Below are 110,046 nucleotides of genomic sequence, written 5' to 3' on the forward strand. Positions count from 1 at the left end.
TCCTTTCATATTTTAAATACACCCGCCCACCCCCAAGTCACATTCCAATCACTGTTCTGATACCAATGAAAGTGCCACAACTCCCACCCCAACCCATGCCATGTGCATTTCAACCCTCTAGAGGGAAAGGACCTTCATATGCACTCGTGCGGGCATCGATTGATTCCACATTTCGACTGGGAGTGCAGCAAACAGGACACAGAGGACGCAGCGGATACAGAAGGACGCAGGACGCAGGACGCAAAAGTGTAAAAGGCAACAACCGAAACCGAGACCAAAACCGAAAAACCAAAAAGAGACGAACAGGAGAAGGGCACAAAAATTGCGTAGCAGCCGAAGCATTAAACCCCTAAAGACACCCTTAAGCACCCTCAAGTATTTACATTTGAAATTTCACACAAATAAACTCGTCGACTGTCGATTGCTCTTTACCCCTCTCCCTCTCTCTCTCCAATCCCCTTTAATACCCTTCACCATGTTACTGTGTATATCCTTGCCATACCACCCACTTTAATGGATCTGGCATCCCTTTTTCGGCCATCAAAATTAATAATAACAATAAATTGAAAATGGCAGAGCCCCCGTACAGACTGAAGTGAAGGGCGGACGGCGGGTGGGTCTGTGTCTATATAAACCAGAAGGTATTTTACCATTTTAAGAGGTACGGAATGAGTGTGGGTACTATAGACTATAGTACATGTGTACGTGTGTGTGTGTGTGTATATCCTCCCCCTGCTCCTGTATGTCTGTCAACATTTTGCAGTCACTGTGTGTGCGAGTGTGTGCCTGGTGGTTGACGGCTTTTTCGGTTTCCATTGCAATTGCATTTTCACTTTACAATAGAATACGAATACGAATACGAGGATGGAAGGGTGCCCGGTGCCCGATGCCCATGCCCATGCCCATGCCAATGCCTGTGCCCATTCCCGTGTGCCCTGGCCTGACACTTGGCCACCGGGCGTGTTGCCATTTATGCTTTTTCATATTGATTTTCCCCCCACCAGCAGCAGTAGCAGCACTCTCTGTCTCCTTTCGATTGGGTTTTGTGTCTTTGTCTTACGTGTTTGTGTATTGAATTTCAAATGAATCGATTAGCTAGGTTTTGCCTTCACTTAGCCCATTGATTTGCTCGTTGTTCTCTCGTTTTTCCATTACCATTTCCCCCATTTCCCCCATTTCCACATTCAACTAGCTGTTTTGCTTCCTTCCACTTTTCCTCACGATCTCTCTTTCTCTCTCTCTCTCACTCTGCTGCGCTGTTGTTTGCTTTGCCTTGCATTTAATTAACTTTTATGAGCATTTTCCCCCATACCACCATGTTGTAAGGGAATGAAAACGGAAGGTTACCTGCGACAGGCCACTGATACGAGACACTTACGAGTGTGGTCTGTCGATATGCACACTCAATCAGTGGATGAGTAAACCGCTGGGATTACTGATTTATGAATGTTTGAAAGCAAGTACAAAAATGAATCATTCCTAGGGATACGCTCTTAAGCTCGGCAATCGAGGAATAAATATACCCAAAGTATGCCTAAATGTTCAATGAAATATTTCTAAAATTTTCAATCTAAACACTCTCTTAATGCGCTGTAATATGCTCTCTCATACAATCCATAAACACCTCAATTATGGCAACAATTATTACCTCTTTAACAGTTCCCCAAAAAAAAGATCTCTCATACGCCAGCCACTAAACCACTCAAATATTCACCAAAAAGTTACCATATGCCACTACCTGAGAATTTTATTTAAATTCAAACCCAAAATCAACGCTTAAGAATCTCTTATCCTGCAAACCATTTCAATGTTCCTCTTCCCTTCAGTAATTTCGTATAATTTCCTTCTATTATGATTTTCAATTTTCACCAAAAGTGACTTTCAACACTTTTAATTTGCTCAGGCTGCTGCTGCTCAGGCAGTCACACAAATCGCATCGTTCAACAGATCGCCTGGAGGCACAGCCAGAGATTTCATGGGGTTTGTTGCGGATTTGGCTGGCAAATTTTATTAGCCTGTCCTTAGGGCAAACACACGGTGAAGGCAGGAGGAAGGCGCTGAACAGGAGGCAGAACCCAAGTCAGGGCTCAAGGATGTTGGCAGACAGGCGCACAGCATTTGCTGAAGGAACTTGAACCACCACCAGAATGAGAATCAGCATCATCCTCCATCCGTTCTCCATCCTCCAACCATCTCCATCCCTTTTCAAAAATGCCAGGAGCACCACCACAGAGCCTCACTGAGTGGTTTGACATTTGTGCTGACGCGCGAACGTATGCACACAAGGATGTGGACGATGATGTGAATGAGAAGCAGAAGGATGAGAGAGGATGAGGATGAGGATGAGGATGGAAGGATGTGGATGTTGAATGGAAGGATGTTGAATGTTGTAGTAGTAGGGATTGATGTGATGTGCCTTGTGCCTTGGGTTTACCCAGGGTTGAACTTGCGCCGATAATCTCGATAATGAAGTGACTTTGCCTCTGTATGGTCATGCATCCTGTTTTCGCTTCCTTGTTTACGAGAATATCCTCTGCTCACTGTCGTCTACGCTTTTGATATCCGGTTGCGATTCCGTCGTCTCTCTCCCTTAAGTGGTGGGTTTTTATTTTTTGTATTTTTGTATTTACTTTTCTCGTTCTCTCTCTTTTGGTTTCTCCCCTCTGTCGCTTATGTCGCCTTAGACTTTTGACCATTTTTTCACGGAAATTGAATTTAAATTGAAAGTTTTTAACCCCAACAGTGCGATAATCTAGATTTCAAGTCAATACCTGAGAAAATTTCCATGAGACTGTGACTGAAACGGAGTCGAAGACGCAGAGACCCTGACAAAAGGTTTGCTTCTTCCTCCCTAGTTCTACCTCTTCGGAATTCTATTAGCAAACAAATTTACCGAAAAGAACCCCGGAGAGGAGGTTGGGCCGGGCCGGGTTGTAGGGTTAGAACCATGACACACACACGGAACACGATATTTTGAGTGTAGATAAATGAGACAATTGTTCCCTCTAATTATCTGATAATGCAAGCGATTTCAATGATAATGAAGCGATCTTCGGAACACAGTGCCGAGTGGAACTTGAATGTGGGGTGAACAAAGCCAAGCCAAGAACAACAAATACCCCTTGCTCGGAGCAGTGGAGGGGTTGCTAGACCCTTCAGAGATTCGTATCTTTCGTGTTTGTTTAGACACACAGATTGGTTAGGGATTGAACTTTAAGAAAAAAAGAGAATAAGGAAGAGCGTATCAAGATCGCCAAAGAAATGGTTTGAATGGAAGTTAAAATGCTCTATGGGAAGAGTATTCTATAGATGAAGATTTGATGTTTACATGAGGAGTTATGGGAGAGAAACCACATCTTGGGATAAGGGATTAAAGCGTGAACCTTAAAGCTAAGATTTAAGCAAAGAATCTGTAGATCTGTGTACACATTTATGTATTTCCATGTTTTTCAAACCATTTCTATCCCATCTTCATCCCAAGCCCCCACATCCTTTGTCTCAAGTTCTCTGCTCTATCCTTTGATTGCCTACAATCTTGACTCATACTGTACCATACCCATGCCGTACGTCTGCCGTAATTTCTTCCCCATTTTACAGGGCACTTCCTTGAGCAACCCTCTGGGCCCAATCCATGCATATGTTCTATGTATTTTGGGCTTGGGTTCGGTTACGGCTACGGCTACGGCTACGGGTACGGGTTTCCCACCCGCTTGGGCCGGCGGCTGGTTATTGCTTTTCATATTTTTCCTGTATTTATTTCTTTCCAATTTATCGTTGTTGTTGTTGTTAGCTTTTGCGTTTTGCGTGTTTAACCCTTTGAGGTTACATTTTGGCGTGTGTACCAGAGAGAACCCCTTAACCCGTACCCCCGCCCATACCAGACCGTTCTGAAAAAAGGTTCGCATTTACGCACAGAAAAAAGCGGAGAGCAAAAGGATTTCTTCGAACAGACCGATGAAAAGTAAAAGCTCAAATAAAAATACATAAATTTCTAGGTATACATATACATATGTACATGTACTTTTGTGTGTGAGTGTGCACTGTGGATGGTTTTTTTCGTACATTTAATCAGAAACGATGACGCAAAAAGAGTTCAAAGAATACAAATACGACGAGTATTACCCCCGAGATGGAAGCTACCCCCAGCAGCAAATGGGCTGCTGGATGGAAGAGAAAGGGTAGTGTTCTACCCACACCTTAGAGAATAGGACATTTAACCCTTGTAACGTGTGTGTTCGTGTGTGTTTGGGGAAGTTATTATTGTGATTGTGATTATGATGATGATGATGATGATTGTTTCGTTTCGCATAACTCTGTCTGAGCTTTGAACTTGAAAGAGATTCCGATTCCCGCACTCTCTAGAGGAAAGATATCATATGCTAAGAAGTTTTACCTGAACAGAGGTGAGCGCTGGTTTAAGCCGGAAGTGCTTCAGGTAGTCATTGAGAGACGACGTCACCCTGTCTTCCGAGCGCAACAGGATGCACATTAGGAACCGCTAAGAGCCTACAAAACGACTGCAGGATCAGCCAGAGAGAGGGAGAGTAGAGTGGCAGTAGCAACCACCAAATGTGCCACCAACCAAAGGGAATTTTGGCCGTGAAGTAGAGGCTCTGCTGTAGCTGTAAGTAGCCCTGAAAGAAGGAATATTATCAGCAACAGAAACAGGAACAAGAACAAGAACCAGAACCAGGAACGGTAGTAGATAAGCAGACAAACAGACAACAAACATTCATTCCACACACAAAACAGACAATTATCAAGCTGCCACGCAGCAGTCATGACGATGATGACGACGACGACTACGACACTTATCCATGTGTAAAGCGATATTCCAAGGGGAACAAAACAGGAGGCACATAGAGCATCGATGTGATGGGATGGGAGTTGTGTATGTGGAGTGGTGCGAGTATCTCTCTCGTTCTCTCTTTGAATGGAGTGTGTGGAGTGGAGTGGAGTGGAGCGTGCTCTGGCTTTGTTGTAGGATATCCTTGACATTTGCAGTCGTCAAGCGGGTTTCCACCTCGGGATGGAATGGAATGGAATGGAGATGGATGGATGGATGGTTTGTGGATTCTTTTGCTCTACTACTACTACGGTTCACGCACTTTGGCTCTTTGGTGCTCTGGTGCGGTTTATTGGTTTGTAATAAGCTCTTTGAAGTGTTTAATTGAAGCTTTTGTTAAGCAATTAGAGGAGGCTAAAGTGAAGAGCCAAAGTGCCACAGTGCCACAGAGCCACAGAGGTGTTGCCCATAATGATGATAATGATAATGATGATGATGATGGTGGGGAAAATAGTAGTTGAAAGAGTGATACAAATATCTTCAAATATTTCAGGCTGGATGGGGGGTTGAGTGAACTGGAAAATTGTGTCTTGGGAAATTGGGTTTTTACCTACTTGTCAGCGTTTTGTCCTATTTTTGCCGCTCTGCCTGGCCTGGCCTGGCCTGCCTGCCTTTTTTCTCAGATACAAATGTATCTTCTGGTCGGTCATCTGTCTCTCTCTCTCTTTCTCTCTTTCAGTCTTGCATCTCTTTGGTTTTATTATTTATTGTAGCCGCATTTTTATTTTTGTGTATCTATGGAATGTAAGCAGACAGCGGCATTGCATTCGAGCATCTTCTACTCGGGCATCAGCATCTTCATCTTGTTTTTGCCCCGCACACACACACGCACACACACAGACAGAGACACCGATGCAGGCTGCATACATACACACAGTTACAGATGCAGAGAGCTCATAGAGCAAACAGTTGAAGAGTCAGTCAGAGATTCCGAGATTCAGATTCCGATTCCGAGCGTCGCATGCAAAAGGCAACAAAAACAAATGGGGAAAAAATGGAATTATCATTGACCGTTGATAATGATCATGATTGAATGGGGAACATAATCATCATCATGGACCAGAGGCCAGAGGCGAGGCATCTCTCGTCATCAATGTGCCTTCTGTTTGTATGTTTTGGAGGTGGATTCTCTCGGTTTAGTAGCTCTGATCGTTTGGGAACTGCTTTTAAATGGCGATGATTGCGTGATCGAATAGATCCTTCTTTTGACTGATCTGATGTGAAATGTGACTGATCTTTAGACAAAGTTGAATGATGTTTTGATCGTTTGATTATGGACCATTGATGGTTCATTAGCTGATAGTCAAAAGAGGGGCTGCTTTTACTGACAGAAAGGAGGAATGAGCGTGGAAGAATCGTTTATCTTAAAATACGATTCGAAATATGTTTTTGGTCCTTGCAACCACACTTGCTCTCTAGTGACTCTCTTTAATATGTACACGAGTTTCAAGATAGTTTTCCCCTGAACCCATGCAGGTTCCTAAGCTTATGACTGAAGTCTCTTGCTATTTTATCAACTGATTGATCTTTTATGAACTATTTATGATCTATTTTTATCTCCTATTCCATTCAAAAATCTATGTAAATCTCCATCACGCTCCCATCTCTACTTTATATTTCCATCATTTTGCTGCCACGCATTTTTCTCTGAGGAATTTTCCCCTCTATTTGTTGTTGCTGCCACTGATGCTGATGTTGATGGTGCCTCTTGTTGCTGTGTTGTGTTGTACTTGATTGTGGCATAATTTCTCTCTCGCCCAACCTCCCCTCTCGCCCCTCGCCCCTCGCTTACCCACTGCTTATTCCCCCCTCTCAATCCACAACCAAGTGCAGCGCATAAATTTTTTATTTGTTTGGTATTCATCTTATTTCGTTTAATGTATTTTTATTTTCAGCTTTGTTTTTTCCCTCTGTCTCTCTCTCGTATTTTTTCTTCTTTGGTTTCTTTTTTTTCATCGCTTGTTTGGTGTTTTTAAGGTAATTTTGTTGTGTGTGTGTTGTTGCTGCTGCTGTTGTGTGTTTTTTTTCTGTGTGTTTTTGGTATTGCGTATAAGTATTTTTTGTGTTAATTTTTCGTTGCTGCTGCTTGCTGTTGCTGTGGTTTACGGGTTTGTTCAGTTTTTCAGTCATTCAACTATATAAAGTATTGTCGTCGTTCCTTCTCTGCCTCTTGCTCATTCTGCGCTCTTGTTTTACTCTTTTTGAGCGGGTATCATTGTACTGATCAGCCGCTCGTGTGCACTGCCATTTTACGCTGTTACTAGGCAAAGAAAACTCTCCCAGAAAATGAAGACTTAATTCGAATTTAACGGCTTAAAAATTAGTAATATTTGATTTGCTCCAAAATTGTTTTTATTTCATCTCTCCTAAAATATAAAATAGAAAATAAATCTATTTCCATAATAAACATAATTAAATCTAGAAGAGTATCCATAGATTCGTTAACTCTCTTGCTGTTTATGGATTCCCTGCTTTGTTGGTGTTGTGGCATTCATTTATTATTCGTTTCGTTTCGATTTCGTTTATGTATGTACATACAACGCACTTTTTCGATGTTGTTGCTGTTTTGTTTGTTGTGGATCGTTGTTCCATGAGTTGTTGTTGTTGTTCTTGTTGAAGCGTGGGCATGTGGCATCCACTTTTGTTGCAATTGTTGTAGTTTGGGGGGCAACTGCATGAATAATTATTAAGTTATGCGAAGGGAGGAACGAGAGAATGGGCGAAGGTGAAGGGGAAGTGGGCTATAAAAGAGGGAAACGAGGAACGGAAGAGGGGAAGATGGGGCACAGGATGAGGGAAGGAGGAAGTGATTTCCTCTCTCTTTGCCTCTCTTGAATTTGTGTTTTATTTTTAGGATAATTTCCAATCATTTTTGTTGGTACTGAACATGTTTATAGTTTGATGGCTGGAGACCTCAGTCCTTGTGCCCTTTTGGGGAAGATATGGAAGAGAACTGAGAAGGGAATCAATTCCCCAGTGACATACAAACATCGCCCCTGACTTTAAAATCAATTTAATTCGATTAAAATGACAATCAATAGATCGCAAAACACTCCATTTTCACGGAAGGTATCTTCTCGCATATCAACTTGTTATGACACACTGAATATCAGCTTAAAATATCATCTTAAAATCTCAATTTTAAAGGCGAACAAATTCACTTTTCATGGACATGCAAGAAGAGATCCAGCAGATTAATGTTACTGTTTTTTCATGGGCTTTAATTAGGCTTATTAATAGAGAGAAGTCGTTGCGTACCCGCCCTGCCACTCTCGTGGTAATCCGCCATGGCCATATCAATTTACAGGAACACGAAACACGAAGGAAAACCCCTATAAACACCACAACAACATGAGCATGGAAAACCGAACAGAATTCCGCCCCAGAGAGCGAGAGAAGTTGTGGCAGAAGTGGCAGCATTTTCATTCATTCCGAAAGACAAGAACCGGGGAATCGAGTTGTTGCTGCTGAGGAAAAGAGAGTTGTGGTGAGGGGGAAATTCCAATGAATGCTTCCTCCACTTCTGGGATCTCTTGAGGTTCTCTCTGTCTGTCTCTGTCCCTGTCTTTCTCTTTGTTGGGATATTTATGTTTTCATCAAAAGAGCAGGCGAACAATCAAAATGCGTTGCACTCGACTTCAGTTGTGGCACACACACACTCTTCCGATGCCAATGCCGATGCAGATGCAGATACAGCTGCAGATACGCGCGCACACACAGCGGAACAGATACAGCTGCAGGTACTGGGCTAAAGATACAGATGCAGACACCCCCTCCTCGCAAAAACAAAAACGAGGAGAGAAAAAACAGAGAAAAAAGAAAACAAATTTCAATAAAATATTATTACGCTCGCGTTTATCGAACGCCGCCGCCGCCGCCGCAGCCGCAGCCGTCAGATATTCAACGAGCGAGTGAGTATCTTACAGATACACGGCCGCCGCACTCGTCGTCGGCATTCCAAGATGATGATGATGATGTCGATGATGATGATGATGATATTCGGCGACGCGTTTCCTTCGCTCAACTTCGGTCTCGGTTGTGCCTCGGTTTCGGTGTCGGTCGCCAAGCGTTATAAATAAACCATATCCATCAATTGCTTAACTCAAAACAGCGCTAAAAGATACAAAAGAGATACAGCAACAACATAGCCAGGCCGGGCCAGGCCAGATACAGATACTATAGCTACAGATACAGATACATTTGCCCCGAACCATACCGAGAGCCGCCTGAACGCTAACCCGAACCCGAACCCAACCGCACACCAAAAAAATACAACAACAAAAACGAACCCAAATAAAAAAAAAACAAAATACCAAAAAGAAACGAAGAAAGACCCAGAGAGTGCGAGAGAGGGAGAAAGAGAGAGGGAGTGGGGGGCCAGAGAGGCAGTGGAAAATAATACAAATAAAAACGCCAAGAAAATCGTCAGCGTCGACTGATAAAATGCATGAAAACAACAACTCTGGAGAGTGGATGGTGCAAAGGGTTGGAGCGGGGTCGGCAGCTGCAGGGGGAGGGAGGAGAAAAAAATCTCAAAGTATCTGCCGGCAAGCGCCCCCCTACAGCCCCGCCACAACCCCCTCCCACTGCTGCTGCTGTTGCTCCAAGTCCCTCGTTGATTTTTCTTCACTCCATGCTCTTTTTTTTGGTACCCTCGATAAGAGGAGGTTTGATGATTACCAGACAAAGCATGCAAAACTAGCAAGGAAACGACTTTATATATGAACAAATCTTCAAATTATCCAAGGGTATCCTTAGCTTCGATTCCCAATGCTCCTTCATTCCTTTCCTGCTTATGCTGCTCGCAAACAGTACAAGCAGCACAGAGCGCCACAGACAGAGTGAGCGAAAGAGAGCGACTGATTAAGGTGGTCTGGCAGGGGGCGGTGGAGTGGGGTAGGGCGGCGGTGAAGACGTTGTCGTTGCCTTTCTTTCACTTTGTGTGGCAGCCAGCCAAGCACTCAGCATAATTTTGCACGCTCTTTTTCTCCTACGTATTTCGCTGATTATTTTGCCAGGCGTGCAGTGATAGGTGAGGGAGGGGCCGAGGAGAGACGCTGCCTGCCCGTGCACGTGGAAAGGTGTCTCTGCCTTAAACTCAAACCAGCCGCAGCCGTAGCCGCGCCGCAGGCAGAGCCGAGCCGAGTCGAGTCGAGTCGAGCAACAACAAAAGCAAGACAAGCAAAGTTCATCGTTTACTGCTTCTGCTTTTGCCTTTGCCTTTGCTTTGTGAGTGTTTTTTTTTCTTGTATTTTTTCTGCTTTTGGCTTTTGCCTTTGCCTTTGCACGCATTTTACTAGAGTTCGGGCAGGGGAATATTCAACGGCAGGTAAGGCCAGCAGCTTTGGCCGGGGAATAGCTGCAAAACTGCCTCACCTTTTGGATTGATAAGCCTTGCACTCGGCCCCAGCAGCCAACTCCCCCAACAACAACAACAACATCGGCAAAACAACAGTTACAACAGCCAACAGCAGTCGCGCTCGCTCTCTCGTTCGCCTATCGCTATCCCGTTTACTCGTTCACTTCCAAATGCGCAACATATTTGCCGACTGACGGACACGACGACAGAACGACGAACAGACACTTGCTTGCTCTCCTTCCATTCCACCTTCCTCTCTGCCACCCACTCACCCTCTCATCCGTTGCCTATTGCTTGCTGCTGTGTGCTGTCGTCTGCTGCTTTGCTATTTCTCTTCTTTTTTTTTCCACTACTATTTTCACGCTGCTGCTGCGCTGCGCTGCCGCTGCTTTACTCTGGCTACATAATTGATTTTAGTGCTGCTGCACTGCACTCTCGAATGCGCTGCACTCGGCTGATGTCGCTGCCGCTGTCGCAGTCGCTGCTTCGGTCGCTGCCACTGCTGTTTGCTGCAGTTGTTGTTGCTGGCTGGCAGTTACTTTCAGTGTAATCTCAACATTTGCTGCCGCTGCTGCTGCAGCTGAGTGTTCTTATTTCAGGCAGGAACTTCCTAACTCCCTCCTGCCCCTTCCCACTACCACCCTCCGCACTTTCCACACAGCGTGTTGTTGCTTTTGTTCCTGATTTTGTTGGTGTTGTTGGTGTTTGGTGGCTCTCTGGTTTTGGTTTTGTGAAAACCAGATTTTTGTCGTTTTATGCATTAAATTGTTTTTACAGCCGCTTTTAGCTGACATACAGGGTGAGATAGGGTTAATTAAACTTGATGTAAACGATATTAAGGGAAAGACAATTAAGGAATTAATGTTCTTTTAGTACCCTGTATGGACTGAGATGGAATAGGGAATATCCATAAATTATACACTCTGTTTAGGCTCCTGACTTTGTGACCCTGTATAAAGATTTGCACCTCCTGTAGGTAAATGCCTCTGCTCCATAAGATATACTGCCTCCCATGACACCCTGTATGAAGGAAGGTGTTTCCGGCTTAGGAATAGGGGCCTATGCCATAAGCTAACGAATGTTAGGGGACAGAACACCCTATATGTATGTCCATACTACGACTTCCAGTCACAATAACAGGAGCAGCCACGGGGGAACAGGAACATTCAGGAATGAACACGCACATAAACAGCTACGGCACACACACACACTAGAACACACACAACACCACGCACAGGAGCGCAGGGCCAAGGGATAGGCTTCTGAGACCACTCAGAGTGGGTGGGATGGGTGAGGTGGGGAGCCAAACAACCAACGCATTTACACAGGCACAGATACGGATACAGATACTCCTCGTTGAGTGATGATGGAGCCGGAGGAGCAGCAGCAGCAGAGGAGAAAAGAGCAGAGGCAACCGACAAATAGACAGATAGACAGTGGCCAACCCATTGTACCTACCCCGCTCCGCCCCTACACCATACACCCTCACACACGTGCATAAACCGACAGACACCGGACCAGAGCAGCGGCAGAAACAGCGACAGCGTACGATGACGACTCGACTACAACAACGCAGTACACTTCCTTTTTACACACACACAGAGACGTGGCATACATACAGACTATGTATTTATGTATTCATATATGTATGTACCCATATATGTATGTACCCAAAACACACACAAATGCAAACGTAAATGCAAAGCCAAAGCCATAAGCATAACCCAATGAAGCTGCCGCTGCCGCCGCTATGCCATCATCGTCATCATCATCATCGCACATCGCACAACTGTCGTCTGTCGTTGTTTCTGTCGCACTCGAACCTGAAAAAAAAGACTTCCTCTGCCAGGACGAAGCGTTGCCTGCGCTCTCGCACACTGCTTCGCTGTCCCATTCTCTCGCACGCAAAATTATGACAAGGACTGCCAAAAATCGAGGCAAGGCAGAACATGTTTAAATAAAATAAAACATAATTTGATGGCAGAGCAACAAACACATTAACACTGCCCTCTGCCACTCGGCCACCACCCTCAGCCGCTCTGCCCTTCTGTCCCATATCAAACCCAAGCATTCAGCAGCGCAGTCGACTGCGCAGCTGGCGTCAACATCATCAATAAATCGCGACGCTGCTCGACCCCAACCAACGAACCCAAACCAAACCAAACGCAACGCAACCGAACTCAGCCACCACCACCACCACCCACCGAGCAAAAGCAACAAAAGCTTACAAGCCACGCATACAAACGAACTGCTCTCTCTCTCTCTCTCTCTCGGAGTATCTCTCTCTCACTCTTTTGCTCAGACAACGTGCTGTGCTCGTTTGTGTTTTGAAAATTTAATCTCGATATGGCAACAAATATGCTACAATTTCATTGAGATGAACACCCGATACCAAAAAGCCGACGAGAGTTTCTCACGCTGTGCGCTGCAGCTGCACACACGACGAACCGAGCCGCCTCGAACCAAAGAGAGAGGCAGGCTGTCGACAAAGAGAGAGAGAGAGCCGCCTGCAGAAGCGTAGTAAATACACTGCTACATTTTTCTGTGCTAATTGAGTGATAAATTGGGAGTGGATTTTGGCAGCAGGGCAGAGAAAGAGAGCAGCCAAGAGAGCGTGCGAGCGTGAAATGTATAAACATGTGTAGCGTGTGTGTGCGTGTGTGTTAAAGAGAGGGCAATTGATATGCTCAGATTAAATTGTTAAATGTTTTTTATTCGGCTAATTAAAGTATTTCCATTTTGCGGCCACTCAAACGTGAATGAGTGTGCAGAGAAGAGTCGATGCGTGTGTGTGTTTGTGGGAGTGATAGAAAGAGATAGAGATAGGCGAACATGGGTGTTTGAGTGTTTGAAGATAATAAATATATTTAGCGACTACATAATTGATCCATAAATAACTATTTATTACACATATTAATATATTCATACAACGATTTATGCAAAGCTCCCGAAAACATTTAAAAAACAATTAATTTTCACCCGAAATTTGCATGGCCCGCCCGTAAATCATTCGTAAATCAACCACAAATCACAACAATTAAGACAAATGTGCTGAAAAATCTACTTAACGCTCTTCAAACACACACTCACACACTCACACACACACGCACGCACGAGCGCTTTCAAAACAAACGCCGCTACACAAAGGTAGTAGAAATCTACTACCTACTACTACTACTACTACTTTTTGTGGCAGCAGAAATGGTAGCAGCGTGGCAGAGGCAAAGCAAAAGTCAAACAAATTGACATACGTATACGTAATTATTATTTTACTTAAGTGCTCGCGCGTCGTCGCCCCTTAACACACAGACCAAAATGAATACGAAATACAAATGTCCGACCTGAAATAAATCAAGCGACTGTGCAAGAGAGGGAGAGACGAGAGCAGCCGACTGTACATCGAACATGTTACAGACTCTTGCTGCTGCAGGAGGAGGAATTCCCACTCACACAAGTGGCTTAAACTGGCATTCATACGAGTACGAGGATTTCTGTAGGCAATGCAATGCAAATAAGCAACGCAAACTCTCGTGAGAGCACAGCACTATCTCGTTTCACCACTCCACTCACACTGAAAGCCGACAGAAAACGACAAGCGACACGAAGCCACCCGAGAGACCGAGAGAGACCGCAATACCTCGCTTCTGTCGCTGCACTGACGAAACAACGGAAATTTTTGTATTAACTTGGCTGTCGCCACGGTCAGAGCGCTGCGTTGTTCAAGTTCCTTTCTGGCTGCCGTCGAGTGTTGTCGTCGTCGTTCCGGCCGAAGCACGCGTCCGACCCAAAAGGCCATCATCACAGAAAACACACAAGTCCAAACAAACCCGAGAAATCTCTCTGTGTCTCGCGATCGAAAATATTCAAAAATTATTTGAACAAATACGGAGAAAATACAAAAAAATACAATTGTGTGTCTGAGTATTATTAAATCAACAAATATTTAGTGAAAACACTAAACAAAAAATACCTTTTTGTGACTTGAGCAAAAGTGAACAAAAAAACTAACTACACAAATTTAATCAAACCAACAACGAGCACATTTTTTGGATTAAGTGCTACAAATCAGTTCCTGTTGCAACCAACAACCACACAAACAAGAGCAGCAACAACAACAACCATTTGGATTACTACAAAAACAACAACAGTATTAACAAATCGACAAAATTTTAAACAACAAATTTTCAAAACCTACAAAAAATGATTTGCTAGGCAACCAAAAAAAATTATTACAAGAAAAACAAAACAAGAGCAAAGAAAACACAACAACTTGTGCAACAACAAACAAATTGTGAAAGCGTAACAAACAAAAAGCTACAGAAATTTACAACACAAAATCAAACAAACAAGAGCCGCTAAACAAAAAGTGAAAAGAAAAGAAAAGAGTGAACCTCGCACCGCACATCAAAAAAAAGAGAAGAAAAAGTGTTTGAACCACAGCCAAAAACGTACACGTACAAAGTGCAGTGTTTGAACCCAAAGCTTAAGACGTTCAAAGCGTCCACAAAAATTGAACCACAAAATGTTGCTGTAAAAACTGTCGAAGCAACCAAGCAAACAAACAAACAGCCAAGAAACATCACACACACGAGTGAAATAGACAAGAGACAAGTGACAAGTTTGTCGTCTGTCCCATGTATTTGTTGATGCCATGCAATTGATTCTTGACAAAATTCCCATGTATTCCAAACAAACAACGAAGCGCAATTCCAAAAAGTAAGTTTTAACCTACTCCCAAAAACAAAAGAGAGGGAAAGAAAGAAAGAGAGAGAGAGGAAAGACAATTGATAAGAGTGTAAGAGGGAGAGAGAGCGAGAGGGAAAGACTCTTGCGAAGAGAGGGAGCAAAACAGAGAGTGTGAAAAGTGCAAGCAAACAAACGCCGAACGAAGCAAAAAGTCGAAAGCGAAAAGAGAGAACCCATCCATCCATCCACTGAACTGATAACAGAAGCAACACGAGATAGCACCTGTCGTCTCCTGCAAGAATCGAACATCGAACAACCTAAGCAACCAAAGCAACCACAATCGAACCGAACGCACCATCCAGAACCCAGAAACAACCGAACGAACAGCCATCATAAAACCCAAAAGAAAAAGAAAACTTAGGTAAAATATCTAAAAATAAATGCCACTTAAACAAAACAGAAAAAAGAAACAGAAACAAATCAAAACAGAAATACAGAAATACAGAAATCCCAGCAACAATCCATTCATTCGCTGCCATAAATAATCTCCAGCTAATTCTAAAAATAAACATTCAACAATACAAATTTACCTTTAAGTACCAACAAACAGTTCTTTGATTTAACATTTTTTAATTGTTGAAATGCTTTGAATAAGAAATAATCAGAAAATATTAAACATAATTAAATGGAATGTGCTTTTGTTTTTAGATATTTTTACGTACAAGTTCTCACGTTTTTTTTATACTTTGTTTGTTGTTTGGAAGTTACTTTCTATGTGCATATATACTCCTCCGTACTATATTTTATAATGAATGCATTTATTATTCTTAATAATTGTGCTTCATTTAATTAATTGTAAGAATTGTGTGGCTAATAATGTTTTTTTTTGTGGGGCAAACAAATTCATGAGAGTAAAAAGGGGGAAAAATTCTCTCATAATGTGTCGTTTTTTAAGTGCTTAAGAACTCTTTCAATTATTCTTTATAGCTCTATACAAATTCCATTAATTTTCAGATTAAAAATAAGTAAAAATGACTAGAAAATCCAAACTCCCTTGTGGCTTAATTAATTCGGCGAAATTCTATCGATTATTTACCTGAAATTCACTTCAAAGTTTCCACAACATTTTTTTCTGACAGTCTTTAAAAGGTTGTTGTGCATCTTAAAGAGTCTTAACTTTGACCGACTTTTTGGCACTGAAATTCCCACATCAGCTGTTCATCTGGGCCCCGTTTCCCTCCCTGCCGACCCGTCTCTCTAGTCACACACGCCGCTCTCTCTCGCTGCCTTTCTGCCTCGCTCTCACGCACAGCTGACCCATAATTGACACACACATATACAGAAAGAGAGAGAGAGGCAGACAGAAACACAAACACACATAAACAGACAAACATCCATCGCCATCCCAAGAGCCACACAGAAAACCATTCAGCAAAGAGTCGTCTGGTGCGACTGCGACCCACTGCCACTGCCACTGCTGTTGCTTGCTTTATTGCTTTGCGTTTTGTGTGTGCTTGGAGTTTTCCATTGAACTATTTTCAGGGAAAAGCATAGAAGAAGGAAAGAAGTTGGAGCAGGCAAACAAGCGGTGGGAGAAAAGTATAAGCAGAATCGATACTTGAAGAAGGGAAAATGTTCTCAAAGATCCGCTTCGTTTGTCTGCCGCTGCCCCTGCTGTTCCTGCCTTTGCTCACGTACCCCCGAAAATTCTTGCTGCCTATTTGCTCTTGCTCCTTGCCACACAAACTGCGTGCCACTACATTCGTCTGCCTGCCGCCTCTTCAACAATGACACCAGGGAACAACACATTTAGGGAAAACTACGAAGACAACAACCACACAACACACTTCCCTCCTCCCTACCTCCGTTCTCGTCCGTCACTCAATTTCCAGAGTTCGACAATGTTTTCGCCCAATTTATTGTGTTTCTGTTTTCGTATTTCCTCTGCTCTTTCTTCGCCTACTTCTTCCAAGTCTTCTTCTCTCATTCTTCGCTGTCTTTTGTAAAAGAAAAGGTTCGAAGAACAGCGAAAAAATACCCAAAACCCTAAGACACAACCAACACAAAAAGAAAAAGGTCACTCCACACGAAACGAAGCATTACAACAACCTCAACGACCCCCGTTCCATGCTCTCTCTCTCTCTCTGTCGCTCCCCCGTCCAGCAGTGTCTCCCTGGTTTTTGCTGTTTTTCTCACATGCCACGCATATTTTTTCCCCCTGCCCCAACAAACCCCTCCGCGCACCCCTGCCGCTCTTCTACGCTCTGTTTGTAACAATGAGAAAAACTCTTTGCAGACATTTTTTCGGCTCGCTTGTAATTCATCATCGCAGCGCAGCGCAGCGCAGATGAGAAGAGACGGCAAGAAGAAAAAGTAGCAAAAGAAAAGGCAGTAGGAGAGGGAGAGGGCAAAGACAGAGGATGGAATGGGTGAGGAGTGGAGAGGGAAACGGCAGAGGCTGAAAGATGAAAGACTGAACCAAAAAAGGTTGGAAAATCGTACGGTTAACGGGTGTGTAAGAAAGAAAGAAAAATGCCGACCACAGGTAAACCTTAACCCATTTCGCAAAATGTGAGATTTAGTACATGCAGGCAAAAGATAGATTCAGAGGCAGAGGCAAAAGATACTTTACAGACAGGTAGCGGTAGCAATGGCTGGCCCCCTTATGACATGTAACCCCTGAATACACAGCTGGCATTTCAGGCAGTTCTCATGAAAACTCTCGAAGGAAACCTTCCCAGAAGGAAAACCATTCACCAAAAGATCTTACACTTCCGTTGAACGGGCAAATTTGTCTGGAATGCTCAAGAAATTCCATCAGAAAATGCATCAATTGTTCGGGAAACAATCCATTCAGCAACATATTTCATTATAAAATGCAAAAACTGTACACCAAAATGATCGATAAGGCATGGAATCAAATAGAAATTGATAAGAAGCAAACAGAAAGAATTCCAATTAATTGATTAACGTAATCTAATAAACATATACCAAAGACATTTAGAGAAAAATCCCTTCTGCAAGACAATCCAATTATTTCACAATAATTTAAGCTGTCAATGAACTCAAATTACAAAACTCAAAAAATCAATTTAAAATCGAATGATTTCACTTCCCAAATTAAAGTCTCGCCCGAAACATATTCCAAACAAATTTCATCGTTCAATGATCATCGAGTCATGGCACATCCAGCCAGCCAGCAGATCAATCTATCGGTTAATTAACGCCCTGAGGCTTATCTTAAACACCCTCTAAATGTCATCAACCACCACCAGCCCACCAGACGACCCACTCTATGCGATCCGATCCCGCAGATCCTTAGGATGGGAAACTATTGAGCGCGAGACAGCAACAACAATCATTCATCAATCAACCACCGAAGCAACCAAATCACAACCCATCAAGCAACCACCGAAAAGGACTTGAAAAATGTGATTGCTACCTCTCCTGCCTGCATGCCCCTTCTCCTACGTGTGTGCAGCAGGCAGCCACTTCCTGTTTCTGTGTGTGTGTGTGTGTGTGTGTGTGTGTGGTGTGCCTCATCTGTTTGCCATTTTCACACGGGAAATAAAAATGTGATACAAACGAAGCAAATGACTGAAAAACAAAACCTAAACGCGGAAAACCATTTGCAAATTGTCAACCCTCCAGAGAGAGAGAGCGAGAGTTAGGGAGGGAGGATGAGAGAGAGGATTGGAGGGAGAAGTATCAGGGAAAGAGAGTGTGAGCAAAAAAACAAAAAGAAGAGTAGAGGAGCTTTGCGTTGGAAGGAAGGAAGGATGGATGGAAGGAAGGAATGACTAAATGAATGAGTAAAATGAATATTAGTCGCTTAATAAACCCATCATCATGAAACCGGGGCTGGAAATATACTGCTGGAAGCAACCCCCGTAACGAAATACACACTCGAGGGCACAACAATAGTTACATGTGTAAACCAAAAGCAGCCTAAGGCGAAGCCATTGCAACCCCTAAATCAAACAACATTTTAACCCCTCATTCAAGCAAAACAAAGATTGAAGGTCACACGAAGAGTGAGAGAGAGAGCGAGAGGGAGAGGGAGAACGAGTGAAAGTTCTCTGTCGCTCTTTTCGTGCATATCTTATCAGGAAATTTGAATTTAATTGAACATTAATGGGTTAAGTAGGTGACTTTTTGACGCCTGCAAAGATCTTAGAAGAGAGAGAGATCTTTGAAAGTTTAACTTGCACTTGCCAGTTGTCACATGATAGATAAAAGACACCGAATCATACTGAAAACGAAATGTAGCCCCAAGGAAGTATCAAAACAAAAACCGAATCCCAAACGAAAACATTTAACGACCCAATTAAAAGCCCCTGAAACGACCCGACCGTACGTACCTCTCTGATATCAAAAACTAGACCGAAACGAAACGAAACGAAACGCACCGACCCCCACCACAACACACACATTCGCATAGATATACACGAGTGCTAGTACGAGTTCAATCTATAGTAAAAAATTGTACATATGCTCTATCCGTCGCCACAACAACCTCATAGATAGCACAAACCAGGGAACGAACCACAATCGATGGAAACACAAACCGAAAACCCAGAATCAGAGACCTGAAACCAAACCCCAGAAAAAATCAAAGGCAACCCACAACTGTTATCAGCAGCCTTTGGGGAATAGCAATGGGAATGATGGGTGTGGGAATGGCCAGAGTTTTGGGCTGACAAGCTAATTATAGCCACAGATCGTATGGCTATATCTATGGGGAAAACAATCGCAAATCGCTCCCTACGTTTCTCAGAGCTACTCTGGAATACCTTTCCGTCTCTCTCACGTTCTGACGTTGGTTCTTCTGCCTGGCCGACATAAATTTTGCGCTTCGGTATGCAGAAAATAGTTCAGTTATCGATAATTGCTTATCGCTGTTTACCGTTCATTGTGTGTAGAGTACAACACTAAACAAAATGGTGGCTGGCATTGGTGTTTTGGGTTGGGTTTTTTTGTGAATGGAAATCAAGTCAAGTGCAAAGAGGGGGGGCAGGCGAGGGAGGAAGAAGAGAGGTTATTGGGCGAACTGATTAGCAAAGGAAGGCAGCCATAAATTAAGTTTACCATCGAAAAGTTTAAGAATCAAGGTCTCTTGTGGTTATAATATCACACACTGCCTGAATGTTTCATGGAATTAATCCATTTATATACGAAGGATCTTCTGAAAGTGATCTCTTCGGCCACATTCTACATTCTTGTACAGGTGGCTTCACCTGCCCATCGAGCGCCTCTCTACGCACTTCTCAATAATATTACTTAGTTATCAGAGCAGAGGTCGCCTATCTACCACTTCCTGTCCCATTTTCTCTGCTATCTTCATATCTTTTATGGGAGACACGAGACCTTTTTCAGTTTTGATGATAGCATTTCTGGAACTATTTCTTTGGCAGGTCTCTCTTTCTTTAGCTGTTGCAGCAGTTGATGTTGCTTCAAACTGTTGACTGTTGTCTGCTGTTGTTTCTTGTCTGTTGCTGCTGTTGCTTTGTTGCTTTTAGCTGTACCTTCCAGTAGACATATTTTTATTGGACAAACTGGTTTTCAAGTACGACGTCTCTGTCTCAGTCGCTGTCGCTGTCGCTGTCGATGTTGACGTCGTCTCTGCCTCTCTGCTGGCGATTTATGCGTTGGGTTTTGGGGCTTTGCTTCGTCGATTCGTCGTTGAGTTTCTGTTGTTTTGTTGTTGTCTCTGTCTCTGTTGCTGCAATTTTGGTTTTGTTTTGTTTTAAATTGTGATTTATGTATATTTCTCCCCCGTCTTCCCTCACTCCCTCTCGGCCTGTCTTTATCGTTGTTTGTGCAAAAATACTTGAAAAAAAATTATTGCAGCTTCTTTTTACTTTTGTTCATACATTTATTTGCAGTGTGTGTATGTTTTATTTTGTTTTTTTTATTTGCAAAGCGTTGACAGTCGCAGCCTTCGATTTATTTTTAATGTTTTATGTCTGGTCGTCCGAATTGTTTATGAATTTCGTTGGGTTTTTTTTGTGTTGTTGCTTTGTTGCTTTGTTGCTTAATTGGCGATTAGATAAATGCCAAAAAGCGCAATGACGACGATGACAATGGGAATAGATCCGCACGCGTATGGTGGAGTACCCATACCATGCCTCATCCTCCCTCCCTTCCCCCGCCCTGCCCCTCTCCGCTGGCATAAATTTAGTTTCAAGCAAAAACTGGCACCACAGATAAGATAGCCCCCAAAGCAAACCGCAAAAACCTAAACCAAATCGAAGCCCAAACCAAAACCAAAACCAAAACGAAAACCAAACCAAACCACCAGCTAGAACGTCCGTCTGTCCACAAAAGCACACACAGCACACATAAGTGTTAGAGAGTGCTTTTTTGCACACCTTACACCACACACTCGCTCCCACTGATTGATAGGAAAACCGAAGAAAGGGCAGGCAGAAGGGGAAGTACAGGGAACTGCACATTTGGGGCCCTCCCGTCCGTCCATTAGTGTTCTGATTAGCGCGTGTGTTGTAACAGGGAGGCCACCCCCTTACCCATCCCTTCCATTACGTTGCTCCCTTCATAGTGTGGGGGGTTTTTGTTGTTGTTGTTGCTGTTGCTGTTAGTTTTGTTTATCGCCCAACGACGGAGACAACGACGCCTCGTGTAGACGACAGACACATAGACTCAACCAACACCCATGAACCCAACGAATGCCCATCATCAGACGGCGGAAATGCTTTCGGTTACAAAAATCAGGTATCTAGACATAAACAATGGACTGGCTGGCTATCGGAGTAGTTCAACGACAAAATGCAATTTGAGCAATTAAACAAAAGACAAACAACAGAAGAAAGACAAATAGAAGGAGAATTCGAAAACGAAAACGAAAACGAAAACAACGGAAAGATTTGTCGCTGTTCGCTTTGAAGTCTCTTCTTCCATAATCCACAAACGAGTGGCGCAAAGCTGTTCCTCTTCAAGTGCAGTGCATAACAAATTGTACATTTTACTATGCAAATAATCACCCTCAGCCACAAGCGCACACACAATCAATAGATTAATTGCGATACTTGGCTAAAAACTATGGCAAATGTTTTATGGCCGACACACAAACACATTGCGTATACGCAATATCTATGGGAAAAGGAAGAGGGGAGTGAGGAGGGCAATAAGTAATAAAATAAAAGCCAGTTACAGGTGCCGAAAGCACAAAATAAGAGACACCAGAGTGGAGGTACGGGAAGCACAACAATATTTCAAATATTACTCATGCCCAGCACTCCCTTTAAACACATTCTCCCTGCCCCCCTCCAGTGGTGAGGATGCACCACCGCAAGCGGTAAAACATTTACAAAAATCATTTTTGAAATCCGCAAAATGCAAAAGTTTGAGGCAAACATTTGCATGCAGAGGGAGAGCAGTCGAAGAGAATGGGAATCTGGCTGGCTGCTGCCGGATCGGATCGAATCGGTTTTTAAGGGGGGGAATATGCTTTTACACATATTTCAACAACAGCCCTGTGGTACATGCCCCAGCCCCATGCCCCCATCTCCTAGCCATTGAATGCGAAACGCTGACTGACCATCTGTATTATTTGCATTCGGATTTTTAATCAAAAATTGTGCCATTTTCTTTGGATTTTTTTGTGTGTGTCTCGGTTCGATTTTCATACATATTTTGTTGCATGCTCCGCATGTCTCCTCCACCCCCTCAGTTGCATGAATGTGGAATGAGGTTGCCAGAGGGTTGCTGCTGCTGCTCCTGTTTCTGGTGGTTACTGGCTGGCTTTATTTGCCGCTGCCAAGAGTCTATTATGTTGATTTATTTGCATTTTTATTTTTCATTTTTCATTGCGATTTATGAAAGTCGAGTAGCACGGGGCAAATAAATTATGAAAAGCGATATTTAAGAGCAAGAGCAAGAGCAAGAGCAAGAGTGAGTGTGCGTGTGCGTGTGGGAAAGCAAGAGAAAACTCTGTGGAAAAATACTCCACCCCAACAACGACAAAAAGTGAAACAAAAGCGGAAAATTTATCCGACTGAAAGTGTTGCATACCAGCGGGCGCCATCAAAATTCTACGACAGACAGACAGAAAAAAGTCCTGGAACAGCAGAAAACCCATCAATTCGGGGACTGACTATCCCTTACAAAGGTCCTCCCTGCCGCCCCTTCTACCCCTCCTAAACAACCGCCCCAGCACAGCTAACGTTTCGTGACAGTGGAAATATGGAAAAAAATGAATCCGCAGACAGACGACAACTGCCATAAGGAACACCAACAAAAAAAAAACTACAACAAAATTATTGTTTTTTTTTTTAGGTTTGGTATTTTGTATTTTTGGAAGTGCAATGTATTTGAGGGATAGCAGCACAGCGGGGGTGGGTTTTTAGCATCGGTTATTCGGGTGGTTCAGGGGATCACAGGGCATCAGGGCGTTCAAACACCCTTGAAAAACAACTGTCAAACGCATGTCATGGGTGGAGGGAGGGGAGAGGGAGGGAAAGGGAAAGGGAGAGTGCAGCGAAACAATGAAAATACCAGAGAGGGAGGGCAGGGAGAGAGTGTGAGGGAATGATGAGTGCTGGGACATATGGAAAGGGCAGCAAAACGAAAAAAGAAAAAAGAGAGAGCAAATCAAACATTTTTGATGTGTTATTGCTATTCGCGCTGTCCCCACTGGTTTTGTGGAATGGGCATGATATCCCCTCTCTACCTTTGAAGGAAAATATGATTTCACTCTTTGCCCGAAATTGATTTTTGTCTAAAAACAATGTTCGGTTCTGTCATTTGGTTCTCCACGCACGTGTCTCCACAATAATTCAGGGTCTCGTCTAGCGCTCCCTCCCTCTCTCTCTCTCTCTCTCTCTCTATGGAAATACACTTTTACATAATCTATATGATGTCCATACGTATATATTACTTGTCTGTCTGTCTATGAGTGTGTGTTTTGTTACATGACGCCAACTGTCGTTGGTCGTTGGGTCGTCCGTCGTCTATCGTTTGTAAAAATAAAAGCGCAAAAGCGGCGAGAGACCAGCGCCGCAACAAGAACAAACACGCAAACAATTATAGCAATAAAAAAGAGAGTACAAGGAACAGAAAAATCAGAAAAGAGAATAGATAGAATGTTTTTTAGCCGCAAAAATATAATAGACTTTGCCAGACGTTCAATCCCATAAAGGATTTTCGGCCCTTTCCTTTTGCTGTCTGTCGCATTGCTGAAAAATAAACCAGCGGCAAAAAAATCGTATAATTCATATCGAAATCTGGCCATAAATTGTGAAAATAAAGTCAATTAAAAATCGGTGGATTATGTTCCCCATCTTCTCTGTGTGCAGACACAAAATATGCAATCCCCCTCTTCTTCCCCTTTTGCTGTTAACAAAAACACCTTTGACTACGCCTCTGGGCTGTGGGCAACTGGGTGGCTGTGGGACATACGGAAATCATTTCGTGTGCCAAATGAGAAATAATTTTTATTACCACAGCAAATCAAAGTGCGCACAAATTTACAATTACACAAGCCACACTAGAAAGAGAGAGCAACAGACAGACAGAGAGAGGTAGCCAGAGATCGTGCACTGATTCCGATATAAAGGCAGAGTAGTATCTCTCCTCTCCCAAAGCACGTGTCGCATCGGAATGGAACGGCACCCACCTCTGAACTGCTTTACTTTTGCTCGCGCTCCCTCTCCGTCACTCTTCTCTCTGCTGTTTTGCTTTATTTTTATCTAATCAATGAAGAAATTTATATCTAATCAAAGTACAAAAGGCAGAAACAGAATGAGACTGAGAATTCGAACAAAGCAAAGCAAAGCAAAGGCAAGCGGCCGTCACATCAGAGATGTGTCTGTCCTCTGCCCCCCTCCCACACGCTATGGGAACCCTTGTCCAACTGTCGGTGCAAGTCACATAATGAGACGATGATGATTATGTGATCGGAAAATAACTGTTTGGTTCCCCTTCTCCACACAATCTCGGTATGTGGGTTGCGTTGCTCTCTTTTTATCTAAGCAATGCCGAAGGTCGCTTGTCACATTTGATAAAGGGAGTTGGAAATCTATGCCACATGCAGCCTTGAGGTATGCTAAAGGTTGGCTATCCCACAGTCACTTCACTCGCTGCCATATGCGGGCCACTGTCCGACGACCTAATGACCTGCTTTGCATTGCTTTATTTACCGCTCCACTCCAGTGGTTGCGTTTCTATGTACAGTGTAGTGGGGTCTCCTCTGCCGCACTCTCCTCGCTAGCAGTGGCAGGCAGCACTCTCAATGCTAATTTATCGTCACAGTCGCGCGGCAATCACAGGTTGAGGTTCTCCCCTATACCCCCTGCGCCGTCAACTAAACTTTTGCCATGCCGGGAATGTTGAACTAAAGGTAAGGCAGTTGCTATATCAGTGGGTGCCCAGTATTCGCGCTCACCCGAGACTGAAGTGCCTCTTCCTACCTGCCTTACCTTGTTTGTGCAGCATTCCCTGCCTTCAACCTCTAGATCTTTGTAGACTTTGCCGGGCTGTGGGGCTTTTTCGTCATGCGATTATCAGCCAATCGCTTAGCAATGTGCTATTTATTTGCATTTCGCTCTTGTGTTGCTGCTGTTGTTGTTATTTCTCTTGATCTTGTTCTTCTTGTTGTTGTTTTACGTTTTGTCAGTTTTTGTTCCAGCAACTTTATTTGCTTTTGTTTTGCCCGTTGTTGTTGTAGCTCTGAGCTCTGAGCTGCTTTTGTAGATGCGCAGTTATTGGGAGCGTGTTACTCTCTTTTTGTTTGTTGGTGTGCGGAGTGGAATCAGCCGTTGCTTTTCGCACCTACATACCCTACATACAGCTGTACATATGGCAATTGGAGTACACATGTACTCATGTCGGCATACGAAATCCAGTGAATGTTAGCTGTAGGGTATGCGCAGCTTCGACTTGCGTATGGCTTGAATTTGTGTGTCCACGTTGTGTCTTGTGTTTAGGCAATCTCTGTACCTCTCTTCTTAGTGATTGTTGGCTCCTCTGCCTAAAATGTATTTGTATAAATCGTATAAATCTGATCGCTTACTGCCAGTACAGGGTAGCTACAGCTTCGACTGTGTACAGTCGCTGCGTTTTTTGTGTTTCTCTATTGCCTCTCATTGTTTTTATTGTCGCCTGTCGCCTCATATGCTTTTCATATTACTTTTGCTGTTTAATGGATGGCTGGCAAATATGCTTAATTATTTTTACCTTAAAAGTCGCGCCATCAAAACGAATACGCGAATGCGCGACAACAATTTCAATGAATGTGAGGATAGGAATAGGGTTCGCGCTTGGCGTTGCAGTTGCCTCTGCCTGCAGTGGAGAGAGATGGTTCGATAGAGTAGGCCAGGGGCAGGGATTGCGGATGGGCTGATGGAAAAACAAATGTAAGCCCTGAGCCCATTTGACATTTGGGGCTTAAATGTCACAGCAAATCAAGACAGAGAGATGGAGATGGAGAGAATGGAGAGAATGGAGAAGCAGAGGAGGAGGAGTAGACGGCAAGTGAGCAAGTGCAATGCAAAAGTTTGAGCAAAGAGGAGATGGCGGAGAAACAAAATGGAAAATGCAATTGGAATTGCCACAGCAACAACAACAACAGCAACAGCAACAATCATGAATGACGTTGACAATGACGATGATGGAGATATGGCTATGGGTGATGGGGGGATGGGGCTGAGGAGGTATACTTTGGGAGTGAAATCACATGAGCATAAGCTCCATGGCCCCACATGGCTGACATCATCATCGATAGAGGTCGCAGCACATGAGTCAAGTTTTGAGCGATAAGAGCGGCTCCTCATAAGATGTGAGAAAAGAATTCCCTGGAATTCAGCAGATAGTTTTTTCCCCCAAAAATGTATTTGTGGCTTTTCTCCATTTGTCATAGTCTGTTTCTCTCCTGAAAACTCTCCATACGGTTATCAAAATTTCTGGTTTCGCCTTTTTTCGCGTTCTTTTTAATTTCTCATTCTGGCTAATGTTTGGGGAAAGGGCTGCCATGTGCTGTATGGCAGAGAGGCGGCTGCTGCGGCAGCAGTCACGCCCACAAAGTTATCAAAACCCAATAGGAGTCTTGTCAGAATGCCAACTAATTCGTGGTATTACCTTTGCTTGGATTATTGCAGGAAAAATGATGAAATGAACCAGCAGGCGGGCTCCTCAAGGGCACCAGCCACAGGGGGCCAAATCTCACCGCCTGGTGGCAGTAGCACAAACAACAACAGTCTCGATCAGCAGCAGCAACAACAGCAGCATCATTCGCAACACCAGCAACAACATCCGCAACACCAGCAGCAGCAATACTACAGCCAACAGCAGCAGCAGCAGCATCAATACCAGCAGCAACAACGCGAAAGTTTTCTGGCCTACCAGCAACAGCAGCAGCAACAGCAGCAGCAACAACAGCAGCATCAGCAGCATCAGCAACAGCATCACCAGCAAAGATCCGCAGGATTAGGTGTCGGAGGTGGTGTAGCTGGTGGCAATTTTATGCTCGGCAATGAGCTCATTGGAGGCGACAGCCTGCGCAGCCTGAACAACACTTTTGGACCCAATTCGGAGTTTACTTCGCTCACGAGCGGAGGCACCAGTGGCGGAAGCGGAAGCGGAGGCGGAGGCGGCTCCACTGCCTCTCTGGGTGGCTTGAGCACCTCGACCGGCCAGAGCGGACAACAGGGTTATCCAGCTGCCATGGTGGCAGCGAATCAGCAGCAGCAACACCAACAGCAACAACAGCAACAGCAACAGCAGCAGCAGCAGCAACAGCACATGTCCGGCATGGATGCCATGGGTGGTTACAGTCAGGTAAGGATCCCAGCGGCAGTCCAATATTTCCAAAACTTTTCTCTACGAGGTTTCTCTTCTTTTTTCCCCACCTTGCAGATGAGCGGCGGCATGCATCCGGGCGCCAATGGTGGCATGATGTCCAATGCCCAGTACATGAATGGAGGAGGAGCCAATGGGCAGGCGGGCGGCTACAATGGCAGCCAGGGAATGGGCATGGGCTATGGCAATGGTGGAGGCGGCATTGGACCACAGAGGCATCATCAAGTGAGTAACCAGAAAACGAGTCAGAGAGTGTCCAAATGGACAGATGTTTTCGAAACAGAAACAGAGTTTTCCACAACTTTTAAGCGATGATTGCATCAGAGTTTGAGCTCTTGAAATCAAATGAAGCATAAACCTTCGCTAGAAGTGGAATTAGCTCACATTTCCCCGCTGCTTTTCCAGCTATTTCCCCTCTCTAAACCCATTCTCTCCACCTTCTTTGCAGATGACGCCCATGAATCAAATGCAATCCATGTCAATGGTGGGCCAATGCCCTGGAAGTAATGGCGGTGGCTTAGGGATGAGTCCCATGCAGCAGCAGGCTGCCCAGCAGATGGGCGGCGGCATGAATCCCATGGCAAAGATGCAGGGCATGGCCAATGGCGGTTATCCGCAGCAGGCGCCGCCGCCACAGCAGCAGCGTCGCATGGCCCCGTATCCCCATCCGCAGATGCACATGGCCCAGAAGCGAGCGGGCGCCGGAGCAGGCGTTGGCGGTGTCGGCGGAGTGTATCCGAATCTTGTGCAGCAGCAGCAGCCGCCGCAGATGTACGGCGGCCAGCAGATGCATCCCGGAGCAGGGGGTGTGCCGCTGCCGATGCAGGCGGCAGGAGCAGGGAATGGCTACGGGCGCGGAGGGCCAATGGTTGCCGGCAGCGGTGGTTACGGCCGCATGTCCGCTGCCAATGGAATGGGCCCGAATGGGGGACCCGTCATGGGACCCATGGGTCCTGGTGGCATGGCCGGCGCTGGCATGGGACCCGGTCCCGGCTGCATGAGCCAGCAGCAACGTTTCATGCCACAGGCTGGCGGTGGTGTGCCCGGCGTTGGGTACGGAGGAGCTGGCGGCCCGGGTGGAGCATTCTATCCTGGAGCTGGTGGCGGCAATGGCGGAGGAATGCCACAAGGAGGCGGCGGCAGCATGTGCCCGGCGGGACCGGGTGTGGCCACAACAGGCAATCCCTACCAGAATCAAGGTTTCCAGCAAAACTATCAGCACAGTCCAGTTCCTGGCAATCCAACGCCACCGCTGACGCCCGCCTGCAGTGTCCCATATGTGAGCCCCAATCCGGACATAAAGCCACCAATGGATAACAGTAAGTTTAAACCAGAGATCAGCAGACATCGGTGGCTAATCCAACGCTTCTACTCTCCGCTTCTTAGGTGAAGAAATGAGACTGACATTCCCGGTACGCGATGGCATCATTTTGGCACCGTTCCGCCTGCTGCACAATCTGTCTGTGAGCAATCATGTGTTCCATCTAAAGCAGAATGTCTACAATACGCTGATGTGCCGGTAAGTCATTGAATTGATCCCATCTACAGAGTTGTTCGATGTTTATCTTGGATCTTTTCCCTCTTTTAGCACCGATTTGGAGCTGCAGTTAAAGTGCTTCCATCAGGATGATCGACAGATGAACACCAATTGGCCGCACACCGTCACCGTCTCCGCCAATGCCACGCCACTGAATATTGAGCGTTCCGAGAAGAATAGCACGGCATTGCGTCCGCTCTACTTGAAGGCTGTGTGCCAGCCAGGACGCAATACCCTACAGCTGACGGCCAGTTCCTGTTGTTGTGTAAGTGGAAAACATTAGAAATCCCTCACGAAACACTCTCTAAACTTCGTTATCCCCCCTCTCTATAGTCACATTTGTTTGTGCTGCAACTAGTCCATCGACCATCCGTGCGCCAAGTGCTGCAGACGTTGCACAAACGCAATCTGCTGCCGCTGGAGCATAGCGTGCAGAAGATCAAGCGAAATTTGTGCCTGCCACCCGATGGCCAAGCGGTGGGCAATGGCTCGGATGTGTCGCCATCGCAGCAGTGCACCAAGATCTCATTGAAGTGCCCCATAACCAAGTCTCGAATACGCCTGCCTGCCAGGGGGCACGAGTGCAAGCACGTGCAATGCTTCGATCTGGAGGCCTATCTGATGATCAACAGCGAGCGTGGCTCCTGGCGCTGTCCGGAGTGCAGCAAGTCGGCCATCACCGATACCCTGGAGATCGATCAGTATATCTGGGCCATTCTCAACACGCTGAGCAACTCGGATGTGGATGAGGTGATCATTGACTCGTCTGCCAACTGGAGGGCTCTGCAGCACAACGGCGGCATGCCCAACGCCCCGGCAGTTGGTGGATCCGCTGCCAGTGGAGGAGGAGCATCTACCCCCTCGAATGTTCCTACTAGCAATCCCATCAGCAGCAATGGTCCCAGTGTGATGCCAGCCATCAAGCAGGAACTGATGCCTGTCGTCAAGCAGGAACTCTGCGATGACATGGCCAAGGTGATGTCCCCGGGCTCCACACAGCTGCCCACGTGGGACAATTCACAGGCGATGAGTCCGTACAATATGCACGACATGAACTCCATTGCCAGTGGGAATATGATGGGCAATCAGCAGTGAGTAAACCCTAAAATTATCCTCTGTCAGGGCAGCCAATAATCATCAATAATCTCTCTCTCCAGTGGCAATCGCGGCAGCTATGACAACTTTAGTGGCAACCACAGCGATGGCAGTGGCGGTCTGTCCAATGGCGATGGCGGTGTCAACTCTTTGGATCAACTAAATGCCATGGAAAAGTCTCTGAGCGATCAGGTAAGCTAGGACACAAGCCAAAACCCACAGATGGTTGCTTATTTGCTGCTTTCTTTTCTTCGATTAGATGCCCCATACACCGCACACGCCTGGTGCGGCCAGCCATCCGATGACACCGGGTGGACCCCCAAGTGTTAGCTCCTCCCACAATGAGCCCATCAGTGGGGGCACACCCAATGCCAGCAGCAGCAACAATAACAACAGCAGCAGCACGGGCCACAACTCGCCACAGACACCGGGTACGCCCAGTCGCATGGGTGGCGGCATGGGTAGTGCAGAGAACCAGCAGCAGCAGCAGCAGGAGCAGCTCCTCAACAGCCTGATGAACAGCCAGACGCAGCTGAAGTTCACGGAGACGGATCTGAGTGCCGAACTGCAGAGTTTCGATGCGGCAACGGCAGGCATCAATGACACGGCGCATGATCTGAATGTAAGTTGAAGGATTAAGGAGAGCCTCAGGCGAACTCTGGCTAATAGTTTTATTTCTTCTTAATTGTAGCTACTGCAAGATGTGGATCCCATGGAAATTCTCTCGTACCTGGATCCCCAGCCAGACCTCAATACGCCTCCTTCCAGTGGCAGCAGCAACAATAATGCCAGCGATGACTTGCTGGCCACATTGTTCGACTAAAGGGAGCGCGAGAGGGAAAGGGAAAGGGAAAGGGAAAGGGAGAGAGAGAATGCAGGAGAATGATGAAGGAGTAATGGCAGAAATACCATAAATTGTATATAGTATTATTAATTTTAATGAAAAAACAAAAAAGAAAAACAATCTGCACTACAGAGCAAAAGTCGCGTACTTCAAACATTTTTTCGTTTCCTCACACTAAGAAAAAGCAAAAGCAAAAGCAAAAGCAAAAGCAACAGCAACAATTGAGAAACAACAACAACAACAAACAACAGCAAGCAGCGGCCAGCAGAAAGCAACAATTTGTGTATTTGCCCCCGTGTTTGAAAAACAATGAAATGTGATTTAAAAATTAATTAATTAAATTAATTGGCATTTAATTTAAAAAAGCAACCAACAACAAGAAAAAAACGTAAAAAATGTACCACAAAAAGCATAAAAAAACTAACAAAACAGTCATTATACCATATAAAAAAAGAAAACAAAAAGAGAATGAGAAAGAAGCACAGAAAACCCATTTAGTTGAGAGCATGAAAATTCCTTCAATGAAATTTACGAATTTAATGTGTAATTTTTTTCCGACAGAAGCAGCAGAAATATTATTATTTAGATATCGAAATCGAGATATGCCGTCAGATATGTCACACGCTACATACACTCTTTTATTCGTTTTGCATTACCCCGTAATAATTTTAAAAGAATTTTAATTTTGTTGTGGAATGTTTCTTGTTTCTGTTTTTATTTTTTTAATATATATTGTACAAAGTATTACCAGGAGAATGGAAAATCAGCAACAGTTTTACAGAAACGATTCGAAAGAAGAAGCATGAGCAAACAAAAGCAAAAAGCATTAAAAAATTAGAAATACATACAACAACAACAACAACAAAAAATCCCAACAATTTTATTACATTTATAAAATGAAAAACAAAACATAAAAACAAAAAACAAACATTTACATTTTAATTGTTGCATAATTTTAGTTTATTTTTAGAATGCCTAAATCTACAGAATATAAAAGATTAATTGATTTAAAAGATAAACGAAATTTAACACAAAAAGCAGAAAAAATTATTAAGAATTATATTAATCATAGCGAAAAACAGAAGATAAAACATAAAAGAAAAGTATGTATAAGGAACAGAGCAAACTAAAACAGAAAGCGCATAAATAGGTGAGAATAGGAGGTGGAGTGTAGTGGAGTGTAGAGGGAAACAACAACTATTAAAAGTGTAAATCAAATTTAATGCTAGCTCTAAAATATATTGTAAATAAATGGAATATGATGTATGTTATATATGCGACAAGTATACCCAATGCCCACACACATCCTCTCCCCTACACACACACACACACACACACAAAGCTAATTAAAACATATACATATATATACAAATATATGATAATGATAATAATAAATGAAAAAGCAAAAGTATTTCAAAAAATTAAAAAACGGTAAGGGACTTTTATAGTTTCTTTTTTGTCTTGTTTTGGGTTTTTATTTCGAGAACACAAATTCCAATATTAGTTTCGTATTATTTATGTTTTGTTTTTCAGTTGTTCTATTTGTGTTTCGTACGATGTGGTTACCAATGGACCAATTTTTATATATATACGAACAATATATGTATGATACCCACACACCGAACGCGAGCGATAAAAGATAGGTATATTAAAATTTAATATATTTAGAGGAGAAATACAATACGATATAATATTCAAAAATATAGCGAAATTTTCAAGCTTTTTCCTCCCCTCCGTTCCAGCGCTTACATTATACAAGAAAACAAATCGAAAATTACGAAAATTAAACGCTAAAATCGCCTCAATGTGGTAGTTAAATCAATCTCAAATCTCTTCTCTCAATGTTATATCAATGAAAAAAGAAATCATATTACAATTATTATATAGTATACACGTATGTATATCGTAAACAGAAAAAGAAAACAAAATTCGTAGTGGTTTCATTGTAAAACAATATTTCGTAAAAAGAACAATTAGCTTCAAGATCGATAACTGAAAGGAAGATTTGTTCCACACCAAAACACTACCTATGGTGAAGGGACTATTCCAACTCCCGCACTTCAGGCAGAATATGAATTGAATAAAGAAGAGTCGAAGTAAGAATTGTGGAGGGAGTACGTAGAGAGAGATGCGCAAATGTGATTTTATTCAAAATAAAATACACATATAAAAAGATTACAATTAATAATGAAAGGAATTTTTATTTTGTGGATCCCACACGATGATCCGATTTTTGATGATGCTTCAATGAGGGTGTGAAGTAGGGATTAAAGGAGAGCGGAGAGCGGACAGCGTTGTACATACGAGTATTTAACTAACGTAAATTGTAATGAACAAGGTATATATCTGAGTATACATATATACACGCATATATATATATATATGTTTAAATGTAGTCCATAAGTTGTAATTTTAAATGATGGAACAAAAGCAAATACACATAAATAATATAAAGAAATAAACAGAGTTCCTCAAGACTTTCAATTCTCTTCTTAATTCCAGCGACTCTTCTTCGCGCGTTTCGAGTCATCTTTGTTGTTGCCGCTGCTGCTGCTGGAGGATGATGAAGAGCCTGGGGCTGGCGGCGGTGCTGGTGCAGCAAACACCCCCGTCTGGGGCACTGTCTCCTCCCAAGTGCGATCGCTGGAGGCCCTAAACTGTGAGCTGTATTGATTTCGGAACGCCTCTCGCATCGCCGCATAGCGATCTGTGGCTGGGCCGCCACTCGAGGCGGGTCTTGGCTCCTTGGTAAAGGGATTATCGGTGCTGCTGCCTGGCCTCGAGCTGCCACGCGATGGTGGTGAACGATCTCCCGAGCTGCTTCTGTCTCTGGAGCCTCTCCGTTCTCTGCCGCCACTGCCACCGCCGCCATGTGGGGGCTCGCGATAGCCCAGGCCAGTGTATGTTTTTGTGACCTTTTTGCCCTTGCCCTGCTTGAAGCGTGAGCTGCGGAACCAGGAGCTCTTCAGGGCAAGCTCCATGAGATCCTCGGGCACCTCCTGATCGGCCCCCTCCAGATTGCGCACCAGATGGCCGGCAAACTCCTTGTCCTTGTCGGTGACCAGAGTGAAGGCATTGCCCTTCTCCCCGGCACGGCCCGTGCGACCAATCCGATGCGTGTGCGTGTCAATGTCCCTGGCAATGTCGTAGTTCACCACATTGCGGATGTGCGGTATGTCTAGGCCACGGGCAGCCACATCGGTGGCCACCAGAATGTCGCACTCTTTGCGCTTAAATTGTGTGATGACCTTGTTGCGGTCTGCCTGGTCCATGTCGCCGTGCAACAGCAGGCAGTTGTGCTCCTTGACGAGTAGATTGTTGGCCACAGTCTCGGCATCGGCCTTTTTGGTGACGAAGATCAGGACACTGCCCTCCGAGAGGAACTTGACCAGATGGCACAAGAGCCAATTCCACTTTTGCAGCGGATTGGGGAAGACGAACACAGACTGTGTGATGTCCTGATTGGCCTCATTCAGATCGCCCTGAACGATGCGCACCGGATCCGAGAGCACGTCTCGGGCCAGGCGCTCGATTCGCTTCTTGAAGGTGGCCGAAAAGAGCAGAGTCTGACGGTCGGGACGCACGTGGTTGCAAATGGAGCGCACCTGCGGCTCGAAGCCCATGTGGAACATGCGATCGGCCTCGTCCAGCACCAGGAAGGTCACTCGGCGCAAATTGGTGGCCTTCATCTTGACCATATCAATCATGCGGCCCGGCGTGGCCACCACAATCTCAGCGCCCTGCTCCAGCGCCTTGCTCTGCTCCCACTTGGAGCCGCCGCCGTAGCAGCAGACCACATTGATGTTGTACACTTTGCCGAACTTCTTGGCCTCGTTGTATATCTGCAGGGAGAGCTCGCGGGTGGGGGCGAGGATCAGCCCGATGGGCCCGTCGCCTGGCTTCAGCTCCCGCTGATCCATCAGGTGCATGAGCAGAGGCCAGATGAATGCCGCCGTCTTGCCAGAGCCCGTCTTGGCAATGCCGATGATGTCTCGGCCTGCCAGGGCTGTGGGCACCGCCTGCGCTTGAATGGGCGTGGGCTGTGTGTATTCCGCCTTTCGCACGGCCTTGATTAGCTGCTCGTCGAAGCCAAAGTGACCGAAAGAAGTCACAGGATTGGGCGGTGAGGGACCGGTGACCTTCACGCCAAGAGTGTGCCGCAGCTCGCGGACCCCCTCCTCGTCCAGGGTGGCAATTTCCTCATGCGGCGTGTAGAAGTTCTTCTCGAACGGCTCGTACTCGATCTCCGAGTGGTAAATGGTGGGCAAGGGATCAATGTCCTTCTTCTTGGGCGGTGCAATCGGATTGCCATCCTCGTCGTACTCGATCTCCTGGTCGGAGCCATCGTCGCGGAGCCCAGCATTGGGATTCTCCTCCATGTAGCGGTAGTAGCTCTCCTCGTCGTCCTCGTCATCGATGTCACCACGCACACCCTTCTCCAGCTGCGGGGCGCTGGTGGCTTTTGGCTGTTGTGTGGCCGCACGGACCTTCTCCTTCTCCACCTGCTGGTTGATGCCGGCCATGAACTGCTCCAGCGGATCCTCATCCGAGTCGGATTCCTCCTGCTTCTTGTCCGTTGCTGTCGCCCCAGGTGATCCTGGTGCTGGTATGTACGCCTGCTCCAGCTCCCTGTGATTCTGCTGCTGCTCGTCATCTTCGTCGAAGTAGTCGTCGTCCGTGTGCTGTTTGCGCTTGCCCACAAAGTTTGTGGAGTTGGTGTACTGACTGATGGAGTCCAGCGTGGTGTAGCCCTGCTTGGAAGTGCCACTGGCCGATGGCAGCGGTGGAATACCGCGACCGGCGGCACCAACCGCACCTCCTCCCCTTGGCACATATCCACGACTATTCAGCACCGGTGGCGGTGGCACGGCATTCATGTTGTTGCCCGAGCTGGCCGGCTTTCTGTACGGGAAGCCGCCACCCCCTATTCCTCGGTAGCCGCTCATTATGCTCCAGTCCGCAAAATCTTCTTCACAAATCAATAAATAAAGTTTACAATTTCTGCAAGCATTCCCTGGCTTGTTGGAAAATATCGCTATCGATGAGTACCTCACTATCGATATGTCAAGTATTTATTCCAGCAGGGTGTGCACACACTTGTGGCTGCACAATTTGTTGAATTTGTTGATAAATAAATAGAGTGCTGTAATGGCTGCGGAAATTAATAATGTGGCTCAGGACTATGCCAAGATCATACAGAGTGCCGATCTGGACAGAGAAATCAGTCCGCTGTGCACGAACATCGAGGATATGCTGGCTCGTCTCGACGAATTCGAGACACTTCTCTCTTCGGTAAGAAAGTGCTAATCATTTTGATATTTATACTAATAATTTGTGTTACAAAGGTGCGTGCCGAGTCGAATGGCATCATGGCCAACCATGTGTGCAGCATTCTCAGCTTCAGCGACAACTTCGATGAGCTGCGAACGCGCATCGACAATCTGGAGGCGTTTGTGGGCAGGGTAAGTGCGAATCTGAACGATGTGGAACGCTCTGTGGACGTGGCCGAGCAAGAGCTAAATGTGACGGACTACAGCCTGAAGGGACTGCTGTTCAAGCCCCTCAAAGCCAAGCTGACTGCAACAGATCCCGCGACCGCCCAGCCCCAGCCACGCACGAATCTGCTCGATGGGGAATTCCAGCCAGTTCGCATTTACAGCTCCGACGAGTACTTCGGTGCCCCTGCTGCACCAGAGGAGCCACAAGTGGCGTGAGCATCCAGTTAAATATTTAGTGTTTAATTAGCAGACGTCGTTTATGTAAGTGTGTAAATATTATTGTTTATTTTTCAATCTCGTTTTTTTCGTTTGTTCATTATGGATAACGTGACGGTTAAAATTAACGCTACGCTGCGCGGTTACATAAGCAGGACGGGAGGCAAGGCTGTGGCCTTGGCTTAGACCTAGGTCTCCTTGCTCTTCTCCTTGCTCTCGTCGGAGCTGGAACCTGCTGTGGCGGCTGCGGCGGCGGGCTTCTCCTTGTGGAACAACTCGGCCACGGACACGGGGTGGTGGATGGGCACAGTCAGCTCTGAGCTATCGGCCTTGTGAGTGTGGGCTGGAGCCGTGGTGGACTTGATCTCAGTGGGCACCGGAATGTCACGCTGATGGCGCTCCTTGGCTTGTGCACTGGCCAGCGATTCTATGGCTTTGTGCAGCTCTTCGACCTTTTTGGGATCGTGCTGAACTTTCTCGTCGATAGTCACGGCGGCTAGCTTGGAGGGAGCCTCGCGCCTCTGCTTGTGGTGAGCGTGGGAGTCTGGCTTCGCCGAATGCTCCTCTTCGTGGTGATCGGCATCGTGATGGTTGGCCCCTGACGCCTCTGGCTTCGTTGGAGAGTTTCGCTTCTGCTTGGGAGCTTTGACTGCGGGAGCATCTGCAGGCAATGCGTGAGGCAGAGCATCCTTGCCCTCCTCGTGGTGTCCCTCTTCGTGGTGAGCTTCGCGCTTTGCCTGCTTGTGTGCCTCGGCATGAGAATGATCATCCTTGCCTTCGTCCTTCTTGGCCTCCTCGTGGTGTCCCTCTTCGTGGTGTCCCTCCTCATGGTGAGCCTCGCGCTTGGACTTCTTGTGAGCTTCGGCTGCTGGAGCGGCTGCTGGCAATGCATGAGGCAGGGCTTTCTCCTTGTCCTCCTCGTGATGTCCCTCTTCGTGGTGAGCTTCGCGCTTTGCCTGCTTTTGGGCCTCGGCATGAGAATGATCATCCTTGCCTTCGTCCTTCTTGGCCTCCTCGTGGTGTCCCTCTTCATGGTGTCCCTCCTCATGGTGAGCCTCGCGCTTGGCCTGCTTGTGGGCTTCTGGAGCGATTGTTGGCAAAGTAAGAGGCCGGACCACCTTCTTGGGCTCCTCGTGGTGTCCCTCCTCGTGATGTCCTTCCTCGTGGTGAGCCTCGCGCTTGGACTTCTTGTGATCATGGTGCTGGGGCTCGTGAGTCTGGGATCCATGCAGGGGAGCGGGCTGGGCCTTAGCTGGCGATTGCTGCTGGCGATGTGGATTATGCTGCAGCAACTCGCGTGCCTTAACGCTGTCGGGCTTGGGGTGAGCCTTCTCATCCCGCTTCTGGCGATTCAGCAGGACAACCTTCTCTTCGGGTTTGGGATCGCTGATCACTTCAGGAGCGATGGGGCTAGGACGCCAAAGCGACTCGGTGGCTTCCTTGACATCAGCCGGAGTGGTGTCCGGAGTGGGTGCCGCATGGCAAGCGGCAAATAAGGCGAGGAATATGATCTGTAAAGTGAAACGGAATAGAATCATAGAGAAAGTTGTCTTTGCGGGCAGTCTGCTGATGTGGACTCACAATTGACTTCATGTTCGTCTTATGGGCGTTGCTGGGATGTGTTGACCGATGGGAAATTTCTCCCAAACTGCTGCTGTTTGCCCCGTGGGCAGCCTATTTTATGAGCGAATCCCATCCGAGGCGCCGAGCGTCTCATCCCCAGCGACTTGTGGGCTGTTAACCAGTTTGTAATTCGGTGCTAATTGCCGCTAGATACACGCCAAGTACGCTAAACCCGTTCCCATATGTAAATATGTATCATATATATTATTTTCCACTTTGATACTGATTTGTCTGGCTAATTATAAGCCGTGGAAATCACCGTCCAAGTCCAGCATCTCATCACATCAAAAAAGCTGAAAAAACCTAGACAACAAAATGGGCTCAAGGCTTATTCAGACTCGGAACCCAGACCCAGATTCAGAGATATACATAGATACGGATACCGTATCCGTCGATCCGTTAGTCATATCTGTTTAGCACTTGCAAACAGAGAAAAAGCAAAATGAGAGAGAAATACTTAAGCAGATGGGAGTTTGGGTAGCAGCTAATTTCAAGTGCACATAAATAAATATGCAAACATTAATAGGATTCGCGAAGCGACTATAATTGCTGCCCTTTTACGTAAGTTGAACAGATTTGTTGACATTTAAGTGTAAATCAATCAATTTACATTTAATTTCCTGGAAATGCTGTACGCAGCAGGGCCACACAGCTTTGAATGATTGATTGACTAATTAATTAATCGCTCTGAATCGTTGAATTTTAAATTCAAATCAAGAAAGCGCCCACCCAGTGTGCACCCACTCCTAAAAAGTATTGTGTTTTTAAGCTTTAACACACATTTTGTTCCTTGTCAAGAGCATGTGGACACATTCATTTTTATTTTTGGCCATCGTGGTTTATTTCCTGGTATATTTTGATATATTTCTGAGGGTCTTCAGTATTTCTGATGGCTGGCGGTATAATTTTTACATACCACACTTAATGTGTAAAATGTAAAAAAAACAAAAGTTAGAAAGAATCCAAGACAAAGAAAACTAGCAAATCTTGTGGAGAATTGATTGATAAATCGGATAAAACTATAGATTTAACGCGGAAACTCCTAACTAGGTTTTAATATCAAATAGAACATCAAAATCGAGCAAAATGATTTGAGATGTACGGTATATTTTCAGTAAATTTTAAAAATGCAAGGGTATATTTCGGTATATTTCCGAGGGTCTGTCGGTATCTTTCATCGATAATTCCGCGGTCACACTGTCACACACCTTAATTGAAGATTAATTATTTTTAAGCCCCATAAACAAATCAAAATGCCAACAGAAATAGAGAATATTAATCCCAATGTCTACGACAAGATTAAGGAGCGTGTGACGACGGCCAATGAGGAGGATGAAAACGTGGCAGATCCCTTCGACAAGCGTGAGATTTTCGGTGAGTGCAGGGCCGTGGCAAATCCTATAAAGATTGAGTTGTATATATAATGCTTCTGTTTGTGTAGATCTCATTCGCAACATTACTGACCCGGAGCACCCGCTCACCCTGGAGGAGCTGCATGTGGTGCAGGAGGGGCTCATCCGCATCAGCAACAAGCAGAATTCTGTTTTTATAAACTTCACACCCACCATCCCGCACTGTTCCATGGCCACGCTTATCGGTCTGTCCATACGAGTGAAGCTACTGCGCTCCCTGCCGCCCCGCTTCAAGGTTACCGTGGAGATTACGCCTGGGACCCATGCCTCGGAGCAGGCGGTCAACAAGCAGCTGGCGGACAAGGAGCGTGTGGCCGCTGCGCTGGAGAATAAGCATCTAGCCGAGGTTATCAATCAGTGCATCTCGGCCAGAGGTTAAATAAGCAACCCCGCGTAGCTGTTCCATGTGTTTTAAGGTAATACAAATTATATTTTAGCAGCAAAACTTTCTGGGGTCATGAACTATCGGCTAAATGGTAAACGTTAACAAAACACAGCGTTGCGGGGCGACTGGCGGATGACGCTGTACTCCATGGACCATCATCGGGTTATTCTTTGGGCGGTCCCTTTAAACGCATGTGCGGCTCGACGATGGGCAGGGGCTTTGCCTTGGTGGGATCGTGCTTGAATGTCTTCACCAGCGGCCCCTTGCCAGCCTTGGCGAAGCGGATTTCATCCAGACGCTGTCGCTCCTCGATCTCCTTAGTGATCTTCATGTTGTCCCAGGCTGAAAGAGATTAAAAGATTAGAATGGGTCTTTCTTTGTGTTGTATTTTCCAACTTACACTCTTTCATGCCTCCAACGAATCCCTTCTTCTTCGCAGGCAGAGCACTGGGCGCATGCGTCAGCATCTTCTCGATCTTGAAGTATTCCCGCACTGCCGGAATACGCAGCACGGCGACCTGTCCCAGTGAGATGAAGTTGCTGCATGCCCAGTACGTTAGAATGGCCGCCGGGAAGTTCATTGTGAAGGGGAAGATGACGAGCGGCAGGGCTCGCAGCACATACTTCATCGTGTTCATGTTAGCAGCGGACAGGCGGGCGCTATCTGTGCCAATCTCGATGGTCAGATAGAGCGTAGCACTGGTGATCAAAGGCAGTATATAGAGAGGATCGGCGAGGGTCAGATCCTGGAACCAAAAGAGCCCGCCATCCCTCATGGAGTCCACGGGCGTATTGGCCATCTGACGCAGACCCATGAAGAAGGATATGAAGAGCGGCGCCTGGGCCAGTGGCACAATCATGTTCTTCAGCGGATTGACGCCCTTATCCCGCATGAAGATCATCATCTCCTGGGCGTAGCGGGCCGACTCAATGGCGTTGCCCGACTGCCTGGCCTCCGTCATCTTGAGCTGCAGCAACTGCATCTGCGGCATGTTGTTGTTCATCTTCGCAGAGTTTCGCTGGGCGAGAATCACCAGCGGAAATATGATTGTGCGCACCACAAGCGTTCCGATGGCGATGGCACCCCACCAGGGCAGATCCCAGGTGCAGTGCAGGAACTCCATGCAGTTTTGTACGATACCCACGGGCGTCCAGCCTCCCAGCCCGATCGACGCAAACGTTGCCTCTCCAGCAGCATTCACCGTCTCCACTACACTCGTGGACATATCCTCGAGGGCTAATGCGGGCGGTGTCGGTGCCGCTGGAATATCGGGCAGATCGACCAGCTCCTTGGCGGACACTGATTCCGGCAGGCCCTCGGCGCCAGTGCTGGCAAAACGCAGAGCACTGGCGCCCATCAGCGCTGGAGGCACGAGCTTTTGTGGGGGAACCAGCATCGAGTGTCGCGACAGCTGGGCGCTCCAAATCCTACAGCTGGCCAAGTGCATGCCCCTCCTGTTTGCGGGTGAGTTGTGCTGTGGGAAGATATATTTCATGATTACCAGTGCGGGTGGTTCCATCATTTCAATTCATAACAAGTTACCGCGTTTGCAGGTTATGTCATAGAGAACTCCAATCTGTGCACCGGCTGGTGGCACGGCACTTACCTGTGTCGTGGTCAAGCGGGCTGCGGACATATTGAATGCTGCAGCCGCATTTGTTGCACGCCAAAGCTGCATCCTGTTAACCAGCATTTTAATTTAGGAAATTGCTAATTTCTGTTTTGCTTCGTTTTGCTGCGCAGGGCCTGCGGAAAAGAGATGGAGATTGTAAACACCAGGGCGAATGGCAAAAGCAAGAGCAGCCAGCTGTTGGCGATATATCGCGCCACCTAGTGGCCATGTTGCCGTTGCTTCTTTGGATTTCGCGCCACCTGCTGACCATGCTGCAGTTGCTTCTTAGGCGGTAAGTTTAAAATTTTGAATCTTACTTACGTCTCCGCTGTCAAAGCTTTTAATTTAAATTCGTTGAGCTGACTTAAAATATGAGTTTTGAGTGTGAATGAACAAAATGGTCTGATCTAGTTTTGAAAATTGAATCAATTAGCACAGCAATTTACGATTTGCTTTCGCTGGCCATATACAAATTTGCCCATTTTATGGCTGACAGACATCCCGGAAGGTGAACGGGTTCCTGCTGGCCATTCAGTCAGGAGAAGAGCCAGAGGGAAATGTCAAAAGTCAAGGCGACATATTAGGCATACACTGAAATGCTTCAGTTTCAGTCAAATTAATAAATTAATATTCATTCAATTCGATAACCTCACCAATGGCTAAGGTCTTACTCGATTGGCTTGAAAGTAGCTAATCTTAGGACGTCAGTGTATGGACAATTCGTGCTGGTTTACTTCCCACTGTGTCCATTTCTCATTATAAATACCGATCAACATTATATTGTGATTGGCTTGGGAAAATAAATTATAAATCTCGTCTCATTGGTACGCCCTCATCTGCATATTGCTGAAACCTGAGAGATTATAGGTGTTCAAAATGCGAATTGATCTCGAACCCAGAATAGGTGTGTGAATTATTAATAGCCGCCGAACTATTCACTCGCTTCGACGTGCACAACTAGTTTGTTTATTAAAGAAAAGGGGGAAACAACAAATGCAAAGTCAAACAGCCAAATATTATATCACTTAGAAACTAGTTTATTGACTGTGAGTTAAATGCGAGTATATTTAGTATTGCTTTTGCTGCATCAAATAGAATACAAAGAAGATAATCGCCACTAAGTAGCCACTAAAGTCAAATCCCAAACGCATGACACCGAAACAGGCATTACCTTTTGGGGATTGATTTTATGTGGAAATGCTTTTAATTCATCTCTATATTTTCCTATACTTTATTTAAATGTTTCCCGAATTTCCAAAGCGTTGAAGGTTGAATTTAAGTGCCAATGCAGCTGGGGAAAAGTGATGGGGAGATAGATGCCCGTCACTTGTCGGCGGTTTTTACGAGGTAGCCAACATAAAATGGAATTAATTAATGAAGCCCTAAGGTACATTCATCATACAGCTGAATTGTGAAGGCACAGAGAACTGTTGGATACACTTATAAAGAAAAAAGGGAATCTAAAAGGAATTAATAGGGATTTTTTGTTGCATCTAAAACGGATTCCTTAATGGCCATTAAATCAATGGATCAGTGGCATAATTATTATTGCTCATCGAGCAGGTCGATGATTTCACTTTCCGTACATGCCATAAAGTTCAATTTTATGACTTTCGTGTTCTCAAGAGCCAGACCAGACTTCCTCAAGGTTAAACTTAGACCCCCCATGTTGATTTATGTGGTTGGCACATCGCACCAACTATCAGCACAGTGGAATGAAAGTTGATGGCAAAGAGATCCATCCATGGCTTAGAAAAAGAGAAACCTTCTTAAGATCCCGCCTCATTTCCTGATTGGCAGATCCACTGTGCAGGCGCTAGAAGCGCTAGATCAGACATAAAATATAGCATTAAAGGTGCCGCAAGAGGCACGAGACATTTTGTGTTCATAGATAAGGCGGATAAGGCGGATAAGGCGTTGGCTGGCAAGCGCACAACGGGTAAATCCTGTTTGATATCTTATTTTGACAATTAATTAAGTATTAACTCAGTTTTATGGACCAATTTGTTAAACGCACACATTTCAGCGCCTCTCGCGCACACGTATCATGTGTGTGTGCATTGAGAGTAAAGCTTCGTGTGGCACTTGGCAACGTATCAATCGAGGGACGAGACGAAGAAGCATCGTAAAATGCGAACTGGAAAAGTAAAGCTTAGCCTTTTGGGCAGACCAGGCCAAAAGTGGAACCATAAATTATGCTAAATAGTATTGGGACTCTGCGTACCGTAAGCTAGCTACATGCTATTTCAAATGCATTTAATTAAGTGTGTCTTTTTGGGTGTGCCGGGTAGGTTTTCAGACTAGACCCGGACCAGACCTAGGCTAAGCGGCGACATTGACATTGCCGCATGTGGAGATACTTTTAACTTTTGCTCTTTGCAGAGCCCCAACCCACGCGCAGACGTCACACTCTACTCTCGCAGCATGGGATGGAAATTGGAAGACATTGGAAGACAAGCCGCCGATGCTCCAGTTTGGCCAAAAACATTTTGGCTCGGCTCGGCTTTGGCTGGCTTATTGTTATTTAGATGTGTGTTTCCTGCAGTCCGGCGTAAAAGTTGTTTGGGTGGATCGGGTTTCAGTCGACTGAGAATTTGGAAGCAGTCTTGTGTTTGGTATAAAAACATTTGCAATTGGCGACAGAGACATCATTCAGAGTTGTCTCACTGTCCCAGACAAACGAACTCCTCCTCACTTCTGCCAAGATGTTCCGCTACGTAAGTATACAGGATATTTAGGATAAGCCAGAGATCAGCTAACTGACTGCTCCTATTCCCTATTCCATCCGAAACAGATGCTCGTCGCCTCCGCCGTTCTGGCCTGCGCCTATGCCGCCGCTTCCTACAACACCGATGCCACCGCATATGTAGTGAAGAACAGCGCTGACATCCAGCCCGAGGGTCAGTACCAGTACCAGTACGAGACCAGCAACGGCATCGCCGCCCAGGAGTCTGGACTCGGAGGCCACCAGGCGTCGGGTGGATACTCGTACTACTCGCCGGAGGGACAGCTGGTCCAGATCTCCTATCTGGCCGATGAGAACGGTTTCCAGCCCCAGGGAGAGCTCCTGCCCACTCCTCCACCAATCCCAGCTGCCATCCTGAAGTCCCTCGAGTACATCCGCACCCACCCTCAGTACCAGGAGCCCCAGCAGCAGTACCAGCAGGTGCAGCAGCAGCAGTACCGCAGCCCAGCTCGCGTACAGAACAAGCGCATCTACGGTTAAGCAGCGACGACAGTCATTTGCTAATGTTTAAAAAAGCTTTATTACACTTTTTAAATGAATAAATGTTATTGAGGAGAAAATCAGACTCATATCCTTGCGGTTTTTGGGGTCCTTTATGGGGATTATTTTTCAAAAAACCTTTATCCATCATTATCCTTAATTACATTTTTTCAAAAGCAAAGTAACTAAAAGTATGCTACAGTATTTTGCACTTTTTCTTAATATAATTTCCGCAAAAATTGTGTTGCTTACTTTTAGTTACTTTGCTTTTGAAAAATTAACTGTCGTTTCATAGCATCCAGCTCTTGACACAGTGAATAAAATAAAAACCAGCTACTTCCTGCTGATTTCTGTTGGCCTGGTACTCGGTTTGAAAATTTACATTTTAGCGAAGCATTTTCAAGTTATTTTTTTTTCCACAGTGGCGCCCCAACTCTGAGCGGCAATTCTGGAACTATGCTATTATAGTTCCAGATTTGGCTGTCGTGGTATCGGGGCGCCACTGTGCAAACTACAACAAAAACTTTATTGTTGTACAATAACAAAAACAACTTTTTCTGTACAACAGAACAGAATTGTTTTGTTGTTTTACCCTTTATTTGAAGGCCGATCAGGACATGCCATACCACCTCGTGATCGGGACAATGTCCCGGACTGGATGCAATCACTTCGGATGCAAGGACATTAAGGATAATGCCATCTAAGGATATTTTTTAGATATAATCTATACAACGCCATAACTCGGCTGTTTCCTGTCGGATCAGGACATGCCCCATGTCCTCATAATCGGAACAATGTCCCGAATCCTTTGCAATCACTTCGGATGCAAGGACATTAAGGATAATGCCATCTAAGGATATTTTTAGATATAATCTAAACAACGCCATAACTCGGCTGTTTCCTGTCGGATCAGGACATGCCCAGCCTCCTCAGGAGCGGGGGGCCTTCCCGTATCCTTAGAATCCATCAAGGACCTCAAGGACGGCAGGATATAGCTGTTTAACGCATTTTTGTAAATGTGATCTTTTCAGCCTGAAGTCATGCCATACTTTTTGCAATCACGTGCCCCCAAAAGATACTTTAAAATTTCCCGAACGTATGCCACTCTTTTAATTGGATAGACAATTTGATCGTTACATATTATTATAATAGGGCACAATAAATGTATGTTCATAAATATGAATGTTTGTGTATCTAAAGGTAATGCTAATGTATGCTAATTCGACTCGGTCTCAATCGCAGATTGGAAATCGGCCACTTTGATAGAGAGCTTCTAGTCCAGATCGCAGTGCAAGTGGGGAAATCCGAGTGCTGCCATGCGCCATCTTCCAGCTAGAAGACAAGAATACAAGAGGAGAATAGGTAAGAAAAGAGCAGCTGGCAGAGTTAGTCTTAACCTTACCATATCAATGCATCGCTGTACAAAGGTATCTTTGAAGTCGATGGGATCTCACGCTTGTGGTGTTGGGGTGACTCTAATGTATATTAAACTTCAGTCTTTTTCCGTTGTTTAACTGGTGTTAAGTCGTGAAATGGTGGGACCTTCCTTTTTTTGGCTCGGTATATTTACGTTATATTTTGTAAATAAGATACCATATTTCGGAATATTTCTGAGGGGAAGATGGTATAGTTGATTAATAAATGAGCGGTACCACTGATTTCAACTTATTTACTTTAGCCTTTAGATATATGTATACAATCCAATCAAAGCGAGTCTTTATAATAAACTAGATTGTAGAGAATCGATTCATCATTCGAATTAAATTATATTTTCAGTTCTGAGAGTTCTAACTAGCTGGTAAAATTAATCGGAATTACAAAATCCTTGAAATGTATATTTACAGTTTTACAGTATATGTGCGGTATATCTTAGGGGATCAGCGGCAGGACTGTCAAATATTTAATAAATATCATATCAGTGATTTATTTGTGTTTTTTATTAACAAAATCATTTAAAATATGTTACTGCAAAAATATCGATATATTTGATATTTTTTTGCTTGTATGTATTTGCTGAAATTAAATAACGCGCGCTGCGGACATAAATAGTTCTCATGGAGAAAACAGAAACCTTACAAATGTTTATAGCATCTTTAATCCTAATTCCACTTTACTGTGTTTTTTAATTTGATCAATTCAACTTTTATTCGTTTATATATTCCTTTCCAGTTTCGAGAGCTAATCGAATAGGGACGTGTGAGACGCTTCGTATGCGTTCCAAACTTGTATACTCAGTCGGTATTTCTGTAATTTATTCTTTATATTTCGAATTTTACATTTTACATTTCGCTTGTGTTAAGTAATATTGTGGTTGGTTACCAATCTTTAAATATCTTAAAATATCACAAGAAAATATCAATATATTGATGTTGGGCAAAATAAATATCACGATATATTTTTATTTTGAAAAATATCGATGTTGATTTTTTGATATATTTTTGACAACCCTAATCAGCTGCCACACTAATTCCAACTTCCATACAAATCGCATCGCGGGCTCTTTTTGAGCTAAGTTAGTTAATTTAATAATAAAACAAACAGCAAATAGTTAACACCGTGTGGCGTGGGCAGTGTGTCACGCGATTAAGATGAACCCACGTAAAATTAACCGCCCGAACAGATGAAATCGAGAGTAGCGTCCTCGTCGGCGTTGCAAGTTGAATATGTTTGAACATGAAAACCAGTGCTAAAAATATAAAACAACAACAACTTGGCACGCCAAGAACTGCGTAAAAGAAGCCAATAAAATAATAGAGCATCTGTGCTCTGGTTTTGAGGATAAATCAAAACAGCCTGCTCGGGATTCGTTTTGCGAAAAATTCAATATTAACGCAGCTGCTTGTCGTGCGTGCCCTAGCGCCCGCCTTTTTGACGTCACAGCGGCGTCAGCGGCAGAAAAAACTCTTCAACGGTTGGTGCACCATGACGTTTCAGTGACGCGCATCTCATGCCTGAAAGTACCTTTATAGTAGAGTGTACATTAGCTCAATAGTCGCCATGGATAGCTCTATGTACTACGCAAAGGACAGTTTGGTGGCCGACACCACAGAGGCGGCAGCTTTCATGGAGGCCGTCGCCACGACGGCCAGGGCCAATGCCACGCCACTCGTCGACGATGGCGGCGTATCCATGAACAATTTCTATCCGGCATTGGTTCAGTGCTTTGGCATCATCATCTGCGGGTTAGTAGAGCAGTCTCATGAGAGTAAAATATACGCGTGGGCAGATGATAAGATTAAAATCAATATTCCAGCTGACATTGCTTTGTCTAGTTCAGGGTTCAGCTGGAGTTGTGGGTGTGGGTGGGTAGTTGACCTTTAGTTTAAACTCTCGCCAGCTGATATGGGGTCTCAAAGTGCCACGCAGTGGCACCGTGACGCTCTTCCCGCCTTATCTGAGCGTACGTGCCGCAAAGGAAAGTTCTCCATTCAGTGTAAATTCGGGCCCCCCCCCCCCATTAAATTTCTCTGATTTGCTGATTTGTGGACCCTCTGTCCGCGCATATCGAGTGCCCACTCGTATTTAACAATCGTCTGCCAAACTGCTGTCTCATGATCCAATTCGTTTCGTTTGTTATTCTAAATAAACTCCCAGACACACAAGCAAAAAATGGTCGAACAATCAGTTAAATGAGTTTATATTGTTCTTTGAATGTTTATACTATTTTTTGGGAATATGAGATCTGCACAGTTTTGAATATTCAACAATTATTTGGCCAGAAAACTGAAATACAGCTTATGACAATTCTGTGGAATTGGTTCGTTTGTTTGTCTAACTATTGGAGATGTTTATGCAACTGTCGTTTCTATGGAGAGATATTGAATTGGCCAGACGACAGAGATCTGAAAGATGGTATTCCTTCGTAACCTAGGCAGCTGCATACTGGTTTCTATACCTACCCAACGATAAGGGTTAAAATAAATGGCGGATGGCTCTTGCAAATTTACCCTTAGTCAGGGGTTTTCTGCCCCATTCCCTGCTTTTATAGCTTTGCAAGGCACTGTACTGCAACCGCGTGTTTATTGTCTTGATTTTCTTGTAATTTATGCGTTGAGTCACTGAGGTAGATCTCGGATATAAGACATTTGTAGATTTTTGCATTACTTCAAAAATACTACAAAAATCCCAAAAAAAAAATGAACACAAATCTGAACCAATTTCGCAACGTGCCCACCATTTGTGGTGGCAATTTTCCAGGGAAACTGCCATTAAGCTATTACCAAAGTGGACGCCACAAATGAAATTACGCTCACTTGCTGCAAATTACAGCCTATGCAAATCGCCCACGGGGGGGGGGGGGGGTCTGTCTTGCTGTTGTTATATCTTGATTTATGCATCTGAGCCGAAAACTAATTGGCTTTTAAACAATAATCGAAAGTAAAAACGCTTAGAGAGTGAGAGAAAAAACACGATAAATAACCAACACGAGATAGTCAACAAAACAATTACAAAAATGACCTTGCCAAACGGTGCAGCAGGCAACCGGCAGTAGCCACTGCCACCTGAGGCAATATCTATATAATATCGTATCTATTGTGTTGTACTTATTTCGATTATGCAAGTGGCTATTGCTTATTTGACTGCCAATTACTGTCGATATGCATGCTACACCCCCAGCGTAGACATTTATTCAAGTGCATTCCTACTGTTCAATCAAATAATTATAGAATAGATATCGCTTTTGCTTCTGCTTGCACACATCCAGGTAAGGGTTTCTGTTCCGTTCGGTTCGGTAATATGTTTTATTACTCAGCAGTTCTGTTCGGGGCAAACATTGCCATCTGCCCTGCCCAGTTTCAGAACCGAAAAAGGTTTCAACTGTGCTCCTCCCGACTGTACAGATGCCCTGTAGTTGCATAGCGATTACGGAACACAATCTGTACTGCTTCCAACAACTGTTTAAAGTGTCACAGATCTTTCCGCAAATTTTACCTACCCTACTGTGTGGCACTCCAAAAACAAGCGCATCAATTCCAGTTGACTTTTATTTTTTATCGCTCGTAATGCAATTGAATTTATTTCACGACCACTATCAGATTAATATTACACTTTACCCTTTTATGTAGTAGAAGTTTGTGCTCGTATTTTGATTCATTTGTTGTTAATTGGCTTTCCCCGTGTGGAATTGATGGATTTCCTTTCCAGACTTACAGTCCGTTCGGATTAAAGACTGCTGATAAGCTTAGTTTGTAATTACCGGAATATATTTCCCACCCCAGCCCAGAGCTGCTGCCACTTAAGCTTACATATGCGGAATACAGTATATAATAATGTGATGTGTTTGTCAGGGGGTAAATGCAATTCTAATCTACAAGCACACGCAGCTGTTTATGCCGGTTTCTAGAGACTTGACTAACAGGTCGCGAATTTCAGTATTTCATGCGAGGTAATATCTCTTTTGCACCTCTTTAGCACTGTGACTGAGGTACAGCACGTACTTGGGTTGATTACTGCCATAAACTATGTATACTTAATAGGTTTTTCTGTTGCTAATCCCTTAGTTTTTGGAACAACTGCAAGGCTGTGCAGGTAGTAAGATCATAGCCCTATATGAAGCACAGAGATTGGCAGTTCTCTAGACAGTCAGTTCTCTACAGTCAAGCCGTGCAGTCGATCCTTTAGCAAACTAGACACAGATCTAGAAATAATGGAAGCTGGCAGAGTATCAGCAGTGTCTGACAGACCCCAAAAGCAAGACTTGAAAACACTTGTAGCGTACTGTCTAGATATATGGGTAAATAAGGAAATGCTGTTAACTTTTATTTGTGTTTCTCTTGTGCTCCCCAGACCTAAAGGTTCTGTTTCTGTTTTGCGAATTTAAAATCTGGTGAGGAATTCGGTTGTTCGAGAACATCTGTTTTTTTTTTAAGTGAGAAATCACTTTGAAACATTTAAGCTTCACCTTTGCCAGACAAACTTTCTTATCAGCAATGTTTACACTTTGTAGCAGATAATAGAAAAACACAATTGTCGCGAGTATTTCTGGAATTTCAAAGAATGCCAAAAATGTATGACACATCGGGAAGCCCATGCGAAGGTCGCTTTAATGAAAGACATCTCTGGCAGCATCTTTCAGAGACAAACACATTCATTCGGTTCTTCCCAGCAGACATAAAATCAAGCAATTTAATGCTCTGTGGAAGTGCAGTAAATTTTGCATTGAGTCATGCACCGTGGAGAGGCCGCTCTGGGGGAAGTACATCCCATACTCCAGTTCGACCAGACAGACAGATGTCGAGAGCTCAGGGGAAGTTTATTGTGATGTGATAGAAATCCAGATTATTACCTGAAAACGTTTCCAAATCGTTTGTTAGCCAAGAGACCAGACGTCGCCGAAATCGAAACTGGTTTATCAGCCGGATCACGTGTGATTGCTGGTGATTGCTTTATATAAATATAAATTTAAAAACAAAATATATGCATCAAGAGTTTCCGCCTTTCCGGCTAGGTGGTGGGGGGGACTTGTTCAACAACTGCCTCAGGGGAAGGGCGTGTCCAGACACGCCTTTTCAAGCCATTCAACAAATTGATTAACAGTGTTCTCCTTTGATTTGATTGCAGTTACATTGCCGGACGCTTCAAGATCATCAGCAATGCGGAAACCAAAGGACTGGGCACCTTTGTGGGCACCTTTGCCTTGCCCTCGCTCATCTTCCTGTCGCTGGTGGAACTCGATTGGCACGCCGTCGACTGGAGCTTTCTCCTGGCCATGCTCGTGTCCAAGGCGATTGTCTTTTTTTCGGTGCTGATCATTTCACTGCTGGTGGCGAGGCCCCTTAACTATGCTCGCGGCGGTTTAATGGCAATTTTCTGTACGCAGAGCAATGACTTTGCCATTGGCTATCCCATAGGTGAGTTTCATTTATCGCTCGAAGTATCTTCCATGACTGATTCCATTTGTTTTCCCTAGTTATGGCTCTGTACAAGGATGTGCATCCGGAATATGCTGCGTATCTGTATTTGATGGCTCCCATTTCGCTGGCCATTCTCAATCCCATTGGCTTGGTTCTTATGGAAATCTCCAAGATAATCAAAAACAAGGAGGAGGCGGTAAGTTCTAGAGTCTAGCATCTCTCTCTTCAGTTCATTCTAATCCTTTGGCCTTTGCAGACACGCAATCCCCCGCTGTGTCCGGCAACCTGTCCAGCCGAACAAATGGCCAAGGGGAATAGATGCCTGGGCGATCGTGCAATACTGGTGTTTAACACAATTGTGGCTCTGTTCTTCAATCCGCTGCTGTTGATGACATTGCTGGGCGTGGCTGGTGGCTTTCTGTTCCCCCATGGTCTGCCCGAAGTTGTGTCCAGCACGCTGCGCACTCTCGGACAAAGCTTCTCGGCAACCGCTTTGTTCTTGCTCGGCCTGAAGATTGTGGGTGGCAGGGGAACCGAGAAAAAGAGCATTGGATTTCTACTCCCAGGTGTCCTCATTCTAGTCAAGATGTAAGTTGTGTTTGCCATGCTAAATGTTCCGATATTAATTAAATCTTCTTTGCTTATAGATTGGTTCTTCCTTTGGTCATCCGTCAGACGGTGAACATAATGCAGGTGGGACAGAACTTCAATGACACCACTGAGCTAAGCACCTTCGGTTTTCTCTATGGAACCTTTCCCGCTGCCCCGGGTGCCTTTGTCATTGCCACGCAGTACAACATGGAAGTGGAATTGGTAAGACGCAAGACAGACGTTTGTTGACCCATTTTATTTACCCTTTATGCTCCGTAGGTTGCTCGCAGCATGGTCTTTTGCACTTTCATCTCAGCGCCTCTCATGTTCATATCGGCCAAGATGATATCGCTGACGAATCTAAAGCCTTTGGATTATCTGCATGAGCTGGACGCCTTCTCGTTTGACATTAGCATTGCCGGGGCAGCTGCCTGCTGTTGCATGCTGGCCCTGTTCATTGTCACGAAGCGCTTTAAGCGCATGCCACAGCGGATTACCTTTTGTCTGGTGTTGTCACAGGTGAGAAATCATAGCTGCTGCTCTTCGTGATTCTGTTATTAATGTACTTTCTCTATAGCTCATGTGCTGCATTGGGGTTATACTGTGGTCCAAGATGGAGCATGTGAATCGTTGGCCCTTGTATCTGCAGTTCTTCTTGTTCAACATTGGCACCTACAGCACTCGCCTGTGGACGGCTCTTCTGGCAATTTCCCTGCTCTTTCTGCAGTGCCGCAGCCTTTGCTTTGTGCTCAAAATGTGGCCCTATATGGTAAGCAATTCGTTGAAAGTTATCCCTTCCAATTTATTAATCATTATCTTACTCTTATTTCAGTTGGTCTTCGCCTGGGGCGTGCCTGCCATCATTTCGGGTCTCCTGGTGGCCTTCGATTCGAATGTGACGTCTGGAGAGAAGCATCATCCCAGCTTTCAGTATGGAAATGCTCAGGCAGCCATCTCTGTGTTTATGCTGGTCATGTGTTTTATTGGTCAGTCCTTAGAGACACTTTCAGAGTGCTTCCCCTCCCCAACAACATGATGATAAAACTATATACATTGATAAGTTAATAGCAATCTGTCTTGGCCTTCTTCCAGGGAGTGTATTCGGGCTGTACGACAACCGATACGTTACATTCCACCCTCCGTGTAAGCGCTGGGCGAAATATTGAAAATACAAGAGTGAAAAAATCAAAGTGATAAAGTATCTGGATGGTGTCTTTATGGTTTGTGTGTGAAATATCCAATAATTGGCCATCAAGTGATTCATTTTTCATCGAAATATACGACATACTGCCTGTCACATTGGCTACCCACCGCCAAGACGGTGTTTATCGTAATTTTGCATTGCAATGGTGAATAATTACAATGAAAAAGATACGCAAATATTGAAAATAATGATGAAAAATGTGAATAAAATTAAAGTATTCGAGTGCGTACAGTTATGATACGAATTACGAATACTTGTGATAATAATTATTTCACTCACATACGAAAAATGCATCGTCCAGCAAGTGTTGTGCCTGATTTCACTCAGTGTTTATAAATGTTTTGCTCAGCTCTAATGGGGTGGAAGTTTCATTTGGTGTCGCATATGTTTCGAAGCCCTCCCGTCATTGGTTATTGGAATAAGTTATATTTCCATGGCCATAGGATAGAAGTCGGGCAATTGTTACCAAAATATGATGCATGTAAAGTTTTCAATCTGATTGAACAGTTGAGGGATATTTTTTTAATCTTTGTTTTAAATTTGTATAAACTGACATTTGGTTTTACCTTTTTGCAGTGACTGTGGGTTGCCTGGTGCTACATCAGCGGTACAAGAAACGCTACGAGAAGTTCATGACGTATTCACGTGAACTGTCGAATCCAGAGTCAGGTAAGCTATTCGATATCACACGCACAAACAGCACAACATTAATGGCTTTACTCTATCCCACAGAAACTTCCGATTTGCATTCAACCGTATCCACAACCAATTTGCTGAGCCACACAGATCTATCCTCGCTAAGGCAGAGCGCGCGTACTGCTTCTTATTCGTCCTCGTCGGACGATGATGAAATGATACCAACAGCCGCAGGAATGCCAGCAAACAGAGGCGGTGGAGGCTGTGGCTCGGGCAATGGTAATTGCTGTTCGGGAGGTTCCAGTGTCGTTACTACACCAACAACAACCAGCACTGTGGTGGTGGACATTGAGGATCTTTTGAGCCGCAGTCGCCAGCGTAGCAATGCTGTTAATCCGAAAGATCTAGACAAAATCGAAACTGAGCCGGCAACAACCGAAGCGTACGTTAAATGATATTCATTTCATATATTCCTAATGCAAAGTACTTATAAATTTGCTCTCCTTGCAGAACACGCAATCACATGTGCAGCAGTTCGTTCAACTGCGGCCCCAGCACCTCGCGCCAAAGCTGTCAGACGATTATCGAACGCTATGAGGATCAGACACGACGAGGACTAGAGCCGCTGGAGCACACAAGCGACTTGGACGAGCATCAGACACTGAAGCACACCGTACTGCTGATTACTTTGCTATGCTCCATGTTCGTGGGTCTGGCCGTGTCCATTTGGACATTGGTGATGGAGGGCATGTCGGGCATATATCTGGAGCTTAGTTTCCTCGACGCTTTTCTCAATTTCGGTCAGGGTCTGATTGTCTTGGCCGTGTTCATAACAGACATGGGAGAGCTACTCATGCCAGTAGTCAAGCTCTGGAGGAAGTTATGGCGAGTTTCAATATGGTAAACTTTTAGAATAGCTTTTGATTTGATTTTAATTGACAAACAGGTACGGAGCGAATATTGTCAGCCTGCCGCACTGGTCGAATGTTCGTCCCGAAACGAAGCACATTTGTGAACAGTTTCGCAATCATCATTTGGAGAACTGCAAGAAGGACATTGCCAAGGACAGAAGGTGGGTTTTTGGTGGCACGATTTATACCATATTTTTGCCAGACAGATTTTTGATCTTTCGTTGAACATTAGCTAACTTATTGTTGTGTGTTTGTGTATTTCCACAGGTGGCGCATTCGTGTCTATCGCAAGGTGTTCTATGGCAGCGAATTTGTCAGCTGGCTCATCGAGGTGGGCCTCTCCAAGGACCGCATGGAGGCAGTGCACTATGCCCGGCATTTGGTCGATGGTCGGGTGCTGCGACACATCAACAATGTCTATCATTTCGAGGACAAGCTGCTGCTATACAACTTCTGCAGTCGCATCTAAAAGGCAAAGCCACAAAATGATGAAGCAACTACGCCAAATTTAGTTCGATTTTTGTTTAGTTAACTATATGTTTGTAGGTAATTTTTGTCTGCTGTGATTGTATGCGCCCCGCCCCGCACACACACACACACCTGCCCACACACATCACAGCCTAGTGTGTGTGGGTGGGTATGTGACAGAGAGAAGGTGATCCGAGAGGAAGAGCTAGTGAAATGTTTATAATTGTCCAAGTTTATATTTTTTAATGTTTATTCACTAAGTAGTGGCCTTGGGTACACCCAGCTCGAGCTAAATATAGACTCTATAGTGCAATATAGAATACCGAATACCTTAACGAAGGAGAAAGTATTTCAAAATGAGAATAAAGTTTCCTAAACTAAACCCAAGAAAAAGAAAAACAACGATATCCTTGTCACAAACAAGAGAAAACTGTGCATAAAACGTTTGTGGATGTTGACCAAAGCCATAAACGAATCTAATATACAATATATATATATATAGCTAAATATGTATGCGCGTACCTGTAGTAGTGTGTACACCCAACCCATGAATAAATATATAAACGCCTCGAAGCGTGGGGCGCAAGAACAAAACATTTACCATGCATTTGTGTCGCATTCAATTTCGACTTCGATTTAAATCTTAATTTGCATTGTATTCCTTTGGGAATTCGGTGGTTGTTTTTTCCGATTTTTGTTTTTGCTTGTCTTTAGGTTTTGCCATTTTTGTTCGGATTTTGGTCTTGCACGCGTCGCACAATTTGCGTCTGCGTGTTGGAAATTTCAATCGAATCTTTTCTGTCTGTCTGGCTGTCAATTCCGGACGCCGCGGCAGCTCTATTAATTGTTAACCCAACTTAATATTCTATGGACGATACACAGAGGCAATTTTTTGGTATGCGCCTGCCTCCCATAAAACACTCGCAGAGGAGAGAAATCTCTAGTCTTCTCTGGGACAGATTTCTTTATACAATTGACAGAGTTCTTGTCTGTTTGTCATGCAAAGTAATGGCAGAATGCAGTTCTTATTGAATCTGGAACTTTGAACGGGAACTATGGGAGACTTTAGCCACAATCACGACATAGGCTAAAGCTTACTCACCAACAATCACTGCACCGAACACAGAACATGCAATGAACTGATTTATTCAGAGTTTCGAACTCTTCTTCGACAGCTCTTGCTTTTATGTTTCCACTTGAGTCTAGACTCCAGACCTACCCGAACAATAAATTATAATTAATAATCATTGTAAGACTGTTTTTTTTGCTCTTTGCTCTCTCTTCCATATTCAATTTTTATCTATGTCTGGCAATAAATTGTTAAACAAATAAATGCAATTGCACAACTGCAGCTGTGACTCAGTTGGGGTTCGCGGCAAGTATCCCCCCAGTTGCACTTCTAATCATTAATTGGGGAAGCATTATCTGGACAACCTGCAGTTATCTGCAATGAAACCATGTGAACCCAATCAAGCCACAAGGCCTGGCTGTCTGGCTAGCCCGCCCTGGAAGTCGTTTCGGCTATGGCTTCTCAATGCAAGAAGTATTACATATATCATCAATTGCATGTTCTAATTGTAGCAACTACGCAACTAATGAATCATTAAGATTTGCCTTTATCAACAGGGGGATGGCTGGCACATTGAGGCACCAAACTTAAGCTCGAAGGAGCACTTCATATTTGTTGATGAATCCGTGTACCATATCTTTTGGTTATTTTATGATTTTCTGTTAATGACTATCAAACAGAAATATAGTATATGATGTACAAGTTATCTTTCTGTTGCTCTCCTCATGACATGACCTTATCTTTAATGACTGATTAAACACGTAGAATCAATAGAACTCTCACTTAAGTCGCTGTTCGAAAGCTATATATCGGACACAAACACAGGCACCCACTCGAAAGGTATTAGAAAGTTTGCGGGGGGAATACCCAGAATCAGGGGAATCATCCATGACCTCATACCTACGCCCTCAAGTGTGCCACACACAGAATTCTGACCCATTAATCAGCCGCTTTATGCCTCAGTCCTACAAATAGTACGTTATTATTTATTCATTTAATTTTGGCAAAACGTACAGAACTCAGTCTTTGTCTCCTGGGGGTTTGAGGTCAGTCAACCCTTGAGCCGACACGACCAAAAAGCAATTGTTATTTGTCTCAAAGGCACCCAAATCGTGGGCCGCAGGAGGGTACAAAATATATGGGCTGCTGTCGCCCCCGGCATCCAATTTCGAGCCTCACAATTAATAGAGACACCAAACAAATTCGTAGCTAAGGATAACGAGAACAAGAACATCAAGGCATACAAAATTTAGGGAAAACATTGCGGTTTTTATGTTGCCCTTTGGCCGGAATTAACTAAATATAGTCCTAGCAGCATGACGTCCAACAGGATGGATGGAGGAATGGGGAGTAACAATTTGCCGGCAGGACGACGTCAGCATCCTACACCCCGTAGACTCATTAATTCCATCTCTCTCTAGATGACCCGGAAAACCGACTCTTGATATAGTCGTAGGCTCTGCCCCTTCCCTCTCCCACTCGATGCAGCATTAAGTTTCCATTTGCGCATACGGCGCCGCATTTTACCCCTCCCTAAATGGATCTTGACATTGGCCATATGACGATTTGGGGCTTCCGCTTCGCTTCGATGCATGGATAATTTAGCGATAAAACTGCGAATAGTATGCGGGAGCAGACTTTGATCTTAAATCGAAAATTACACAATTTAATTCTCTCAGTTTGAATTATTACTTCGATTTAGCTGTTTTTATTGGATTATTTGCGCCACCGAAATGCATAAAGTTCGCCTCAAAATTACACGAGAAATTACAAATCGAAAAAATCTTAATTGTTAATTTTTGCGGCAGGGAAAATAACACATTCAAGCAGACCGCAAATTGAATGCCCTTTCTTTTTTAAAGCTGGGTACTGAACTACTCATTGACCATCGATAGGAATTAAGAGTCATTTAACTATTGGAACTTTCTCTTCCATTTCCTTGAAAGGGACATCTCAAAGGCTCTCTTAATCATAATTACTTCTATAAGCAAATTCTTTTCTGTGGCATCATACGTTAAGAAGGAAATCCCATATTTCATCACTAGCAAGCTTGTCATCCGATTTCGATGCAGTGATTCACACGGAGTGGGTCTGATAATGCTCCGATTTTGTAAGCGATGATGAGAGTGCCAGTAAGACGCTTGGGAGTGCTGTAGGGTACACGCGTAAAGCAATACAATTTGACTTGCTATTTTGACCGTACACACACGTCCATAGACGTTGGCACGAGCTGTGCATTTTCGATGGGGTGGCTCCCGCTGACAGTGGGGTGTCCGAGGGGTGGGCCACCCAGAGCGCCAGCCCGAGCAACGCCAAGCACGAGCGCCGCACGGGCACAGCCGATGCGATCCGATCCAGAGCCGAGTGTTTGCCAACTGTTGAGTGGACGAAGCAGCAGCATACGATGAAGGAACCTTATCCAGCACCCACCCACCCATCTATCCAGCAGCTATACAGCTTTTGGCAGAGCCAACCAACAGCAGCAGCAGCAGCAGCCGGCAGTAGTGTCAGTTGGCAGTGGCAGTGGCAGTGGCAGAGCCGAGTGCTTTGCGGGACAGTCATTCTAATTCGAGGCCTGGCTGACTGCAGACGCACTCGGATCCACGGAATCGAAGTGGGAATCGGAATAGCACACATATTTGGAATTAGGATCGAGGCGGGCAGTGGACACATCGGACGGCTAATCAAACGCATTTTGGCCAAGTGTCGGGCGGTGACAGGCCAGACAGACCGATATACAGACTCTCTATGCCAATCTCTAATGAAGCAGTGTTTTAGCTAAACAGTTTAATTTTGGCTATCGAAACGAGTTTCCAGCTTCCAGCTGTGTGTGCGAGTGTGTGTGTGTGTGTTGTGGCAGGCTCATTTGTGAAAATATTTAATTTGCGGCTCAACTCTGTGGCAAGACACATTTTCACCTGAATTGCAATCAAGTGCAATTATCAAACGAACAGCCACAGAAGACAAAAACAAACATAGAGATAATCACCATGGCTGGGCAGACATCAAACACCACTCCGCTGCTGGACCTGCTGCTGATCGACAGTCAAAGCACCACCGCTGCAGCGCCGCCGGCAAGGGCTCTCTATGCGAATCGGAACCGTTTGATCTTCAGCCTCATTGTCATGGGTCTGGGAGTGTTTGGAAATTCGCTGGCTCTGGTTATTTTGGCGCGCAAAAAGCACAACAAGAACAGCAAATATACGCTCATGTTGCGGTAAGTGCTAAAAAATCGAAATTAGTGGAATGTTTTCTGATTTCATAAGTGTATTCCAAATATTTTTGTGGCTAACTGAATATTAATCAGAAATTGTTCACATTCCCCTGTTTGTGTCCTTCGATTGCCTTTCTTTTGTATAGTTCTGTCTCTTATTTGTTGCTGTTTCTCTCAGTGTATGCAGTAAATCTATTAGCCTTATGTTTGCCACTGTTTGCGGCCAGTTCATGGCTGTGGAGTGAGTTTATTCAACCCGTGCTCTGACTCTTGGGGCTCCGACTAGTACGACTATTGCCTATGCGGGCTCCGATTTACATATTCGGAATTGTTTTGCTGGATTTTTCTATTAGAATATGTTTACTCTGCTCGGATCAATTGCGTATCTTATCACTGACGGGATGGAATTCGTCCATTTGCTAGCCACGTGATTCCGTGGATTTTCTACGTTGGAGTCTGTTTCGACATATGTATTTGAAAAGCATTTAAGGAGCATGATCCTAAAGATTAGCTAGGATATGGAATATGACCACATAAATGGTAACTCGCGACTTGGTTTTGCAGTTTCAAATTCCGTTCAATTTCACAAAAAAATTCCTTGAAATTTATCCCAATTTATTGCTCATTTATGAGCATAAGACGACCACCCGGCCAGATTCACTGAACACGCCACTCTTTCGTTTCCTCTTTCAGTTTGAGTTTTCGCTGAGACAGCAGTGCGTATGCGTAATATGCGTAAATTGCTTTTGACAGCAATAAAACAAATTCCACTCCAGAGGAAACCTCTGCACTTGAAGGCTCCTTTCGCTTAAGCCCTTTGATCTATAATTTGATTGATGGAACGCGCCCAGTGATTGACACTTGAGCTGCGTCGGCAAATCAGAACCAATCCCAATGACATCAGCAGTAGGGTATGGTTTCCCCCCTCCCTTGGAGTAAGTCTCCTCACATTACATCACACACTCAAGTAAACAATGATTGTGCCCATTGCAGTTTCGCCAAAATCATTTCGCATTTCTCATTTGGAAATTGAAAATTTGGAACATTTTAGCATAGTCAAAGTCAATTCACGCCCTCTAATGAACAGTTCCGTTCAGCCGATTCCACTGAAACTTTTACAGCACACACACCATAAATCTCTATTTTTAATAGTTTAATGGGTACATAAAGTATATGTACCTGTACATACTGTAAGTATATAAGACTCTACACTCGCATGGAAGAGGAGGCATGCCTATGCCTAACAATTAGCCGTGCCTTTGCATTGTAAACCCTCCCCTACAATATTTATTCTATTAATGGGAATGCACTATTTATTATTAGCTCTGTGACAGACAGATGATTTTTCCATGTCCAACTCAAAATAAACAAAGAAAATTGTCCACAAATGATAGCTTTTACGATAGTAAAATAAAGTGTAAGCTGGGACTTTTCCAGGTCCGCGATAAGATAAAAATTCAACTAGCTGTGAGAATGTTGACTTGGGAATATGAATGAAAACTTTGTTATGATTGTGATGACGTGCTAAGTTATGAAAGGTAAGTTTCCTTCAAGGGCACACTATACTCAGGAACTATCTAATCGCCATTTAGTAATATATATTTATGGTTTTAAAGTGCTTCCTTCCTGTCATTTCGTTCAAATATAATATACTTTTATTGGTCAAGAGAGCAGCAATAATATCTCAAAAGCCATCTTAACACACGACGTTCTTTTATGTATCCCTCTCGCTGGCACTTTTTGCTACTTCAAATACCCTCTATAATGGTTATTATTCGTAATTTATTGTTATTTAATGCAAAGTAAATTGTATGATTATACATTTCACTCTGCTGGGGGACCCATTGAGCGTGGTTTTAGACTCTCGTCACGTCTGTTGCAACCAAAATGGTTGTGGTTGTACAGCTCCCATATGTGGACTAGCTTGAAAGGTTTCCGTCTTATCAAAGTGGTAATTAATTGGATATAAAACAGGTCTTTGACTATCTTCAATCTAACACGAAAAATCTGTCTATTACAGCTGCCTGGCCACCAACAATCTGGTGGCGCTGTTGGGTATGCTGACCACTTCGTTGCTCAAATATAACATGTACAAGGAGGGAGATCACTCGGACATGCGGCTGGACTGTGTGGGGCATGTAGTATGGCGCTTTTTTGGCCTCAGCTCTGGATGCATTGCAGCCGTAATGGCCGCTGAACGTTGGATGGCGCTGGCCCGACCCTTTATCTACCACAAGGTTGGATAAATTAACTTTCTGTGCTACTAGATCCATTTAAAAACAAGTCTCTTCCCTACCATAGCACATCACCTATGAGTTGATCCGGAAGAGCATCAATAGCATTGTGATTGCGGCCTTGATCATCACCTTCCTGCCCTTTGTGGGCTTTGGTGCCTACATGGACGAGTCGAATCCGGACAGAATGAAGTGCATACGCTACCGTGATGCCGAAGGCTTCTGGAACAAGGCCTACGCCGTGGTATTTATGGTCTTTGGTAATGCAACATCTTAATACTGTCTGGCTAAAGCCTTGCTAATAGAATCCCCTCGTTTAGGCACCCTTCTGTGCATCGTGATCGTGACCTGCAACCTGTTCGTGGCGCACACCCTGCTCTGCGTGATTGGTAAGAGTCGAACGGCCAAGCGGCACATGCACTACGACTTGGTGGGTCGCGACAAGGCCAGTGTGCAGAGCATCGATCCGGAGAGCAGCAGCGGTACCACACTCTACCAGACACAGTACAGCACTGGCAGCGGCGGCAGCCATCACAGTGCTCCACACAGGCAGTCATCTCGGCAGTTCCAGCACAGCGTCAGCGTAACGATGGCAGGCACAGAATCCTCGCCAGTGGAGATCAAGTTTGCCAAGCTTATGGCGTTTCTCAGCATCTCATTCGTCATCTGCTGGATGCCACAGATGGTGCGTGGTTCTCAGCCCCGTTAAGTTTTCAGTAATTCAAACTCAATCCATTTCTTCTCCACAGATTGCCATACCCTTGGCCATTGCACCGGATCGAGTTGACAAGAAAAACGTGTTCTTTCTTATTGCGGATGTCCTCACAGCGCTGCACTTCACTTCAGATCCGTACATCTATGTGCTAAGTCGCTCCAAGTCCATCAACTGGTCCCTGCTGAGTTGCATCAAGCGCTGGCGCAGCGGCTGGCGACAGGGCGGACTGCGTCGCTCCCAGAGCGATCAGAGTCGGATGCGCACCACAATGACCGAAGCTAATACTCTCGACTGTAACTTTAATTGAGATTCCACAACCAGCACTTTCCCTGCACCGAAGTACTTAACTTTAACTTTAAACGTAGGTTCTGTTTGTGTGTACACCACTCTCTAAGGATCCCTTTTCTAGTCGTGTAAGCTGTAAATAATATACCTTACTTTGAACGAGTATTACCATATCAAGGCTTCTCACTTTCATCACATAATCTAAGAATCGAAAAGCGATTTGATCAACAATATGTACATAAATATGTGTAATTATTGCATTTGTATAATAAAGTGTCTATTGTATATATCTTTCGAATGGAATACAGCGAACAGAATAGCTAAATGGATCATTTGGGTGCAGTCCAACATCAAATTCTCTTACAAATGTATACCCTAAGCCTTTCTGTATACAAGTTAGAAACAATTGATGGAACAAGAGTTCTGAATCCTTTACATTTTACAACAAATCATTCAATAATTCCAAGCAGTATACAAATCAAGTGTTTTTACTTTACAATTACGTTTGTTTTCTTTTTGTTTATTTTAAAATTTATATGATTACATATTTTGAATGGTTTCTTGGATTGTGTGTTTGATGCATTGTAGAGTATCGGGGACGGGGACGCGCGGTCGGGCGACATGAGCTTCAGTTAATGCAAAAGTCATTCAATCAATCAATCAATCAAGTTGTCTGTCTGTCTGTCTTCTCCCCCGACAAGAAGTTCGTCTTCAATTACAATGTCTTCGATTGTTTCATCTCTCTTGAGATGATTGGAAAAGTTGTATCTCATTCGTTTTTCCTCATTCATTCATTCTTCTTTGCTTTTCTTTTCATTCTCTCATTTCTTGTTTGTGCAAAATGCCATGAAAATGTCAAAAGGGAGAGTTGTGTGTAATGTGTGTGTGTCTGTGGAAGGGGAGCGATAATGGGGTGGTTGATCGGTCCATGCGATGGAGTGTCTGCTCTGCCTTCTTCCGGTTAATTGTATATAGATAAAGATTATGTTAAATTATGTTTAACTCTCATCGATCCGATCCGAATTCATCCTCGTTTCGAATTCGAATGTATCCTCTTCCGCCTAGTAGCGGTTGTAGCGGCCACGAGCTCGCTGACGCTGCGGCGTTGCCTTTGGACCTGCGGCAGCACGGGCGGGCGTGGCCTTCTTAGCCGGCGATGGGGATGCGTCTGGGGCGCCTGCTGCTGGTGCAGATGAAGCAGGCGTAGCAGCAGCAGTCACAGCCGCCGCGGCAGCCGGAGCAGCAGCCTTGGCCGGTGTCTTGGCGGGCTCTGCCTTGGCGGCTGGCGTAGCCGTGGCCGTGACAGGAGCTGCAGCTGGGGTAGCAGCTGCGGGCACTGGCTCGGCTTCTTGCTCGGCATTGGCCTCCTCTTCATCTTGGGCCTCCATCTCCTCCTCGCCATTGTCCTCGCCTTGACCATCCTCGCCCTCGGCACCTTCTTCATCACCTTCACCTTCACCTTCACCCTCACCCTCTCCCTCGGCGCCCTCGGGATTTGCCTCGGCCATCTCGAAGTCCTCATCATCGCCAGTGGCCTCCGATGGATCGTACAGCTCACCCTCACCACCCTCGGTGGTCTCTCCCTCGACAGCGGTGCCCTCGGCGGCAGGGGTCTCAGCCTCCTCGATCTTGCGCTTCTTGCGCTCGTTCTCCTCCAGTGCGGCGGCAGCGCGCTTCTGGGCAATCTTGGTGTCGCTGGACTTCTCGTTGATGAACTTGAGGAAGTTGCGGTGATGGGTGGCTGTGCGGGAGTGGATCTCGGCGGTCACCTCAGTGTCGAAGAACTTGCTGCAGACGGAGCACTCGAAGCACTCCAGTTTCGAGATCAGGCCGGCGCCGACGGCACGCTGCCAGTTGTACTTGGGCAGACGGAGGTCCACCTCGCTGGGGATCTCGTCGCCGTCGAGGAAGTCGACAATGCAGTCCTCGGGGTCGACGGGAAGAGCAACCTCTTCCTCCTCCTCACCCTCGTTGAGCTCCTCGCCCTCCTTGGTCTCGTCAGCGGCTTCCTCGCCCTCCTTGGGCTCCTCACCTTCGGCCTCTTCGCCCTCGGCTGCCTCTCCCTCGGCACCAGCCTCCTTCTTGACCTCAGCCTCACCCTCCTTCTTCACGGGCTTCTTCTTGCGCTTCTGGGGCAAACGCAGATCGCGCGTCTCCTCCTCCTCGGTGCTGATGGGCAAGGTCTGGCGCTTGCGCTCACCCACCTTGGTGTTGCTCTCGGCGGCCTTCTTCAGATGCTCTGCGGACAGCAGATGGGTGTCAAAGTCGATGCGTGTGGCGAACTCCTTGTTGCACTCAATGCACTTGGGGTGCAGGAACTTCTTCAGCTGAAGATGTCCCTCCGACTTGCGATGGGTCGAGATATGGCCGTGGAAGTTCAAGTCGCACATGGTGCAGTAGTCCAGCTGGCGCTGCTTGCTCTTGCCCATGCGCTTCAGGCGATCGAACTCAATCGACTTAAGCTGCTCGGCGATCTTGGCCTCCTGCCGGATCATGTTTGCCTTCAGGCGGTAGCTCTCCTCAATGCCCTCGCGCATCATCAGATGGGTGCGTCCCTTAATGTGATTCTCGAACGAGTTGGCGTCCCACATGTGCTTCTTGCACAGATGACAGTAGAACATATCATTCGGCACGGTGGCATACGGCGAATCCTTGGACGGGCTACACATATGGAGAAGGATCATTGGAGAAATAAAGAAAAATAAACTTCATTAGTATGAGCTCTCGAAAATCAATGGGGGTCTGGTCTGGCTCTAGGGAAGACAATACAAGATTAAAGGAGATGGGAGAGTCAGAAGAGAGCACTTCGCGCTGCAAAAAATACTTATGATACGTAGGAGCACAGCACAGGCGGCAACAACAGATGATTTACACATTTATGTATATAGATTCTCATTGAATACATAGATCAACATCAATTTGTGGTGCTTTGATTCGATGATGAGGTCGTTATGGATGACAATTTTGATGGAAAATCAAAAGAGAAATGTGCCACAAATGTAATGGTATAGGCGAGACCCTATTCGAGCATTAATGTGCATCTTCATGCACACGACATGTATTTTGTTTCAATTACTTTTGAGTTTTTCAACTTTCATGACATATTTCTCTTTTCACGTATAGTACAATTAATTAATTACTTAAGTTATTTTAGCTCAGACATAAAAATTATGATTTTCTACATATAAAGAGAGACACTACGAAGTCAAAAAGGTAATGTAATTTACTGGTTGGAGATGTTCGTAAATTAAGATTTAGATAGAAATTAATTGACGTCTGAAGATTGTTCCCCTTAAGCATGTTATGTATGTAAGTATAAGAATGATGGAGGAATATAAATACACGAGCTTCAGTAATAAGGAATCTGCATATTTTGAATTGCTTAATCTTGACTGGGTAATCTTAGAGAATTCCGTATTCCGGTTCTTATATTATTAATCCATTACTTTGACTTCGTAGCGATTCCCAACAATGAGTTTCAAACTGTACATGAAGATACAGTGATTTAGCCCAACCTTAAGTTTTATCTTTTATAAAAATAATACTACTCAAAAAATACATTAAATATATGTATAGAAATGTGTATGTTGGGTATGTGTAATATACCCTCCCAATGGGGTAGTTCACCCTCGTACAAAGCACACACATACAGACACATTGAATGGCTTGCACTAATATAAAGAGAGATACAGAGAGAGAGAGCATCAATCAACAAAAGGGATAACAAGGAGGGCTCCCTTCTGAACAACAATTTCTAAATCTATATATAGAGAGATATATACTATAGAGATGTACATATATGAGGGATCGCAATTTTTGAAGATTGGAAACTCGAATTCCTAAGTACTTATCTAGTTAAATAACACTCATATTTAGGTTTTTCGTTTGGTGAAGGAATCAAAAATGAATTCCTTTGATTTTGGTGAGTAAAATAAATTGATTCTGTTGGTAGATTTTTGTTTTTTGGTTTCTTGTTTGGAAAAGTTTGTTTGTAGTTAGTCTTACCTCTCGATTTTCTTTTCGCCAGGAGTAGGTTCCTTCTTTTTATTTTGATTGGCATTTTTGGCCAAAAGTTTCTTGGCACGATCAAAAGCATTTTGCTTGCGAATACCGCCGCCGCCCTGCTTTTGCGGGGGCTTGGGACCACTACTGCCACCACCAGTGGCGCCACGATTCTGGAAGCCTCCCTGTCCACGACGATTATTGAGACGATTGCCAGCACCGCCGCCGCGACTGACCATCTTTATATATATAGTATATAGTGTGTATCATTTGATTTAACATTTTACAATACAACATTTCATTCAACAAATTGCACATGGCACATGAGAATATTTCAGTTGGTTTTTGTTTTCGATTTTAAACAAAAGAGAGCGACACAAAAGTTAATTTCAACATCGTTATTCGAGTATCGTAATCGTATCGAGAGATATATGAGACAACAAATATGGCATTTTTGGGGCCATTTACAATGTTTTTTGTACGAGTGATTTTACAGAATCAAATTTAGATTTTTGGGTGGGAAAATTGTTACACAGATGTATTACGAGTAAATACATAGATATATATTGTTTATATCATAGATTGGTATATAAGTTTGCACATATAGCACATTATAGTTATTATTTATGTTGGTGGCATGGTCAGATCGGCGGGGCAAGAGTGGTCAATCAGTCGACGGGGATATGATACGCGCCATATATATAAATGATATATATATTTGTGCAGTTGAAGTCGTTGGCGTGTGGCGGGCGGCCAAGTGTGGCGTGTGGCATTTTTTGGTTGTTTGAATAAAAATGGAAATCGGATTTGTGATATTTTTTGGTTCGGAACATATTTTCATGTTTCGGTCAGAGGCAGGAACGTTGAAGAAGAATTGGCGACGAATTTGCATTAGACATTTATGGATTTTTTGTGATATTAAATATTATAATTATTGTATTTCGATATGCATTCAGTTGTTGCAATTTGTTTTTCGTATTTCCCGTTGCACCATCAAGCAGTGTACCAGTACCAGATCGGATCGGTTTGTTTCGGTTTTCAGAGCAGAGCAGATTAGAAGAGGGTTTTCATTTCACACAACCAGTAAATCAATCAATCGAGCGAGCGAGCAATCAATCAGTCGCATTGGAAGCATCATCGACAGCATCGTTGGGTGGATGGATTCACATATTTTGTGTGGCATAGTATTGTGTGCGTACGCGCATGCGTGCATGTGCATGTGCATGTGTTGCATTTCGATTATTTTCAGGGTTGCGCCCAAGAGTTAGGAAATCGAATGTTTGTATTGATATATTTTATTCGGTTTGATTTTTTGTTGAATGTTGGTTGATTGAGAAGAAGATGCAGCATCAACAACACGCAACAACAACAACAGCAACGACAAATGCAACAGCAGCCGCAGCAGCAGCAACAGCAACAGCAATAATTATAATTATATGTGTATATAATATGCCGGAGAGCAGCGACAACAATATGAAGAATGCATTCGAAATGCACGATGCGGGTTCGATATTCGATATTTGTTTGGAAAAGCATCGAATTGTGTTTGGCATATTTTTGGTTTTTGTTTTGGAAGAGAGAATAAAAAACATAGAATTGTTAAATTAGAAAATCGCTGTGAAATTAATTGTAGAGTCCAGCAGCCAGAGGAACTGGCATTGGATCTGGTTTTTGTTGGTTGAATGTTTGGATAAATTCAATTTATAGTTATGGTAAAAAGGTAATTAAATGCTTAAGTACATCTAGTAAGAGATCAATTACTTATCGTTCCATCTGGATTCATCGTCATACTCTTTTCTTCGTTGAATGGGAGCAAGTGTTGGCGGTACATGGTTTTATAGGTACATTTTATCGTTTCGTTATATACGAGTTGTGTGTATATATAATTCTTTCTTACTTCGATTTGTGCAGTTTTCTCTAACGAAAACTAAAAACAAAAGTTGCATTTTAAATGGAATAAATGCTTTTTTATATTGAAAGCCTTCTGCTAAAATTATCCTCCTTCATTATCAATCTATCCCTACCATAAACTGCACAAATTCATGTTTATTTTTCTAACGATTCTTAGGTTCATTAACAAACAAAAAAGTGTGGCTAATATTGGTTAGGTTTCCCTTTGTTTTTGGTTGGTTTTAGTACACTACAAACTACAATTTAATATTTGGTTTTTGTGGTTCGGTTTTATCTTTTAAAAAGGAAAGCAATAACTACGTTTAGCAATTTATCAAACTAATCGATGTTAAAACAAATAAATAAAATATAATTGTGGTTTATTCTGCAGTGGAGTAGGGGAAATTGGGAACGATTAATAAGTTTTCATAAGAAATAAGAAACATATTCAGACATATCTTTTAAGATGGTGTTAAGATCTTGAATCTGAAGATTCCTAGATTATACAAAATTGTAAAAAGATTTGTCCTTTCAGAAGGACCATTCTACAAAGTGTTCTATATCTGATATTACATAGGAAGATGTAATTCCGGGCCTTCGGTCCCTTGTCACCTCAGCTCCACTACATAATCTTATATTCGTTTGGCACACGAATATCCACAAAAATAATAATAATAATAATAATAATAATAATTAAGATATACATACAATTCAAATATTTTCTTAAATTTTATGATCCAAGAAAGGGATCGAATGGAGTGATTGTACATACCGGTCCACCACGTTGGTTACGATTTCCCATGCCACCGCCGCCGCGCGGCAGGTCTAGCAGCGAGGGTGGATTCTGGTTCCTGAACAGGTTGTTCAGCAGATTGTTGGCCAAATTGATGGCCTGGGCGTTCATCTGTCCGCCGCCCTGACGCATATTGTTGCCAAACTGTCCGCCGCCAGGGTTCTGCGACTCCCAGGGTGACATATTCATGCCGCCCATTCGGTTGGCGCCCATGGGTCCGCCGTAGTTGTTGCCACCACCACCGCCGCCGCCGCCACCAAAGTTGCGGTTGCGGTTCTGATTTCCACGGAAAGCCATATTGATGTTGGCCTTGAGATTGCTGACGCCGTTAAAGTTTAAGGACCGATGGTGCTGGGGCTGCTGTTGCTGGGGATTTCCGTTGACTTTAACGCTGCAAGAGTTCAAGAGAGGATTAGTTGGAGATTACTTGGATCCTGGAACTGCACAGAAAAAGCAAGCAGAGGGATTTGCTCGGATGGGGGATGAAGCATACCTGACCATAATTGTGATGAGCTAGTATTGGGTTAAGTGATGGGGATTTGGTGGGATGTGTGTGTTGGGGTTTAAAGCGGGCAAATTACATAAAACAGGCTGAAAATAAAGCGTAACAAACATAAAAACAAAGCAATTTTCAATGCTAGCGGGGAAAATTAATTTTTTCGTTTTGTTAGTATTTTTTTCTACTTTTCGTTAGTGTGGCAGCCCTAATGGTAATTACAGCCAAGCCAAGCGTGCGTATACACACACACACACACACAAAAGAGTACATCAATGCAGACACTTCGGCCGCCCCTCCAAGGAGGGAAAGGGCAACACTTTTAGAGCTAACGTGAGAATTACATTAAAACCGGTTTACAGGTAGCACCCTGCACTTAATGGCAAATATAACGAGCCTCAAATTTAGTTTGTCCGTCTACAGCGGGGAGAGTGAAAAGCAAGATGGCGCTGTCCAGAGAGCTGACGATGTCTATATGTGTGGCGTACGTGTGTGTGTACGTGCAATTGATTGAGTCAGAAAGCCGGCCGGGGCCACCATGCGGGCCAGAAAGAGACAGAACAATTCAACGAAAAATGCAGAAAACGGCTGCTGCCTTTGTTTAAATATACTTTAAACAGAAATTGTTGATTACTTTTTAATAGAACTGAAGGCTCTTGTAAACTGTACTTAATCCACCCCTATCCACACCAGCATTACCCTTTTTCACATGCAGTAATGATCGAAAACGCTGGAAAAGTATGTTAAAACGTCAATTGCTTATATGCACAAAGAACAAAATCAATATTAGCTATTTTCAGCGTCCCCAGACAAGCTGGCTAACAAAGGAAAAACAGAAAACGAACAGAAAAATTGCCAACAGATACACACACAAAGAATTTTTCATAGCCACCAACCACCACATAAACGCTGAAATTGCGACAACTTTTCACATTTTGTACTTACGAATTGCAACGGCACTTATTTTCTTGTTAGTTACTGCACTATATATATTTATTATACGGTTTTTTTTAAAGATGACTGTGAAAAATATTACTTCAAAGATTTCTCGGGAACGCACACACACACACCCGAACGAGAGCAAAAAATTAATCGAACACACACACACAGTGTGACCGCGGTGTTATCGAGAAAAATACCGTCAGACCGTCAAATAATACCTAAAACCAGCAAACCTACGGTCACGTTGAAACAGAAAGACACAACTATCGACAGTGCCATCGATGGATTGACGTTTCCGATTAATTTCGAAGACGGCGCTGGATTTGAATGACTTCTTTCAACTTTTATTGAATTTGCATAAAACTGGCGCATCTCCTGTGTGTATGTGGGGGGACCAATGGATGATGCGCCCTTTACAATGCATATGCACTGTTTAATTTACATACAAAGGGATTAAACGATTATTAATTGTAAACGTTATAATAGGCAATAATCGTACACATACATATATATACTAGCAATAGTTGTTTTGTGTGTTTAGCATTCCGTAGTACTACTCTGCTGGCTTTTGTGTAGTTAATTAATTAAGTACCACAGCGTAAAGTAGGCTCAACAAAAAATATGGGTGGCATATCTTTTTCTCTTTTTCTCTCTTACTCCTACTCTTCTTTCGTTCCTTATGTTCGTTTTTTGTGTTTTTGGTTTTTGTTTTGTGTCTTTGTTTCTGGTGCAAGTGTTGGAGCGGATGCGCCACTAGCAGGCCTAAGGGAATCAGGGATTTGGGGGCTGAGTTTGTGATGGTTTAAGCTACGCGTAATACAGGTGAGAGATATCATATCCATTAACACATTCACATACATTTACATTTAGATTCAATTGGTTAGCAGGTGGCACAGGCACCCTCCGCCTTCACACTGCCTGCTGCTCAACACACATTTAGTTAACGTTTTAATGCTACACATCTATTATGGGATCCGTGGACTAAGTTGCGCTCTTTAACACATTAACTAGACGAAAACACGAACACAGAATAAGTTCGCATCGATAATGGTTTGCTGTGTTGGCTATGCGCTGAGGGACTGCTCGGATTTGAATCAGGAATTAGGAATTAGGCTGCTCGAAAGGTAGGGGTCATACACAACGTCTGCCACTCCTAGGACGCCGATTCCAAACTAACTTGCTCGCACTCTCTCTATCTTTCTATTTCTTCGTATATCTAACGTATTTACATGGCATCCGCCACAGGCGACGTCGCCTGACCCCGCACCTAATAGAAGAATAGCAACCGTTCCTGGGCCGAGGCGGAGAGGAGACGCCACGAGCGCTTGATGCTCACATACTGGATGAGGGCGCGTATGCTGATGAGGAAGCCAAAGGCGCAGATCAACCACCACAGCCAGGAGTTCTCGTGCGAGGCCAGATCCGTCGAGTGCTTGACAATCAGAGTCCATTTGGCCAGAGACAGGCCGAAGCCGGAGAGAGCGCCGTACCGGGCGGCGATCGTGTGACAGAAACAGGTGAGCATCAGGAAGCCAATCCAGTTGAAGAGAAAAGCCACAATGAAGGCCGTGATGAACATGATGTCCGTGCCGAGCAAGTTGTCAGTGGTCGAGAGACTGTTCTCCGGATCACTGGCATCGATGGCGATAAACGTCAGCGCCGGCTGAGCGGCACGCACTGCCGCCGCACCGTCGCGCAGCGGATTGGGCGGCAGCAGTGGATTCGGCGGCGGCGGCAACTGTTGGTTCGAGGGCAGCGTCAGAAATGCGGGCGGCAGCTCTCCATTCAGCGACTTTTCCATCTGCACCTCCTCGTATGTGGGCAGCTTTCCGTGCATGTCCTGCGGCAACTGTCCCACCATATCGCCACCCTGCATTTGCAGCTGCAACTGGCCACCCATCTCGTGTCCGCTCACATGTGTGGTCAGCGACAGCGAGGGCATCTGATCCTGCAGCGTGCCCTGTGGCCCCACATTCGCCTCGTATGGCGGCGGTGCACTGAAATCGGCCTTGGGCGGTCCCAGCTGATCATCATCGGAATTCTGATTGTTGTGCGGCATGGCTGGAAAATGCAACACAGAAATGGATATGGTTTGGATTAGTAAGATGATTCAATTAGTTGTAACTGCCTTGAGACTCTTTTCCCATTTATAAATTACTTAATTGAGGAATAACAAACTGTTTGCTTAGTTTCAAAGTTTAGCTCTTTCGTTCCAGCTTTTATTAATGTTAATAGTTTACGCGCATTTAGCCAAGTTAAATTAATAATAAATAAATGGTCGGCTAGCTGCCAAAATTGCATTGGATTAACTCTAAACTCTCGCGGAGAGCCAGCATCTGCTCTCATCTCATTAATACTTCTGCTATCATTTTAGAGGCACATCAGTGGGCACTTAATACTATTATTTAAACTATATCTAGTCGTTATCGAATCGTTGTCAAAAAAATAGGTTAAAAGAACATACAATAAAACAGCAGACGGGACGGTTAAACATGTTAGACATTCAATAAATAAAAACCACTTGTTCGATCATTAGTTTCGGTTTTGTTTTCAGTTTCAGTTAAAAGTTTTGCAGTTTCCAGGCCAGCGCCTGGTAGTGGGCTTCCTCCAGCGAGAGTATACGGCAAGGCGCGAACGGTCGTCGGGCTGAGCGCATCGGCTTGTGGCTGTCCACCTCGTCCATGCCATCGTTCAGGCAGCCACCGCCACCCGCCACATCGCCCACTTCGGTGCCGCTGTCGTTTAGCTTCTGCTTCTGCTGCTTCTCGTGCCGCATGTAGAGGATCACACAGCACATGGCCATGAAGAGCAGCGCCAAGGTAGCGCCACTCACGATGCTGGCCTTCTCCAGCATCACACGATTCCGCGTGGGTAGATAGGAGCCGTCGATCTCCTTGTACTCGCACCGCTGTCCCATGAATCCTAAAGCGCACTCGCAGTTGTACAATATATCGTTGTGGATCTCCACGGTGAAGCAGGTGGCATCGTTGAGGCAGTACCAGGCAGCATACGTCGGCGGGCACTTGAAAGTGGGAAAAGTGATGTTTGGCCTCGGCGTCGTTATGGCCACATTATCCGGCGGCAGTGTTGGCACGGCTCCTGCTCCTGGTCCCTCTGTGCTGGGCGGCGCCTCCGGACGGGGCTTGGGCATGGGTCGCGATGAGCAGGCGGCACAAAGCGTCAAGCAGCAGGCGCTGATTAGAGCATAGGCAAGCAGCAAGCCAGGGGCTCTCATCTTAACGGATGGATTCAGATTTGGAATCGAATTTCGCTCTTATATCTAACGCATTTCTGGTTTACTTGTCTGGAATGTGGGCTTGACTGTGGGTGTGTATTGTGTGTGTTTGTGGTGTGCCTCTCTGGAGAGTTCTTTTGTGACTGGACGGACTGGATTGGATGACTTTTGGCTGATTGGCTGTCTGGGCGGCAGGCTTGTGTTTTGTTTTTGGTGCTGCTGCAAAACAAAAACGAAGTGCAATTAAAATCAACTCAAAATTGTTGTACTTGTGTGTTGTTTGTTGTTCGGTACGGTTCGTTTTTGTTTTTTTTAAGGAGATTTAAACTCGTATTATTATTATTGCCTGCCTATACCGCCAGCCGCCCCTGTTACTGTCGCTCTCTCTACCTAAGTGAAAGCAAAGAATAAGAAAATCGAATTTCATAAATTTTTGATCAAAATGTCATCGTTTATTTACCTGACGGAGGGAATTCGCGAGAGCGCGCTCGGTACTCAAGCTGCAGCTATTTACACAGTTTTTATTTATTCATTATATTCATTATTCGCTTGTCACTCGCGTTGTCACGCACTTGACATCAAAATGCACTTGAAACACTTGAATGTATACTGTTACATGTAAAATATAGTATGGTTGCATGAACAATTTTATCTTATCTTTCAAAATAAACAATTTCCCAACAATTGAAATGAGAACTTCTGTCTTCTGTTAAACGATGTGGCTATCGATGTTTAACACTGGCCACACATGCATTAGGGGTATTCCACAAATTGATTTTTATTTATTTAATTTAACGGCCGACAACCATATTTATTTCTTTTGACAAAAACAAATCAAAAGCTATTTGTGGAGTACCACTGGCATAACCAGAAATTGCCCCATGTGGAGCGATCAATTAATGAAATCTAAATTGAAGGTTTAAATATATTGAGCAGACAGTTTTCCAGTGCAGCTAATGTCCACCAGGTATTTCGTGTTCATGTGTTAGTCAGGTGAGTTTGGTATACCTGCATTCCACAGTAATGTCCTTGAACTTAACCGTTAGGACTCACTGGAACTAGGATACACTCACTCCCAATGATACAAGCACACTCTGGCTTCTATAAATACCAAACAAAAATAAAGAAAATATACACACACTACAGCGAGAAAGTAGACAGCTGAAATGGAAACGAGGAATGACAGGCACAAGAGTGAGAGAGGAAAGTAGAGGCTGGAATGGATGGAGGAATGGATGTGCCTGCTGCCGGCTAACAGAGGCACAAGACACAAATGCAATCAAGTTGACCTTTCGGTCAATTGAAATGGAAAGAACCCAGAATCGAGGGGAGAGAGCACTCACACACACACACACTTTCAGCACTGAAGGGGAGCAGAAGGGACGGGACCCAAAAATAGTTGAAGTCAATCAAGAAATTGCGTGAGCCGGAGCAATCAGAGTGTGAGGGATGCGACATGGAGGCGATTTAGGTTGGGCCCAATTTGTGCCATGCAAATGCGCGAGGGTGTGTGTCTGTGGGCGAACATATGAACCGGACATACATACAGTCGTAATAAACCCTGTAAACATGAGCTAATAGACTCGATGACGAGCCCCATGGGCCTCTCAACACCTGGGGCACCTATCAACGTCTACGGTGAGAGGCGAAGGGTGAAAATAAAACGAATGCTGATTAGTACACCAATATCAACAAGCTTTGAACGCCATTGATAAAGTGGATGAATGGCATCCACAAGTGTGGATTTCATTTGTACATATGAATGTGTGGATGCTAGGGCAATTACAGTTACCTGTGGATGAGTCAGATGTATTTGAAAAATGGCAAAATTGCACGACAGCAAGGTGGTACAGGTACTTGAGCACCACATCACATCACCACTCTCTAGACCCTAGAGGGAGAAAGCAAACAAAACCTGGCGTGACAAAGGCGTGGAAAAATTAGCAAGAAAAATAATATAACGCAGTTTACGATTTCAGTCGCCTCTGGGCCTGGTTTTGAATTTCTGCTTTGTGGCCGCCTGTTGATAAGAAATATGAGCGCGTGGACAGCTGCTGTCTGGAAGGCGACTGGAAGGGGTTGACACATGCAGCAGGTGTAGACAGACAAAGAGAGCGAGAGAGGGGCGGCTGCACTACCATGGCCAAACCAGTTAAACGGGACCAGTGCACAAAAGAGAGATGAGAAAGATGCAAGCGGAAGCTGTCTGAATGGAAGGAAGGTCCCCTCCACTCAAGGGGCAGCTTGAATGAACAGCTAAAGCACAGCTACAATTGCATTACTGCGCGTGTGTGTATAAGAACATTCTACCGAGGCAGGCGGGGGCGGCGCTGCATGTCAGAACAAGTTTCCAAGCCTCTTGTTGTTGCTTTTGTACAAGGGCAAACGAATTAATTTACTCGAGTAAATATGAATTAAATAAACAGCTAGACACACACACCAAGGCAAACCTTATCACTGTGTGTAGTTTTTTTAGCACCTCAGTGGCGAAATCCCGTGGGATTATTAATTAGAAATGTTAATTTTCCAAACAAACACGCACATATACACACAAACACACTTCGCACAGGCAAACACTGCTGCTTTTGCTCTCCTGGAGCCTGACGCTGTATAACCGTGTTCATTCTCTGTCTCACTCTCTTGCTATTTCTGGGCGCACTTTTTCTTACCCGTTCAATGCTTTGATCTTATTTCTAAATTATTTTAAATCGAATTTCTTGCATTTTGCCTTTTTCTGTGCCATGTTCTATTTATTCACCTTTTTTCCTCCTCTATGCGTTGCTTGCTGCGGGTTTCGTTTCTCTTTTGCGCAGCGCTCGCTCTCGCACGCTCCAATTTATTGATTTGGCCACAAAATTTGTTGTTTGCCAAACACACACTGAATACTGTTGGGTTTTCAGCTCCAATCACAGATTGGATCTACGTGTATCTTGATTAGTGCACTTTTTTAAAGCAGTTTAAACTAAATTTTAACTAGACGAAGTAAAAACAAATGCACCAGTGTGACCGCGAAATTATCGATAATATATACCGCCAGGGCCTTGTAAATATAGCAAAATATACCATTACATCTTCAAAATATACCGTAAATATACCGTAGTCTTAAATCAAAATTCTCGATTTTGATGTTCTATTTGATATTACTAGCTTGCAAATACTTTCACCACTGAAACAATAATTTAATCCGATTGAATAATCAACTTTGCTTATTATAAATACTCCTCTTTATTGGATTGTATACCTTATGACCTTATATTTTAAAATTTTGTATTTGAATTTTTCATTCAAATAACCCTCTCTGTAAGCACGGGTGCTTTGACTTCAGTATGTATGTAAATTATTAACAGTTATGTTACAACAGACATGTTAACTTTTTAGAATAAATCTAATTAAGATTCTCAAGAATATTCTTTCACACAATGCGCTTAAAATGTGCTTTATAAGCTATCAGATTTTCAACATTTAACGTCTCGAGAAATACCTAAAGGGAGCACTTTATACCGATACACCGATATCATCCTGCACATCGATAAATGTAAACAAGACGTGGACATAAATAATTAGAATTAGCCATAATTATGCAGAAACTTGTGTTTTTTACACTGTTAGCCATTGGTGTGAGTATTAAGTGTGCCATTGCCTGGAAAAGATAACATTTTACTGCATTACAGAGCCAGCAAATCCATGCAGAATTCACGGCAGCAGACTGCCGGGAGCTGGGCTTCATCAAGGCCCAGCTAATGTGCTCCAGTTGCGACAAGCTGGATGACTTTGGCCTGGAGACCCTCAAGTAAGTAGCAGTTTGTGTTGTCTAGCATTCCTATATTAACAATTTCCATTTCACAGAACCCCCTGCAAGCAATGCTGCACTTTGGATCAGCAACCGGCGGCACAACGCACTTATGCAAAGGCCATTCTCGAGGTGTGCACCTGCAAGTTCCGTGCCTATCCCCAGATACAGGCGTTCATCCAGAGCGGGCGGCCAGCCAAGTTCCCCAATCTCCAGATCAAGTATGTGCGTGGACTAGATCCCGTGGTAAAGCTACTCGATGCTGCTGGAAAGGTGCAGGAGACTTTGTCCATAACCAAGTGGAACACGGACACCGTCGAGGAGTTCTTTGAGACGCATCTGTCCAAGGATGGCAAGGGCAAGAGCTCGTACAGTGTGGTAGAGGAGGCAGTCGACGACGACGACGATGATTATTTGCTAACAAATAAAGTTTGAGATTTTAATTCCCATAAAATAAATTCCACAGTTTGAAAGTCACTATGACAGTGGAACAAGAAAGAGAGTGAGGGAGAGAGCTTTGGGTGAAAAAATCTGCTACTGCAATGCGACGCACCCGAAATTCTCAAATTCTTGATTCATAAAAATAAATTAATACTTTTTATTCGGTATCTTTCCATCGATTGAATTGGAGCGACCGGTGTGGTGTGGATTGGATTGGGGTCCGGCCCGGACCGCCTGTACAACAATCACAATGTCTGAACATTGTTTTCGACATTCTTATCACGGAGACATCACCGTCGTTGCGGTACGGTGGTACTTTACCTTTACTTCCCCCTTCAGGCAATCAGCCATGACGTCGTTGGTCGGCTCACATGGCCAGTATAACCAATATTTGAACAGTCTGTTTAAATAATTGTGTTAACGGATAATGCAAATAGTTCTTAGGTATTTCCGACCGCTAAAACTGATGTCTATTTCCGATCTGTGACGCAGCCATCGTCTCTCTCCCTCTCTCCTGATCAATTTCGGAAGGAAGCTGCTCTCCATCCATGTTTTAGAGGATCTCAAGTGCAGCCAGAGAGTCTCTGCACACACGGAGAGAGAAGATAGAGAGGACGCGTGCTGATTGGCAAATGAAAATGTTTTTGCATTATTATCGCCTGTTTACGTTTCATTACAATGCAGTTTTGTATTTGTGTGTCTTATTTGCTTTAATCATGCTTCTTCTTCCTCTCCTTCTTACATTCTCCTTCTTCTTCTTCTTCGTGCTGCTGCTTCTGCTGCACTTGTTTATTGTTTAAATCAAAGTCTGCGGTGCACAGTGGGCAAAAATGAATCTTAATTGCATAATACTGTTGAGCATCTCAGAGTTAAGTGTGCACTCCCTCACTCTCTCGGCATCATTCCATTAGCTTTGCATTCACATCTTAGGATTGCACTCATTTGCACTCTCGCTCTCTTTCTGTGTACCGTTGTTTCGGACTGAGCATCTGTGTGGGCATAACACATCTCAGGGTTAAAGAGTGTACATATGTACACTCTCTCCCCTGCTCTTGCACCACTTTAACTGTATTGCTGCATTTCCCCTTTTATTTCGCACCACTGTTATTCTTTCTGTGCCAGCGGGGGCTGAGTACTGCTGCAGAGCCGGGGGCCCTTTTCTCGGAACGCCATCCACCTCCATCTTATCGGTTATATTTTCCCTTTCTTGGAAAGCCATTCCCCACGTCCATGCTGCCACTCTAGAGGCAATGCATCCAAGCATAAATGCGAGTACATGTGCCAAACCCAACTCTAACGTCAATGACGTGGGGGCCCTCTGAGGCGTATGGGCTATTTTTAGCGGCTGGTATCACAAAAATGTACATACACATTTACACTCGGAGGCGGCTACCACGCCCCAATATCAAGCAAAGGAAAGTGCGACCTACAATCAATACTAATTATTTGCCATTATTATTATTCCTACAGTTTCATTGGGGGCAGTGGAGGGAGCACGGGAGAGAATCTCTTCTCCCGAACCTTATCAATAAGGGGACTCGGACTCGAGTGCATTCAACTGTTGTGTGCCACAGAAACTACATGCAATTGTACGTACATACAAAGTGTATAAATAAAGGGTGTCTGGCTAGAGAGAGCGCGAGTTTTTAGGATAGTTTCATAACAGAAAGTGGAAGAGATTTGCTGTACGGCATTCAAGGCAAGCAGGCCGCAAGGCAATGTATCACCTCATTTAAAGACACCTTGGGCCGGGCAGAGAGCGAAGCGAACACTTTCAATGTCCCCCAACGTCCATGCCCCCCATGGATGAGATGGGATGGGTGGTTTGGGGTGGGGTGGCGTGGCATGGATGGATGTCGTGCACTGAATGTCGACTGATTCTGCACCCCCCACGACCTGGGCAGGGAGGAGAGCAGATCTGTTGTTGCTGCTGCTGCTACTGCTGTTGTTTCTTCTCTCGTGCTTTTTGCGTTCCACTGATAACATTTGCGCCTTTGGAGTGCTGGAGCTCTGATAACGGTAATGACGTTATCGTCACAGCGTCATATTTGACCAACACACACATGCATACACACATACAGGAACACACACACAAACACACTTAATCAAGCAAGCGATTTGATTCCATGCCATTTTAGCACTTAATTAAGAAATAACATGAACAAAAAATAATAATCAACCTAAGCTAGCAATCTTGTACTTCCCTCCCTCTCTCTCTCTCTCTATCAGTGTGTCTCACTCTCTCTGTTTCTGTTTCTCCCTTTTGTTCATTCTCCACGTTTCAGTTTTGGCGCGGGCCAAAGTTGTTTTTGGTTAACAGTTGGCTACAGTCTATACTCACTAACAAGTTTTGAATATTGAAAGCTCAACCAACACTTAATCCATACATTTTTTCGAATTGTCTCTCTGTCGTACTCTTGAGTGTCTTGCCAACATCTCCATTAAACTCTGTTCTTCTATATGAAGCCTGACTGTGTCAGCTTTAACTGTTTGTGTTTCTCCCCTTGCGCTTTGCCCTTCCACACGCTAATACATACGTTCCATTACCACATGTGCGGCGGCGGCTTGCCCTTTACCGTTAGCAGCCTGTTGCTGTCAGGCTCTCTCTGTCGGGGGATCGAACTCTTGCTCTCTCTCTCCCTCTCTCTTGTTAATTGGTTTTGCGGCTGTAAATATCAAAAACTTGATTTTGGAATTACGATATCTGCTTGTATTATTTATTAACCAAATACTGACGTCTTCAGCATATTATTATTTATTTTATTTATTCTTTAATCTGCGACGCTTCCGTCTCTCTCCCACCGTCGCACATGTTCAAACAATGGACCTGAAGAGTTTAGGAAACGTAGCTCTAAAAGCTGAAGATGGCTAGGCAGCCAAACAAGACAAGACTGATTTTTTCCGAAATTTGACTGAATTATGTTGAAAGTTATTATTTTACCCATGCCTTAATCATATACATAGGCTTATGGAAAGGTCACCAGGTGCCAGAAGACATCTTCGATTATCTGCATGGGCATCAAGCGGAGTAAAGTATCTCCGGCCCCTAGCAGTTATTCAATTTGCCTCATTGAACTTTGACTACAAAATTTAGCACACACAAAACACAAACTACGCCGCGCTTATTAACAAAGACACTAACTACAGTACTCGTACATGTCCCAGTATCCCAGTGTGGGTAAGCGCCTCCAGAGAGTGTGCTGTGTGTGATAGTGTGTGAGCCAGCGAGCAATTAATAAATGTGCTTGATTATTATTTTTTTTTCTATAAATTTACATAATTTTACGTGCAATTATTCGCACATTGAATAATGCATGGCATGCGTCCCACGTAAACGGCATTTGCAAAAGAGGATAGCGGCCCCTTGGGGTCTCTCTTCCAAATCGTAATCGAACAGGTGGTTTCGGGTGGTTTGGCTTATTTCCATGGTTACTTAAAGATGGAAAAATACTTAAGAGTTTCTTTGACTTAAACAGATCTTTTTACAGTAAGGTTACCTTAAAGATTGTGGTTTAAAAATCTCCTTGTAGTTTGAAAAAAATCGGGATGGTGTCTTGGACTTTAAAATCAAATTTAAGATTTATTTAAAACAAATAACTGTGTTATTACATTGAATATAATCTTATGACTGATTCTCCTCTGGTTGGTTTCTTGTTTGTTGCTGCAGTTGATTTATCGTTATTTCATAAGTGTAATCATATATTACATACACAATTACTTAGTTTGTATTTGTATAATAATATAATAGTATAATTTATAATTAGCGTTTCACTTTCTTAGCCATTATAGTTATTATTATTATTATATTTCTTTAAGTTTTTTGTTGCATTTTAATTTATAAGTATATTTTTCGTTTAAACACAAAACAGCAAGGACAAAAGACTTTTAATTCTTTTTTTGCTTTGTTTTGTTTTGTGTATATTTTATTTGCGCGTTGCCCACATAAATTACATTTATAATTACATATATATTTCTCTTCTCTTTTCTCTTTTTTTGTTGTCGATTTTTTTTTTGCGTTTTTTGCCTGTAAAGATTTCGCTTTTCTCTCGCATTTAAGTTTAGTTTATAACTAGGGTTTTACATCGATAATTAAAAAAGGGAAATCTTGCAAAAACATCGCGGTTACTAATATTAACAATTAGATTATCTTTAGATATTTATATATGTATTGTATATAATCGTATGTATCGTATAAGTTCTGGTACTCGAATCGAATAAAACATTTCCTTTTTTGCACTTTAGAAGTTTTTAGTTTTGTGTGGCTTTTTCTCTTTTTGTTACATTTATTAAGTAGATTAGCAATGAGGGTTCTTTTTTTTTTTGGATTTTCGGGGGCTTGTATTATCTATAAACAATGTCTATTATATGGGGTTTCGGATCGCTCTATATCCTAACTATTCCACTCTCCTTATTGTTTCATGCAGGCCATTTGAATTTTCCGTAGTTATTGAATTGAATAAAATTTACAATACAAATTTTATGCTATGTTTACACGAGGCATTTCATGAGTACCTGATGTTAAAGCCGTAGCTTTTTATGTGCAGACTCCGGATCCTGAAATGTACTTCGTGTAGACAGAGTTTTGGTAGACTTTGTTGCAGGTGTTGAAAAACGTTTTGGAAATATATTTACTATCTATCTATTTATTTATTTATTTATTCAGGTTAAAGATTGGTAGTAAAAAATGGGGTTTTGTATTCCTTTTTCTAGTTTTGAGTTCGTTATATATTTTGATTCTTGCTTCGTAAAATTTGTCGTAGCAGTACACTGCTTGGAACAGGTTGTTCCAATTGTGAGCTGCACTTGTGCCTGAGGACAGCTATAGCTCACTGTCTGATCTATCAATTATATACATATCTGTATATATATATTTATTTCGCTACACGCATATGTCTGTTTGTTATATACTTGTTTATTTAATTTTGTGATACTGCGTTCATGAAGAAAGGATCTCGAATGTATTTTATCGTTTTGTATTCGAACAGTGCTTGGCGGTTGGTGCCGGGGCTGGGCTCTGGGCGTTAAATATAAACTTTACAGCACTGGATAGGATCGGTTCGGGGTATCGTTTATGCGGTCTTAAATACTAATAATTGCTTCGACGGCACATTGGGATTATATGGATAAAAGGTTTCATTACACTTCTACATAATAGGTGTGTGTTTATGTTGCTGGATCGTGAACAGAATAGAAGACTGGCAAAATGTATAGATTTGATATCTGCATAGCTAGATTAGTTGGATAATGTACAGGAATAGTTGCTTAGTTTCCGTTTCCGCTTCCACTTCCGCTTCCCGGCTTCATCCTATATTTCCTTCTTGTATAGAGAATATAATTTTGGTCGTTGGTCTAAGACACTTTTTGGTTTCAATCCTTAGTCGGTTTTTTGTTGATTTTTGTTTTCTTTTTATATCTTTTTATTTTAAGATATTGTTATATACAGAAATTAGAGTTTAAGTAGAGCTGTTAAAGAGTGACCTTATGTGCGTAGTTAAGTAAAATCTGAGACTCGCTGTAAAATTGGTTTAATATTTATCTCTTCTTCCTTTAAGGGGTGCATCTTGTTGTTGCTGTGGGGTTGTGGGGGTTGGGGTTGGGGTTGGTGTAAAAAGACACTCAAGTGTCAAGTACACTTACGGGTAAACGATTTGTTTTTTCTTTGTTTAAGAGCTAACTACAAAAGCACGGACGATGACGATAACGATAACAATAACGATAAACATGGCGATATACCTAGAGGAAGAAATTTCGCACCTCCTCATCCAGGTCGCTGGAGTCAACCAGATCATCCATCACCCCAGGTACGAGCAGCTCCACCGCCTCCAGCTCCAGCTCCTTCTTATCCCTATCCGCGGCTGTTGCTGCTGCCTCCGCACTGCTGCTGATAGTGTTGGTGGGCGGTAGGACAACAGACTCCGGCACGGAGTCCAGCAACGCCTCGTAGGTATCCTCCAGCAGCACTCCGCTCTCAATGGCCGCAACAGCCTCCTCATAGTATCAGTTGAGGTCGCGCCGGAAGCTGTCCTCGATATTGGGATCGGCAATCATTATGGGATTCTGATCGGACAGCATCTGCAGGCCGGCCACATCCATCTGGCCGAGATCCAGGTCCAGCGAATCAAAGATCTCACGTGAAAAATCCGCATTGGAGGAGTAATCGCTGAATATGATGGCCGGTATATTCGCGGTCGCATTGGTCTGATGGTGATGATGGTGGTGCTGTTGCTGCTGCTGGGGTTGGTGGTGTTGCTGTTGTTGATGCTGGTGGTTCATCAGTAGTACATTTGTGTTGCAGGCATTATTGCTCACTGGGGAGCTGCTTGAAAGCGGCGAGTTCGTGTGATGTGGCGAATGCATCGGCGAGTGATGTGGCGAGTGGTGCAACGAGAGCGACAATTGCTGTTGCTGCTGGTGTTGTTGCTGTTGCTGGTGATGTTGCTGATGCTGCTGCTGCTGCTGTTGATGATGATGGTGGTGATGCTGTTGATGCTGCGGTGAGGCCTGTCCCGACATGGGTATGGGCAGCGGTGAGCTGGGGCATCCCAATGGCGAGGGTATTGGTGAGGCGGCAATGGTCAGAGGATCACCACCGCCATTCGATCCACCGCCAGCGGTGCTACTACTATTGTTGTTGGCGGCTCCATTCAGATTACTGCTACCATTGTGCGGCGATCCCACGCCATTGCTCTGACCATTGTTGTTCAGGTTGTTGTTCATCCTTCTCAGGTTGTTGTTATTCGTCCCGCCCTCGGGACTGCCGCTCAACTCGTTAAAGTCAAGCAGCTCCTTGTTGTGATAGGGACCATTGGAGCCGTTGGTCAGACCAGCTCCTCCATTGCCACTACTGCTGCCGGGACCGCCTCCACTCAGGTCATCAAAGTCCAGGGGCACAAAGTTATTGGCGAATCCTTGCTGCTCCGGCGACGAGTTGCTGTCGCCCAGCGAGAAGATCTCAAACTGATTGTGAAACGAGGTATTCAGACTGTTGTAGGAGGCATCGAACTGCTGCTGCGGTTGCTGCTGCTGCTGGGATTGCTGTTGGGACTGTTGCTGCGACGGCGATGGCTGCTGCTGCTGCTGGCGGATGGGACTGGCCGGGGCACTCGAGTGCAGATCCGTGGCGGATACGCTGCTCAGGAGACCCGGCGAGGAGCGTGGACTAGGCGGATTCGGTGGCTGGCGGTAATCGGTGAGGTTGGCCGAGGACGCAGAGTTGTTGTGCGGCCCCAGGGTGGGCAGCGGACTGAACGTGCCGCTTGCCGCCGCCGCCTGATTGGTGGCCAGGTTGGTGAACGACAGGTGAGGCGATGTGGAGGGCTGTTGCGTCGTGTTATTTGTTCCCGTTCCCGTCCCTGACGCATTGGCGGACGTCGGCGAGTGCTGCTGCTGGTGGTAGGGCGAGCCGGGACCTCCTCCTCCGGCTGGACTAAACGGACTGGGCGACTGATCCCGGTCGCGTCTGTGATTGTGCGGTGACATGACTGGCGAAAGGGTTTGCTGCAGTTGGTGTTGCTGCTGCTGCTGAGGCGGTGGCTGTTGTGGTGGTTGTTGCTGCTGCTGGTGCTGGGGGGCATAGTTCTGTAGCGCCGTGAGATCAGGCAGGGAGCCTGTGTTGGCGTAGTTGGCCTGATCCTGGAGCGGACGAAACAGCGAGTTGGAAAATTTGGCGTTGTATGGCGTGTTCTGTTGCTGCTGCTGCTGCTGTTGCTGCTGATGCTGCAGATGTTGGTGCTGTTGCTGCTGCTGGTGCTGCAACTGCAGCTGCTGGTGCATCTGGTGCTGCTGCAACTGCTGCTGGAGATGCTGCTGCTGCTGTTGCAGCTGCAACTGGTGGGGCTGCAGCAGGGGCGGCTTTCTCCGCTGTGCCTGCGGACTGAAGCTGCGTCCTATGTGGTGGTGCGGCGAGTGAGATCGTTGGTGGACTGTCTGTTGCTGCTGATGCTGTTGTTGCTGTTGCGGCGACTGCTGCAGGTAGTTGGCGTGCAGCGCGTTCATGTCCGTGCCGAAGCCTCCCGCCTCAGCGGCCACGGCCATATTGAGGCTCTGATGCAGTGCCGAGTCCGAGCTGGAGCGGCGCCACAGACTGTCCGACGTGGGTGGTCCCAACAGGTGTGGATTTGGCTGGCCATTGTCCATCGTCTGTGGCGTTGTGCTGCTGCTGCCGTACGGCGAGCGATCCTGTTTCCGTTCTGAGGGTCTCCTCATGGGTCCCACGCCGACGCTGCGACCCCGTGACTCGCGATAAGCTGTCGGTGATCCTCCTCCTCCTCCCGCGATGCCATCTGGCGAAGCTCCACCGCCGCTGGCCCCGCTGCCAGAACCACTGCCTCCTCCACCACCAGAGCCGTTTCCCGCTCCTGGCGAGGAATTGCTCACCTCCTGGCCACCTCCCAGGCACTCCAGTATCTTTTGTGTGGCCGGTGTCTCATCCCGCTTTGTGGCATAAACCTCCTTCATTATCCGCTCGAATTCTGCGGTGCCCTCGGCCTGCTTCTGCTTTTGCAGCGCAATCTTTTCGCTGAATTTGCGAGGATTTGCCATTGTGCCGCTGGTTCTGTGACGAGAGAATCACTTTAGTTATGGGGAAAAATGTATCATAGGGTTGGGCAGGGAGAATTGTGTTTGGCTTTGGGTTTGAGTGTTCGTTTTGGCCGCCTCCTGTTCTTATGAAAGGGTATACGATTACCCATTGTATCTCTATCATCGGATCTATATTTCCTTCATCTCTAGAACTTTTCGTAGCACCCCCTTCGAATATATCTTTGTTCCATCTACCTTTATCTGTTTTAGAAGGGCATGGAAATGTTTTTTGCCCGTGGCTTCTCTTCTTTTTTTCTGTATTTTATCAATTTGTGAGTGGAACAGCTTTGCTGATAACGTAGATACAAATACAGATACAGACACACCTAAAGGGGGACCTCGACCATGGAGCTCGAATTTCGCATTCGAATTTGTTTTTATGGATTCGCACATTTCCCGCTTACCCGGTACGTTGTGTACCCGGTCTCCGGCACATGCGTTCTCTTTCTCCTTTCAATGCCATTGCATAACGAGTCTTGTATGCATGCCACTGTGCGTGTCTCTCTCTGTGCATCTGTGTGTGTGTGTGTGAGTGAGTGTTGAAAAAGGGCGGGAAAGCTGTTGCCGACGAGCAAAAGTAAACAACAAGTTTTTATAGTTCTTTGAAACAGCGCTCTTGGGAGTGAGAGTCTCCAGCTTGAGTGATTCCCCGGAGACAGAGGGAGAAAGAGAGAGCTAGAGCGCTGCCCCACCTGCAGCTGCATTATGCAAATGTCGCGAATTGCGTAGCAAACGAAATAATCTTTTTTCCTTTTTTTTTGCTGCATTAATTTATTCCGGTTCCGCGGCAGTGCAAAGTTGAGGTTTTCTCCATGTATTTTTGAAGGGCATTTCAAAACCAGCCACGCTCTCCCGCTCGTTTAACTCGAGGGGAGATTATGCTCCACATATGATCCGAGTTAGGGCCCAGCCCCAGCTACATGTCTCAGTGCCAGACCTGGCCATAAACCAGTTTTAGCCAGCAACTTTTTTGTGACAACTTTTTCAACAAAACAGAAAAGATGATGATGTTCATCATAAACATCAGATGCGAGCAGCTCTTAGAAAAGGTTGGGTGGAAAAAAAGCGCTAAACAGATCGCGCGACTTCGGAACGAGCGAGCGGAACAGAACAACAGGCAGAGCAGCGGCAGGCTGGCAATCTCACACGCCCGAAATCGGTCTTTATCTTTATCTTTAACAAGACATACACTCGTACAGCTCAACAAGGGAGGAGACACGACCCAGTAGACTCTGTAGTACAGCAGAATGCACCGTCATGTTGCTGATGGGTTGGTTCTCTGGTTCTTATCTAAGGTTTGGCCAATAGACCCATGTACACACTCGTATGTTGGATCTTTAGAACTTCAAAGCGAATGCTAGTTGAGTTTATATGTTTGCATATAACGATCACAAATCCAATATTTTTTTAAGCGAATGAGCTACACTGCTGGGAATTGCATTGGCTCCACATTAACTATAAAGGAAATTCCTACTCTGTGGGGTGACTTGATTCCCACACCTTTGACATACATTTGCCCAAAGCTCTTGACAGCAGAGCGGAAGTAATTGTATTTATCGATTAACAATAGTCACAGTACCGCAGCGAGAGAATTCCCATAGCCAAGGATTGCATAGCTACACAAGAAAATGTCTACAGCTACTATAAGTGTCCCACTTTTTAGTTTAATAATTCATTTATTCTAGAGTTTCTGGGGAACTTGAGTCGGGAGTTAACACACTTTTGGTTAGGAAATGACTAAGTTGTTGTTGTTGTTGGGAAATATTTGTGATGAACTTGTTAATTCTAGCTAAATGATGACGCATTAACTTAGGATTGGATGTTTTGGCAACGAAACCAATGGAGAGAGTATTACATGGAGATTGACCACTAGATCGTTGATTAATCGCCGCAGATATCGAGAGAGCAACGATTTCCAGAGTAGGGATAAAACTTCCCTTTTGTTCTCTGGTATAACCCAAAAAGGCTTTCGCTTTTCACAATCAAATAAGGTCCACTCTCAATGTGTAGATCCCAATCTCGATGACTAATCACCGCAGATATCGGAAGTGCACAGCCAATTTCGGCCTAAAGGCATTGCCAGACTCTGGACGGGAATTGCCATTCAGATCACACTCTCGGAAGGGAGAAGGCGGGGACCTCAATTGTGGCCATAAAAAGGCCGAGCACGGACCAGGCCCCCTCGAACAATGGGCGGCACGCAGTGGCACGTTGAAGGGTGTGTGGGGTTGGGTGTTTGCTGGTGGACTGAGGTTGAAAGAGACATCAGAGTAGGGATTCCCACAAATCGATAGTGACATTTAATAACCCAGAGGGACGATAATATTTATTTAGTCCGTGCTCTGTTTCATGTAACTTCCTCTCTGTCACTCTTTTTTCTTCAGAGATCTCTTACTCTCCCGATCTGTCTATCCACTGCATCCACTGCACTCTTCTATATTATTATTCCTCTCTTATGGTCTGTGTTTCATTGAACTCTATTTATATCCCTCTCTCTCTCCCCCTGTGTGCTGCAAAAGATCTGCATATGTCGTGCCTCTCCCTCGCTCTGTGTTCCACTGAACTCTATTTATATCCTTCTCTTTCGCTCTGCCTCTCTTTTACTTGTACTCCTTTGGGGTATGGAAATTGATTTGCTTATCAGCTGCGTTCCGTGGAATTTTTGAATAATTGAATTTATCGCGCGGCGCAAACGCAACAAACGCAACCGTTATTTGTCCAACGGCGGAATGGCAGAGCACCGAAAAAAGACACAGCAAAACAGAGGCGGCAAAAACAAAACGAACACGTGTGATGGGGGGTTGTGGGTGGTAAGGGTAGTTGCTGTTGTACAGTACTTACATGCAAAGCGCGCGGCTAAGACAACAAAAACTCCCTTGCACAAGAGCGCGACTCCCTCTCTGTGTCGGTATTTGGAGTCCCGCTCACTCACTCGCTCTCTCACTCCCTCTCACACTCTTAGTGTCCAGTCAACTCCAACTGGATCGGAGCTTGTTGTTGTCTTTGCTGCCTTTTCTTGATTGAAATCTTATTTAAAAGAATTTAATATTTTTTGGCGCGCAGCTGCTGCCTTTATGGTTGTTGCTTTTGTTTAACTCTTTTTGCTTATTTTTCTCGTTTTGTTACTTTGCCGCGTTTTTGTGTTGGTTATTGGATTTCGCTTAGAATTCTTATTGGCTTTTGTTTAAACGTTATATTTTGATTGGACTAAAACCAGCTTTGATTTTCGGTTGTTATTGTTATTGTTATGTGACTAAACACAAAAATCGGCTTCTTCTAATTGGAGTCGAGTCGTTTTAAGTGTTTTTCTTCTTTTTGTTGTTTGCTCGCTTGCACAAACACACGCGCGGGGCTCACGTTTATTGTTTTTTAAAGCAAAACTGCGACGTTTGTGTTTTTCTTTTTGGTTTTTGCGCTCTCTCTCAGCTGCTTTTGGCACTTTTTTGTGTATTCTTTTGGTTACCGCACGCCGCCAAAAACGTTTTTTTTTGTTGCGCCTTTGACCTCTTTTTTTTGTATTTCGTTTGTTACCTTTTGACCCCTTGCCCCTTTGCACAAATTGAGGGGGTTGTGGGCAGGGGGATTACAGCACGGCGCAGCAGCAGACCTCAGCGACGGCGTCGCGTTCCCCTTTTATATTGCATTTCCTTGATATACAGTTATTCTTAGGGGGTCGGTCTGCCTCTGCTCCGATTTGGCTTTTGTTTTTCACACACAAACACACAAACACTGAGAGAGGAACACACACACACACACACACAGGCACACACTTTTTTTGGGTGCAGAAGATGTGGGGATATGTGTGTGTGTTTGAGGGGAAGAGTGGGCCAGGCGCACTTTCAGCAATCTTTTATTATGCTGCTTCTCCTTCACTTTTCCTGATTTTTTGCCTTATTTTCGTGTATTTCACGTTGCACTCACTCTCGCGCACAGAACTAAACTTATTATTGCTCACGACTGCTGCTGCTGCTGCTGCCGTTTCTCTTCTTCTTCGCTCATCTTCGTATCTTTTTCGCTGCCTTTTTCGTTCTGCTTTTGCCTCTTACTGGCCTTTACGATTATGGGTTATATGCTTTACACCTTGCCCGCTATTGCGCGTTGTATTTTTCATTATTTATTGCACTTTTGTTTTGTTTTTTCCTCAGTTTTTCTCATATTTTCTTCTGCTGTCTTTAACCAACACTGAATTCAGACTAGCGATGATGTATATATATTGATGAACCGACGATGCTTAACCTTATCGATACTTTTGTGCGATACTTTCAACGGAAACTTTCTATGGAGTTACTTGCAAAGATAATCTTAGTTTTTTATTGAGCTTCTGTTGAGTACCTGGGTTTGGAGTGTGGGTGGAAGCACTCAGAATAGAGCGCAACGCTCAATTTTGAGTATTTTAAAAATTGCATGTGACCGCAAGGTAAAACTATAATAGGTGGTTTGAACACAGCTAGCGCCCTCTTTTCATGGGACATAATTTTAATAGGTCGTATGACATGGACTTATGTTACTCCAAGAGTGGAACATAATCAAACGTAACCCTGTCTAAGTTTATTGTGAAATCCACAATCATTAAACTCTCCTAATAGCTTTTGGTACATTCAAATTGTTACCCGCTGTTGAGATGTCTGTACCTTAAAGGTATGTACCATGGTAATATAGAGAGCGGTTTGTAAGTGTTGCGGCAGATGGCGCTGTCTCTTGTTGTGTCGGCAGGTGTCTCTTTTGCTCGTGTGGTTTTCATGTAGAAGAATTATTTTTATTGCAAAAAACCGTTTCATTTGAATTATATTCGCCACCGTCCAGCGTGGACAATGCGCTTCTATCTGTATATTAAATCAAATCAACATAAACGAGGATTAGGATCTGCACTCATTACGAGTAATAGAGTAAAAGATCCATTTCCGAGTATTTGAATAGCAAAATGCTCCCCGATTCTCTGAATTCTGTCTAAATTATTCTTATAAATTATCTAAATTAAAATAAAATCTCATCAAGGAAAATACAATTTGATAGTCGTATTAGAAGTGAAAATAAAACTTGAAAAATATCATTGTGTTTTTGTGGCATTTAAATTGCATCAGCAAATACATTCATTCAGGCCAGCCTGTCCCCTGCCCCGAGTGCTGCCTGCCTGCCTGCCTGCCTCTGTGTGCGTGTAGGAGCGTCTGTTTCCTTTTCCGCTAACATTTTGTGTCTGGTTTCCGGCATTTTGTGTGCGCCATTTAAAATTGTTTTCCCCGATACGAATCTCTCCTTTCTCCTTTCTCCTGCCTCCCCATTCAACCATCTGTTAGAGGCGAAAATTTTTCGTTTTGCCAGACACTTGAGTCAGGAATTGGAAGCAAATTGGCGGCCTCGGGGCCACCCAGAAATTTAAGGGCCAGGCCGACAAGGAAATAAGGCAATGAGAACCAGAAGAACAAGTAGACAAAGTAGGAGGAGAGCTACAAGAAGAACTGGAAATTGCAAGGTGAAATGTGTGCAAGAGATGGAAATCTCTTCGAACTGTTTCCCACCCACTCTCATTCACCCTTTCTATGGCAACTTTTGCATGTTTTCTTGTACACTTTTTGCATGTTTCCTTGCCCACTTCTGTGTTTCCCCCACCACACATTCCTTCCCATTCCTTGAGCATTTGTTCCATTTACTTGCATAAATATTTGTACGTTTTGTGTACATAATTCATTCATCAAACTGTCAAATGAATGTCATAACTAATAGAGCGGTCGGTCTAGGCGGTCCACCCCCCACCCTACCCATTCAAGGATACCCAAAGGACGGTCGAAAAAAACGCTCAATTATTGAAATGAATTGGGGCAGGTCCTGGACTTGGGGGTGGCATGCGGTGCCTATTTTTTGGTTGGTTGTGTGGGGAAATGATCCTTCGTGAGGCACTTTCAATGCCTAAAATGAGTTTTAATATAATAACAGATATAAATTATAGGGTCAATTGCGAGAATTTCCTCACTTTTCAATTCTCATTCCCCCAGCAAGTCATTTAATTAAAATCATAATAATTTAGCACCTATTACCCTTTTGCTGCCATTAAATAATCTCATTAAATGCCTTTTAGTTGGCCAAAAATATCGTTTGATTTCCAATGTTGCTACATGTGCCGTTAAATAAATTACCAAAATTTCTATTTTCGTTTCCATTTCAATCAGAATTCACCCAACAGTCAGTTCTCCTCCCAATCGTACTACCATTTAATTAGGCGAGTGGTTTCTGTCCATTTAACGCATATTCATTTTCAACTACTTTATCTGTACCACTCGCAATGGCAGCTCCCTCTGCCCTCTGCCTCCCTTTTACGATGGCCTCTGGCGCAGTCAATATACCTAGTATTATCATCGTTTCGGCCTGCTACGTTATCATTTGATATTTTTCCAGCACCGCTCCCGCGCAATCACACCAGTACACCCAGTCCACCCAGTCCACCACTTGACATTAAATGGTAATATTCGTGCATTGATTTCTCGAAAAATTTCAATCAAAGTTCATTGTTTTCTTCGTCTTTTTTGTCTACGACTTTCACGTCGAGTCTTCTACATTTTGTGGTTCCTTTTTCTTTGGGTCTTTTCCACATTTATTGGAAATTTTGTGTGTGACACTCTGCGTTCAGTCGAGCGCTTGCATTTTTCGGGTGCAGTAACAATTAAAACTAACGACCGATTGGAGGTACCATACCATTCCACACCATTCCCGATCCTATGTGTGTTTTTGGTGTAATAAAAAGAGATAACCAGCTGTGAAATTTAATTTTATGAGCAAACAGCAACAGTGAAAGAGCAACGCGAGTGTGGGAGAGCCGTGAGACCGTTTGAGTGCTGCCCAAACGAGGCACGAATCTGCTTATTTGTATGCAAAAATCACACACACGCAGGGCTGCAAGGCAGCAGCTGTCTCGTTTGGACAGTACTTGAAGGAAGGAGCAGGGAGAAACGCAATGCAAAAATATTAATGATACCCCGCCAGCAGCAACAAAAACTGCTATTAAGCAAAGAGAGAGAGAGAGAGAGGAGGAGATGGAGCGTCAGTCAGGCTTAAGTCAACAGTAAAAGCGGCAAAAAGGAAGAAGAGAGAGAGAGAGAAAGAGATAGAGAAGCAGCACTGATGCAATGCAAAAACAGCAAATTTTAATGACAGGAAGAGAAAGGCGAAAAAAGCACGAGAATTATCTGCAATCGATTGCAGTTGTAGATGGGGGGAGGAAAATATTTTTGTGTAAACGAATTTATTTACTGATAACTTTAAAGAGTCCATATGCAAAGAGCTATCATGAACTTTGTGTTAATTGAGATAAAAAGAGAATTTCCCACAGTTTATACTGCAAGTCTTGAAGAGTAAACTCCTTGCCACACGACTGGCAGCCAGCCTCATAAATCTTCGCCATTCAAATTGCTCCCATTGATGGCATGCCACACAATGGCGGCCCAAGACGATGGGCGCTGCTGATGTCCTGATGGCTGGGATTTGTCCATTGTGCGGATGTCTAATGTCGGGGAAAAAAATAGAATTCATCGGCGAAGAGTTGAACCCACTGGAGCGTTAATAAGCTCCACAAAAACAGGAACAACGTAGGATACTTGCAACAACAGCGCAGTTCGCAGAGTGGCAGGCAATCTATGCTGGTTGTCAGGAAGGGAAATTGGAGAGCGGGCAGCCGGGGAGGCCGTGGAAAATGGTTTTACTCTACCGCAGTGTGTCCTCACAGAGATTTTGGGTTATTTTGAGGGGGCTTTTCAAATGTCAACGAAACGTTTTTCAGCTCTTGAATTTGGCAAAATGTTTCAAGCTGTTCCACATGAGGGTATTAAACCTGCAACAAACAGGCAGTAAGATCAAGATTAACGTCAATCAATTGACATTAAATGGTGTTTCAGATACTCGTATTACTCATTTATATTCATACAAAATAAAATCATTAGTGACTTGCTAATTTGTTAACCAGTTTTAAGCAAACAAGCCAGCACTCTCAGGTGTTATTCAGAATTATTCCAAAAGAGCATCTAAAGATCGTTGGGGGTCTTTCCTCTTGGTGTCTGCCAACTTTTGCCTGTCTATCAAATAAATTGACGGAATGAAAGCCAACCGAAGGGCAACTGCCGAGACTCTGCTGCTGCCTTCTTGTTGCTTTCATGGCAGACAATTGCATCGACTCCCGGCTCCTGCCTGCTCCTCTTTCGTATTATGCTCCTTCATTGTATTAATAACTTGACGCTGCCTGAGCTGAGTGCACATTTTCTAATTCTCGTTCCTTCTAGGATATAATGGCAGACAACAGGCATAGCTCGGGGTGGCTGCTGCAGCTCTTTCTGGCTGTTTCATTGCTGGCTTCATTACCGGAGGGAGACGCAACAGGAGGCATACCCCTAGAGGTGCCACTGCCAGGGCAGGAAGTTTTGGCTGCAGTGCCCGCATCAGGTGAGCTCCTCTACAATCTCTCAGACTCCCTGCCACTCCTTGATGCTCCAATTATCACGCATACGCACTGTGGTCTCCAGTGGCAGGTCAGGTGGAGAGGAGGCAGTGGGAATGTGAATGTCAACGTATTCTTAATTGGTATTTCGGTCTCCGGCCACATTTTGTTGTGCCAGCCAGTTTTCAATCTGTGCGCTCTTTTTTTTGCTTTTTTTCTGTTTCATTCTATTCCACGGAGAGCCCGAAAATAACTCAAGTGTCACTCGACAACGAAGGAAGATAGAGAGAGAGGGAGAGAGCAGGCACAGCGCGACAGCTAAGCTGAGTGTGGAGCAGGGGCTCAGGGTTCATTTGGAGGGGCAGACAGGCAGGCAGTGAAGTGCAGCAGCATCAGCAGCCAACAGCAGCGCAGGCACTCAACCGAGCTTGAATGCTGGCGGACAGTGGACACATGGCGGGAGGGAACATCATCACTCCATTTGTCACTGTTTCCCTTAGCGTGTGCACACTGTGCCTTTATTGCTGGTCCCGCGTTTTGTGTGACACTATTATCCCCACTTCTTCTTCTAGTTTTTTTTCGCAGCGGCTGCTGCTGCTTGCTCTTCCGCTGTTGCCGTTGCTGTTGCATCCGCTTGCTGCCGCTGACAAGAGCCTTTGCCTGTTCCAGTTCCAGGTCCCGGTCCCATACCATCGCCGCCTTGCAAACCCATTTCCGTTGCAAGGGGCAACATTTTGATGTCACTAGTGTCATTTGTCACGCGTTGTCGCTGTTGCTGTTGCTTGGTTGTTGTTGCTGTTGTCGTTGTTTGTTTGCTTACCGATGCGTGGCCTATGTTGCACACTGCCATGCTGCCACGTCTTGCCTTGTCAACACACACACACACACACACACACACACTGGGTGCATGCTGCTTGCTTCCTTTCGCGGCAAAGTTTATTCTTAGCATCATTAAGCCTCGACGACGACAACACTTAACACATATTGTTGCCACATTGTCTGTCTCTCTACACCTCCGCCCTCCCCTTGACACCAGTCGCCGCCTCGCACTTCGTTCTACCCCCTTGCTCTTGGTCACAATTGAGGATAAGTAGTGCCAAATGCCCGGGAAAGCCATTAAAATGCAAATTTCTAGTGGTCACGTGATGAGGCTGGCCAAAAACACTCTGACAAACATTCTCCCCAAACCCCCATCGCCACCGCAGCAGCTGCAATTCAACTTGGCCCACATACAAAACAGAGACAGAGCGACAGAACAGCAGATAGCTAAAAAAAACTCTAAAAAAATAGAAACAAAGGGAAGCAGAATCCTTTTATACCCTGGCTTCATTTTGTATGACTAAATTCGCTCTCGTTTGCTTATCACTCATTTATCTATATTAGACGAAGCAAAATGCTCTTTTTAGAGTCATATTTGCAGTTCTCACTTCCCCCACTTATATTATTATACCCCCTGCAAGGGTACAATACTCATAAACAACCTCTAAGCAGCCAGCAAACAGCCAGGATGACAACCAGCTGACACTAACTCAACAGCCAGCAGCAGCAGCAGCGGCACCAGAAGGGCACTGCATCATCGGCGACTTTCGTTTTTAAACACAAAAAAAAAAAAGTTCCACTCACTCTTTGTTTTTGGGGTTTTTCCGCTTTCGTTTTCTCATTTTCCGCTTTCCATTTGGACGTCTGACATTTTGGGTCAGCTGTGGCATTAATTTTGCGCTGAGTTCTTCTTTTTTTTTTGCGGGTGTGTTTTGTGTTTATTCCGGAAAAACTTTCAACTTTAAAATTTGTGATTTATTGCCGTAGAGATGCAGCGGAAACTTTTTTGCGGTGCGTTAAACATGGCGTATGATTAACGTCAACGCGGGCGCCGTATGCGTAACGGCAAAGCGAGGGAGTGGAAAGAGCGCCAGCAGCCTCTCAGCGACAGCTCAAAGCTGGCAAAAGCGGGAAAAGGCGAAAAGGAAGAGGAAAACTTCGTGGCAAAGCAAAATCTGAACTGCAGTTGGAAATGAGTTTCAAGTTGACGGAAAGCATAAATCGCACACAAGTTAATTAAATAAGTTCTAAACCACAGCTGGAAAAGATGTGAAAATTGTTTTTAAATCAATTTAAAAAGCTAGAGATGCTGCAGATAAGTTACAGATTGAATTGATTGATTGACGGTGTCAATAGAATGATTATAATTGGCAGTAAATGCAATGATTTTGCACCTGAAAGCTGTCCTTTCGCTTGCACAGCAGTCCCTTGGGTAACTCAATGAAGCTCCTTTGGCTTATTCCACTATTCCCCTCATTCCACAGCGGAAATTAGAAAGTCATTCCCTTTAGCCTAATGGCATGTGCCTGACTACAAACAAGCAAAAACCCTTCTCAGACCCTTTTGGGGGTTTTGGTCCATCATCGGTACTTGCCTTTCTCCTGATTTGCCAAGCAATTTGATTTCATCTGATGATTGTAGCGAGGAGAATGTTCTTCTGCGTTTTGCTCTAAATGTTCGTTCGATTGATTGCCAGCTGGCAGTGTGATTCCTTTCGAACCTTTTGTCTCTCTGCCTGTCTTTCTGTCCATCAAAAGATGTCTAATGACTGAAATTCGAGACGCTTATCAAAGATTCATGTGCGCATTTGCCAATCACCTGCAGAGCGGATCAAATTTCCTTTCTTTTTTTACTTTTGCTTTCCGACCCACCTTTCTGCCTTCCTTTTTTTTTGCTCATTTTCCTTCGGTTTTCACTCTCTCTGTACCCCTGATGCTCTGCTTGTTTTCTGTGGGAATTGCACTTAACTGACAGTAAGTAGCTGTTGAACTCAAACAAAATGCTTGGCGTACAATCTGAGAACAAAACAAGCTCTGAAGCAGGATACTTCAGATACTTGTAGTCGAGTACTTTGGGAATTGGTTTGGACGGGGACCGAGACAGAGACTGGGACTGAGACTGGGAGCAGGAAGTGTCTTGGATTGGAGTGTTTTAAAATTAAATTTCTTGCTTAGCCAGGCACTTGAGAATGGCCAGTTTTACTGGCCGCACTTTCTATCTGATTGCAGGACGCGTCAGTTTTTTGCTTTACCAATTAGCCTTGGCCATAAATTCAGCGGCCACGGGCCTGGAACCTCAGACGATACAGGAAGTCCAATGGGAGGTGGAGCAGGAACACCAAGAGGAGCTGTATCAGGAGTGGAACACGGTCACGGATCCCCACTGGCTGGCCGCAATGGCAAATGAGTATCAGGTAAAGAGCTTGCCCCTCCCCACAATCCCATTCCCATTCCCATTCCCATTCCCGTGTTGAAATCGGTAAGCCAGATAACTCCTGCCAACATAAATCACGCTGCTGCACCTCCTCCTCCTCCTGTTGTTGTTGCTGCTTAACTTTTGGATCCTTATTCCGCTACGGCTTCTACTTCCTTTTTTTTATACATTTTTTTAACTTTGCCCCGGATATCTGTCAGAGCCTGTCTGGCATAGAGTGGGCTGGGGGAAGTCGACTCCAGGGCACGTGATCTCTCGGTGGTCACGCTTCAGTGCCACAGGATTTCATTTACAGCCAAGAGGCACGCCACGTCTATGTCACAGGATTGAAAACAATCAGGCAGCCGCTGAAGATTTATCAGTGCCCAAACAAGCCATCGAGCACGGGTCTATGATAACCGATTAGGAAAGTTTGGAGGGGTTTCACCTACCTAAAATAATGGATATAATTCAATTTGTGGTTTAAAATGTATCATTTATATGAGGATGTACCTCAAGGTATTCCTTGTAGACTCTCCAGCCACAAATGTGAACCATTTTAGGTGTCTTGTCCTATGATTCACCTACCAAATCCAGACTGTCTTAACCCTATTCAAAATTCATTGTTTTAATCCTGTCATCCAGACACAAGAAACAACACTCTGCACAATGCCAATCAAATTTATGTGCTGGATCAACTCTTCTTTGTAATTTTGGCTTATGGCAAGCATAGAGAGTTTCTAATTAACGAAGGCACAAATAGATGCCATATCGTACTGCAGTCTATGGCTAGACATCGTCCTGGATATCCCACTTTATTTGGCAAATTATTTCAGGGGTTTCTTCGTTTCTTTGGAATTGCTCTTGTGATGCGATGGCTGCTGCTGCTCCACCTCTGGTCTTTGCCTTCTTATGCATTGCATTTTTGCATGTTGCTTGTCCCGCTTAGAGACATCTGCTTTCAATTTTGTAGATTGTCTCTCGCACACACAAAAAAAATGCAAATTTTATGCAAAACAAACGGCACAGATACGAGTAGATAGAGAGGGGAACGGCAGTGCGTGTCTGACCGTCTGCTTTTTGGTCCATGTTCCTGAATACTCCAAGAGCGCTTTTCTTTGTCCTTGTTAAGCATTCAAATATGTATTTCATATTAACAAGGGAAAACCTTCTGGCACTGCTGCAGTATCTTATTCTGCAACTTTTTCTTAGCTTTCCCCTTTGCAACTTCTAACCGTAAGTGGTGCACAAAGTGTTCGTCCGTTGTTTGTGGTTCTCTGCCTTATAATTTCTATATTCCTAAGCCAAAAGATTCCTATCAAAGTCCCAAGCTTTAAATTCAATATTTTGACAAATCCAAGAGAGTTTCTCCTTGGGCTTTCCTTGTCAGCAGTGGAAAACCGCTGTTCATTAGGCAGTTGCCACTTCTGTACCATCTCCAGCGAGGCTCTGGCCAACTCCAACCCTCACCTCCCACTGCATTTACCGCACTCTGCCGCTGGTTGTCTGCGAGTAAGCTGGGAGAAAAATGTCCACTTGGGATTACTTTGCTTAATTCAACTGCAAATGAAAATGTTTGTTCTGTAAATTCAATCTCTTGGTGTCTTGTTGGACGTTGTCATTACGCCGCAGTCTGCGCCGACTGTACGAAGAAGGAAGCGAAGAAGGTACGTTTACCTGCCACCTTTTCCTCTTACCTCTGGCTCTCCCCTGCCGACCATTTCCAGGGAGTTCATCAAAGCGTAATCTGCACAAAATGGCGTCACTTCCTTAGCCAAGGCGAAAAAAAAACAACAACTTTAAGGCTAACTATGACGAAGGCGAAGGAGCCCCTCAGCCTGGCCCAGCTACTCCTCCTCCAGCACCTTCCAGCACCCCCCCTCCCTCGCTATCCTAATGGAGTCATAATTCTTCGGCTCGTTAGCAGCAAATACTCGTACTCGTATCTACATGCAACGTAAATATGCTTGCGCCGAAAAGTATGCCCGGCATTTCTTTCGTCCTTTTCACATTTTTTTTGGGAGGCTATACCCTGCAGGCCCCCGGAATCATGTCATGGACTGTGCCTTGTGACAGCGAGAGCGGGTTAACATAGTGAAAGTAAATTGATTCCGGGAGGAGAGGCTTCCGCTTCAGGCTGAGTTATAACTAAGGCTTAGGGCTTGGCAGTGAACTTGGAGGAGGGTTAAGCTCTACAAAATGCTGTTCTTATTATTATATTTATAAATTAGTTGGCTGGTTTAATGCTTTTATGATTCAATCATACTTGAGGCGTGAATTTTGCTTTATTCCATTTATAGTAAAAAATACAGCAGAACTTTCTCTTCTACCTAGCTCTCTCTTCGGTTTCTTTCTTTTATCACAGGGTACTCCCAGGTCTACCTTTTTCACCCATTTCCCATGTCATATTCGCCCCTTTTTAGCATCTGTCTCTGCACTTGTGTACGTGTGGCTGTGTGTGTGTGTGTGCCTGTGTGCGCTTTTCTCGTGTTAAACCTTTTGCCTCTTGGGCATCCGGATGGGCGTAACACCGCCCCGACCTGCCTTAGTCAAGGGCGCCTTGCCACTGGCACTGGGCGATCCAGGCTGACAAGTTGCTTAATTGAAAAGTGTTTTGTTTGGCATGCCACTTGGGGGGCAGGGCCAGCGGCAGCAGATTTTATACTTAGTTTCCCCCTGCAGGTCTCTCCCGCTCTTGGCTGATTTGCCAACTTTTAAGTTCAATAATTTGCTGCACGTGCTTTAAACACGAAAAAAACAACAACAAAAACAGCAACAAAGGACTTTCGCTTTAACATTTTCCTCTGCTTCCTCGTTTCTTCTTTCCTTTGGCTTCCCTGATTACGCATAAGAAGCTTTGGGGCAGTGAGGAAGAGCAGCCCCAAAAAGTGCCTCTGCCCTGCCTCATATTTATCACTTTTCCTACTTTTTATTGCTTCCTCTTTCGCATATCACGTTCTCCCTCGTGTCGCCTCCTCCTGCCATCCCACCCACTTGTTCATAAATAATTATATTATTTTAGACGCGCTTTTAACGTTTTCTTGAGCGGGTATTGTGATTTTTCTTAGAGGTTTGGAAATGGAAAAAAATGAAGAAACATTTAATTTTCATATGTTTTCAAATTATTCACACAAAATCTATAACAAAGTCTGAAGAAACATTTATTTGCAAGTGTATCTGCTATTTCGGCTCTACCTTTTTGCCTTTTTTTTGGTCTCAGTTGCGTTGACTTGAGATAAATGGTGGCAATAATTATCGCACATTTTTCACAGCCAACATTTTTCAACGACTCTCAGCAATTTGATGACAGTTTTCATAATTAAGTCGACCCGGCACTTAATGATGCCGTGCCACGCCCTCAGGGGTTCGTATCCTTGCCCCCCCCCAACCACACACACTTATGAGCAGCAGCCTTGTGCATTGTTTTATGTATTTTTAATTAACTTCGATGTTGATTCGGCAAAAATATTTGTGTAGGCAGTGCAGGCAGACTTGGGATGATGAGAAATCATAATAGATTAGAGCTGTGAAGCTTTCCATTTTCCCTCTCAGAGAATTCACAGCTCTAACAATTATTTGGTTAAGGTTTGCCCAGGGCAACTCTTTGCTGTATCTGGAGCCTTGCTACCTGCAAAATTAACCAAATCAAAAGGAACACTTAACGTTGTCTGCCCTGAAGGACTCTCTATCTTTCAGTCTCACTGCCTGCCTGTCTCTGTCTGTGTCTGGTCTTTTGTGCTGCTGCCTCTTGAGAGCAAGTGTTTGTCTGTCTAATTGGTAAATTTAATTAGCCATCTACTGGTAGCCCAGGACGCACGTTGGCCTGGTCGCCTGGTCGCCTGGTCACCTGGTCACCCGGTCACTCGTTGCCCCACGAATGTTTGTGTTTATTTTCAACACAGTGCAGTGTGAAATTCCATTTTCTGTACAAATTTAATAAGCACGTTTCCCAGGGAAACATATTTTGGCTAGGTAAATTTATAGACTGTCGCTCTGCCCGAGGACCCCGGCACCAGCCCCTGTCATGTTGGCATTCTGCCGCTGCTTTTGGTTCTGTTTTCTGGCCAAAGGAAACTTTAGTTTACCTTCCGCCTTAGCTCTGACGTGCACGGAAATGCAACACTCTGCAGTACAAAGAGGGAAGATTTAGTAGTTTCGGGCAGCTAAAAGCAGAAATAACTTTGCTTCCGTTTTTATTGCGCCCACAGCGTTTCCTGCACCAAATAGTTTTCGTTTTACCTTTTGCTAAGTGAACGTTCAGTTTGCCTTGGAGATTCCTTGTATATATATTCCTCAATTAACCCTCTTTCCACTGGCAAATGTATAACATGACTAAACTGCTTTGCCGTTGTTTACTGCAGTTTTCAATTAAGCTGCCAATGTCCGCCCTCCTGGTTCACTCTGTCGGCACCTGTCGCCTTGTTGGCAGCTTCCCTTTTTAATTAGTTGACAAACTTGCACATTTTTATCGCCGCTTGTTCATTTCACTCGTGCCAGTGCTAACCCGCTCCCCGTTCTACCCCTTTCTGCGCTCTCTGGTTCTCTTATTAATTCCATTTTGCACTTGTAATTGCCGGTATATATCGTTTCGCATCGCTCATACGCAGCGTTGCACCGGAAATTAATTTCCGTGCGCTTTAAACAGTAAAAGTAAGAGAACAGAAGGCACGGGGAGCGACGGTCTAGCAGTTTCCTTGACAATGTCATGGCCAGAGGAGTGAAGACGGGGACTACCATTCCCACATATTTCACATAATAATCCCTACCCCTTTTTTGATTGCAGAATGTGCCGGTATATGAGACTTTCCAAGGGGACCTGCAGCACTGGCTAATGGATAGTTACGGCCTGAGTGCCACGGATGTGTACCGCAGCTGGAATGGGATGGAACGGGCCCGCGCCAGGGGCGGCCCGAGTACTCCCACCCAAGTGATCTGCTCCGCCGATGGACAGTGCTATCAAGTGAGCCAAATCGTCACCGCCTGCTGTCCGTTCTGAGCACTCAATAAATGCGTTGCAAAAACAATCGAAAGGAAATCATAAATTTCTGGGACACACACGGCCATCGATTGCCAGCCAGTTCCGGCATTGTCCGCAATGAGACCATTAAAAGCCGTTGCTCTTGCGGCCGACCACGACGATTGTCCGTCCAAACCCGTTTGCTGTTGGCCAGACTCTGTTGGGGTGGTGTGGGTTTATAGTCGAAAGCGGAAGCTGACAACTGTAATGACAGTTGGCGCTTTATCCTCTATGCTGTCTGTTGAGGTTACTAGATGGAGCAGCAACAAATCTTTTAGCGTTCAATGTTTACTTTAAAGTTGAAATTCAATTGCAGAGCATTGCATAGTCGCCTCCGTTTTTGTGCAGCAATAGTACTCCATTGCCGCTTTGAGCTCTTTATGCGTGTCTGCAATCAACGACAGCGAATGTTCTCCCTTCTGCCAAATGCGTGCCAAAGCAACAAATAAAAAAAATACTTGAATATACGTACACACAGTGGATGCAGGGCAACAACCAGCAACAACTGCAGTGGCAACGCGAACGAAAATCAACATGCAACAGCGAAGAAAAAAGCGAAATACAACAGCAGCAACAAATGTCAGTTATTTTTCCTGTTGCTTTTGCCTTTATCGCGCAGTATACACTGGCCGGGGGTTGTATGGCTTAGGCAAGAAGTTTGACACAAAAAAAGAAGATAAATAAATGTACACTGAAAGCTTCCTCATCAAGGATCTGGCCTCCACTTTGGATCTCCCAATCTGCCAACTAATGTTAGTTTAGGTAAAGTGTATCCACTACTTCGTGGCCATCCAACCCATTGCTCTCTGTTGTCTTCCTTGGTGTAGCCTCAATTCTCTTTTTTTTGTGCATTCTCTTTTCGATCTGTGGGGCTGAGAGTGTGTTTTTTCGCCGCCATCGTCGCTCAATTGTTTCGCTGGTAAACAATGTGATTTTCAGCGTGAAATTTCATTCAATCGGCACGGGCACGGGCACGGGCACGGGCCACTCGTACTGTCCGCTCGGACTATCTGATGACCTCTTCGCCCCTCCCGGCATCCTGCACCATTGGTGGGCAATTTGTGTGCCAGAAAGTGTGTGGCTCGCAAAAAAATATGTCGAGCGGTTTCAGCTTCTTTTTTAGTATTCATTTTTTTGCCTATATGTTTTTTATTGAATTTTAAGTAAGTAAAATGTTTTTCATATTGTTTGCAGTTTTTTTTGGGGTTGTTTCGCGCTGGGAAATTGCTTTTAATTGATCAAATTGTTTAAATATACATGCAACTGTGTTAGTGTGTGTGTTTTCCAGTGGCATTTGCTTAAAATTTCAATTTATTTAGTTTTTTTTGCTTTCTTTTCTTTTGAATCTGCCACCAGAGAAAAATATTGTTGATTCGCTTTTAGTGTATTGTTTGGTCGGTAACTGAAACATAAGCGTATTAGTTAATTGTCTGTTTGTTATATGCTTTATGCTAATTGGTTTTCTGTTCGTTTTTAGGTTGAGATCCTTTTGTATGGCATTAAAAATATATAAGAAAATTGCGACCATCCGCTGGGGCTGCGCAAAGTGAGAGTCTGATAAGCGATTTAAATATAAGCGTTGAAAAAAACACAAAAACAAAAATAATTGATAGCTTTACAGACTGGTAAACTGAGAGCTAATTTTTCAGTCAATACAAAAAAATATGCGTGAAAAGCAATCTCTCAAATTGCTGCAGAGAATGCGCGGAAAAAAGAGCAAACAAAATTAAAAACGATATACAACAGCAATCTATAAAAATATGTATGTATTCGTGGTTCATTAAAAGACTCACAGCTGCAAAGCGGTTATCTGTTTTAGCTCTTTTTTTTTCAATTTAATTAAAGAACTCGAAGCGTTTCCAAAATAAATACTGAACAATCGAAACGGTTCACACAAAATGGCAAACGATTTGCAGGCTTTCATTCGCAGTGTCTGTCGCCCATTCTCTCATTTTAAATATTGAATGTGAACGAGAGATTTTTGCCATCCCAGCTTCATTATGGCAATCTGTATGAGTGCCATTCACATACACAAACACACATATAAATATATGTTGATATGTATATGTAATGCATGTAAAGGATATTGCTTCACTCAACTGTCAGAGGGCATTAAATAATATTTTCGCCCCCCCCAGCTGAATAGAGGGAGGAAGCACCAACGTGGCGGCCTGTGACATTTCTGACTGCAGCCTGGCGGGTATTCCCAAAAAACAAAGAACCACAGAACAGGCAGGCAGACAGACAGACAGACAGCCAGACATAGATGTCATGTGCAGGCTTATATAACAAGAGGCTTTTTTAATTTTTTAAGCAAGCCCGAAATTCCGCCTGTGGCCACAGAGGAGCGGCAATGAAAATGTACACAAAATGGTTGCCCACTTTTTTCTTGGGGGCATTGCATAATGTAGCCTAGACCTCGTTAAATTGAAGAGTTGAGTTGGAAAGCTGAGCATGAAAGTGGAACACACCCCAGGGTGATTCTTTGTGGACTCTCTTGGCCCACTTAGGCTGCCTAATCGCCACTTTGGCTCCTTCTTTGATTAATATTCTTCACAATAGTCCGAAATGGAGTTAAGCTTGATTCCCGCATCTGTCATTTGATAGTTTGCTAAATTTGTAAGAAATACTTTACTGAAAGCACTTAAATACGAAATTTGAGAAGTTTTGCCCTGGCCTCTGCCCATTCCAAGACTCTTTGCCTTTGGGCATCCGAACAATGGTAATGTCAGGAGTCAGAAGTCTGACTGGAGTCGGCCAATGTCCCATTGGGGACTTTTCACCTGGCGACGACAGGAACGTGTCCAAAATGCGGGCTCCAATAATTTGAGGTGAGTTTATTATGCAGATAAACAAAATGGCCGCCCCGCTAGGCCTGACTCAGCATTAAGTTTTGTGCCGCACACAGACACGACACACAGACGCACACACACATGGATATGGGTGGGTCTAAGAGCCTTTGGGCCATGGTCAACAATTGCCGGCAATCATCTAGGCAGTTGCCTTATTACAACAACAAAAGCGAGAGGAGTTGGCTGGGTTGGGGCTAAACTTTGCCATAACGGGAGTTATCTAACTGTAAATACATAATCTGCTGTCCCAGCGTCTCGAACCCGTCGACGATGCAGCTTTTGTCCTCAGTCCCCGTTCCGTTTCGGCCTGCTTCTGGCTCCCAAAAGATTTCCTCGGGCCGCCTCGTGCACCTTGAATACGGATTTGCTTTTATTGCCACAGCTTCCTGTTGCCTCTGGTGGCCTTTTCTTTTTGTGACTGCTGTGGGTTCCGCATTAAGGGTTAAGCAGGTGCTTTATAAACCAAGTAGAGGAGGGATATTCCCTCTCCTCAGACGGTAAATAAGGACAAATGCCGTGTAATGGGCAACCTGGTGCGTGGCCCAACAAAAAAATAGAGGTATAGAGAGTCCCTTTCGGCTTTTGTTTGGCCAGGAGAGAGATGGACCAACAGAGAGAGAGAGGTACCGGCAGAGAGGAGCCGAGTAGTAGGCTGTACAATTTACACCTTTAAATGTGTCCCCAAAGTGCAATCAAAAGATTTTTGTCAGTCACTTTTGTGTTAGTTCCACGGCAAGGTAAAGATGTGAAGATGTCGCACTGAAAACTGTTACCGTGCTCGTAGTTACTTAAGCGACATCTTTAGTGGCTGTTCAAATATTTATTAATGCCGGTGAAGTGGAGTGGAGCTTCAGTTGATACTTTTCTCATAAATTTTATGATATTGTTTAGCACTTGGAGCGTGCTGCTGTTCGACGTTCTTATGTCTTAAGAGTTCTTAAGTTCTTGGATAGTTTTTGTGCAGTTTCGGTGCAGGGATTAGCAGGCGTTGGAAGTTTGTAAATTAAACTTTTTGAATGTCATAAAGACATTTAAGAAGTTCGCCTTTTAGACACTTTTAAGTGATCCGTTTGACCTGAGAAAGTCACTTAATTATACTCTTGAAAAAGGTTTCTTTAAAGCTTATTTAAACACGAAAAAAATGACTAGAGTTTTGGTTTTAAAGTCACGTGGCCTGCATTCCTCTCGATTTATTCATTAAATCTCCCTGCAGAGCTACGAGTAGTCACCACAAAAGCAAATACAAATTGTCTTTCATAATCTATGGCAACAAGGAGAGGTACACCAACCAAAAAGCACATAATTCATATGGCTGTAAAATACACAGCCGTGAAAGACAAACAGAAAACATCAGAGAGCGGGAAAGGTCAGGGGGAAACTATAGGCCAAAGCCCTAGTCAGCCGAGCCGACATATTGAAATTCATGCTCGTAACTACACACAGAAACCAATTACAATATCAATTTAAAAGGGATTAAAATGGCCATGGCCATGGCTTAGATTTTGAGCAGCATTTGGCCTGGGTCCCCTGTCCTGGCCTGGCCCATACTTTGCGGCAGGTTCGAGTCGCATTTAAGATTTGTGGCGTTGTAAAATTGTGAAATTGCAAATTGTATTTGCCAAGAAGCGGCAGCGGCAGCGCCAAAACTTTTAAATGAAATACTGAGCCAGCGGATTTTCATAATAAATAACGAGTCTTTGGTTGGCATTACACGAGCATAATCAGGCATAATTCCATTGTGTTATATCATATATATATATATATATATGTAAACGTATTGTATTGAGTCAGACCCGCAGTGAAATCTCAACAAGTGGCAATCCCTCAGCTCCTGTCGTCCTCTCCCTCTCTGTCTGTGCGTGTGTATTTTTGCATAATTTATCTTGTTCGCTTGATAAACCCAAAATGTTGTACATAAAAGACCGCAATTTATTCTCCAGTATTGACAGCATTGGCTCTATCGCTGGGTCTCTTGCACTCAGCCATAAACGAGAAACTAGGGCCAGTTCCAGTTCCAGTTCCAGGGGGAGGATTTCTGCAAGCAATTTGGCTAAGTAAAGATGCAGTTGCAGCTGCAGAGTACAGAGTGCAGTCAGTGGGAGCGTGCAAATAGACCGAAAATGTTAGGCTGCAGTCTAAGGGCTAAGCCGCCTTGAATAAATTACATTCAAATGCTCCACTAAGCAATTTAATTTGCTAAAAATGTAAAAAAATACAATACCAATCCCCCATTTCCTTTTGGCCTTCTCTTTAATTTAGCTGTTGGCTGAGCGGCATTCTCCATTCCAACCATTCGTCTATCTATTTATCTATCAGCCCATCGATTGAGCCATCCATCATGTCTATCCATGGCTGGGACTTAGGCGTGAGACATATAAATCAGTTAAGCATCGTCATGTCAAGTTAACAGGCGATTACAAGGGCTTTACCTGACCAGTTACGTGTGGCTTGAGCTCATTGCAGGGAAGGAAGGTCAAAACAGTTCACTTGGGGGGAGTTCCTGCCACACAATTTCATGGACATTTCTCTTTTAATTCGTTGTTGGATGTAGAGGGAAGACCCTGCCAATTACTACGGCAAAACTGTCTCAAAATTGAAATTAAAATCAAATTAAATATCCCAGCAGGAGCAAATTCTAAACGCTTAGCACCAACAGCAGCGAAATCAATTTAATTTCGAAGATTTTGTTGCCCAGAACCGACATCAATGTATCAAATTAACTTGCGATTACAAGAGGCTTTGGCCATGGAGCGCCCCCAGCAGAGGGACACAGACCGGACACGAGAACCAATCGAGTGGAGGCGACGCAACAAGCAAATGACAATTGAAAGGATAACAAGGAGCAGGAACAAAAGTCCTTTTACCAGCCCCTCTCAAACGCTTGTTGGCGAAAGAAATTAAACACACAAAAAAGAAAAGCAAAAGGGAAACACAGAAATGAAAGAAAGTTAAGCCCCCAAGACAATAGGCAATGGTTGGGCCTTTTCCTCTGCAGAGTGGGTGGAAGGGCAAGGGGGGGTAGCA

At 44.4% G+C, this 110,046-nt stretch overlaps 15 protein-coding genes across 34 annotated transcripts; 8 read left to right on the forward strand and 7 right to left on the reverse strand.

Annotated features, from left to right (window-relative positions):
- The first annotated feature begins 14,540 nt into the window (after window positions 1–14,540).
- LOC117586824 (zinc finger MIZ domain-containing protein 2) lies at window positions 14,541–31,358 on the forward strand. 2 transcript variants are annotated; one of them, XM_034277104.1, is made up of 10 exons: window positions 14,541–15,312; window positions 27,005–27,683; window positions 27,762–27,929; window positions 28,153–29,023; window positions 29,091–29,223; window positions 29,293–29,506; window positions 29,575–30,332; window positions 30,399–30,528; window positions 30,596–30,958; window positions 31,028–31,358. In XM_034277104.1, the coding sequence occupies exons 2-10, from the start codon at window positions 27,018–27,020 to the stop codon at window positions 31,157–31,159; spliced, it is 3,435 nt and encodes a 1,144-aa protein (XP_034132995.1). In that variant the 5' UTR covers window positions 14,541–15,312; window positions 27,005–27,017; the 3' UTR covers window positions 31,160–31,358. The 2 variants fall into 2 exon arrangements, with proteins under 2 accessions (XP_034132995.1, XP_034132994.1); XM_034277103.1 differs by having other exon boundaries at window positions 14,541–14,921.
- Window positions 31,359–33,355: 1,997 nt separating this feature from the next.
- Window positions 33,356–36,218, reverse strand: LOC117586832 (ATP-dependent RNA helicase DDX42). Its single transcript, XM_034277113.1, has one exon. The coding sequence runs from the start codon at window positions 36,124–36,126 to the stop codon at window positions 33,673–33,675; it is 2,454 nt and encodes an 817-aa protein (XP_034133004.1). The 5' UTR covers window positions 36,127–36,218; the 3' UTR covers window positions 33,356–33,672.
- Window positions 36,219–36,269: 51 nt separating this feature from the next.
- On the forward strand, window positions 36,270–36,977 carry LOC117586834 (biogenesis of lysosome-related organelles complex 1 subunit 4). Its single transcript, XM_034277125.1, has 2 exons — window positions 36,270–36,472; window positions 36,526–36,977. The coding sequence occupies exons 1-2, from the start codon at window positions 36,329–36,331 to the stop codon at window positions 36,892–36,894; spliced, it is 513 nt and encodes a 170-aa protein (XP_034133016.1). The 5' UTR covers window positions 36,270–36,328; the 3' UTR covers window positions 36,895–36,977.
- On the reverse strand, window positions 36,917–38,607 carry LOC117586833 (sarcoplasmic reticulum histidine-rich calcium-binding protein). Of its 10 annotated transcripts, none has more exons than XM_034277115.1 (3): window positions 38,476–38,607; window positions 38,142–38,405; window positions 36,917–38,111 (listed from the first exon to the last, which is right to left on the reverse strand). In XM_034277115.1, the coding sequence occupies exons 1-3, from the start codon at window positions 38,485–38,487 to the stop codon at window positions 37,083–37,085; spliced, it is 1,305 nt and encodes a 434-aa protein (XP_034133006.1). In that variant the 5' UTR covers window positions 38,488–38,607; the 3' UTR covers window positions 36,917–37,082. The 10 variants fall into 10 exon arrangements, with proteins under 10 accessions (XP_034133006.1, XP_034133010.1, XP_034133015.1 ...); XM_034277119.1 differs by having other exon boundaries at window positions 36,917–37,910; window positions 38,025–38,405; XM_034277124.1 differs by having other exon boundaries at window positions 36,917–37,583; window positions 38,013–38,405.
- A 1,104-nt stretch (window positions 38,608–39,711) lies between these two features.
- On the forward strand, window positions 39,712–40,374 carry LOC117587008 (MIP18 family protein galla-2). The gene is made up of 2 exons (XM_034277418.1): window positions 39,712–39,891; window positions 39,959–40,374. Exons 1-2 carry the CDS (start codon window positions 39,771–39,773, stop codon window positions 40,306–40,308), a joined length of 471 nt encoding a protein of 156 aa, XP_034133309.1. The 5' UTR covers window positions 39,712–39,770; the 3' UTR covers window positions 40,309–40,374.
- LOC117587007 (mitochondrial inner membrane protein OXA1L) lies at window positions 40,335–42,061 on the reverse strand. Its single transcript, XM_034277417.1, has 3 exons — window positions 41,922–42,061; window positions 40,715–41,789; window positions 40,335–40,656 (listed from the first exon to the last, which is right to left on the reverse strand). Exons 1-3 carry the CDS (start codon window positions 42,006–42,008, stop codon window positions 40,478–40,480), a joined length of 1,341 nt encoding a protein of 446 aa, XP_034133308.1. The 5' UTR covers window positions 42,009–42,061; the 3' UTR covers window positions 40,335–40,477.
- A 2,424-nt stretch (window positions 42,062–44,485) lies between these two features.
- LOC117587010 (larval cuticle protein LCP-17-like) lies at window positions 44,486–45,233 on the forward strand. Its single transcript, XM_034277419.1, has 2 exons — window positions 44,486–44,644; window positions 44,722–45,233. The coding sequence occupies exons 1-2, from the start codon at window positions 44,633–44,635 to the stop codon at window positions 45,151–45,153; spliced, it is 444 nt and encodes a 147-aa protein (XP_034133310.1). The 5' UTR covers window positions 44,486–44,632; the 3' UTR covers window positions 45,154–45,233.
- Window positions 45,234–47,619: 2,386 nt separating this feature from the next.
- LOC117586997 (integral membrane protein GPR155) lies at window positions 47,620–56,199 on the forward strand. Its single transcript, XM_034277397.1, has 13 exons — window positions 47,620–48,335; window positions 51,715–52,004; window positions 52,064–52,203; window positions 52,264–52,595; window positions 52,655–52,820; window positions 52,878–53,117; window positions 53,176–53,367; window positions 53,431–53,584; window positions 54,379–54,471; window positions 54,535–54,880; window positions 54,949–55,323; window positions 55,385–55,510; window positions 55,617–56,199. The coding sequence occupies exons 1-13, from the start codon at window positions 48,151–48,153 to the stop codon at window positions 55,816–55,818; spliced, it is 2,841 nt and encodes a 946-aa protein (XP_034133288.1). The 5' UTR covers window positions 47,620–48,150; the 3' UTR covers window positions 55,819–56,199.
- A 3,230-nt stretch (window positions 56,200–59,429) lies between these two features.
- On the forward strand, window positions 59,430–63,621 carry LOC117587000 (prostaglandin D2 receptor). The gene is made up of 5 exons (XM_034277404.1): window positions 59,430–60,103; window positions 62,121–62,337; window positions 62,402–62,594; window positions 62,655–63,019; window positions 63,084–63,621. The coding sequence occupies exons 1-5, from the start codon at window positions 59,877–59,879 to the stop codon at window positions 63,354–63,356; spliced, it is 1,275 nt and encodes a 424-aa protein (XP_034133295.1). The 5' UTR covers window positions 59,430–59,876; the 3' UTR covers window positions 63,357–63,621.
- A 198-nt stretch (window positions 63,622–63,819) lies between these two features.
- LOC117586999 (zinc finger protein on ecdysone puffs) lies at window positions 63,820–71,613 on the reverse strand. 4 transcript variants are annotated; one of them, XM_034277402.1, is made up of 6 exons: window positions 71,461–71,603; window positions 70,513–70,610; window positions 69,999–70,410; window positions 67,340–67,575; window positions 64,639–65,995; window positions 63,820–64,476 (listed from the first exon to the last, which is right to left on the reverse strand). In XM_034277402.1, the coding sequence occupies exons 2-6, from the start codon at window positions 70,518–70,520 to the stop codon at window positions 64,396–64,398; spliced, it is 2,094 nt and encodes a 697-aa protein (XP_034133293.1). In that variant the 5' UTR covers window positions 70,521–70,610; window positions 71,461–71,603; the 3' UTR covers window positions 63,820–64,395. The 4 variants fall into 4 exon arrangements, with proteins under 4 accessions (XP_034133293.1, XP_034133291.1, XP_034133292.1 ...); XM_034277400.1 differs by having other exon boundaries at window positions 63,820–65,995; XM_034277401.1 differs by lacking the exon at window positions 70,513–70,610 and having other exon boundaries at window positions 63,820–65,995; window positions 71,461–71,613.
- Window positions 71,614–71,779: 166 nt separating this feature from the next.
- Window positions 71,780–77,590, reverse strand: LOC117587001 (NEDD4 family-interacting protein 1-like). The gene is made up of 2 exons (XM_034277406.1): window positions 77,451–77,590; window positions 71,780–73,518 (listed from the first exon to the last, which is right to left on the reverse strand). The coding sequence occupies exon 2, from the start codon at window positions 73,514–73,516 to the stop codon at window positions 72,725–72,727; it is 792 nt and encodes a 263-aa protein (XP_034133297.1). The 5' UTR covers window positions 73,517–73,518; window positions 77,451–77,590; the 3' UTR covers window positions 71,780–72,724.
- On the reverse strand, window positions 73,643–77,590 carry LOC117587003 (protein spitz). Of its 2 annotated transcripts, none has more exons than XM_034277407.1 (2): window positions 77,451–77,590; window positions 73,643–74,911 (listed from the first exon to the last, which is right to left on the reverse strand). In XM_034277407.1, the coding sequence occupies exon 2, from the start codon at window positions 74,690–74,692 to the stop codon at window positions 74,018–74,020; it is 675 nt and encodes a 224-aa protein (XP_034133298.1). In that variant the 5' UTR covers window positions 74,693–74,911; window positions 77,451–77,590; the 3' UTR covers window positions 73,643–74,017. The 2 variants fall into 2 exon arrangements, with proteins under 2 accessions (XP_034133298.1, XP_034133299.1); XM_034277408.1 differs by having other exon boundaries at window positions 73,643–74,908; window positions 77,451–77,577.
- Window positions 77,591–78,175: 585 nt separating this feature from the next.
- Window positions 78,176–78,931, forward strand: LOC117587005 (selenoprotein F). Its single transcript, XM_034277415.1, has 3 exons — window positions 78,176–78,309; window positions 78,364–78,482; window positions 78,539–78,931. The coding sequence occupies exons 1-3, from the start codon at window positions 78,271–78,273 to the stop codon at window positions 78,915–78,917; spliced, it is 537 nt and encodes a 178-aa protein (XP_034133306.1). The 5' UTR covers window positions 78,176–78,270; the 3' UTR covers window positions 78,918–78,931.
- A 3,198-nt stretch (window positions 78,932–82,129) lies between these two features.
- Window positions 82,130–104,183, forward strand: LOC117587004. 5 transcript variants are annotated; one of them, XM_034277414.1, is made up of 4 exons: window positions 82,130–82,135; window positions 95,768–95,927; window positions 98,970–99,154; window positions 103,937–104,183. In XM_034277414.1, the coding sequence occupies exons 2-4, from the start codon at window positions 95,774–95,776 to the stop codon at window positions 104,147–104,149; spliced, it is 552 nt and encodes a 183-aa protein (XP_034133305.1). In that variant the 5' UTR covers window positions 82,130–82,135; window positions 95,768–95,773; the 3' UTR covers window positions 104,150–104,183. The 5 variants fall into 5 exon arrangements, with proteins under 5 accessions (XP_034133305.1, XP_034133302.1, XP_034133300.1 ...); XM_034277411.1 differs by lacking the exon at window positions 82,130–82,135 and adding an exon at window positions 94,109–94,181; XM_034277409.1 differs by lacking the exon at window positions 82,130–82,135 and adding an exon at window positions 94,121–94,219.
- On the reverse strand, window positions 83,246–91,705 carry LOC117586998 (GATA zinc finger domain-containing protein 10). Of its 2 annotated transcripts, XM_034277399.1 has the most exons (3): window positions 90,345–91,705; window positions 85,371–87,477; window positions 83,246–85,181 (listed from the first exon to the last, which is right to left on the reverse strand). In XM_034277399.1, the coding sequence occupies exons 2-3, from the start codon at window positions 87,462–87,464 to the stop codon at window positions 84,921–84,923; spliced, it is 2,355 nt and encodes a 784-aa protein (XP_034133290.1). In that variant the 5' UTR covers window positions 87,465–87,477; window positions 90,345–91,705; the 3' UTR covers window positions 83,246–84,920. The 2 variants fall into 2 exon arrangements, with proteins under 2 accessions (XP_034133290.1, XP_034133289.1); XM_034277398.1 differs by having other exon boundaries at window positions 83,246–87,477.
- Window positions 104,184–110,046: the final 5,863 nt, after the last annotated feature.

Source organism: Drosophila guanche, unplaced genomic scaffold, assembly GCF_900245975.1.
Source record: "Drosophila guanche unplaced genomic scaffold, DGUA_6, whole genome shotgun sequence".
Lineage (NCBI taxonomy): Eukaryota > Metazoa > Arthropoda > Insecta > Diptera > Drosophilidae > Drosophila > Drosophila guanche.

Bases quoted from the DNA above. Each gene is read 5' to 3' on its own strand.
- LOC117587008 (XM_034277418.1), top strand. From the start codon at position 39,771: ATGCCAACAGAAATAGAGAATATTAATCCCAATGTCTACGACAAGATT. The intron at 39,892-39,958 runs GTGAGTGCAGGG...CTGTTTGTGTAG, and splicing joins CGACAAGCGTGAGATTTTCG to ATCTCATTCGCAACATTACT.
- LOC117587003 (XM_034277407.1), bottom strand. From the start codon at position 74,692: ATGAGAGCCCCTGGCTTGCTGCTTGCCTATGCTCTAATCAGCGCCTGC.
- LOC117587001 (XM_034277406.1), bottom strand. From the start codon at position 73,516: ATGCCGCACAACAATCAGAATTCCGATGATGATCAGCTGGGACCGCCC.
- LOC117587000 (XM_034277404.1), top strand. From the start codon at position 59,877: ATGGCTGGGCAGACATCAAACACCACTCCGCTGCTGGACCTGCTGCTG. The intron at 60,104-62,120 runs GTAAGTGCTAAA...TGTCTATTACAG, and splicing joins AAATATACGCTCATGTTGCG to CTGCCTGGCCACCAACAATC. The intron at 62,595-62,654 runs GTAATGCAACAT...CCCCTCGTTTAG, and splicing joins CGTGGTATTTATGGTCTTTG to GCACCCTTCTGTGCATCGTG.
- LOC117586834 (XM_034277125.1), top strand. From the start codon at position 36,329: ATGGCTGCGGAAATTAATAATGTGGCTCAGGACTATGCCAAGATCATA. The intron at 36,473-36,525 runs GTAAGAAAGTGC...TGTGTTACAAAG, and splicing joins TCGAGACACTTCTCTCTTCG to GTGCGTGCCGAGTCGAATGG.
- LOC117587005 (XM_034277415.1), top strand. From the start codon at position 78,271: ATGCAGAAACTTGTGTTTTTTACACTGTTAGCCATTGGT. The intron at 78,310-78,363 runs GTGAGTATTAAG...ACTGCATTACAG, and splicing joins TTACACTGTTAGCCATTGGT to AGCCAGCAAATCCATGCAGA. The intron at 78,483-78,538 runs GTAAGTAGCAGT...TCCATTTCACAG, and splicing joins TTTGGCCTGGAGACCCTCAA to AACCCCCTGCAAGCAATGCT.
- LOC117587007 (XM_034277417.1), bottom strand. From the start codon at position 42,008: ATGCTGGTTAACAGGATGCAGCTTTGGCGTGCAACAAATGCGGCTGCA. The intron at 41,790-41,921 runs GTAAGTGCCGTG...ATCTTCCCACAG, and splicing joins CCCGCTTGACCACGACACAG to CACAACTCACCCGCAAACAG. The intron at 40,657-40,714 runs GTAAGTTGGAAA...AATCTCTTTCAG, and splicing joins CGTTGGAGGCATGAAAGAGT to CCTGGGACAACATGAAGATC.
- LOC117587004 (XM_034277409.1), top strand. The intron at 95,928-98,969 runs GTGAGCTCCTCT...ATCTGATTGCAG, and splicing joins GGCTGCAGTGCCCGCATCAG to GACGCGTCAGTTTTTTGCTT. The intron at 99,155-103,936 runs GTAAAGAGCTTG...TTTTGATTGCAG, and splicing joins CAATGGCAAATGAGTATCAG to AATGTGCCGGTATATGAGAC.
- LOC117586997 (XM_034277397.1), top strand. From the start codon at position 48,151: ATGGATAGCTCTATGTACTACGCAAAGGACAGTTTGGTGGCCGACACC. The intron at 52,005-52,063 runs GTGAGTTTCATT...TGTTTTCCCTAG, and splicing joins TGCCATTGGCTATCCCATAG to TTATGGCTCTGTACAAGGAT. The intron at 52,596-52,654 runs GTAAGTTGTGTT...CTTTGCTTATAG, and splicing joins GTCCTCATTCTAGTCAAGAT to ATTGGTTCTTCCTTTGGTCA.
- LOC117586824 (XM_034277103.1), top strand. From the start codon at position 14,857: ATGCAATTGATTCTTGACAAAATTCCCATGTATTCCAAACAAACAACG. The intron at 27,684-27,761 runs GTAAGGATCCCA...CCCACCTTGCAG, and splicing joins CCATGGGTGGTTACAGTCAG to ATGAGCGGCGGCATGCATCC. The intron at 29,507-29,574 runs GTAAGTGGAAAA...CCCTCTCTATAG, and splicing joins CGGCCAGTTCCTGTTGTTGT to TCACATTTGTTTGTGCTGCA.
- LOC117586998 (XM_034277398.1), bottom strand. From the start codon at position 87,464: ATGGCAAATCCTCGCAAATTCAGCGAAAAGATTGCGCTGCAAAAGCAG.
- LOC117586999 (XM_034277400.1), bottom strand. The intron at 67,576-69,998 runs GTATGTACAATC...ATATATATAAAG, and splicing joins GTAACCAACGTGGTGGACCG to ATGGTCAGTCGCGGCGGCGG. The intron at 65,996-67,339 runs GTAAGACTAACT...CCATATGTGTAG, and splicing joins GGCGAAAAGAAAATCGAGAG to CCCGTCCAAGGATTCGCCGT.
- LOC117586832 (XM_034277113.1), bottom strand. From the start codon at position 36,126: ATGAGCGGCTACCGAGGAATAGGGGGTGGCGGCTTCCCGTACAGAAAG.